The 110,017-nt window shown below is 43.8% G+C and overlaps 4 protein-coding genes and 1 long non-coding RNA gene across 9 annotated transcripts; 1 reads left to right on the forward strand and 4 right to left on the reverse strand.

Moving 5' to 3' along the window:
- Positions 1–14,389: 14,389 nt before the first annotated feature.
- Positions 14,390–22,781, reverse strand: ptcd1 (pentatricopeptide repeat domain 1). Its single transcript, XM_055890559.1, has 8 exons — positions 21,794–22,781; positions 18,928–19,068; positions 17,919–18,137; positions 17,572–17,673; positions 16,759–17,493; positions 15,655–15,771; positions 15,089–15,271; positions 14,390–14,941 (listed from the first exon to the last, which is right to left on the reverse strand). The coding sequence occupies exons 1-8, from the start codon at positions 22,283–22,285 to the stop codon at positions 14,759–14,761; spliced, it is 2,172 nt and encodes a 723-aa protein (XP_055746534.1). The 5' UTR covers positions 22,286–22,781; the 3' UTR covers positions 14,390–14,758.
- An 8,805-nt stretch (positions 22,782–31,586) lies between these two features.
- Positions 31,587–66,932, forward strand: LOC129829080 (glutamate dehydrogenase, mitochondrial-like). 2 transcript variants are annotated; one of them, XM_055890561.1, is made up of 13 exons: positions 31,587–31,698; positions 37,749–37,829; positions 38,019–38,074; positions 46,472–46,535; positions 49,813–49,907; positions 53,938–54,117; positions 61,388–61,525; positions 61,705–61,842; positions 61,964–62,044; positions 62,245–62,368; positions 64,217–64,308; positions 64,418–64,480; positions 64,737–66,932. In XM_055890561.1, exons 1-13 carry the CDS (start codon positions 31,683–31,685, stop codon positions 64,854–64,856), a joined length of 1,248 nt encoding a protein of 415 aa, XP_055746536.1. In that variant the 5' UTR covers positions 31,587–31,682; the 3' UTR covers positions 64,857–66,932. The 2 variants fall into 2 exon arrangements, with proteins under 2 accessions (XP_055746536.1, XP_055746535.1); XM_055890560.1 differs by lacking the exon at positions 31,587–31,698 and adding an exon at positions 33,336–34,000.
- Positions 62,668–64,223, reverse strand: LOC129829082 (uncharacterized). The gene is made up of 2 exons (XR_008755334.1): positions 63,755–64,223; positions 62,668–63,608 (listed from the first exon to the last, which is right to left on the reverse strand). It is a non-coding gene; the product is annotated as an uncharacterized LOC129829082 (long non-coding RNA).
- A 13,258-nt stretch (positions 66,933–80,190) lies between the features above and the next one.
- On the reverse strand, positions 80,191–89,164 carry LOC129829083 (alpha-synuclein-like). Of its 2 annotated transcripts, XM_055890562.1 has the most exons (6): positions 88,683–89,164; positions 84,376–84,417; positions 84,214–84,305; positions 83,400–83,423; positions 82,639–82,677; positions 80,191–82,527 (listed from the first exon to the last, which is right to left on the reverse strand). In XM_055890562.1, the coding sequence occupies exons 1-6, from the start codon at positions 88,801–88,803 to the stop codon at positions 82,516–82,518; spliced, it is 330 nt and encodes a 109-aa protein (XP_055746537.1). In that variant the 5' UTR covers positions 88,804–89,164; the 3' UTR covers positions 80,191–82,515. The 2 variants fall into 2 exon arrangements, with proteins under 2 accessions (XP_055746537.1, XP_055746539.1); XM_055890564.1 differs by lacking the exon at positions 83,400–83,423 and having other exon boundaries at positions 88,683–89,162.
- Positions 89,165–92,573: 3,409 nt separating this feature from the next.
- LOC129829084 (LIM domain-binding protein 3-like) lies at positions 92,574–107,781 on the reverse strand. 3 transcript variants are annotated; one of them, XM_055890566.1, is made up of 9 exons: positions 107,311–107,766; positions 100,754–100,905; positions 100,455–100,530; positions 96,919–96,941; positions 94,959–95,156; positions 94,680–94,709; positions 93,398–93,567; positions 93,179–93,215; positions 92,574–93,020 (listed from the first exon to the last, which is right to left on the reverse strand). In XM_055890566.1, the coding sequence occupies exons 1-9, from the start codon at positions 107,404–107,406 to the stop codon at positions 92,915–92,917; spliced, it is 888 nt and encodes a 295-aa protein (XP_055746541.1). In that variant the 5' UTR covers positions 107,407–107,766; the 3' UTR covers positions 92,574–92,914. The 3 variants fall into 3 exon arrangements, with proteins under 3 accessions (XP_055746541.1, XP_055746542.1, XP_055746540.1); XM_055890567.1 differs by lacking the exon at positions 94,680–94,709 and having other exon boundaries at positions 107,311–107,770; XM_055890565.1 differs by lacking the exons at positions 94,680–94,709; positions 94,959–95,156; positions 96,919–96,941 and adding an exon at positions 98,619–98,920 and having other exon boundaries at positions 107,311–107,781.
- Positions 107,782–110,017: the final 2,236 nt, after the last annotated feature.

The raw sequence follows: 110,017 nt of genomic DNA on the forward strand, positions 1-110,017 counted from the left end.
TGTAGGATTTTTAATGAATTTATTTGCAAATTATGGTGGAAAATAAGTATTTGGTCAATAACAAAAGTTTATCTCAATACTTTGTTATATACCCTTTGTTGGCAATGACAGAGGTCAAACGTTTTCTGTAAGTCTTCACAAGGTTTTCACACACTGTTGCTGGTATTTTGGCCCATTCCTCCATGCAAATCTCCTCTAGAGCAGTGATGTTTTGGGGCTGTTGCTGGGCAACACGGACTTTCAACTCCCTCCAAAGATTTTCTATGGGGTTGAGATCTGGAGACTGGCTAGGTCACTCCAGGACCTTGAAATGCTTCTTACGAAGCCACTCCTTTGTTGCCCGGGCGTTGTGTTTGGGATCATTGTCATGCTGAAAGACCCAGCCACGTTTCATCTTCAATGCCCTTGCTGATGGAAGGAGGTTTTCACTCAAAATCTCACAATACATGGCCCCATTCATTCTTTCCTTTACACAGATCAGTCGTCCTGGTCCCTTTGCAGGAAAACAGCCCCAAAGCATGATGTTTCCACCCCCATGCTTCACAGTAGGTATGGTGTTCTTTGGATGCAACTCAGCATTCTTTGTCCTCCAAACACGACGATTTGAGTTTACCAAAGTTATATTTTGGTTTCATCTGACCATATGACAACTCTCCTTCCAGACTCACATCAAACATCTCCAATCCAAAGTTAAATCTAGAATCGGCTTCCTATTCCGCAACAAAGCATCCTTCGCTCATGCTGCCAAACATACCCTTGTAAAACTGACCATCCTACCAATCCTCGACTTCGGTGACGTCATTTACAAAATAGCCTCCAAAACCCTACTCAATAAATTGGATGCAGTCTATCACAGTGCCATCCGTTTTGTCACCAAAGCCCCATATACTACCCACCACTGCGACCTGTATGCTCTCGTTGGCTGGCCCTCGCTTCACACTCGTCGCCAAACCCACTGGCTCCAGGTCATCTACAAAACCCTGCTAGGTAAAGTCCCCCCTTATCTCAGCTCGCTGGTCACCATAGCAGCACCTACCTGTAGCACGCGCTCCAGCAGGTATATCTCTCTGGTCACCCCCAAAACCAATTCTTCCTTTGGCCGCCTCTCCTTCCAGTTCTCTGCTGCCAATGACTGGAACGAACTACAAAAATCTCTGAAACTGGAAACACTTATCTCCCTCACTAGCTTTAAGCACCAGCTGTCAGAGCAGCTCATAGATTACTGCACCTGTACATAGCCCATCTATAATTTAGCCCAAACAACTACCTCTTTACCTACTGTATTTATTTATTTTGCTCCTTTGCACCCCATTATTTCTATCTCTACTTTGCACCTTCTTCCACTGCAAACCAACCATTCCAGTGTTTTTTTACTTGCTATATTGTATTTACTTCGCCACCATGGCCTTTTTTATATTTTTATTTATTAATATATTTTATTTGCCTTCACCTCCCTTATCTCACCTCACTTGCTCACATTGTATATAGACTTATTTTTCACTGTATTATTGACTGTATGTTTGTTATACTCCATGTGTAACTATGTGTTGTTGTATGTGTCGAACTGCTTTGCTTTATCTTGGCCAGGTCGCAATTGTAAATGAGAACGTGTTCTCAATTTGCCTACCTGGTTAAATAAAGGTGAAATAAAAATTCTCCCAATCTTCTTCTGGATCATCCAAATGCTCTAGCAAACTTCAGACGGGCCTGGACATGTACTGGCTTAAGCAGGGGGACATGTCTGGCACTGCAGGATTTGAGTCCCTGGCGGCGTAGTGTGTTACTGATGGTAGGCTTTGTTACTTTGGTTCCAGGTCTCTGCAGGTCATTCACTAGGTCCCCCCCGTGTGGTTCTGGGATTTTTGCTCACCGTTCTTGTGATCATTTTGACCCCACGGGGTGAGATCTTGCCTGGAGCCCCAGATCGAGGGAGATTATCAGTGGTCTTGTATGTCTTCCATTTCCTAATAATTGCTCCTACAGTTGATTTCTTCAAACCAAGCTGCTTACCTATTGCAGATTCAGTCTTCCCAGCCTGGTGCAGGTCTACAATTTTGTTTCTGGTGTCCTTTGACAGCTCTTTGGTCTTGGCCATAGTGGAGTTTGGAGTGTGACTGTTTGAGGTTGTGGACAGGTGTCTTTTATACTGATAACAAGTTCAAACAGGTGCCATTAATACAGGTAACGAGTGGAGGACAGAGGAGCCTCTTAAAGAAGAAGTTACAGGTCTGTGAGAGCCAGAAATCTTGCTTGTTTGTTGTTGACCAAATACTTATTTTCCACCATAATTTGCAAATAAATTCATAAAAAATCCTACAATGTGATTTTCTGGATTTTCTTTCCTCATTTTGTCTGTCATAGTTGAAGTGTACCTATGATGAAAATTATAGGCCTCTCTCATCTTTTTAAGTGGGAGAACTTGCACAATTGGTGGCTGACTAAATACTTTTTTCCCCCACTGTATACGCCTGTATGTCGTTGTTGTCTCTCCGTGTTGGAATCCTCGATTGTCCTGTGGAGTTCATCAGAGTCTCTGGTTAACTTTCCCAGGAGTCACAATGTATTTTGTGGTTGTAGGTGGTTAGAATACATACTTCAGAGTACCATTCGGAAATGTTCTCATAGAATAGGTGCTTCGGCGGTTGTTGGTATTCTCGTTCTAGATTTACGTAATTTCTAGCTGCAGACTAGTAATAATACATCTAAGATTTGTTCTTATTCTGTAGTGATCGATAGTCTCAGAGTTTAACCATTTCAAGCCCTGTAGCCAAAACTACAGCTGTATGGTCTCTGTGGACTATAGAATTGTAGCCATTCCAACGTGGGGACTCTGTCCTGACGTTCTCTGACTTCTTAACCATTCGAGACGTCCGGCACGAAAGGTACATTTTGTCACAAGTGATTTTCTACTCTGAAGTAGAAAAGGGCGGTTCCATGATGCCAACGTAATGTCTATGCTCACGTGGGCGTGTGTCACGTTCCTGACCTGTTTTTCCTTTCTCTTGTATTATTTTAGTTGGTCAGGGCGTGAGTTGGGGTGGGTTGTCGATGTGTTTGTTCTAGGTTGGGATGTTTGTGTTCGGCCGGGTATGATTCTCAATCAGAGACAGCTGTCAATCGTTGTCCCTGATTGAGAATCATACTTAGGCAGCCGGTGATTCACGTGGTTTTTGTGGGTGGTTGTATCTCGTGTCAGTGTTCGTGCCACACGGGACTGTTTGCGGTTTGTCACGTTTGTTGTTTTGTATTTTGAAGTGTTCAGTCTATTTTCATTAAATATGAACACTAACCACTCTGCATATTGGTCTGATCCTTCTCGCCTCTCCTCCTCGTCCGAGGAGGAGGATTACGACGATCGTTACAGCGTGGCCACTGACAAGTTAATCTTTATATGAAAATCCATATTCTCATTTAGAAGGTTAACATCACATTACATCTTTTCACAAATAGTTTCATGTTTAATCACATGCGTTTTACAATATTTAGATGTAAACCTGACAGCTGGGAAATGTACACTTTAAGAGATACAGTTATGTGTGTTTCCTGTCCTTCATGGGAGCACCAAATGAAACACACTCGTCATAACTGTCCCTTAAGTGTCCACGGACCATTCCCACATTCTCAAAAGTAGAAATATTGTTTAGTTCTCCCATTTTGGGAATTAGGAGTTTTGAACTAAGAGAAGCTCTTTGTTCTGGTAGATTCTCTCTCTCAATACTGCAAGGCAGTTTCTACCAGGTATTCATGACCTGTCATAAAACTGTGGAGAGAGAGAGAGAGAGTGGAGGGGGGGCTATGATCCTTCCCTCAGGGTATGTCATGACACTGTTTTCCGTCTGGGTAGTTTTTGCCTATAGTTTCAAGTGCTAGTTATCAAGTGTTGCCGACAGTTTTCCATTTGTATTTATTTAACTTGAAAGTGGATACACTGGTAAAGTCAAAAGTCACGACACGTTCTAAACTGCTCTGGTGACGAACACTTTTTTCCTTTTCTCCATTTGTCCACATGGCTGCTGGCTGCGCTTTGCGACCCCTGAAAATATTGTGAAGATTGCCCATTATTAAGTTTTTGTAAGGACCCCAAAAAACGGAGGCAGTGGGATAACCTATTCAAGTAAGTAAATACCTAGCTGGCTACAGTTAGCCACATTGTAGGCTAACTCAACTGAGCTGCTAGCTAGTTAGCTAGGTTTCTAACTTCACACACTGTTTACTTAAATGAATTAAATGTCCTCAGCTAGCTAACTTCCTATTAGCTAGCTATCATGATGTATAACAGTCTCCAAATGCATTTGTACATAACAGCCATGGAAGAGGGTGAAATTGCAGCTCCAGCTGTCAGTAAAGGCTACTGGATAGGGCAGGTAATTTTGTGGGAGGACATTATGAAAATATTCTCAAGTTCCAGTCCCTAGAGCAGGGATCTCCAACCATGTTCCTGGAGAGCTACCGTCTGTTTCTGGAGAGCTACAGAAAGGTAGCTCTCCAGAAACAGGGTTGAAGAGCCCTGCCCTAAAAGGGTTAAACCTTGAGGACAGAGAGATATGGTATTGAAGGCCTATAGTTTCTACCCTCAGGCTGCCTAATAGCCACCACTAGTCAGCTACCTACTCCCCCCCCCGCTAATCCCCCATGTATATTTTTCCCCCACCCCCCTCAACGGTCACTTACCTTACATGCTGCTCCCTCTATGGACATTTCCCCCCAGCCGCCCAACTGACTTTTACTCTGCCCCCACCCCAACGAAATTCATCACTGTTACATTTGTTAATATGTATATTATTGATTTGGTTTAATATAACTTTTGTTTTTATTTCACTTGGTCTCCACAGCCCATCAATGGTCATGCTGCTCCCCCGATAGTTATTCCCCCCCCCCCCCCGGACATTTTATTTATTCATCACTGCTACAGTTATGATGTATATAGTGTTTTTTCGATTTCTATTGTTGTTTTTTATGACCAATTTCATTATTTTATTTCACTTAGGCTCCGAGCTCCAACATGCAGAACTAAGATGTTCACTGTACCCTGCAATCACACCTGCAACCCTGTACATGTGACTATTAAATATGAAACATTCTGAATCTGAAACATACTATTCAGTGCTGTCTAATTTTGAATATAATGAAGCCTGTGTCTTTGATGTTTTCTGTCCTCAGATTTGGAAAGCTGTGAAAGCCTGTTTGCAGACGAAGAGAGAGGTCCCAATGAATGCCCCAAGAGACTTAGGGTATATTCTATATGCCAGGGATGTTCAACTCTTATCCGATGAGCTCCTCCTGGTTTTTTGTTCTACCTGATAATTAATTCCACACACCTAGTGTTCCAGGTCTAAATCAGTCCCTGAATGGAGGAAAACAATGAAAAAATGCAGTGGCACTGGCTAGTTGAGTTTGAAGGCTATATGCTATGACCTACCTGTTTTAGCAAATGTTGTATACAATACAGTTAAACATCACAAACAATGTATAAACTTAGTGCCAATGTTGATTAAATCACAATCCTGCAAAAAAGAGGGTAAGGGGTTCTGTGTCTGTTTCTGCGTTGTTTTCTCAAATTAACATTTCCTTTTTGTCTAACTGTAAGATCTCCAATCTGTTTGATTTGATTGTCACTCTCTCAGTATATCAGCTATGTGAATCCATTTAGCAAATGATCATAAGGCATGCATCGCCAAAGCAGCCTTCGGCCTACAGTATGATGGCATTACCGGCCTTATGGGCATCTGTCATCTGAAGCAGATAATAGCTAAACTCACACATCGTTTGCATATTGAGCTATATAGTATGTTCTCAGTTTAAAATGATACCAGTAGACAATAAATGTGAGGCAAACCATATACCAGATTTTGTACATGCCTTTTAAGTGCTGACATAAAATTGTTTAGTGCAAATCCAACCCTTGTAATTTAGGTACAGTATGAAAATAAGGAGATAACAATTAGGTTACAGGAGATAAGCATTACAGGTAAAAAATAAATGTGAGGTTTGATTTTATTTAATTCACTTTATAAATGTTTGCAAAATGATTGCAGTTGTTCCCATGGATAGACAGTACAGCAAACATTTAAGGTCAATAATATGCTGTTTTTATTAAAATGTTATTAGCTTTATAATCGTGAGAGAAATTTAACTAGCTATACCTTGGTAGCTTAAAAGGTAGCTGACTTTTCTATTAAAAAAACTCATTGTGGCTAGCTACTTGTCCCTCAAGCTAGCTTTAACTGACAAATATCACTTCAGAAACATAAAAAATATATATATATGGCCAGCATTGTAGACCATTTCTCCCCTCTTGCTGCTTTAGCTCATCTAGAAATAACCGAGAAAGGCTCTTATAAAAAATAAATTGTCACCAGTGCTTGTATTGTTGACATTTTTTGTCCTCACACACTGTTGGTCCTACGGCACAAATCTGGAGAGTACATTTGGAGCTCCACTGAAGCAAGGCATTTGATTGGTTTGACGTGTTGCGAGGCATCACTGATTTACATCGGGTCTGACCCCTCTTTAGCTGATTTCTGCCATGGAACTTCGCGACGTGGCTAGGACAGATGATACCAAAAAAAAAAATGTAAAGCCATTTGGAAGTTCTTCTAATAATTTTTACAAATATTTGTATTTTAAATCTGAATTTGAAAAAGTGTGGCATTTTTTAATTGAAAGGTACTGATATTGCTGAAGTTTGCAATATTCCAGTCAAAGACACTGACTTATTTAGGGGTAAAAATTACAAATGAAAAGGAGAGAATGAAGGACCTTAATCTTTCCACAGTTATCTCAGATATCAAAAATGAGTTCAACTCATTGTTAGGCAGAGATTTGCTCACTTAGACTGAAGGTCTAAGGAGATTGTGACTCCAATCTCCATCCATTTTGATTACTTGAGGTGATTTGGTATGAAATGCTCTATCAATTGAAACAATTGATCCTTGATTGGGATACAGCTGTGGAAAGCTTGAACACCCAATTTAATTAGTCTATTATCCTAAAATAACTTTACAAATACAAAAGATACACTAACTGTTAGCTGTTTTATCACATTTTTTTTATTGTGTGACAGCTTCAAGCCAGTGTTTTTTGTGTTCCCTCCCAAGTTTATATCAGTTCAGGAAGTGTCATAGTTTTTTATTTTATTTATGTAGTTCAGGTAAATGTGCGCAAAACACTTCCATGGGAATCTGTGTGTCACGATCGTCTTGCTGAGAGAGAGAGGACCAAGGCGCAGTGCGTGGAAAATACAAATTCTTTAATGAAGGAAAAAACAAACACTTACAAAATGAACAAAACAAACGTGAAGCTAAACTGAACTAAGTGCACACATGCAACATAGACAATTACCCACAAACACCTAAAGCCTATGGCTGCCTTAAATATGGCTCCCAATCAGAGACAACAATAAACAGCTGTCTCTGATTGAGAACCAAATCAGGCAACCATAGACTTTCCTAAACACCTACACTTAACACTACCCCATACCTACTACAAAACCCCCTAAACAATACACACACCCTCCACTATACAAAACACACAAACATTCCCCATGTCACACCCTGACCTAACTAAAATAATAAAGAAAACAAAGAATACTAAGGCCAGGGCGTGACACTGTGTTAAAACATCGCACAGGAAGAAATGATTTTGGGCTGATATGAAAGTAGTTTCTGAGGTTTCCAAAACCGTATTGCACACAATGATTATTTGTCTTAACTGTTAGGCAGAGCATTAAGACTGTTGTACTCATTGGCCTTGCGGTGGTCAATGGTTCAAATGAGAACCCAATGGTTGTGTCCTCTCCTCATTCACATAAACACATGCGTGCGCGCACACACACACAGACGCTCACACACATTAACCAGCGATCAATATAGATCAATGGGTCTGCTCTCAGACAGGAGACCCTTCTGGCCCAGCGAATCAGAAAGAGATAGAGAGAGACAGAAAGATACATTATTAGGTTTCCATACTGTTGAAGCTGAGTGCCGCTAAGAGATGATGTCACAGAGACCCAGAGTGCTTTGCTAAATGTTTAATGTGCCATTTGCAGGAGACCATCAGAAGTGTGTGTGTGTGTGTGTGTGTGTGTGTGTGTGTGTGTGTGTGTGTGTGTGTGTGTGTGTGTGTGTGTGTGTGTGTGTGTGTGTGTGTGTGTGTGTGTGTGTGTGTGTGTGTGTGTGTGTGTGTTGAGTGCTTCCTGAGTAGCACTGCTCTCTCAGCAGTCTCAGTGGAGGGACCATAAACACCACAGAACCAGGCACAGAGTAGAGAGGACTCGGTACAGTTAATATAGAGCTTCAACTGAGAAAGAAAGTTTTGTCTTACAGAGAAAAAAAAGACAGAAGGAAAGGGGCAGAAAAAGAAGCTGAGACCCAGTTCACCTCAGAAGCCCATACAAGTTGTGCAGTTATCATGTAGTGATGCGGCCAACACAGAGGTGTGCGTGTGTGTACATAGCACTGCAATATGGTGGTTTCCTCCCCCTCCTTTAACTACTTGCCGACCTTGTCCTCTTCCTCCTCCTCCTCCTACAATGTTTATGTAATAGTAACTCCTTTAACTCACCCTCCTTACATACCCTGAGAAAAAAACAAAAAGAAGAGAGGGTGATAAAAATAAAGGGCGTAGGAAAGAGATTTGTATAATTTCAGTTGGGTTCATCAGGGAGAGAGAGAGAGAGAGTGTATGTAATAGTGTTTTACTGTTAGACCTAATGCCACCTCAATTTCTACATCACATCAATAATGCATCAGATGAGGCTCTCACAGTGCGTGTTTGTTTGTGTGTGTGTGTATGTGTTGCTGTGTCATATTGAGTTGTCTTGCTTTAGTGTGTGCTGTGTCACTGTGAAACTTGCGACCGTGACTTCTCTTTCACAGCAAAAGAGAAGGGCTACGGGCTGGGGCTGCTTGACTGGTTCTGGGGCTGGGCCTGGGCTAGGTTGAAGTGAGCCTCAGGACTGTTGCTGGTGCTAGGGCTGCATATCTAGAGCTGCACATCCTTACCGATTTAATAACCAGACACACAATGTTTAGTGCTCTTCCTTTCACTTTCCCCCAAACTTCTCTTCCTTTGTCCTAGGACATGGTGATCAATGAATCTAGAGCAGCGTTTCCCAAACTCACTCCGTGGGACCCCAAGGAGTGCAAGTTTTGTTCTTTTCCCTAACACTACACAGCTTGATGATTATCAAAGCTTGATGATTAGTATGGTTTTTAGAATCAGCTGTGTAGTGTTAGGGCAAAAAACGAAATGTTCACCCCCTGGGGTCCCGAGGACCGAGTTTGGGGAACCCTGTCCTAGGGGCTCACGGAGTGCAGTATCCCCCTCCCAACACACACACACACACACACACACACACACACACACACACACACACACACACACACACACACACACACACACACACACACACACACACACACACACACACACACACACACACAGAGGAGAATAGGAATGTACAGTGTGGTCTTAAATTATTAACACCCTTAATAAAGATCAGCAAAAATTACTGTATAAAATAAATAATTCAAATACTGAGCAATATTGAATGCTCAAAAAATATTCTATATTATTTTATAATAATACATTTGCTCGGAGAAAGAGATTTTGTTTAGCAAGTAATATTTTTAAAAATGAAATGATTAAAAATGATTGACACCTCTGTTTTCAAAACCTTTCAATACCTCACCTTGCAATGATAATGGCACTGAGACTTTTTCGAAGATGTTTTATGAGTTGGAGAACACATTGGGAAGGATCTTAGACCATTCCTCAATACAGAATCCTTCAAGATCCTTGATGCCGCAGGACCAGTGGAAGAAAAATAGCCCCATAACATCAAAGATCCACCACCATATTTTACAATAGATATGGGGTTCTTTTCTGCTCATGCATTCTCATTTTGACACACCCAGCACTGGTATGCATGACCAAAAAGCCTGTATAATTGGTTCAATCCAGAAACATTCTGAAACCTCTTAGTTTGATGTGCCTGAAGACAGGGACTCTGCTGCCACCTGCTGCCAGACAAACTGAATTTAACACTCTTTTTCAAGGACATAATGAATCCCAAAGACTCCATAACTGACTTCCTGTAAACCCCATCCCTGCTCTTGAGGTAAAGTGCAGTTCAGAATTTCAACTCTTCAGCTCTACAGACTTTAATTGATACATAACACAACCCTAGGATTGTCTACATATAGAAATTGGAATTTAAAGTAATACAAGGAGAGGATAGGCAACTTTCACCAAACAGCAACTTGCCCTCAGACAGCGTCAGTTCGTCGGGGCATGGACTTTACGAGGTCTCGGAAGCGTTTCACAGGGATGCTTGTTGACTACAATGCTTCCCACAGCCCTTTTTTGTGGGAAGCTGCTATAGACCATCAAGAGCTAACATTCAGTACTGGATAACATGTGTAAAATGCTTGATAATGTATGTGATATAAGAGAGGAATATTTTTTGGGTGATTTAAATATTGACTGGCTTTCATCAAGCTGCCCACTTAAGAAAAATATTCAAACTGTAACCAGTGCCTACAACCTGGTTCAGGTTATCGGTCAACCTACCAGGGTAGTTACAAACAGCACAGGAATGAAATCATCAACATGTATTGATCACATCTTTACTAATGCTGCATAAATGTGCTTTAAAGCAGTATCAAAATCCATTGGATGTAGTGATCACAAAATAGTAGCCATATCTAGAAAAAACAAAGTTCTAAAGGCTGGGCCTAACATAGTGTATAAGAGGTCATACCATAAGTTTTGTAGTGATTCCTATGTTGTTGATGTAAATAATATTTGCTGGTCTGTGGTGTGTAATGAGGAGCAACCAGATGCTGCACTTGACACATTTATAAAATTGCTTATTCCAGTTATTAATAAGCATGCACCCATTAAGAAAATGACTGTAAAAACTGTTAAAACCCATTGGATTGATGAGGAATTGAACAATTATATGGTTGAGCGGGATGAGGCAAAAGGTATGGAAAATAAGTCTGGCAGCCCAATCAATTGGCAAACGTACTGCAAATTCAGAAATCATGTGACTAAACTAAATAAAAAGAAACTATACTATGAAACAAAAATAAATGATATAAACAATGATAGCGCTTTAAATGTAATTTTGGGAAAAAAGGCAAATTTGGATTCAGTCATTGAATCAAATGGCTCATTCATCACAAAACCCACTGATTTTCCCAACTACTTTAATTACTTTTCTTTGGCAAAATAAGCAAACTTAGGTATGACATGCAAGCAACAAACGCTGACACTACAGATCCAAATTATGAAAGACAAGCATTGTACATTTGAATTGAAGCCTACTAGAAAGTGTGTCCTCTCATGCCTGGATGGAAGCAACAGTAATTCCACTATCCAAGGATAGTAAAGCCCCCTCGACTGGCTCAAATAGCCAACCAATCAGCCTGTTACCAACCCTTAATAAACTTCTGGATTTTTGGGGGACCAGATACAATGCCATTTTACAGTAAACAAAATGACAACAAACTTTCAGCATGCTTATAGGGAAGGACATTCAACAAGCACAGCACTTACACACATGACTGATGATTGGCTGAGAGAAATTGATGATAAAAAGATTGTGGGGGCTGTTTTGTTCGACTTCATTGCAGCTTTTGACATTATCGATCATAGTCTGCTGCTTGAAGAACTTATGTTTATAGCCTGGTTCCTCTCTAGGTTTTTTCCTAGGTTCTGGCCTTTCTAGGGAGTTTTTGCTAGCCACCGTGCTTCTACACCTGCATTGCTTGCTGTTTGGGGTTTTAGGCTGGGTTTCTGTACAGCACTTTGTGACATCAGCTGATGTAAGAAGGGCTTTATAAATACATTTGATTGAACACTATACATGTCAGCTACTACAGCAACTGAAATGACGGCAACACTTAACAATGAGCTGCAGTTCGTTTCAGAATGGGTGGCAAGGAATAAGTTAGTTAAATATTTCCAAAACTAAAAGCATTCACTAAAACCTAAACATCAACTACATCTGGTAATGAATAATGTCGAAATTGAGCAAGTTGAGGTAACTAAACTGCTTGGATTAACCCTGGATTGTAAACTGTCATGGTCAAAACTATTTGAAACAACAGTAGCGAAGATGGGGAGAAGTCTGTCCGTAAGAAAGCGCTGCTTTGCCTTCTTAACAATACCAACAACAAGGCAGGTCCTACAGGCCCTAGTTTTGTCGCACCTAGACTACTGTTCAGTAGTGTTGTCAGGTGCCACAAAGAGGGAAATTGTAATTGGCTCAGAACAGGGGAGCACGGCTGGCCCTTAAAAGTACACAGAGAGCTAACATTAATGATATGCATGTCAATATCTCATGGCTCAAAGTGGAAGAGAGATTGACGTCATCACTACGTGTTTTTGTAAGAAGTGTTGACAAGCTGAATGTCCTGAGTTGTCTGCTTAATAAACTACTGGCACACAGCTCGGACACCCATGCATACCACTCAAGACATGCCACCAGAGGTCTCTTCACAATCCCCAAGTCCAGAAGAGACTGTGGGAGGCGCACAGTACTACATAGAGCCATGACTACATGGAACTCTATTCCACATCAGGTAACTGATGCAAGCAGGAGAATACCAGGTTTTTTTTATCTGAAGAAATACACCTTATGGAACAGCAGGGACTGTGAAGAGACACATACAAAGGTAGAGACACGCATATGCATACATTGTAATATTGTTGTATGGTGGGATTATACATGTTATATTGTAGATATGCGTGTAGTAATGTTATATGATGTACTGTTTATATATAATGTAAATGTTTAATGTGTTTGGACCCCAGGAAGAGTAGCTGCTGCCTTGGCAGCAGTTAATAAGGATCCCTAATAAATACAATTATAAAAATTCCTTCGACCTCAGAACTTGGTTTTTGCTATGACATGCACTGTCAACTGTGGGAGCTTATAAAGACAGGTGTGTGCCTTTCCAAATCATGTCCAATCTATTTGTAGAAACATCTCAAGGATGATAAATGGAAACAGGATGCACATGAGCTCAATTTCGAGTCTCATAGCAAAGGGTCTGAATACTTATGTAAATCTTTGGTTTTTTATTTTATAATAACCTGGTTTTGCTTTGTCATTCTGGGGTATTTTGTGGTCTGAATACTTTCCGAACGCACTGTACATCATTACTTATAACCCTGTGACAGGATCAATTATATAAAGAATGTCAAATTCTACAAAAATATGACCTTTTGCATAAGAACGACACCGTTAGATGTAATAAAACGAGCATGTTAAAGTACTTCATCCCAAACTCAGTGCTGCAGTCCTTTTTCTTTTCATGCTGTGCTCTTCCAAACTTCAGATCGCCTGTGCCCAATTCACCTGTCGTCAATAGTTACCACTGCCACAAATGGCCAAACCCCGGCTATTTCTACAATTTGTCCTTAAAAATCTGATTTGAAACCTAACCTCACTGCTAATTTAAAGCCTAACCCTAAATCAAGACCAACCAGAAAAAAACATATGTATATTTACGATATAGCCAATTTTGACTGTGGCAACCATTCACATAAGCGACCAGCCAGTCCCAGCAGCGACATGTACAGGTAAGTACCATAGCAGATATTTTGGGTTTATGCAGTCCAAACACTTAGAAGTCATAAACCCCACCTTCTTTGGTCAAGCATACACAGTAGACTTGAGTGGTATAACGTATAATGGTGTATTTGGGAAAAACCCACGGGATGTTTTTTCAACTGATGAAACTTCCTTTAATTTTTTTATAAATTTGAATATTTGTTGCTACTTTTTAAGTAAATACCTGCAGTCAACTTGTGCAAAACATTTGGAAATAAAGATTGCGTTCTTCATTTCACCTGTCGCAATTTTCTAGTACGAAGTTTACCTGTGTAATCCCCAGTCTCGTGGTGTTTATTTACAAGCACACAAGGACGAGACCGGAGCCTCACTGTTGTGCAGCACGCGCCAGGTGATCTAGTTACAGTACGAAATTCACAAGTACATGTCTGCCTGCTAGATATCTTATAACTATTAAGTTAGCTGTCTAAAATGTGCGATATTCTCTGCAGTTATGCATTTGGTTTGCTGCGCTTGGTAACAGCAGAGAATTCCCTCCTGGATCAAGAGCCTTGCTGTTTAATATTTGTTTTGTGCAGCAAACAGTGAGTATCATTGAGTTACTTGTATACTTGTTGATGTTCATAGACTGTACAAAATGTTCGCAATGTGCTTTTTAGCATTTAGTTAGCCTTCTCTATGAGATTGTATATGTACTTGTTAGCATTGCTAACCTTTGGATTAGAGGATTTTGAAAACAGCGCCCCTTGCAGGTATGAAGGTATGACAATCTTGATACTGCCCAAGCCTAATACACAGACCAAGTGTTATTACTGTAAGTTTATTACATAAATAAACATAACAGTGTACATATATTTCATTGGAGGCTGTTGGGAGGAGCTATAGGATGACAGACTCATTGTAGAGGCTGGAATGGAAAAAATGAAACGGTGTCAAAGACATCAAACATACGGAACCCACACGATTGACTCTGTTCCATTTACTCCACTCCAGCCATTACGAATGAGCCCATCCTCCTATAGCTCCTCCCACCAGCCACCTCTGATATTTACAGGACACGTGACAACACTTAGAGTAACAGCATCATGGCTCTGGGGCTGTAGACGCTCACATTTACAATGCTTGCTGTGTGTGTGTGTGCGCGCGCGCGCGCGAGTACAAAGGTGTGTGTGTTCAGCTATGTTGCTTGCGGTATCGTCTTGCTGCTGCTGCCTGCTGGTGTCCATCTTGTCTCGTCTCTGTAGGCTGGTCTCTCTCAGCTCCTCCTGTCTCCTGGGCGGGCATGGTGGTCAGCCACTGGTGGTAGTAGCCACGGAAACCATCAATCTGAGACAGGTAGGTGTTCCTAAACTTATACTGATAGAGAGACGGACAAGGAAAGAGGGGTAGGGAAAGAGAGAGAAAGATGTGAGACTCAAACACATGATCTGTTGTTTCTGCACTTGTAGTGACGAACCGATGCACATGATTAGATACCACACGCACATGCCCTTTCCTCCCTACCTGGTTATAGTTGGGCGGGTACTGGGAGGCGTGTTCTAGCTGAGTGATGATGATGTCATTAGGTGGGACGTTGTGTTCCCTCATGGCTCTAAGCAACAGCCTCAGATACACATAGTCCAGCCTCCTGCTGGCACAGCCAATAAGAGCAGAGAACACATGCACACTGGGCTGCACCCCCGCCGCCTGCAGGAAACACAGAGGGGATTCTACTAAACTGGCCCGGATGACTGCATTTGTTTTGGAACCGGGTTGCCTCCCAGGTGACAGACGGAAATCCCGTTCTGGCCGACGACAAATTGATTGTGTTTTCACATGGAAAAGTGATTGCTCTGATAAAACCTTTTTAAAAAATAACAAATTATCTGCCTTCTCAATGAAAACTACTTAGAAAATTCAAACATTTTATGGAAAGGAGTTGTTGAATTATTGTGAACTATGCGTCATGCTGCATTGTTGACAATATGACCGAGCAGCAGGGCGGGCCTCTCCCGCCTAGCTTCACCCGGTCACGTGACAGGCCATAGCTCAGTTCAATCCGGGGCAGCGTAATCGTGTGTGTGTGTTACCTGCATGTCCCCCAGCAGCTGTAGAGCATCTGTCTGTCTGTTGCAGCCCAGAGCCAGACTGCCGTACGTCCGTACATCCGCACGCACACGTCTTTCCTGCATCACACACATCACCGCCTGACACACACACACACACACACACACACACACACACACACAGTTAGAAAACATACACACCTTGCAACAACATCGGTATAACTTCAGAGCCCTATACTACGTAAGAGGTTTGAGGAGTTAAGTGAGGTAACTTTGGTCAACTCTGAGTTCAACTCGTGGATAACCGATACCACGAAGGGGGATCACCTTTTAGCCAGGTATATTGCTATGGCAACGAATCCTTCAGAACTAACCTGCTCCGTGGCAAGGGAACTGAGGGCCAACTCCATTTATCCTGAACGAAGAGTCTAAGCCACAAGCTGAGGATGAATGAAACAAGTTTCCCTCCCTCTCGCAAAGACTGCATCCTCAACCCTTTCAGTTGAGGAAGACTGATGAAACATTTTATTAATCAAGTCGTTTTGTGTTTAAAAATAGTCATGTTAAAATTCCTATCACATTACACGTTTAGTAATGACCGAATGCATTTGAAAGTTCACGCACAGTAAAACTTGTTTATAACTTGTGTTATTTTATCGATAGGAGTGGGTGCTTGCACAATGATAAGCATCCGAAGGCCCACCAAAGACGGCATTAACGAGACGTGATCAAATAAAGACGGCACTTCAACAAACCTATTTCACACCATAACCTGCTGAATTTGCAAGATATGTTTTCCTTCATTTTGCTTTCCGCACAAATAAACATGGTGCACTGACTCGCCCATAGATTGACGTTTCAGCATTGTCTCGGTGGAGTTTGGCGTTCGACTAGCTGCGTGCAACATGCACACGCAGTTACAAGCCTGCTAAAGTTAGCGGCAGGCGGACAACGGTTGAAGCCTGAGCTGGAAAGTGAAGCTAACTGAAGCTGGCTAGCTTTAGTAAAACCCTGAGTAGATCTTGTTTAAAATGTAGTATACCTCTCAGGTGTGTGTGTGTACATAGTGAAGGTGTGTGTGTACATAGTGATGGTGTGTGTGTACATAGTGAAGGTGTGTGTGTGTACCTTAGCCTCTTGTAGGTCTCCAGCACGTGCTGCCCTGCGGATCACACTGTTGTAGAACGCTGCATCCAGCTTCACACCGTGTTGCTTAGCGACCGCAAGCAGGCTGTGCAGTGATTGGCTGCCGGGCTCCATGATGTCGGCTAATAGTGTGAGAGTTCTGATGTCGGGGCAGAGCCCCGCAGTGGCCATCTTATCCAGGAAGCCCTGGGCCCCACCCATCAGCGCCAGCCTATCAAACATTCCGCTCACCACACCAAGCGAGACCACACCCCCCTCTCCAGCCCTGCCCACTGATAGGTCCAGCAGGTTGGGGGGGCGGGTACTGGCTCCTGACAGACAGGGGAGAGAGCCAATGGGAGCCACTTGCTCTCCTCCCTTCCTCACCATCACCAGTTGGGTTGTTACCGGGGCGACCGCAATACTGTCCAGGTCGCTATGGTGACTGGGGATGTTGCTAGGGTCGTTGCTATGGTCACTGGGGTCATTGCTACGGTGACCAAGGTCGTTGTCGGAGTGTTGTGTGAACAGTTGACTCTCCAGAGCGTCGACATCCAGCGGAGCCAACCCCTGACCCCTGACCTTTACCGCTTTACCTTCCTGGCCGCAATCAGAGGTCAGCAGCAGGGCAGAGGCCACGGCGGGGTTACCTATCCCACAATCTCTAGCAGCGCGGAGCAGCAGGTTGTAGTTCTGGACGTCGGGACGAATCCCCATCCTCAACATCTGACGATACACCTAACACACACACACACATTATACACACACACAACAGTTTTAAAAGTTTGAAAACGTGTGTGTGTGTGTGTGTGTTACCTGCAGGGCCTGTCTGAAGCCAGTGTCTCTGTCTCTCACACAGCCCATCAGCAGGAAGTGGAAAGTCTCCTGAGTTACTGCATGACCAGCCTGTAGCATGTCCTACAAACAAACAAACACACACACTTTGCTTGGATGTACAAAGGCCCTGAATATCTCATAGAGAAAGAGAAACACACTTATTGTATCTTGGTGTCTTGACTCTTGTTTTTATTTTAAGTCTAATATTGTCTTGTGTTTTTATTGTCTATAATTGATCTGGGAATAGAGGTCAGGGGACAGTGTATGTAGATAGGCTCTGAGGTGTTTGGTGAGGGAAAGGGTTAGAGGTCAGGGGCTAAAGTTACCCGTAGTGTGTGTAAACAGGCTCGAAGGTGGTTGGTGAGGGCGTGCGTCTTCAGCAGGGCGTGGTATGTGATGTCACTGAGGGGATGGTTCTTCCGCCGCAGCTCCTGCTCCAAGTGGATGGCTTGCTGCAGCCCGGCTTGTTTCCGTGGTGACTCGGCACAGGCGTTGAACAGAGCGGTGTAGGTGGCGTCGCTAGGAACCAGACCTCTCTTCTTCATCTGTCAGACACACACACAAACACGCCACATTAAACACATACACCATAATTATCATCATCTGGGGGTGAGGGAGAAACATATGTGTGTGTCTGTGTGCGTTTGTGTCACTGTGCGTGTACAGCGTTACCCCTATACCGCTGCTAAATCGTGGCCACCACCTCAAAAATAAATAAAAATACAATTTATTAAAAAAATTGGGATGGTATAACATTTTCAGTGTTAACTTAAATGACTAAAACTAGATATAAAGTGTATACAAAAGATAATGTATCTATATATTTTTTAAATAAGATCATCTCTGAGAACTGAACCATCAGGGATAATCTAACATGTTAATGCATGGCATGAGGGCCCCATTGAGTTTGTTATGTTTGAGTCACTCAGATAGCACAAGAACAAAGTACAAACCATGGCAAAATGTGTATAATTGCAGACATTTTACTTTAAAACAGCAACATTTTGTCTCTGAGGTCAAGAGGGCCTCTAAAACCGCGCCATTGACCATGCCCACCATCTCCCTCCACCGCTAACTTTGCCATCGCTGCTGAAAAGAATCCTAGTGAAAACACTGGTGCGTGTGTGTGCACAGGTGTGTGTGTGTGTGTGCCCGGGTGTGTGTGTGTGCGCACAGGTGTGTGTGTGCGCACAGGTGTGTGTGTGCACACAGGTGTGTGTGTGCACGGGTGTGTGTGTGTGCACGGGTGTGTGTGTGTGCACGGGTGTGTGTGTGTGCACGGGTGTGTGTGTGTGTGTGTATGTGTGCACGGGTGTGTCTGGTCTCTATACGTACGTCGTTGTAGAGTTTGAAAGCGTGTTTGAGATGTCCTGCTCGCCCACAGCCTCCTATCAGGACAGTGTAGTTATATTCCTCAGGTTGGAGTCGCTCTCCCTCCAACATCTCACTCTGGAACATGGACAGGGCCTCAGACAGCTGAGGGTTAGAGTTTATGGGTCAGGGGTTATAGTTATGGGTCAGAACAGTATAGTTACACTTTTCAGGTTGGAGCCTCTTTACCTCCAACATCTCACACAGGAACGTGAACCATAGACATTAAAACTAGTAGATAGTGACGTCATCCACGTATTCCTATGCAAAACTCCAGACGGCACAAGAAGTATTTGAAGTGCACCATATTGCTGAATTGCAACCAAAAACCGCTGAGGATAATGGCGAAAGTGGCCGTAACTAGCAATGGATCATGGTCAATGTAGTCGTTTTCATCCTGCCTGAGAGAGTCAACCGGAACCTCCTTGTAGCCTGCCGTCCTCTGTGACGACAATTGTATATACGGTACCAGTTAAAAGTTTGGACACACCCACTCATTCAAGGGTTTTTCTATATTTTTACCATTTTCACATTGTACAATAATAGTGAAGACATCAAAACTATGAAATAACTTATATGGAATCATGTAGTAACCAAACAAGTGTTAACCAAATCAAAATATATTTTATATTTGAGATTCTTCAAAGTAGCCACCCTTTGCCTTGATGACAGCTTTGCACTCTTGGCATTCTCTCAACCAGCTTCACCTGGAATGCTTTTCCAACAGTCTTGAAGGAGTTCCCACATATGCTGAGCACTTGTTGGCTGCTTTTCCTTCACTCTGCGGTCCAACCCATCCCAAACCATCTCAATTTGGTTGAGGTTGGGTGATTGTGGAGGCCAGGTCATCTGATGCAGCACGCCATCACTCACCTTCTTGGTCAAATAGCCTTTACACAGCCTGGAGGTGTGTTTTGGGTCATTGTCCTGTTGAAAAACAAATTATTGTTCCACTAAGTGCAAACCAGATGGGATGGCGTATCGCTGCAGAATCCTGTGGTAGCCATGCTGGTTAAGTGTGCCTTGAATTATAAATGAATCACAGTGTCATAAGCAAAGCACCCCCACACCACCTCCTCCATGCTTCACCGTGGGAACCACACGTGCGGAGCTCATCCGTTCACCTACTCTGCGTCTTACAAACACACGGCGGTTGTATTTCTAAAATGTGGACTCATCAGACCAAAGGACAGATTTCCACCGGTCTAATGTCCATTGCTTGTGTTTCTTGGCCCAAGCAAGTCTCTTCTTCTTATTGGTGTCTTTTAAAAGTGGTTTCTTTGCAGCAATTCGACCATGAAGGCCTGATTCACACAGTCTCCTCTGAACAGTTGATGTTGAAATGTGTCTGTTCCTTGAACTCTGAAGCATTTATTTGGGCTGCAATTTCTGAGGCTAGTAACTAATGAACTTATCCTCTGCAGCAGAGGTAACTCTAGGTATTCCTTTCCTGTGGCGGTCCTCATGAGAGCCAGTTTCATCATAGCGCTTGATGGTTTTTGCGACTGCATTTGAAGAAACTTTCAAAGTTCTTGAAATTTCCGTATTGACTGACCTTCATGTCTTAAAGTAACGATGGACTGTCGTTTTCTTTGCTTATTTGAGCTGTTCTTGCCATAATATGGACTTGGTCGTTTACCAAATAGGGCTATCTTCTTTATACCACCCATACCTTGTCACAACACAACTGATCAAACGCATTAAGGAGGAAAGAAATACCACAAATTTAACAAGGCACACCTGTTAATTGAAATGCATTCCAGATGACTACCCCATGAAGCTGGTTGAGAGAATGCCAAGTGTCCAAAGCTGTCATCTAGGCAAAGGGTGGGTACTTTGAAGAATCTCAAATATAAAATATATTTAGATTTTGGTTACTACATGATTCCATATGTGTTATTTCATAGTTTTGATGTCTTCCCCATTTTTCTACAATGTAGAAACCCTGGAATGAGTAGGTGTGTCCAAACTTTTGACCGGTACTGTAGAAGCCAGATTGGATCACTATTTAAATATCTTAATTTGTAGTAAACCTTAAAATAATTCACCTTGGGGATCGAACTTGATCAAGCTACACTAATTTTAGAGCCCAGAACCTTCATAACATAACCGCAAATTCTTTGGGGGGGCTTTTCTGGCGATCGTAATTTACATAGGCTTTCTAGGACAGATCAATGCTTTTGGCACCGCTAGGTTGCTACGCAGTAGCTGACCAACAGAGCTAGTGACTTCACGCTCCAGAACAAACATTGGGGGCCTGACAGGAACAGTTCCTCTGGCAGCTGGGGGTTGGGGTCAGGGTTTAGAGGTCAGGGCAGTGTAGTGTAGTAATACTCCTTAGGTTGGAGCCTCTCCCCCTCTGAAACATGGACAGGGCCTCAGACAGCTGGGGGTTAGAGGTCACAACAGTGTAGTTATACTCTTCAGGGTGGAGACTCTCCTTCCAACACATCACTCTGGAACAAAAAGAGCCTCCGACAGCTGAGGGTTAGGGATCAGAGGTTAGGGGTCAGAGGAGTGTAGTTATATCCTACTCTTCAGGTTGGAGTCTCTCCATCCAGCATCTCAGCCTCAAGCATGGGTTATGTTCCCCTGCTCAGACGTTAATGATGCATGCCAGACCTTACAATGTCTGAATACGTATTTTAAGTATCTGCTAACCACATCTTGTTATAGCAATCTGGTGGCTGTCGATGACGTTTCACGCAACCATTCCTCCCTCCCTACCTCCTCTTTCTCAGGTGTCAGATACAGTGACATGGGATGAGGAGACAGAGAAAGAAAGATGAGAACCAGAGGGGGTGATAGATAAAGAGAGAGATCGCTGTACCTTGTTCTCCTTGATGAGTCTTTTACACTGGAGGAAGTACCAGTACTGTGTGTTCCTCCGACCAGTCCTAGATCTGAAGGCCACCGGCTCCCTCTCCTCCTCCTGCCCGGCCGCCTGCCTCTCCTCCCGGTACAACATCTCCTGCAGCTCTGGGGTGGTCTTCCGGAAGGCCCGCCTGGAGGAAAAATCAGCGGAAAGAGATCCGAAGTCCTCAACGCCCAGGTCGCTCCCAGCCCGGCCCATTCGGGCGGGAGCGGCCGGTGATTCCTGGACATCCCTGGTTCTTCTAGAACTCACCGACACAGACCCGGTGAAGGCTCTTCGGTTGATGTCCGTTATCGGGTGAACCGACCAGGAACGTGGAGCTCTCACGGTGCTACCGGAGCCCAAGATCGACAGACCTCGTGCTGTCTGGGTAGAGCCGTATCTGACGACATAGTCTACGATGCTTATCCCGTTCCTCAAACACGACCGAGACACACACTGCAACATCTTTAGAGGCCTGGGTGTACAGTAGCTAGCTAGAGTTAGCTCATCTCGGGGCTACTGTTGGTAGCTAACGTTAGCCAACTGTTAACACGCTTGTAACTCGTTAGCTATCAACCGTTTATTTTACACGAATAACTGCAGTATGACAATTCTTCTTCAAACTCCTACTGTATCCGACAGTTCTACCGTGTAGAAGTCTAATGTTTTGGTTCCAACCATGATTATTTATGTCAGAGTACACACAGCCGTCGTCAACTCATGAAGACCTGCAAGGAAAACGCAAGCATGTTTTTCCATTTTTCTACCAGACAAAACAGGTCAATAATCGAGTAAAGTCTTGTATTGGTAAAACGTCTACAATGTATGTATTTGAAACGTGTTGTTGAGACGACCATACATATTGTACAGGTTCCGTGATTATGAAATGTCTTCAAATATTGACGTTGTTTCTGATAAATCAGACCGATATATCGGGAATAGATTAGTAAGGCTGTCACATTTTTGGAGGTCAGACTTCTTCGTGGCCTGTTAGGTCTACAGCGGGACAGAACAGAGAATAACTGCTTTCTACAGGAAACTATTTGAACTGCAAATGTGTCCACCAATAGAATGAACAGAGATTCAAAGTTCATCTGTAAATAAAATGACAGGGACAATTATTCTTTTTTATTCTCTCTATCAGTTCTGCTACTTATGGGAGAGATGGCGGGAGTGAGAGAGAGGGAGAGCGAGAGTGTGAGAGAGATTGAGAGAGAGAGACTACATATACATAATATGACATTTGAAATGTCTTTATTCTTTTGGAACTTCTGTGATTGTAATGTCTACTGTTCATTTGTATTGTTTATTTCACTTTTGTATATTATTTACTTCACTTGCTTTGGCAATGTTAACATATGTTTCCCATCCCAATAACGCCCCTTGAATTGAATTGAGAGAGACTGGGGAATCCCTATCAGAAAAATGGGAGAGAAGGAAATCCCGGGAATTCCTGGAAGACTGTCAGCTGTCAGTCACTGGGGGGAGTGGACACCGAAAGACACCTCACACACACACGACCAGATTACCGACTGGGCCCGCAGGGAACATGCCATGGGTCTCAAGCTCCAAGGACCCCTGACAATGTTTTGTTTTTTAAAGACGGGGCCTAAATCTGTTTTAATAAACTTTCATATTTGTTTTCAGTCTCTATTGTTCATTCAGTTAAGCCTTTCATCTAATTGTTGCCTGAAAGAATAACATGCTGACTAGACCGGGGACACGCATGCTCATTTTGATTTTTTCCATCCACACCAGATGTGATCAGGACACGCAAGTTGAAATATCAAAACAAACTCTGAACCAACTATATTAATTTGGGGACAGGTTGAAACACATTAAACTGACTTGCCTAGTTAAATAAAGGTTTTAAAAAAATAAAGTCTGACTGGAAAACAAATCTCTGAATGTTTTTAACAAAGACACCTTCACTGACCAAAGTCATATCTAACATGTAATATAGCATAACACAAACAGATCAGATCAACTGGAATGACACTCTCACTCACGTTTGCACAAAAAGAGCTGTGAACAAACCACACCCCAAAATATTTCAATGAGCCGCCTCCCCTACATTTTAATTATCACTAATTAAGGAAAATTATTTATTGAACTGCTAACAACCATTAAAGGGCTGGAAGGGTCCTTTGGGTCAGTATGGCTCCACATAGAATGTGTGTGTGTGTGTGTGTGTGTGTGTGTGTGTGTGTGTGTGTGTGTGTGTGTGTGTGTGTGTGTGTGTGTGTGTGTGTGTGTGTGTGTGTGTGTGTGTGTGTGTGTGTGTGTGTGTGTGCGCGTGCATGCGTATGCCTTTTACGAATTCCTAAAAGTATGTGATAGTGTTCATATTTCCATGGTATGTGTAGTTGTGTGTAGGGTATCCACAGATAGTTAACCAAACTCCCCATTCGGTTGTCTCTAGTTGTGCGTAGGATATCTACAAATAACCTAACCTATTGTGTTAAGTCTGTCTCAATAGAGAACCTGACCCCAGCCTGTATCTGTGGAGTGAACATGAGATAAAATTTGATTTGATCCTCCTGGGTCCTGGTACAAACACACGTTGCACAAACACAGCTACACACAAACAAGCTTGAACAAACAAATACAGCGTGTGGTTAGCTACTGTGTAAATGCCAAGTCTGTCTCAGAGTGATATTTAATCAGGGATGGGCAAAATTTGACAAAAAACAAAATATCATTACAAATAACCATAAAGATAAATGTATCAAAATCAACTACAAAATACAGATATTTTGTAATGTATTTTATAAAAATTCATTAATAAAATTCATTAATAGACATGCATTTGCAACTATAGGGGCCGAACAGCAACAACACTCTCAATAACGGTTACAGAAAATGTTCACTTGCTATGATATGATGATACGATATGTTGTTGTTTATCTACATTACTTGATTTGGGTTCCTTAGAATAATACTCAGCATGCTTTGCAATTATTTACTTTTAGATATATATTTATTATAGTTAATTTTGCAGACACTCTTATCACACCATAGGGCCATCAGATTTCTGCAGCGTGAAAGGGGGACACAAATGTGAACCGCTTTGGGGAAAAAAAGTATAACAAAGTATTTTGGACTCCCGAGTGGGGCAGAGGTCTAAGGCACTGCATTTCAGTGCTAGAGGCATCACTACAGACCCTGGTTTGATTCCAGGCTGTATCACAACCAGCTGTGATTGGGAGCCCCATAGGGCGGCACACAATTGGCCCAGCATCGTACGGGTTAGGGTTTGGCCGAGGTAGGCTGTCAGTTTAAATAAGAATTTGTTCTTAACTGACTTGCCTAGTTAAATAAAGGTTAAATAAAAAACAAAATTACAGCTCTCGAAAGTATCTTGTTATAAAATACATTGTAGTGTAGTTCAGCCCAGTGTAATACAAAATACATATTTCAAATACATGTAGGCCTACCAGAAATACTGCCCATCTCTGTATGTAATCAATATTAACTGTATTTCCTCCTTAGTCTGATATTATAGTGTCCCATCAATGTATCTATGAATTCATAAATGTAATAATTCTTTATCTACTATATCTTTTCTGTCAAGCCGTAGACCTTTATGAACTTTGCTGACTGTTAAAGACTGATATAATACAGTATCTCACAACCATCTCATCCTTCCACGTTTATACTTTCCACCAAACAGATGTGGGACTTCACGTTTATAATATGTTACATTATGGGCATTCTACTGTACCTTGTACTGAACACACACACACAATGGACTGGGTTGGACTGGGTTTGGACGGGGTTATATTAGCACTCACACGGTCTGTTTTTCTTAGAGGCAACACAATAGGGTTCTTAGAACTCTCATGTGTCTGTGTGAAGAGAACCTCTGAGATTTAACATTGACAGTAGATTTACTATGTCTTGGTGATAAGACAACATTCCATGATTAGTGTCAGTGTGCCTGTCTGTCAGTGCCAGGGAGACCCAATCGCCAATTTATTAAATGATTTAGTATTCCAGGTTGCATTAGTATTTTTGTATAAGCAAGAAGTAAAGGAACTAGAGACAGATATTTGGTGCTGTCACGGCCGTCAAAGGGAGGAGACCAAGGTGCAGCGTGGGATGCGTACAGACTTCTTTATTTCAAAGAACGAACACTAAACAAACTAACAAAATAACCGTGAAGCTGTACAAAAATGAGTGTTGACAGGCAACTACACATAGACAACTACCCACAAATACAGGTGGGAAAAGGCAACCTAAGTATGGTTCTCAATCAGAGACAACGATAGACAGCTGCCTCTGATTGAGAACCACACCCGGCCAAACACACAGAAATACAAATCATAGAAAAAGAAACATAGAATGCCCACCCAAATAACACCCTGACCAAACCAAAATAGAGACATAAAAAGCTCTCTACGGTCAGGGCGTGACAGGTGCCATGTAAATCTTGATGTCTGTTGCATGAGAGCACAATGTACCTCTGTATGAATTCAACGTATCTGTTCCTTGTCACAAGGACTCAGGAAAACTATAAAGAGTTGTAAACTGAACCCTGCTTGTTTTGGGCTTTAACTCTACACCATTGGGTGATTGTTAACGTTCCATCACTGCAGTAATTACTAATAAAGTTTCATTGTTTTGAAGAAATCTAAAAGTCTCTCCTTTGATTAGAATAATTCCACCACAGTAGAGAAAGGAGTAACGGAACTGCTATCACTTGTTTGTGCGTTATGACCTCACGCACCCGATACACATTGCCACAAGAAGAATACAAGGTAGCTTATGATGCCCCGATCTGCCGGTGAGGGGTGGAACCAACCATTACTAAGCACTTTTTGGGTTTCTTGTCACTGACCATAGTAAGCTGTTTATTCTCTGTGTTGGATGGGGCGTGATAGTGACTTGGGTGGGTCATCTAGGTGAATTTGTATGTCTATGGTGGCCTGATATGGTTCCCAATCAGATGCAGCTGTTTATCGTGGTCTCTGATTTGGGGATCATATTTAGGTAGCCATTTCCCCATGGTTATTCGTGGGATCTTGTCTACATTTAGTTCCCTGAGTGCACAACAGTAGCTTCACGTTTCGTTCGTTCGTTCGTTCGTTCGGTTGTTATTTTGTTCAGTGAGTTTTGGTTTATGGGCTTTGCATTTAGTCAGCCACCAATTGTGCAAGTTCTCCCACTTAAAAAGATGAGAGAGGCCTGTAATTTTCATCATAGGTACACTTCAACTATGACAGGCAAAATGAGAAAAAAACCCCCCAGAAAATCACATTGTAGGATTTTTAATGAATTTATTTGCAAATTATGGTGGAAAATAAGTATTTGGTCAACAACAAACAAGCAAGATTTCTGGCTCTCACAGACCTGTAACTTCTTCTTTAAGAGGCTCCTCTGTCCTCCACTCGTTACCTGTATTAATGACACCTGTTTGAACTTGTTATCAGTATAAAAGACACCTGTCCACAACCTCAAACAGTCACACTCCAAACTCCACTATGGCCAAGACCAAAGAGCTGTCAAAGGACACCAGAAACAAAATTGTAGACCTGCACCAGGCTGGGAAGACTGAATCTGCAATAGGTAAGCAGCTTGGTTTGAAGAAATCAACTGTGGGAGCAATTATTAGGAAATGGAAGACATACAAGACCACTGATAATCTCCCTCGATCTGGGGCTCCACGCAAGATCTCACCCCGTGGGGTCAAAATGATCACAAGAACGGTGAGCAAAAATCCCAGAACCACACGGGGGGACCTAGTGAATGACCTGCAGAGCTGGGACCAAAGTAACAAAGCCTACCATCAGTAACACACTACGCCGCCAGGGACTCAAATCCTGCAGTGCAAGACGTGTCCCCCTGCTTAAGCCAGTACATGTCCAGGCCCATCTGATGTTTGCTAGAGAGCATTTGGATGATCCAGAAGAAGATTGGGAGAATGTCATATGGTCAGATGAAACCAAAATATAACTTTTTGGTAAACTCAAATCGTCGTGTTTGGAGGACAAAGAATGCTGAGTTGCATCCAAAGAACCTCATACCTACTGTGAAGCATGGGGGTGGAAACATCATGCTTTGGGGCTGTTTTTCTGCAAAGGGACCAGGACGACTGATCCGTGTAAAGGAGAGAATGAATGGGACCATGTATCGTGAGATTGAGTGAAAACCTCCTTCCATCAGCAAGGGCATTGAAGATGAAATGTGGCTGTGTCTTTCAGCATGACAATGATCCCAAACACACCGCCCGGGCAACTAAGGAGTGGCTTCGTAAGAAGCATTTCAAGGTCCTGGAGTGGCCTAGCCAGTCTCCAGATCTCAACCCCATAGAAAATCTTTGGAGGGAGTTGAAAGTCCGTGTTTCCCAGCAACAGCCCCAAAACATCACTGCTTTAGAGGAGATCTGCATGGAGGAATGGGCCAAAATACCAGCAACAGTGTGTGAAAACCTTGTGAAGAATTACAGAAAATGTTTGACCTCTGTCATTGCCAACAAAGGGTATATAACAAAGTATTGAGAAACTTTTGTTATTGACCAAATACTTATTTTCCACCATAATTTGCAAATAAATTAATAAAAAATCCTACAATGTGATTTTCTTTTCTTCTTTTTTCTTCTCATTTTGTCTGGCATAGTTGAAGTGTACCTATGATGAAAATTACAGGCCTCTCTCATCTTTTTAAGTGGGAGAACTTGCACAATTAGTGGCTGACTAAATACTTTTTTGCCCCAATGTAGGTCTATAACAGTTTGGTTCTAGAGTGTCTCCCCCTTTGAAGAGGGGGATGACTGCAGCAGCTTTCCAATCTCTGGGGATCTGAGACAATACAGGCTAGTATTAGGGATGGCAACAATTTCGGCGGATAATTTTAGAAAGAGAGGGTCCAGATTGTCTAGCCCAGCTGATTTGTAGGGAAGTTGGGCAAGTTGCTGCAGGAGGTGCAGAGCTGTAGGCCGAGGTAGGGGTAGCCAGGTGGAAAGCATGGCCAGCCGTAGAAAAATGTTTATTGAAATGATCGATTATCGTAGATTTATCGGTGGTGACAGTGTTTCCTAGCCTCAGTGCAGTGGGCAGCTGGGAGGAGGTGCTATTATTCTCCATGGACTTTACAGTGTCCCAAAACATTTTGGAATTAGTGCTGCAAGATGCAAATTTCTGTTTGAAAAAGCTAGCCTTAGCTTTCCTAACTGACTGTGTATATTGGTTCCTGACTTCCCTGAAAAGTTGCATATCGCGGGGGCTATTTGATGCTAATGCAGAATGCCACAGGATGTTTTTTTGCTGGTCAAGGGCAGTACCAAGGGTTATATCTGCTCTTAGTTTTACATTTTTTGAATGGGGCATGCTTATTTAAGATGGTGAGGAAAGCACTTTTAAAGAGCAACCAGGCATCCTCTACTGACAGGATGAGGTCAATATCCTTCCAGGATAGCCTGGGTCAGGTCGATTAGAAAGGCCTGCTCGCTGAAGTGTTTTAGGGAGTGTTTGTCAGTGATGAGGGGTGGTCGTTTGACCGCGGACCAATTACAGACGCAGGCAATCAGGCAGTGATTGCTGAGATCCTGGATGAACATGGCAGAGGTGCATTTAGAGGGAAAGTTGGTCAGGATGATATCTAAGAGGGTGCCCATTGTTATGGATTTAGGGTTGTACCTGGTAGGTTCCTTGATAATTTGTGTGAGATTGAGGTCATCTAGCTTAGATTGTAGGACGTTAAGCATTTCCCAGTTTAGGTCACCTAACAGTACGAACTCTGATGATGGATGGGGGGGAAATCAATTCACATATGGTGTCCAGGGCACAGCTTGGTGCTGAGGGGGGTCTATAACAAGCGGCAACGGAAAGAGACTTGTTTCTGGAGAGGTGGATTTTTAAAAGTAGAAGCTCGAATTGTTTGGGCACAGACCTGGATAGTATGATAGAACTCTGCAGGCTATCTCTGCTGTAGATTGCAACTCTGCCCCCTTTGGCGGTTCTATCTTGTCGGAAAATATTGTAGTTGGGGATGGAAATTTCAGGATTTTTGGTGACCTTCCTAAGCCAGGATTCAGACACGGCTAGGACATCAGGGTTGGCGGAGTGTGCTAAAGTAGTGAATTAAACAAATTTAGTGAGGAGGCTTCTGATGTTAACATGCATGAAACCAAGGCTATTACGGTTACAGAAGTCAACAAATGAGGGCGCTTGGGGAATGGGAGTGGTGCTGGGGGCTGCAGGGCCTCGGTTAACCTCTACATGACCAGAGGAACAGAGGACGAGTAGGATAACGGTACGGCTAAAGACTATAAGAACTGGTCATCTAGTGCATTTAGAACAGAGAGTAAAAGGAGCAGATTACTGGGCGTCGAAGAATAGATTCAAGGCATAATGTACAGACAAGGGTATGGTAGGATGTGAGTAGAGTGGAGGTAAACCTAGGCATTGAGTGACGATGAGAGAGGCTTTGTCTCTAGCGGCACCAGTTAAGCCAGGTGAGATCACCGCATGTATTGGGGGTGGGACAAAAGGGCTATCTAAGGCATATTGGGCAGGGCTGGGGGCCCTACAGTGAAATATGACAATAATCACTAACCAAAACAGCAATAGACAAGGCATATTGATATTAGGGAGAGACATGTTAGGGAGAGACATGTGTAGCCGAGCTGGAGACACGGCGATTCAGACAGCTAGCAGGCCAGGGCTAGCAGATGGGCCTTTGGCGATGTCGCAACGGAAGAGCTTGTTGAAACCACCTCGGACGGTAGCGTCAGCAGACCAGTCGTGATGGATCGGCAGGGCTCCGTGTCGGCAGAAAAGGGTCCAGGCCAATTGGCAAAAGAGGTATTGTAGCCCAGGAATTAGCTGGTGGACCTCTTCGGCAAGCCGGGAGATGGGCCTAGCTCGAGGCTAGCTCAAGGCTAACTGGTGCTTTCTTCGTTACAGAGACCAGGAGTAGCCACTCTGATTGCAGCTAGATAGATGCAATGATCCGGTGTAAAAGGTTCAGAGCTTAAGGTAGGAATCCGGAGATGTGGTAGAGAAAAAGCAGTCCGATATGCTCTGGGTTGATATCGCACTGTGCAGACTGGCAGGTATTGACCGAGCTGAGGCTGGCTGGTGTTCGAGTTAACGGTGAAGACCGCTAGCAGTGGCTAACTGACTACTAGCTAGTTGCTAGTTAGCTAGCTAGCTTCTGATGGGGGTTCCGGTTCTAAAGTATAAAAATAGCAGATCCGTACCACATTGGGTGAGGCGGGTTGCAGGAGAGTATATTCAGCCCGTAGATGGAAAATGAGATTAAAATATAAACGATGAGCGATATATAAAACAATTATTTACATGGGACAGGACGGGACAAGACAAAACACACTTCCGACTGCTACGCCATCTTGGTATGAGCTGTTTATCCAGGGTTTTTGGTTGGGTATGTCCGGATTGTTATTGTGGGTACAACATCCCCAACACGTTTCCTAATAAAGCCTGTGACTGACTATATCTTCCTCATTGTTGTTGGATAAGTCCTAGTTGGATGAATCTTTGAACATATTCCAATCAGTATTCTCAAAACAATCCTGCAGCAGTGAGTTTGCCTCACTAGTCTCTGTGTCGGTAGCTCCCTTTTGAGTTGCTGCTTGCAGGCGGGGAGTAGGAACAGAGAGTCATGATCTGATTGGTCGAAGTGGGGGCAAGGGATGCCTTTGTATGCTTCACGGATGTGTGATTATACATGGACAAGCACGCCGGATCCTCTTGTCAGGCAGGATACATGCTGGTGATGTCTTGAAAATGTTGGTTTTAGACGGGTTTGGTTAAAGTAATCCGTGACAATAAAGACTGACTCCGGGTGAGAGGATTCTTGCTGGCTAATAATCTTGTACAGTTCACTGAGTGCCACCTTGATGTATGCTTGTGGCGGTAAGTATACAGCTGTGATAATAACGCTTTTGAATTCACTCGGCATATAGTGGGGTCGGCATTTTAACATCAGAAACTGAACAGGAGCTCACAATGTTTCAACTTCAGAACAACAGTAATTGTTTATGAGGAAACATCCCACTCAGACGAAGCCGCCGTTCGATCCATTCAGATTATGGAGAAACCTGCTGGTTTAGTAGAAGAGTCGAGAGTATTGTCCGTAAGCCACGTCTCAGTAAAAACAAAGACACAGCACTCCCTCATGTCCATCTGCGATTGAAGCCTGACTCGGAGTTCACAAAGTTTATTTTCCAGCAATTGGACATTCGCCATCAGGATACTGGGATGAGGAGGCCGTATAGCCTGTCTTTTCAGCCTAGCTTGGAGTCCCCCTTTCCTTCCTCTTCTTCGTCGCTGGCGTTGCCTTAGGTCGTCTCAGCCAGGAGCAACAGGCAAGTCCACAAAGGAGCGAATGAAGTATTCTAGATCTTAGAGGCTGAGAGATGTGTAGCCTCTGATTCATGACCCAGAAGTGTTTGTCGGTCATAGGAAATTGCCTAGTTAAATAAAAAATGAAATGCCACAACCATGGGCATTGTCCCCAATAAATGAACTGCTTATTGTTATCCCACAATAAAGACTGCTTTCATTTCAAGTGTTACATGCTGACCACACCACCCGCGTTGCTTGCACAAGCTTTGCAAAATAAATGTACACATACATTTTATGGGCACGTCAACGAGCATCTGCGTAGCCAGACTGCTAAAATAGAACTTGATTCTATTTTTTATGCTTGACACGCTGCAAGTCCCGTCTCTCCCATCTCCTCATTGTTTTTTAAGGAACATATACCCACATGGCTGATGAAAGATGAAAGAACTGAGGTCCACAATCCAGTCCAGTTGGTGGTGGTAATGTACCTTGAAGTTGGTTCCCAACCGCCATATAGTCAGAAGAAGAAGAAATAGAAGAAGATTTAGAAGAAGACTGAAGGAGAGATTACTAGAAACTAACTAGGTTTCCACTTTTATCTGTATATTGTCAGCATAGAGAACACATGATTTTGTGTGACTCAAAATGAGTCAAATTTCTACAAAGATCCAGAAAAAAAGGACATTGTGCATTTCAGGGAAAAATAACAACCCAATGTTTATATCCCAGGACAAATTAGCAAGCAACAGCAAGCTATCTAGCTAAATGTCCATGAATGTTTAAGAACAAATTCTTATTTACAATGACGGCCTACACTGGCCAAACCCGGATGATGCTGGGCCAATTGTGCGCCGCCCTATGGGGCTCCCAATCACGGCCGGTTGTGATACAGCCTGAAATCGAACCAGGGTGTCTGTAGTGACACCTCAAGCACTGAGATGCAATCCCTTAGACCGCTGCGCCACTCGGGAGCCGAATAGCGATCTAGAATACCACAAAATGAAATTCTCAGGATCCCATCAGAATAACGCAACAATTTTCTCATTAGGAGATTCAGTAGCTGCATATATCTTACAGTATGTAGGCTATATATCATATATGTCACACTTACACAATAAACATTTGACATCAGGCACTGTATCAAAGGGACACATACACGGGAGCGCGCTTGGTTTACGTGTGGACGCTCATTGCTAAATGATCCTCCTTCACAGAGCTGTGCTCTCCTCTTCCGCGTGCATCCCGGTCTCGAAAAAGTCCTCGCCTCGTTGGTTAGCGCTGCCTTTTAAAGCAAACGGGCGCGCACTTCCAGCCGTCATTCAGTCTGAATACTAGACACAGGGAAGGAGTACTGCTGTGTCGTCCAACCATCCCTCTCTTTCTTCCCCTGCTATTAATAGCTACTAAACTAGCTACCCCCTTTAGCTGTTGTTATTTTTTATTTGTATGTTAACGTTAAACGGTTAGTCAACTAGCTCAACCATGTACCGGTACTTCGGGGAGTTGTTATCCCGCGGGGCAGGCAGTGCGCTGGCCTCGGGGTGCGTGGACTCTGCTCTCCCAGCATCGGCCTCTCTAATGCGGGTCCGACAGTATAGCGAGCAGCCCGACGACCCCAACTTCTTTCGCATGGTGGAGGGTTTCTTCGACCGCGGAGCCGCCATCGTTGAGGACAAGCTTGTGGAGGACCTAAAGAGCAGAGAGACCCACGAACAGAAGACGAAACGAGTGAAGGGGATTCTCCGCATCATCAAGCCCTGCAACCACGTCCTCAGCGTCTCTTTCCCCATCAAAAGGGACAACGGAGAGTGGGAGGTAGTGGAGGGCTACCGCGCCCAGCACAGCCAGCACAGGACGCCCTGCAAGGGGGGTAAGATACTGCCAAGCGCCGCTTCCTTGTTCTCAACTCTTCAAGTGGTTGTGCTGTTTGACAGCGAGCTTGTTGCTAGGCTAGGTAGCTAGCTTCTTAGCTATTCCAGTACTCAGCTGTGAGAACAACTGCACTGATTCTCTCTTTCGCTAACGGTAGATATAAGTGAAGCATATCATGCAAGATACGTCTCTTACATAGGCTTAATTTAACAGCAACACTGGTCTGGATGTGGAATATGGTTATTTCGACAGCGTGTAACGTTAGCTTTCTGCTTGTCATGGCTATGCCATGCGGGGAGTGTAGCTCTGCAACACTGGATCAATGACCTTCCCACACACCTAGTGAGGCTGCCTGGAGCTAGCTGTCATACAGTAACAGGAGCCAGCTGACATAGCTAGCTAGTATAGCCCCCTGATCAGCTCTAGGACACTGGGCTACCAGGGCTAATCAGCGAATCATACTACTGGTTTCCAAGATAACTCTATACTGTAACAGAGCTCTGATCAACGCATTCTCTCAGTAACTACAACCTAGATACAAACATTTAGACGACTATTGTTGACTATCCAGCTCTGGCATAGTCCTTGTGTAGGCACTAATAGACAGAGTTAGCAATAATAACCAATGATGGGTTAATATCTTTGGCGAGAACACAGGTGTTATACTGTATTGAGTTTGTTGTGTGTGTGTGCAATTAGTGTTAGTTGATATGTGGTGGCTAGAGAAGCTGATCATGTGATCATTTGGCATTTCACTGGGCAAGCCCTGCACTGGCACCACTCTCAACACATGCTGCCAGCTGCCCCATACATCATCAACCGTCTAGGAACAGAAATAGGACATAGTACACACACACGCACACTCACACAACAGTGAAGGGCAAGTGATGTGGGTATTCCCTCCCAGCCTATAGGTGTGTGTGAGTGAAGCAACATGGTGCTCTCTGCTCAGGCAGAGGTCAGGTGTGAGGAGGGGCTGGGGGGGCTGCAGGGTGTGTGTGGTGTGGTATAAGGAGGGGGGTATGTGGTTCAGGGTTCAAGGCAGAGAATTGTAGGCTGGTGCAGCCCTGCATTGTGGGTGCTTTGTGCGGTGAGGACCAGGATGAGTTACAGTGAGGGGGAGGGAGAGGGGGATAAACAGTTGTTTGAAGAGGAGTGGAGTGAAGGAGGGGAAGAGGTGGTGATGTGCCCAGGCGCTCCTATTCGTCAGCATTGTGCTAGGAGGAGGGAAGAGTGTTCACTAAGCATTACTTACTTGATTCAGCTCACCACCTACCCAGGCTGCTAGGTAAGCTGAATCAAGTGCACCTACTGACTGACAGAATATTTGAACACTAGTGTGGTGTATAGATGATTAATGTTGGAAATCACTTTCACAACGCATCACCACTGTGCGTCATGCATGCTTAACTCACACGGTCACATGCCACCAGAGCAGATGCTTCCCTCAAACGCTTTTCTCTTTCTGCAGCTTAGTCACACTTTCCATTCTCCCCCTTGCTCTGACTTCGGCTGCCACTGCACTTCTCATGGTTTCTGTGTTCCCCCTTTCTGTGTGATCCAGCAACATTGTTGTCCTGTCAGTGTATGCTTTTTAACAGAGCTGGTTCAATTAACCACACTTGTATAACCTTGACTAGGACCTGAAGACTTTAACTTCCCTACCTAATGAGGGTTAGCACCGTTATTTGGCACACAGATAACTGATGGTGAGGCTAGATGATTTAAAAATTATTATATATTTTTTTAACCTTTTGTTTAACTAGGCAAGTCAGTTAAGAACAAATTCTTATTTTACAATGACGGCCTGCAGGTGAACAGTGGATTAACTGCCTTGTTCAGGGGCAGAACGACAGATTTTTACCTTGTCAGCTCAGGGATTCGATCCAGCAACCTTTCGGTTACTGGCCCAACGTTCTAACCACTAGTCTACCTGCTGCCCCAAATGGGCGTAAGATGGGGTAAAGGCCTGTTACAGTCAGTGTGTGTAGAAGTGGGGGAGAAAGTAGAGGGTTAAGGGTTGATGCTTTATGTGTAGGCCTATCTAACAATGGGGTAGAGACTAGAGAGGGTAAAGGGCTGGTGGCTGTTATTCATTTTCAAGTTTAATGATTGATAATCAAGCTGAGAGACCCTTGGTCCTGCTGACTTATATATGATGGTCAAGGTGAATGACAAAGTGCAAAGGCTGTTGCTGTAATGCTGCTGCTGCAGATACAACAGACTGACTAACAAACAAACCTGCAAGGCTCTCTACAGAGTACCTGGTCCTACTACAATAGTTTCAGAACCTCACATTTTCTAGCTGGAACACTGCAGAACTGTGTGCCTGATTCAGTGTTAGGGAGTTTCAGGAAGTATGTCACTCTCAAAGGATGTTTAGTCTGTTAAATCTCTAACATCTCCTTCTCATTTCCAAGCAGAAGTGGAAGAGGCTGTGGTGCAGAGTCTGAGTCAGCCTAGGCCTAATTCCCTTTTTATTGTTTGAGGAGGTCTCATTTCCACTGTGTGACTAACAGCCCACTATGGGCTCCCTTCATAGTGAATTTGTGCTCTTGGGCAATTGGGTTTGTCTGTGTGGGTGTATGTTTGTTCGTGTGTATCATGTGTTTGCATTCATTTTTGTGTGTGTATACACAACATACACGGCAGTTTGTTTCTTTTGTGTGTGTGTGTGTCTGTGTGTGTGGGTGAGAGCTAGCCAACCCAGAGACTCATTTCATTGGATTGTTTATAAACATATTTTTTCCCTTTGCTGCAGTATTGGGGGATGGGAGAGGAGTTGAGGAGGACACGAGGAGAAAGATAATCAAAGGAGGAGTGGCTATGGGAGAAAGGGGGATACAAATATATATTTTTTGTTCAGTGAATTGTATTAGCCTAGCTCAGTCAGTGCTGTGTCTGTAGTTCAAAGGAGAGTCTCAGCAAAATGTTCCAAGGCCTTCGAGCATCTTATTGTGACACACTCCTAACAGTAGTCTTAGGCTATCTAGTCTCTGAAGGTCATGTTTAGGTGGCATGAAACAGGAGAACTGTAATTGCTATGGTGTGCTCTACTCTGCTGAACACCACCCCTCTAACACAGCAGGGGCTACTGGCTAGCTAGAGGTTGTTTCTGGACTGGGCTTCAGTACACTGTATGGCGCTTAGAGATGAGGTCACACATGCACACATCCTCCCTGTCCTCTGACAGGAAACTGCTAGCTGCAGTTTCCTGTCAGTGCTCGGTGCCCTTGGCTCTCTGTAGGTCTCTGTCACAGCCCAATATAGCACAACCAAAGTTAGCACACACATTCACACACCCATGCGTACATTGTGTGTCGCGCATATGTTGCAAGATCAGAAACAGGCCTCCTACCTCGCGTTGGCCAGCGCGTGAAGCTGGGCACGGTGCGCAGTTTGCCTAGGCCACTGATATTGCCTGGGGATGTTCTGCATGCAAAATGACTTGTAGATCAATGACTGTTCACATTTTACATGCAGTTTGACACTGAAGGAGAGGTCGCATCAGTGATTTTCAGAAGGTAGAGAGTGAGACATTGTAATATGAGCCCCAAACCTGCCATTTGTAATGTTTGAATTGCATTTCAGACCAATGCGTGCTACATTTGGATGGGTTTGTGGTCCGCGGACTGATGCTTATCGGTGAATCACTACATCCCCACTGGCTTCCTGTCAACTTTACTGTGTGTTGTTATTGTTGGGCTACGTGTGTTAACTCCCTATGTTTGTGTGTCTGTGTGCAGGTATCCGCTACAGTGAAGAGGTGTCTGTTGATGAGGTGAAGGCTCTGGCCTCTCTGATGACATACAAGTGTGCCGTGGTTGGTAAGTCCCTCTCCTCTATGTTCACATCTCATTCATGCCTTGATGCTCCTGAATTCATGCAAATATACACACTGATCTGAGATTTTTTTTATTAGCATTTTCAGTGAGCTGTTGTCAAAGCAATGAAGTATGTGTGCGTGTTTGTGTGTTCTTAAGCCCCAATTTTTAAGCCTTATTCTCTCTCTCCAGATGTACCCTTCGGAGGGGCTAAAGCTGGTGTCAAGATCAACGTCAAAAATTACTCTGTAAGTCCATCAGACACGCACAAAGATACCCGCGTACAGTGCATTTGGAAAGTATTCAGACCCCTTGACTTTTTCCATTTTGTTACAGCCTTATTCTAAAATGTATTTAAAAAAATTCTTCATCAATCTACACACAATATCCCATAATGAAAAAGCGAATAATATTTTTTTGGGCCAAAAAATTTAAGCAATAAAACAAATTCCTTATTTACATAAGTATTCAGACCCTTTGCTATGAGACTCAAAATTGAGCTCAGGTGCATCCCGTTTCCATTGATCATCCTTGAGATGTTTCTACAACTTGATTGGAGTCCACCTGTGGTAAATTCAATTGATTGGACATGATTTGGAAAGGCACACACCTGTCTATATAAGGTCCCACAGTTGACAGTGCATGTCAGAGCATTGTCTCAGGCATTGTCTCAGGTCTGGGTCAGGCCATCATCTCATCAACGTCACACATTATGTTTGCTTGCTAGGCAGCGTGAGAAAAATGGCCTTGTGTGCCTTAGACTCCACAGAGACATCACCACAGGCGTCCACCATTGCCTCCAGCAGGTTTTGCTGTGCGTAGGGGTTGCAGTCATACATTCTCCACCGCCATACTGAGAAGAATTCCTCATTCGGATTCAGAAACGGGGAATATGCTGGCAAAGGAAAGAACGGTGAACCTGGGGTGGCCATTGAACCAGGCGCGAACCAGAGCAGCCCATTGGAAACTCACGTTATCCCAAATGACAACATATTGGGCTTGCTCTGGTTGCCCTGGCTTGTTGAATAATGTTATTTTGCAGCTGATCTAAAAATTGAAGAAGTTGTGCCTTGTTATATGGACCCACTTTGACATGGCGGTGGAGGACGCAATGATTGCTGATGGCTGCACATAGGGTGACGTTGCCTCCACTCTGGCCAGGAACTTGTATGATGGCACGGTGACCAATGATACGCCCCCTTTTGTGCCTTTTTGTTAGGTTGAACCCTGCTTCATCGATGAAGATGTACTACTGTGGGTCAGCCATGCCATCTAGCTCAAACATTCTCTTCAGAATGAAAAAACACATTTTACTGTACTACAAATACAGTACTGTAGTGTACTACTGTACTGGAATGAAAGATTGTGTACTGCAGTTACTGTAACACGTTACTATACAGTACTGTATTGATATGCTGGAGAGATGGGCCATACTCTACATACTGTAAAAAGTCTGTACAGTATAGCAATTACCTGTATATTATGGAATCGTTGCTCCTTAACTCTGTTTGAATTCCTATCAAAAGGCACACGATACAGCTGTTTGTTCCTTGTGTTTCTTCTGAACAATCTGATCAATGGTGGAAATGCTGATGCTGTCAATTCCTTGGAAGACTAGTCTTCAACTATTTGGGTTTGAATTTCCCTCAAACGAATGGCATTATTGGCAATCGCCATATTCACCAGGGCAGTCTCCTGCTTAGCTGTGAGAAGTCTCTGTCAACCTCCAATAGATGACTGCCACTCAGTTCTGCAAAAATAACATTTGACCATTACTGACCTATGATCATCCATTACTGTGGTTAAAAACTACACTGAGAACAAAGTGGAGATTCCGTCTGTATGCACTGCAACATTACATGTATCACATGATGAACAAGGGTGGCACGGATATCATCTGAGATTACTTGTCTTTGTTGTTGTTGTCGTCCTCTTCCTCTCTGTTGTCTTGTAACCTCGGCATTGTTAGGATCCATTGTTCCAAAGCACATGGACATGCCTCCAGGCCCTATTTATTGATCCTGCAATTCTGATTGAGGCTTAGTGTTTGCACCTGGAGAAAGATGTGCTCTTTGAGTTTAGGTTGTGATGACATGAGTAAATTATATTGAGAGCATGTGTTTGCCGAATGAATATATATAGTGCAATGAAGGATTTATTTGGCCACTTTTGTGTAAGGTTTAGCAGAAAGAGTTTTTAATATTGAAACTAGAGGTCGACCGATTCATCGGAATGGCTTATTAATTGGGTCCGATTTCTAGTTTTCATAACAATCGGTAATCGGCATTTTTGGACACCGATTGTGGCCGATTACATTGCACTCCACGAGGAGCCTGCGTGGCAGGCTGACTACCTGTAATGCGAGTGCAGCAAGGAGCCAAGGTAAGTTGCTAGCTAGCATTAAACTTATCTTATAAAAAACAATCTAAACATAATCACTAGTTAACTACACATGGTTGATGATATTACTAGTTTATCTAGCTTGTCCTGCGTTGCATATAATCGATGCGTTGCCTGTTAGTTTATTATCGAATCACAGCCTACTTCGCCCAACGGGTGATGATTTAACAAGCGCATTCGCGAAAAAGATTAAATACGTAACGGTTCGTATTTCACTGAAAGAATAAACTTTTTGTTTTTTAAATTATTGTTTCCTGATTTGACCATATTAATGACCTAAGGCTTGTATTATTTATGTGTGTTATTATATTATAATTAAGTCTATGATTTGATATTTGATAGAGCAGTCTGACTGAGTGGTAGTAGGCAGCAGCAGCCTCATAAGCACTCATTCAAACAGCACTTTCCTGCATTTGCCAGAAGCTCTTCGCTGTGCTTCAAGCATTGGGCTGTTTATGCCTATCAACTCCCGAGATTAGGCTGGCAATACTATAGTGCCTAGAAGAACATCCAATAGTCAAATGTATATGAAATACAAATGGTATAGATGGAAATAGTCCTATAATAACTACAACCTAAAACTTCTGTCTGCTTTTTTTGGTCCTCCAATAATCGGTATGGTATCGGCGTTGAAAAATCATAATCGCTCGACCTCTAATTGAAACATATGGAAACAGGTGAATAGTGTTTACGGTTATGGGAAATGTGTGTGTGTTTTTGGGAATGACGTAAGGGTATGGGCGCTACAGGAACCAGTTTTTGTGTTTAAGCAATCAAAAAACTGTAAATGGAAGAAGTTTGGAATCACCAAGACTCTTCCTAGAGCTGGCCGCACGGCCAAACTGAGCAATCGGGGGGGAAGGGCCTTGGTCAGGGAGGTGACCAAGAACCCAATGGTCACTCTGACAGAGCTCCAGTGTTCATTTGTGGTGATGGGAGAACCTTCCAGAAGGACAACCATCTCTGCAGCACTCCACCAATCAGGCCTTTATGGGAGAGTGGCCAGACGAAGCCACTCCTCAGTAAAAGGCACACGACAGCCCGCTTGGAGTTTGCCAAAAGGCACATAAAGACTCAGACCATGAGAAACAAAATTCTCTGGTCTGATGAAACCAAGATTGAACTCTTTGGCCTGAAGGCCAAGCGTTACGTCTGGAGGAAACCTGGCCCCATCCCTAACATAAGGCATGGTGGTGGCAGCATCATGCTTGGGGATGTTTTTCAGCAGAAGGGACTGGAAGACTAGTCAGGATCGAGGGAAAGATGAATGGAGCAAAGTACAGAGAGATCCTTGATGAAAACCTGCTCCAGAAAGCTCAGAACCTCAGACTGGGGTGAAGATTCACCTTCCAACAAGACAACGACCCTAAGCAAACAGCCAAGACAATGCAGGAGTGGCTTCGGGACAAGTCTCTGAATGTCCTTGAGAGGCCAGAGCTTGAGAGGACCTGCAGAGAAGAATGGTAGAAACTGCCCAAATCGAGGTGTGCAAAGCTTGTAGCGTCATACCCAAGAAGACTCAAGGCTGTAATCGCTGCAAAAGGTGCTTCAACAAAGTACTGAGTAAAGTATCTGAATACTTATGTAAATGTGATATTTCCGTTATTTTTAATGCATTTCTGAGAAACAGTTTTTGCTTTGTCATTATGTGGTATTGTGTGTAGATTGAGGAAAAAACAATTTAATACATTTTAGAGTACGGATGTAACTTAACAAAATGTGGAAAAAGTCAAGGGGTCTGAATACTTTCCGAATGCACTGTACATACACACACAGACACAAGTTTGTGTGTAGTTGTCATGTAGGGGAAGAGCAGCCAGGTCACCCGTGATACATGTATTCAGTATTCAACGTCCATCTATGGCTGAGGGAGATGACCTGGAAACTGGCCACTAGGGGCAACAGTGAGTCCCAGTGGCTAGATGTGCCAAGCTTATAGAGACATTGCAGCTGTAATTGTTGCAAAAGATGGCTCTACAAAGTACTGGCTTTGGGGGGTTGAATAATTATTCACTCAAGTTTTCAGTTTTTTTGTCTTATTTCTTGTTTGTCTCAACCCCCCAAAATGTTTTGCATCTTCAAAGTGGTAGGCATGTTGTGTAAATCAAATGATACAAACCCCCCAAAAATCTATTTTAATTCCAGGTTGTAAGGCAAAAAAATAGGAAAAATGCCAAGGGGGTGAATACTTTCGGAAGCCGCTGTAGGCAACGGAAGGCAGGCAGACTTCATCAGTGCTTCACACACCACTTTGCAATGAGCTGGAGGCCATACAGTACCGGTCAAAAGTTTTTGACACACCTACTCATTGCATGGTTTTTTCTTTATTTGTACTATTTTCTATATTGTAGAATAATAGTGAAGATATCAAAACTATGAAATACACATATGGAATCATGTAGAAACCAAATTGTTGCTTATTTGAGCTGTTCTTGCCATAATATCGTCTTTTACCAAATAGGGCTATCTTCTGTGTACCACCCCTACTCAAACACATTAACAAGGAAAGAAATTCCTCAAATTAACTTTTAACAAGGCACACCTGTTAATTGAATGCATTCCAGGTGACTACATCATGAAGCTGGTTGAGAGAATGCCAAGCGTGTGCAAAGCTGTCATCAAGGCAAAGGGTGGCTACTCAAATATAAATATATTTTTTGATTTGTTTAATGCTTTTTTGGTTAACGCATATGGAATCAAGTAGTATGTCATAGTTTTGATGTCTTCAGTATTATTCTACAATATAGAAAATAGTAAAAATAAAGAAAACCCTTGAAAGAGGAAGTGTCCAAACTTTTGACTGGTACTGTATTTAGGTGTTTGAAACTGGAATGCTGTACTACATATTATGAGCATGTCTTACCTTGCTTCAAAGTAGCCTAGCCAAAATCACACCATATCCATGGAGGAAATTATTTTATATAAACTTTCATTGTCCAGTAGCCAAAGGCACAATCCTAGTCATATTAGCAACCCATGTTAGTTATTGCATATTAGATTTCCCCTTTTTTCTAAATTTGAAACTGATATTTTCATCCGCTTGCATGTGCGGTGAGCTTTTAACAGTGTTTTCCTACTAATTGCATTAAGGAACGAACATTCGTACGTAGCCTACTTCCTGCTGCGCTTATAATGTGAAGAAATAGTAGTTTATCAACATTTTAAGCTAAACATTCTGATCTGCTGCTTTAATCTCATTGCTTTAAATGTTTTTTTTGTTGATGTAGCCAAGGCCTACTGGTTGAATGAATTTGGGATCTATCCTCCCACAACTGTCCCAGAGTCTGTTCAGCATAGGCTATTTCTTTCTCCACAATCTGACCAATAGAATAGTTCAAATGTTCTACTATGGGGACAGTAGCTTGACATAGGCTAGTGATGTTGCTGTTCGTTATTGGTGTTGTTGGCACAGGAAAAGTAAATGTGCCAGTTATTCTAACGTCTTCAAAGTGCGCATCAGAATTTGGGAAGAAGGACCACACATCGTTGCGTCCCCGAGTTGCATGTTCTGTTAATATGATTTGCCATCCTCTACATGTGATTTCTGTCATCCTGAGCACTGTGGGTGGACACCCTAATCAGATTACGCAGCCAATGCATATGGGTCCAGTACATTTCTGAAATGTCCTGTAAATTAAAATGCTGCCGGTCAAATGTCCAGCGCCACGGAAACCCTGACACTCGCACACGCGCACACACACACACACACACACACACACCATAGCAGACGATTATGGTGGGAACGCTCTGATGCACAGGAAGGATATCTTACTCCCTGTCAAATCAGTGATATATTCCAGTGACCCCTTTATACACACACACACACACACACACACACACACACACACACTCTGTCTGTCTTTTCCCCTCCAGCATAGAAGAAAATCAGAGGTTCAGTCTTATCCTTTTAGCATGTCCTCATTTCTCCTGCTCTCAACACATAGACACTCACCACAGAACCAGATAGACTGTTTATTTATATCCTTTGGAGTTGGGGCTGTTTGCTATGGCTTTCTGTTATAACATTGTCATAGATAGATAGACTACATGACCAAAAGTATGTGGACTGCTCATTGAACATCTCATTCCAAAAGCATGGGCATTAATATGGAGTTTGTCCCCCCCTTTGCTACTATAACAGACTCCACTCTTCTGGGAAGGATTTCTACTAGATGTTGGAACATTGCTGCGGTGACTTGCTTACATTCAGCCACAAGACCATTTGTGAGGTTGGGCACTGATGTTCGGCGATTAGGCCTGGCTCAAAGTCGGCGTTCCAATTCATCCCAAAGGTGTTCGATGGGGTTAAGTTCAGGGCTCTGTGCAGGCCGATCAAGTTCTTCTACACACCGATCTCGACAGACCATTTCTGTATGGGCCTCGCTTTGTGCACAGGGCATTGTCATGCTGAAACAGGAAAGGGCCTTCCCCAAACTGTTGCCACAAAGTTGGAAGCATAGAATTGTCTAGAATGTCATTGTTTGCTGTAGCTTTAAGATTTCCCTTCACTGGAACTAAGTGGCCTAGCCCGAACCAGGAAAAACAGCCCCAGACCATCATTCATCCTCCACCAAACTTTACAGTTGGCACTATGCATTGGGGCAGGTTGCATTCTCCTGGCATCCACCAAACCCAGATTCGTCTGTTGAACTGTCAGATGGTGAAGCGTGAGTCATCACTCCAGAGAACGCGTTTCCACTGCTCAAGAATCCAATGGCGGCACTCCAGGCGACAACTTGGCATTGTGCATGGTGATCTTGGGTTTATTTGCGGCTGCTCGGCCATGCAAACGGATTTCATGAATCTCCCGACGAACAGTTCTTGTGCTGACATTGTTTCCAGAGGCAGTTTGGAACTCGGTAGTGAGTGTTGTCCTCGGTTGCAGACAATTTTTACGCTCTAAGCGCTTCAGTACCCGGCGGTCCTGTTCTGTGAGCTTGTGTGAACTACCACTTCACGGTGAGCCATTGTTACTCCTAGACGTTTCCACTTCACAATAACCACACTTACAGTTGACCGGGGCAACTCTAGCAGGGCTAAAATTTGGCGAACTGACTTGATGGGAAGGTGGCATCCTATGTCGGTGCCACGTTGAAAGTCACTGAGCTCGTCATTAAGGCCATTTTACTGCCAACGTACACTACCGTTCAAAAGTTTGGGGTCACTTAGAAATGTCCTTGTTTTTGAAAGAAAAGCTTTTTTTTTGTCCATTATAATAACATCAAATTGATCAGAAATACAGTGTAGACATTGTTAATGTTGTGAATGACTATTGTAGCTGGAAACGGCAGATTTTTTTATGGAATATCTACATAGGCGTACAGAGTCCCATTATCAGCAACCATCACTCCTGCGTTCCAATGGCACGTTTTGTTAGCTAATCCAAGTTTATCATTTTAAAAGGCTAATTGATCATTAGAAAACCCTTTTGCAATTATGTTAGCACAGCTGAAAACTGTTGTGCAGATTTAAAGAAGCAATACAACTGGCCTTCTTTTGACTAGTTTGTGGGTTCGATTACAGGCTCAAAATGGCCAGAAACAAATAACATTCTTCTGAAACTCGTCAGTCTATTCTTGTTCTGAGAAATGAAGGTTATTCCATGCGAGACACTGCCAAGAAACTGAAAATCTCGTACAACGCTGTGTACTACTCCCTTCACAGAACAGCACAAACTGGCTCTAACCAGAATAGAAAGGGGAGTGGGAGGCCCCGGTACACAACTGAGCAAGAGGACAGGTACATTAGAGTGTCTAGTTTGAGAAACAGACGCCTCACAAGTCCTCAACTGGCAGTTTCATTAAATAGTACCCGCAAAACACCCGTCTCAACATCAACAGTGAAGAGGCGTCTCCATCTCAATTATTTCATCAAACAGCTCGCATCAGACAAGCTCACTGCATATAGTTTATTTTGTTAAAACACAAGGTGTGTCTGTAAAACAAACAAACAAAGGAAACCCTTCTCTCAACCCACCCCTCCCCCTCTCTCTCCTTGTGCACACTGTGATCAATCAATTCTCTTTATCGCTCTCCCCTTTTTCTCGCTCTCTCTCTCTCCCTCTTTTTTCCCCTCCATTGCACTCTCTCCCCCATCTCAATTCAATTACATTCAAAGGGCCTTTATTGTCATTGGAAACGTGTTTACATTGCCATATCAAGTGAAATAAACAAATGTGAGAACACAAAACAATATTAACAAAGAACTATTAGAAATGAAAAGTTAACATTGCTCTCTCTCTCCAGGACAATGAGCTGGAGAAGATCACCAGGAGGTTTACCATTGAGCTGGCCAAGAAAGGCTTCATCGGTAAGCGTGACTGTGTGCCTCACACAGCCTTACGTAGCCAGTTGTCCCCTATGATCCTGTATGCTAATGACTGTGACGTGTTAACTCAAAACACATAGAGATGTCTCTCCCTTACATGTAATAATAGTGATGGGGTAGTAGACCCCTCTTCCAGTCAGTCAGCTCCTCCCCCCTCTGTCCTCCTGGTGTTGAACACATGAGAATGTCCCTCGTTACATACCACACCCTGTTTATACCACAGAGAGTCTGGTATTTAGACATGTCGCTCTCTCTGGTATAGTGAGCATTCAGAAACCTCCAGTCAGCCACTGTACAGTATTAAACATATAGGAAGCATATATGGTAGAAACTAACTAGTTGGTGTATATTTAGAATATGTACAAGAAGGGTTGCACATTTTGGGGAATATTCAGAGGTGGAAACTTTCTGTGGGAATTAACGGGAATATATGGGAATTAACGGAAATATATGCAAATTATTATTAATACCATTTAAATGTGGATTTTTTTTGCATTGGATATTTACCATATCATATGGAGACAAACATAAACCTTTTACCTTATTATAAGTAGACTTAATTGCAAATGATTAAGAAATGTCATTTAATTCAACTTTAATTAAATGATTTGACACTTCACATGGGATGATCACCAATGATCCATCGCATCTTCCAAAAACGCTTTCAACATACATCTGTAAAATGATAGTCTAGAAACTAAAGCTTTGGTTGTCTTCCTCTCAGGCTTCCATGTCTTCTCCCTGGACCTCCTCAATGTCCACCTCTTGAACATCAGACTCTGAGGCCTCATCTTCACTGTCACTTTCTAACCTAGTTGTCAGGCTCAAAAAGCCTCAAATTTGCATGGATGGCCACGAATGTTTCAACCCAAACAAGGACCAGTTGCGCTCTGAGGTGGCTGATGTTGGTGGGATTTGGAGGATGATGGAGGCAACAGGGGAAAGAGTCTCAGATCCTCAAAGTCCCTACCACCAGGTGGCTGATGAGATATGTTGGCACGACTGCCATATTGCATCTCCATCCCAAAGCCCTTGCTTGGAAGTGTACTTCACCAGACTGCCAAGAACGTTGCCCTCATCCAGGCCAAGGTGGCGAGACACTGTAGTGATGACACCATAGGCCTTGTTGATCTCTGCACCAGACAGGATGCTCTTGCCAGCGTACTTGGGGTCCAACATGAACGCTGCGGCGTGTATGGGCTTCAGGCATAAGTCTTCACGCTTTTTGATGTATTTCAGAATTGTAGTTTCCTCTGCTTGGAGCAACAGTGAAGTGGGCAGGGCATTACGGATTTCTTCTCTTACAGCTGCAAGCAGAGTCTGAACATCAGACAGGATGGCATTGTCTCCCTCAATCCGTGCAATGGCTACTGCTATAGGTTTCAGGCTGCTTACCACTCTCCCAAAATACATCATCCAGGAGGGTCCTCTTGATGGGGCTGTCCATATCGGCAGACCTCCTTCCCCTCCAGGATACTGTCAAACAAGATGACAACACCACCCCCAACGGGTGTTGCTGGGCAGCTTCAATGTGGTACTCTTATTCTTCTCACTTTGCTTGGTGAGGTAGATTGCTGCTCTAACTTGATGACCCTTCACATACCTAACCATTTCCTTGGCTCTCTTGTAGAGTGTATCCATTGTTTTCAGTACCATGATGTCATTGAGGAGCAGATTCATTGCATGAGCAGCACAGCCAATGGGTGTGATGTGAGGGTAGGAATCCTTTACTTTAGACCAAGCATCCTTCATGTTCACAGCATTGCCTGTTACCAGTGAAAACATCTTCTGTAGTCCAAGGTCATTGATGACTGTCTTCAGCTCATCTGCAATGTAGAGACCGGTGTGTCTGTCACTTGTGTCTGTGCCCTTGTAGAATACTGCTTTAGGGGTGGAGATGATGATGTTAATTATTCCTTGCCCACGAACATTCGACCACCCATCAGAGATGATTGTAATACAGTCTGCTTTCTCTATGATTTGCTTCACCTTCACTTGAGCTCTGTATCCAGCAAATGAGTAGATAAAGCATGTCTGGTTGGAGGGATGTATGCTGGGCGAAGAACATTCAGAAATCTCTTCCAATACACATTGCCTGTGAGCATCAGAGGTAAACCAGTTGCATACACAGCTCGAGCAAGGCATTCATCAGCATTTCTCTGACTACGTTCCTCCATTGACTCAAAAAAACTTCTGATTCCAGGAGGACCATGAGCTGTTGGTATCGATAAGGTGTCTGATTCATAATTTTTTACCTTGAATGGAAGTAGAGGTGTTTTTGTCAGAGGTGGCTTGTTGTGAGCGCTGAGGGAACTTTATGCACTTGGCCAGATGATTCTGCATCTTTGTTCCATTCTTCACATATGATTTGGCACAGTATTTGCAAATGTACACAGCTTTTCCTTCTACATTAGTGCAGTGAAATGTCTCCACACATCAGATAGTGCCCGTGGCATTTTCCTGTAAAGGATAGGGGGGGGAAAAATGTAAAAAAACAACAAATACAATTCCATGTACAGATAAATAGCTAAGCAGTTAGATTAAACAACTCCTTTGTAAGATAATAAATGGAGCATGTATGGAAACAGGTGAACTAACACTCTTCAGTTAGCAGTCTCAAGCAAGCTAAAACCCACATGGTAGCAAAAACTAACTAGCAGAAATTGTTAACAAGTTAAAAAATTATTTATACACACTTTGCTGTAGGCTACTATTTACTAGTTAACAAAAAATTATGTATGTCATATAAAATATATTCACCCCATCCAGTATTGTAATCAAAACTTACCAGAAAGCATGTAGTCCTAGGCTCAGACAGTGTAGCAGTGTGGCTCAATAGCATCTCAATAGTGTGCAAGATCTTGAGAATCAGCTGTACATGTGATGGAAGAGTGCACTGCACATGCAGAGGGTTACAATTCCATTGAATTGGGGATAATTTAACCAAAATATGTCAGAAGACCTAGAATTGCCTTATGTGTATCACACAAAAAAATGTTCACTGTTATAAGCTAACTTTTTTGATGAATTTCAGCAAAATTCCCCAAATTCCGGAAATTTACCAGAAAGTTACCAACCCTTGCAACCCTATGTTAATGTATAGAGATGTATTAATACGTTTATCTCAAACGTGTAGTATGTGATTGTAAGTGTTTGTGAGCAAAAAAAAGCTGTGTGTACGGAAAAGAAATATGTAGGGTGTGTACATGCTCCCCTTCCTCACATATACCTTCACTCCCCTCCCCCCTCCTCCCCTTAGGGCCAGGTATTGATGTGCCTGCTCCTGACATGAGCACCGGAGAGAGAGAGATGTCCTGGATCGCTGACACATACGCCAACACCATCGCACACACTGTGAGTTACCGCACACACACACACTGATCCCAACACCACCAAAGTCATTATTGTGTGGTGTTTGGCCATTCATTCCCATACTGTGCTCAGAGTAACCTGTGACCCTGTGGTCAGTCAGTGCCTCACAGTGTGGTGCGTGTACAGCCCTAATGCCAGGCTGGATACTGACAGAGGGTTACATTTTCCCTACTGAGAGGTGAAAATAGGTACAGGGCATATGTGGTCACTCTTTCTCTGTCTGTATCCCTCACCCACTCTCTCTTTTTATCCCTCCAGTTCTCCTTCCACTACAGTAGTAAAGACCCTTAGTTGTAGTTGGCAGGGTGTGTAGAGGGAGACGGATTACAACTCTCAGGCCCTCTGTGCGTACCATCTACAAATTTCATAGCATTAAAAAAAACTACTCATTATGTGATTAGCGAATCCTCACAGAGCCTTGCTCAGGCTGATCCCCACGAACACTCTATATATAGTGTCCTGGGAAAGTATTCAAACCTTTTGACTTTTACCATATTTTGTTACGTTACAGCCTTATTCTAAAATTGATCAAATTGTTTTTATCCCCTCATCAATCTACACACAATACCCCATGATGACAAAACAAAAACAGGTTTTTATACATTTTTGCTAATGTATAAATATATATATATATCACATTTACATAAATATTCAGACCCTTTACGCAGTACTTTGTTGAAGCACCTTTGGCAGCGATTACAGCCTCAGGTTTTCTTGGGTATGACGCTACAAGCTTGGCACACCTGTATTTGGGGAGTTTCTCCCATTCTTATCTGCAGATCCTCTCAAGCTCTGTCAGGTTTTTTATTTTTTTTTATTTTTTATTTAACCTTTATTTAACCAGGTAGGCAAATTGAGAACACGTTCTCATTTACAATTGCGACCTGGCCAAGATAAAGCAAAGCAGTTCGACACATACAACAACACATAGTTACACATGGAGTAAAAACAAACATATAGTCAATAATACAGTGAAAAAAATAAAAAATAAAAAAATAAGTCTATATACAATGTGAGCAAGTGAGGTGAGATAAGGGAGGTGAAGGCAAACAGATATATGTATAAATAAATAAAAATATAAAAAGGCCATGGAGGCGAAGTGAGTACAACACAGCAAGTAAAATAAAAACTAAAAAAAAACACTGGAATGGTTGGTTTGCATTGGAAGAAAGTGCAAAGTAGAGACAGAAATAATGGGGTGCAAAGGAGCAAAATAAATTAATAAATAAATACAGTAGGTAAAGAGGTAGTTGTTTGGGCTAAATTGTAGATGGGTTATGTACAGGTGCAGTAATCTATGAGCTGCTCTGACAGCTGGTGCTTAAAGCTAGTGAGGGAGATAGGTGTTTCCAGTTTCAGAGATTTTTGTAGTTCGTTCCAGTCATTGGCAGCAGAGAACTGGAAGGAGAGGCGTCCAAAGGAAGAATTGGTTTTGGGGGTGACTAGAGAGATATACCTGCTGGAGCGCGTGCTACGGGTAGGTGCTGCTATGGTGACCAGCGAGCTGAGATAAGGGGGGACTTTACCTAGCAGGGTCTTGTAGATGACCTGGAACCAATGGGTTTGGCGACGAGTATGAAGCGAGGGCCAGCCAACGAGAGTGTACAGGTCGCAGTGGTGGGTAGTATATGGGGCTTTGGCGACAAAACGGATGGCACTGTGATAGACTGCATCCAATTTATTGAGTAGGGTTTTGGAGGCTATTTTGTAAATGACATCACCGAAGTCGAGGATTGGTAGGATGGTCAGTTTTACAAGGGTATGTTTGGCAGCATGAGTAAAGGATGCTTTGTTGCGGAATAGGAAGCCAATTCTAGATTTGACTTTGGATTGGAGATGTTTGATGTGGGTCTGGAAGGAGAGTTTACAGTCTAACCAGACACCTAGGTATTTGTAGTTGTCCACATATTCTAAGTCAGAGCCGTCCAAAGTAGTGATGTTGGACAGGCGGGCAGGAGCAGGCAGCGATCGGTTGAAGAGCATGCATTTGGTTTTACTTGTATTTAAGAGCAGTTGGAGGCCACGGAAGGAGAGTTGTATGGCATTGAAGCTCGCCTGGAGGGTTGTTAACACAGTGTCAAAAGAAGGGCCAGAAGTATACAGAATGGTGTCGTCTGCGTAGAGGTGGATCAGAGAATCACCAGCAGCAAGAGCGACATCATTGATGTAAACAGAGAAGAGAGTCGGTCCAAGAATTGAACCCTGTGGCACCCCCATAGAGACTGCCAGAGGCCCGGACAACAGACCCTCCGATTTGACACACTGAACTCGATCAGAGAAGTAGTTGGTGAACCAGGCGAGGCAATCATTAGAGAAACCAAGGCTGTCGAGTCTGCCAATGAGGATGTGGTGATTGACAGAGTCAAAAGCCTTGGCCAGGTCAATGAATACGGCTGCACAGTATTGTTTCCTATCGATGGCGGTTACGATATCGTTTATGACCTTGAGCGTGGCTGGTTGAATGGGGAGCGTTACTGCACAGCTATTTTCAGGTCTCTCCAGAGATGTTCGATCAGGTTCAAGTCCAGGCTCTGGCTGGGCCACTCAAGGACATTCAGAGACTTGTCCCAAAGCCACTACTGCGTTGTCTTGGCTGTGTGCTTTGGGTCATTGTCCTGTTGGAAGGTGAAACCTTCCCCCCCATTTTGAGGTCCTGAGTGCTCTGGAGAAGGTTTTCATTAAGGATCTCTCTGTACTTTGCTCCGTTCAACTTTCCCTCGAACCTGACTAGTCTCCCAGCCCCTGAAAAACATCCCCTCAGCATGATGCTGCCACCACCATGCTTCACCGTAGGGATGGTGCCAGGTTTCCTCCAGATGTGAGTTCAATCTTAGTTTTGTCAGACCAGAGAATATTGTTTCTCATGGTCAGAGTCTTTAGGTGCCTTTTGGCAAACTCCAAACGGGCTGTCATGTGACTTTTATTGAGGAGTGGCTTTCGTCTGGCCACTCAGGTTCTTGGTCAGCTCCCTGACTATGGCCCTTCTCCCCCTATTGCTCAGTTTGGCCGGGCGGCCAGAGCTAGGAAGAGTCGTCATGGTTCCAAACTTCTTCCATTTAAGAATGATGGAGGGTCACTGTGTTCTTGGGGATCTTCAATATTGCAGAATCATTTTGGTACCCTTCCCCAGATCTGTGCCTTGACGCAATGCTGTTTCGGAGCTCTACGGACAATACCTTTTAACCTCATGGTTTAGTTCTTGCTCTGACATGCACTGTTAACTGTGGGACCTTATATAGACAATTTATTTTTTATTTAGTTAGGCATGTCAGTTAAGAACAAATTCTTATTTACAATGACGGCTAAACCCAAACCCGGACGTGCGCCGCCCTATGGGACTCCTAATCACGGCCGGTTGTGATACTGCCTGGAATTAAACCAGGGTCTGTAGTGATGCCTCTATCACAGAGATGCAGTGCCTTAGACCACTGCGCCACTCGGGAGCCCAAATCATGTCCAATCAATTGAATTTACCACAGGTGGACTTCAATTAAGTTGTAGTATTTATCTCATGGATAATCAATGGAAACAGTATTCACCTGAGCTCAATTTTGAGTCTCATAGCAAAGGGTCTAAATACTTATGTGAATGAGGTATTTCCGTTTTTTTATTTTTAATACATTTTCAAAAATGTCTAAATACCTGTTTTTAGAATAAGCCTGTAACATAACAAAATGTGGGGAAAGTCAATGGGTCTGAATACTTTCCGAAGGCACTGTACTAAAGCAACTGTGCTGCATATCTGGTCAGTATGGGTACTATAATTTTATAGTTTTACCCCCAGAGCAGTGTGGGTACTGAAGTTCTGTAGTCTGGTCCACAGGGCAGTATGGGTATTGTGGTTCAGTAGTCTGGCCTCAGGGTAGTATGGATACTCTCATAATTATGCTAAGGTTCTATTTGACAAGTCTGACAAACTGCCAACAGATGTAATCCAATTAAACGTATGCCCTAATGTGTGTGTCTCTGTGTGTGTGTGTGTGTGTCTCTGGGAATGTCTTTGTGTGTGCAGGACATCAACGCCCACGCATGTGTGACAGGGAAGCCCATCAGCCAGGGCGGTATCCACGGTCGTATCTCAGCCACCGGTCGCGGAGTGTTCCACGGCATTGAGAACTTCATCAACGAGGCTTCCTACATGAGCATGCTGGGCCTGACCCCCGGCTTCCAGGACAAGACCTTCATCATCCAGGTACACACACTGACACACACACACATACGTGCACACATATGCACACTACACGCACATACTTTATTTTGATGACAAACCCACCACTGTGGTGCATGGCCAAAGAGCTCTATTCATGTCATCTGACCATAGGACCGGCTCCAACTCAAGTGCCAATGCCGTTTAGCAAACTCCAAGTATTTACATTTGCTGGATTACATGAAAATGGAGGTCTTTGGCCACGCACGCCCGTGGTGGGTTTGGCGTCTAAATAAGGTTGCATATGCAGAAAACAACCCCATACCGACACTCTTAGAATTAGTGACTCGAGGAACTCTGGAGATCCTCAAGGAACCCCTGTTCCTCATGGAACCATTGTTAGTCAGTGGTTCATATTTGCACCTTGGGTTTGTTGAGGGGTTCTTGGAGGAATCTTGAATGGTTTGAGGTAGCAATGGGTTCTAGAAGGAACCCTGGAGTGAAGGCATGGCTTAGTAGGGGTTTGGCTTTTTTTTGACCACCCTCTAGAGTAAATGTATTTCCGGTAATCTGTTCTGTTGTCTTGTCATCTAGATGTTAAGGTTGAACACTGACAGTTTAGTAGCTTCAATGAGCTAACAGAGGTGTATGAGTTCGTCAAAATCCCACATTTGGAATAGTTGCCACTTTATTACTATGTAATCAGCAATATTATTAATATTGTAGTAGAATATGTATAAATATTCAAGGAACGTTTTAGGTAGCAGTGTACAAACTTAACACGATCTACAGGAATTGTATTTACGCTAACAGGTGTCCAGAAATAACTACATGAAAGCCACCAATCTCATAGGCTGCCACCTCCTATATTATTAAAAAGGTTCAAAATGTAACCCCTTCCATCCAAAAATGATTCCAGTCTGAACCTTTGTGCAGGGGTGAAGACCTTTTCAGACTATATACAGTGTGTGCAAATGAAGTAAGGAGGTAAGGCAATAATTAGGCCAATAGTAGCGAAGTAATTACAATTTAGCAAATTAACACTGGAGTGATAGATGTACAGATGATGATGTGCAAGTAGAAAAACTGGTGAGCAAAAAAAGTAAATAAAAACAATATGGGGATGAGGTAGGTAGTTGGATGGGCTGTGTACAGCTGCAGTGATCAGTAAGCTGCTCAGATAGCTGATTGTTAAAGTTTGTGAGGGAGATATAAGTTCTAACTTCAGCAATTTTTGCAATTTGTTCCAGTTATTGGCAGCAGAGAACTGGAAGGACATGCGGCCAAAGCCGGTGTTGACTTTGGGGATAACCAGTGAGATGTACCTGCTGGAGTGTGTGCTATGAGTGGGTGTTATGGTGATCAGTGAGTTGAGATAAGGCGGAGCTTTACCTAGCAAAGACTTATAGTTGACCTGGAGCCAGTGGGTTTGGCGACAAATGTAGCGAGGGCCAGCCGACGAGAGCATACAGGTCGCAGTGGTGGGTAGTATATGGGGCTTTGGAGACAAAATGGATGGCACTGCGATAGACTGCATCCAGTTTGCTGAGTAGAGTGAAGGAGGCTATTTTGTAAATTACATCGCTGAAGTCAAGAATTGGTCGGCTAGTCAGTTTTACGAGGGTATGTTTGGCAGCGTGAGTGAAGGAGGGTTTGTTGCGAAATAGGAAGCCGATTTCTAGATTTCATTTTGGATTGGAGATGTTTAATGTGAGTCTGGAAGGAGAGTTTACATGTCTAGCCCGACACCTAGGTATTTGTAGTTGTCCACATATTCTAGGTCAGAACCGTCCAGAGTAGTGATGCTGGCGGGTGCAGGCAGCAATCGGTTGAAGAGCATGCATTTAGTTTTACTAGCGTTTAAGAGCAGTTGGAGGCCACGGAAGGAGTGTTGTATGGCATTGAAGCTCGTTTGGAGGTTTGTTAACACAGTGTCCAAAGAAGGGCCAGATGTTTACAGAATGGTGTCGTCTGCGTAAAGGTGGATCAAGGAATCACCCGCAGCAAGAGCGACATCATTTGATATATACAGAGAAAAGAGTCGGCCTGAGAATTGAACCCTGTGGCACCCCCATAAAGACTGCCAAAGGTCCGGACAACAGGCCCTCCGATTTGACACACTGAACGCTATCTGAGAAGTAGTTAGTGAACCAGGCGAGGCAGTCATTTGAGAAACCAAGGCTGTTGAGTCTGCCGATAAGTATACAGTGATTGATTGACAGAGTCGAAAGCCTTGGCCAGGTCGATGAAGTCGGCTGCACAGTACTGTCTTTTATCGAAGGCGGTTATGATATCGTTTAGTACCTTGAGCGTGGCTGAGGTGCACCGTTGACCAGCTCGGAAACCGGGTTGCACAGCGGAGAAGGTACGGTGGGATTTGAAATGGTCAGTGATCTGTTTGTCAACTTGGCTATCAAAGACTTTAGAAAGGCAGAGCAGGGTGGATATAGGTCTGTAACAGTTTGGGTCTAGAGTGTCACCCCCTTTGAAGAGGGGGATGACCGTGTCAGCTTTCCAATCTTTAGGAATCTCGGACGATACGAAAGAGAGGTTGAACAGACTAGTAATTGGGGTTGCAGCAATGCGGCGGATCATTTTAGAAAGAGAGGGTCCAGATTGTCTAGCACAGCTGATTTGTACGGGTCCGGGTTTTGCAGCTCTTTCAGAACATCTGTTATCTGGATTTGGGTGAAGAAGAAGCTGGGAGGCTTGGGCAAGTAGCTACGGGGGATGCGGAGCTGTTGGCCGGAGTTGGGGTAGCCAGGTGGAAAGCATGGCCAGCCGTAGAGAAATACTTATTGAAATTCTTGATTATCATGGATTTATCAGTGGTGACAGTGTTTCCTAGCCTCAGTGCAGTGGGCAGCTAGGAGGAGGTGCTCTTATTCTCCATGGACTTTACAGTGTCCCAGAACTTTTTGGAGATAGAGCTACAGGATGCAAATTTCTGTTTGAAAAGGCTAGCATTTGCTTTCCTAGCTGACTGTGAATTGGTTTCTGACTTCCCTGAAAAGTTGCATATCACGGGGACTATTCGATGCTCGTGCAGTATGCCACAGGATGTAAACACAGGATTTAAACTGTATCACTCAGCATTTTGTGGCAGGGCAGGCACTTTGCTGATTCTTGATGTTTAGTTGTAGAACTGTTTATCTGTTTTACTGTTGTACTTAAATGATTTCTTTTAACATACATTCGTTAAAAGACTTGATTATACACTACCGTTCAAAAGTTTGGGGTCAGTTAGAAATGTCCCTGTTTTTGAAAGAAAAGCACATTTTCTCTCCATTAAAATATCATCAAATTGATCAGAAATACAGTGTAGACGTTGTAAATGTTGTAAATGACTATTGAAGCTTGAAACGGCAGATCTTTTATGGAATATCTACATAGGCGTACAGAGGCCCATTATCAGCAACCATCACTCCTGTGTTCCAATGGCACGTTGTGTTAGCTAATCCAAGTTTAGCATTTTTTTAAATTTAATTTAACCTTTATTTAAAAGGCTAATTGATCGTCAGAATACCCTTTTGCAATTGTTAGCACAGCTGAAAACGGTTGTGCTGATTAAAGATACAACTGGCCTTCTTTAGACTAGTTGAGCATCTGGAGCATGGTTTGATTACAGACTCAAAATGACCAGAAACAAAGAACTTAATTCTGAAACTCGTCAGTCTATTCTTGTTCTGAGAAATGAAGGCTATTCCAAGTGAGTTACTGCCAAGAATCTGAAGATCTCGTACAACGTTGTGTGCTACTCCCTTCACAGAACAGCGCAAACTGGCTCTAACCAGAATAGAGGGAGGCGTGGGAGGCCCCAGTGCACAACTGAGCAAGAGGACAGGTACATTAGGGTATAGTTTGAGAAACAGACGCCTCACATATCCTCAACTGGCAGCTTCATTAAATAGTACCCGCAAAACACCAGTCTCACCATCAACAGTGAAAAGGCGACTCCGGGATGCTGGCCTTCTAGACAGTTGCAAAGAAAAAGCCATATCTCAGACTGGCCAATAAAAAGAAAAGATTAAGATGGGGAAAAGAACACAGACACTGGACAGAGGAAGATTGGAAAAAAAGTGTTATGGACAGACAAATCTAAGTTTGAGGTGTTCGGATCAAAAAGAACATTCGTGAGACGTAGAAAATATTGAAAGATGCTGGAGGAGTGCTTGACGCCATCTGTCAAGCATGGTGGAGGCATTGTGATGGTCTGGGGGTGCTTTGGTAGTGGTAAAAGGGGAGATTTGTACAGGTTAAAAGGGATCTTGAAGAAGGAAGGCTATCACTACATTTTGCAACGCCATGCCATACCCTGTGGATGGACCTTAATTGGAGCCAATTTTCTCCTACACAAGACAATGACCCAAAGCACAGCTCCAAACTATGCAATAACTATTTAGGGAAGAAGCGGTCAGCTGGTATTCTGTCTATAATTGAGTGGCCAGCAGAGTCGCCGGATCTCAACCCTATTGAGCAGTTCTGGGACCAGCTTGACCGTATGGTACGTAATAAGTGCCCATCAAGCCAATCCAATTTGTGCAAGGTGCTTCAGGAAGTATGTGGTGAAATCTCTTCAGATTACCTCAACAAATTGACAACTAGAATGCCAAAGGTCTACATGGCTGTAATTGCTGCAAATGGAGGACTCTTCGATGAAAGCAAAGTTTGAATGACAATTATTATTTCAATTAAAAATCATTATTTATAACCATGTCAACATCTCTTGACTATATTTCCTATTCAACTCATTTCATGTATGTTTTCATGGAAAACAAGGATATTTTTAAGTGTCCCCAAGCTTTTGAACAGTAGTGTATACAGTACCAGTCAAACGTTTGGAAACACCTACTCATTCCAGGGTTTTTCTTTATTTTTACTATTTTCTACATTGTAGAATAATAGTGTAGACATAAACTACGAAATAACACATATAGAATCACGAAGTAACCAAATAAGTGTAACACAAATAAAAATTGATTTGAGATTCATCAAAGAAGCTACCCTTTGCCTTGATGACAGGCACACTCTTGGCATTCTCTCAACCAGCTTCATGAGGTAGTCACCTGGAATGCATTTCCATTAACAGGTGTGCCTTGTTAAAACACATTTGTGTGTGTGTGTGTGTGTATATACACTGCTCCAAAAAATAAAGGGAACACTTAAACAACACAATGTAACACAAGTCAATCACACTTCTGTGTAATCAAACTGTCCACTTAGGAAGCAACACTGATTGACAATAAATTTCACATGCTGTTGTGCAAATGGAATAGACAAAAGGTGGAAATTATAGGCAATTAGCAAGACACCCCCAATAAAGGAATGGTTCAGCAGGTGGTGACCACAGACCACTTCTCAGTTCCTATGCTTCCTGGCTGATGTTTTGGTCACTTTTGAATGCTGGCGGTGCTTTCACTCTAGTGGTAGCATGAAACGGAGTCTACAACCCACACAAGTGGCTCAGGTAGTGCAGTTCATCCAGGATGGCACATCAATGCGAGCTGTGGCAAAAAGGTTTGCTGTGTCTGTCAGCGTAGTGTCCAGAGCATGGAGGCGCTACCAGGAGACAGGCCAGTACATCAGGAGACGTGGAGGAGTCGGCGTATAGATCGATGTTATTCTCTGAGGCTGCCCGGAACATTTCCCAGTCCGCGTGATCAAAACAATTTTGAAGCGTGGATTATGATTGGTCAGACCAGCGTTGTTTGGTTCTCGTCACAGGTGCATCCTATGAGTTTCTGCCTGTAAGATGGTAGGAGCAAGATGGAGTCATGGTCGGATTTGCCGAAGGGAGGGCCTTGTATGCATCGCGGATGTTAGAGTAGCAGTGATCGAGTGTATTGCCCGCACGAGTGCTGCAATCAATATGCTGATAGAATTTAGGTAGCCTTGTTCTCAAATTAGCTTCGTTAAAATCCCCAGCTACAATAAATGCATTCTCAGGATATATGGTTTCCAGTTTACATAGAGTCCAGTGAAGTTCCTTAACCTTTCAGTGATACCCATCCGGGAGCATCCTCATCAAAAAAGCTGACTAGCATAGCCTAGCCTAACGGGACAGGGATATCATATAATATAATTTTCATGAAATCACAAGTCCAATACAGCAAATGAAAGATAAACATCTTGTGAATCCAACCATCATTTCCGATTTTTAAAATGTTTTACAGCGAAAACACTATGTATTTATATTAGCTAACCACAATAGCCAAAGACTCAAAGAAGCATACACCCCGCCCTTCTTCTTCCCAGAGAGGTGTTTATCTCTTTCGGAGCGACACTTAAAGATGCCCGGACCTGACTGTACACACACACACACACACACACACGCAGACACACACACACACACACACACACACACACACATGCAGACACACACACACACACACACACTTGCAGGCCCCATGGCCTTGTCCTCCTTCCTGGAAGCCTGTCTATAATTATCACTATTTCCCTGTAATGAGCTGCGGAGGGTGTACGACAAGGTATGTGTTTGTGTGTAGGTCACTCAGTGTAAAGGTGAATGTACCACAGGTTAAGTTAGGATGAAAGTTAATGGCAACAGCAGTAGAGATCTGTTGATATACTCGCATCTCGCCTTGGTGCCTGATGTACAGACTGACTGACTAAACAGAGAGAGGTTGCAGGTGAGGAATGTCTGTTTGTGTGTAGTGGTTGCAGGGAGAGGGGTGAGGTGGAGAGAGCTCACCCTGTGCCCTGCCGATCTGGTGTGTGTGTGTTTAGGGTTAATCGCCGTGTGATTCGATTTTCTTGGAGATTTAGTGAGTACGCAGATCAGTGATGTCATCACGTATCTAGCAGATGACAGAGAGAGTTGAGGAAAGGAGTGGTCAGATTTACGCTGCAATACAGGAGCGGATAACGGAGAGAGACGGAAGTGAGGATAACGGAGAGTTAGACGGAGGAAAGGAGCTGATCTCTGAGTATTTATAGACGTCGGCCACTGCTGCTGTGGACACGCCCCTCAACTACAATATCTGTTGTGCAGGGCTTATAGCATCGTTATATACTCATCATAGTTAAAGCCATATTTCCCAGTTGTACCAGGTTTGGATAATATTTGATATTGCCTGGTTTCAGTCCTCTCTCTCTGCTTATTTGCCGTTTCAGTTTATTAGCTAGTAATCTGTGGCTGTGGCTTCTGCAGTGACAGAGGGGGGCCACATGGGGGCGCTAGTGTCATGTGTTTGTAGTGGAGCTGAGATCAGGCCTGGTCGGGTGTTTCTGCGCAGGTGGTGGTAGTGATGACGACATAATAATAATGATCTCTCTCCCTTTCTGTCTTCATTAGGGCTTTGGTAATGTGGGTCTCCACTCCATGCGGTACCTCCACAGGTACGGTGCTAAGTGTGTGGGCATCGCTGAGTTTGACGGCAGCATCTACAACCCAGAGGGCATTGACCCCAAGCAGCTGGAGGACTACAAACTGGTAAAAATACTCTCTTACTCTCCTGCATTCTCCCTCTCTTCTTCTTTCCGTCTACCTCCCTTCCTCTCTCTTCCTCCCTCTCTTGCTCTGAATATGAGCTGGCCAAGAAAGGCTTCCTCTCTCTCTCTCTCTCTCTCTCTCTCTCGTACTTACCTGTGTCTGTACATGTCTGTGCGCAGCAACACGGTACGATCGTAGGTTTCCCCGGGGCTCAGCCGTACGAGGGCAGCCTCCTGGAAGCTCCGTGTCACATCCTGATCCCTGCCGCCAGCGAGAAGCAGCTCACACGCAACAATGCCCACAGAATCAAGGCCAAGGTACTACATTACAGACCACACCCCTATCTAAACTACACAATGCACAATACCCTATTTTCATCAAGTTTCAACTACACTACCCACAGTCCTCTGCTCTAGCCAGTGTTGTTGTTTGTTCTAGATCATTGCTGAGGGAGCCAACGGCCCAACCACACCCGACGCTGACAAGATCTTCCTAGAGAACAAAGTCATGGTCATCCCTGTAAGAACACACACACACACACACACACACACACTAACCGACATGAATAAAACACACATTTGCATGTTAAGGCCGTCATGCACACATTCAGTGTCTGCAGTTCTCTCATTAACCAATCAAGAAGCTGAAGACTCACTCAACAATCCCAGACAGAGACATTTATCTGTTTACCCTCCTGTGTGTGTTTCTCCATCCCCCAGGACATGTACCTGAACGCCGGTGGTGTGACAGTGTCCTACTTTGAGTGGCTCAAGAACCTGAACCATGTCAGCTATGGACGTCTCACCTTCAAATACGAGAGAGACTCCAACTACCATCTCCTCAGTAAGTCCTGACCTCTTACCTCTGACCCACAACCTCTCACCTTCCAATACAAGAGAGATTCCCACTACCACCTATATATCTTTTTTATTTATTTAACTTGGCAACTCAGTTAAAAACAAATTCTTATTTACAATGACGGCCTAGGAACAGTGGGTTAACTGCTTTGCTCATGGGCAGAATGACATATGTTTACCTTGTCAGCTCGGGGATTCGATCTAGCAACCTTTCGGTTACTTGCCCAACACTCTAACCACTAGTCTACCTGCCACCCCGATATATAGTACATCCTGACTCCTGACACTTGTTAAATCAAACTTTATTAGAATTGCGTTTCAAAAATCTTGATACATTTTAGAGCACATATTTTGAAACAAAATAAAACACATATTGCTGGGGAAATTCCCAGGGACCACCACCTTTTTGCTTTAAGTGCCTTTATCATTGGCAAAGTGCTAAACTATAACCAAAGCAAGATAATGATGATTGTGAGCACTTATGAATGCATTTTTCATACAAGCTCAATAAAAAACACAAACATTAAAAGGTAGAAGATACAACATTAAAATAATAAGGTAAGAGGAACAGCAGGATTTAGCATAATTGTTCATCAAATTATACATCCTGTAAAATAATGTTTCTCTTCTGATCTGCCCTGGAATGTTCAGTGCTACTCCTTACCTCCTCCCACCTCTTCCTTTATTTCCTTCTTTATGTCTTCCTCTTTTATGTCCTCGCTCTCTCTTTCCCTCTGCTCTCCTCTTTCCTCAATGTCTAGCTCTGCCATTTTCTCCTCGACATGCTCTGTCGTCTTGACGCTCTTGACACTCTGTCTCACTCTCTCGCGCAGGACTGGGAAATCATTTGGGAATATCTTTAACTTATCACTATTACCCTGCACCATGATTTTCCCAGTTTCATACACATTTATAGTGCCTGCCTTCGTTTTCAGTTGTTTGCCATCTTGAATTTTTCCCCACTGTTTTCCCTCAGGATAGTGTTTCAGTAGTTCCTCTTCCCATGCAGAACAATTTGTTGTGTAGAAAATGAGGTCGCACGGAGCCTTTTTTTTTTCATCACGATATAAAGTCTCTGTATTTTTCTCCAAAACCATTTTTTTATATATTTTCTTATCTATCTGCTCAGGGTAGGGGATGAGGGGGGGCAGATTGTTCAGTTGTTCTCCCTCTGCCATTTCTCGACGTGGCAACTAGATTTCCTTTGATTGTTTGTTTACTACCACCTGTAATAAAGAGGAATGTTCATGTATTTATTATCTAGGTCACTCATTAACAACATATTCTCTTTAAAAAATAGCCCAGGTTAAATATTAGGAGCAGGGCCCTGTATTTCCTTGACTAATGTTGGAGGTCTTTAATCTGTACTCACTCTGGAGCTGTGTGTCCGCTTTCTGATCTCGCCTCTCTGTCTGTAGAAGATCTGTGTTCGTTCAGTTCTGTAGCCTTTTCCTCTTCCTTTAACAACCTCGGTGTAGCAGGAAATACATTACTGTGTCCACTCTTGGAAATTGTCTGCAAGGACAACTGAAAAGATGACCGCGAAAGAAGTGGAACTGGTGATATTTCCGCTGGTCACCCCTGTATATACAGTAGGTTAATTTAAGGTGACGTGTCAGATAGAAAGATACGCCTTTCTGACATTGAGGTCTCGACTGAATGAAAACGATACTAATCTGAATTATGTGAGTGAACCCAGATGAAACTTCAGGGATGAATGTTGATCGACTGGATATACTTGAAAAGACCACGGTAATCAATGATCAGGTTGCATTGCTACATTGCCATCTAACTATTTCTTTCTCTCTCTCCCCACTCTCTTCCTCTCTGTCAGTGTCCGTTCAGGAGAGTTTGGAGAGGAAGTTTGGAAAGCAGGGAGGACCAATCCCCATTGTCCCCACCGCTGACTTCCAGGCCAGAGTCGCTGTGAGCACACCACACACACACACACACACATACACACACACAAATTATGGAAATGATGTAGTGTGTTGGCAGTTTGATAACACAAATTTCCTTCCTCTCTCCACTCCAGGGTGCCTCTGAGAAGGACATTGTTCACTCTGGGCTGGCCTACACCATGGAGAGATCTGCCAGGGTAAGAGTGTGAGCGTGCGTACACGTGTGTGTGCGTGCGTGTGTGTTTGTGAGGTTAGTGCCGATGAGTCAGATCCTAGAATTAAATCAGATGTTCTCTGAGACAGACTGTGATAATGACAATGTCCCCGCCCTGGCCCGGGGCACCTCTCAATCACACCACCATGTGTCTGTGTATGTTTGTGTCAGTGTGTGTGACTGCTTTTGCCAGTGTAACTGGTATCTAACTAGTGTTTGTGTGTTTTGTCCCCCTGCAGCAAATCATGCGTACGGCCAGTAAGTACAACCTGGGTCTGGACCTGCGGACGGCTGCGTACGTCAACGCCATCGAGAAGGTGTTCAAGGTCTACAACGAGGCCGGCATCACCGTCACATAATCACCCTATCAAAGTCAGACCCCTCCCATACTGCCCTGATATTTGTTCCACCGCTTCCACATCGCCCAATCAGCCTTTAGAACATTTGAGCTTTTACATTAGAGATCCCCACCTCCCTTTCGTATGCACGCACGCACACACACACACATGCATACACACACACTGACACTGTGTTCTGTGTCCCATGACCTCGCCATATCTCAGTATCATGACGGTAACTCTGTATATCTGTATCGTTTTGTTTCAGTATTGTCGTTCAGTTATTATTTGTGTATTTTGAAAGCAGCAGGTTGTAGCAGGAAGCTAGCAATGCTGAGAGAGATTTAAGACGACCCCCCCCCCATTACTATCTGAGTTCAATGTCTGTCTTTTTGTCTTGTTTGACCCTGGTGTTGCCATGGTTTCAGACCACAGCACTGGAGATGCCTTAGCTCTGATGGAGCTCTGTACTGAAGAGACGCACATACACCACTATACTGTACTTAAAAAAAGGAAATAGATTTCATGTTAACTTTAGACTTATACTTTATTTTAAAAAAGGGAAATGGTTTAAAACTTTATAACACGGAAAGTTGATATCATATGTGTTCCTCCCAGAGGATACGGGTCAGAGGTCAAGGCCCATATCCACAAAGCATCTCAGAAAAGGTCCTAGGAATTCAGTTAGAACCTGTTTTAAGACACAATAAAACTCCCAGCTCAGAGTAGGTTTTAGGATGATGTTAAGACACTGCTCAGATGGGCCTCCCGAGTGGCGCAGCGGTCTAAGGCACTGCTTGGGGCGTCACTAAAGACCTGGGTTCGATCCCAGGCTGTGTCACAACCGGTCGTGACCGGGAGTCCCATAGGGCGGCGCACAATTGGCCCAGCGTTGTCTGTGTGAGGGGAGGGCTTGGCCGGGGGGGGGGCTTTGATTGGCTCATCGTGCTCGACTCCTTGTGGTGGGCCGGGTGCTTGTTGAACAGTGTTTCCTCCGACACAGTGGTTAAGCGGGTGGGTGTTAAGAGTCTGGTTTGGTAGGTCATGTTTCAGACTCGACCTTCGCACTCTCCTGAGTCCATTGGGGAGTTGCAGCGATTATTTTGACAATATTACCGTTATAGCAACACACACATTGTTACTCCCGTTTAACAACTCTAAATCGTTTTGGCACAGTAGGCATCACGTCACTTGCCGATAATGTTTGTAATTTTCATTGAACACAATCAAAGTTTGCATAAGCAAACCTACCTATATCTACAGTTGGGACAATTTATAGGTTTGCCCAATTTAGACATATATTTTAACAATGTGAGGTTGCGTTTCAAATGGATAACTTGATGTAGGTAATTAAATAATCGAAAAGAAAATCTGTTTATTTATTAGCGTAGTGGTTATAAATATTTAGGCAAATCATGTGAAATAGGACTTGTGAAATCGTTGTCAAAAGGGCAAGAGATACTGTTGCATGTAGGGCTAGATCATTTATGGATTGATGAAATATCAATATTCTTTTAAAAACTCAAAAGCAAAAACAATCCACTGACTGGCTGCATTTTTCTATTATCAAGACACCTGCTGGTAACTTAACTGGTTAGGACAGCTCATGAGGTGTCCTGATTATCTGTCAACTAGGTGGGACTCTTATGACTAAAGAGGCTTCATGCTTAGCTTTTACTTTCACTCATAATAGTAGGAGTGAAATATTATCTATTCTAAGCACTTATGACCAATTTTCAACTCTGAGACGCTTTGTTGATACGGGCTCAGGGTTAGAGGTCAGGGGTCATGGTTAGCGTTCTGTGCTGAGGAACACTGGGTTCTACTGTGTTTGGTTTAGTAAAGTTCTACACCCTTCTCCACTACATCCGTCCCCCCACGAGCCCCCCAACCTTCCCTGCCTACTGCTCCGGTCTTGTCCAATCTGACCCTCCTCCAAACCCCCCGCCCTGAGCGAGAGTCAAGCTACTCAATGGAACAAACGTTCTCCTTTTACTTCTCCAATAACCCGTTCAAGCCCGCAAATGGAAATTGCTTTGGGAAATGTGTATTTCCTTTTTTTTGTTGAAAACCAATAAAATGATGACAAAAACACAAGTGCGACTTGACTGTGATGTATAAGCGCAGTACGTGAGGTACAGACAGAGACTAGTGCTGAAAGATAGGTGTTTTATTCATGTTTATTCATGTCCTATTTACTTTATACAGATCTCAGTTACAGTACAGAGATGGGGTTGGTTGAGGGGAAGGAAGGTTTGTGGTTGAGGTATCCAGAGAACTCTTCAGGGGTGAGTGGAGACATGGTATAGTCCAGGTCGGGGGATTATTTCAGAAGGCCCTTTCCGAAAGACTTGGCTTTGTCTACAGCACTGTCCTTGGCTGCATTGGCTGCTACCCCTTTTACTGCATCAGTCACCAATTCACCAATACCTGTAGAAACAACCACATCATCAGACACCATTTCAACAATGCGTACAAAGACATCGGACTCCCAACACAATCATTATAAATCTTACACCTGGGTCGCATTCAGGAGGCTGTAACATACTGAACGTTGTAGATAGAAATTCCACGAATAGAGTTGACATTGTGGGTGTGTGTCTACATCAGGGGTGTCAAACCAATTTTGCTCCGTGTGCCGGATTCTGTCTTCAACGAGATCTGGAGCGTCACACTGAAAATGAGTTATATTTCCTCGCCATCAAACTTAGAAAAAACTTGTCCCTCTATCGATTGTTTTTGGAATTTTCGATACTGTAGCTTTAATTTCTGTGATTATTAGCGAGCTGGACACATTCAAGAAACTGTACGTGGGTCTATTATAATTTCCACACAGTTTGGATTTGGTTTTAGTTATTTGAAGATACACTGAGTTACTTTCGTTTGACATCCCTGGTCTAGACCCATACAGGTGAGGCTACATGACCGTGTTAGCATTGTAACTCAGAATAGACAGATCACCTTGATCTTTCTTCGGTTCCTTCGTTCCTCCCATCATATCTCCCACCTTCTCCTTCACCACACCAGCTAGACAGAGGGAGAGAGAGAGGGGGCTGTCAAACATGCACCTGTCTCGACATGACGAAACACTGGGTGGAAATTCAATCGTATGTCTCGTTAGGAAGAATGTGTCAGCTGGAACTCATGATGTGATGCCACAGAATCTTTGTTTATTTTTCCCTTTCTGATAGAAATGAGCTCCCACACTTTTAAATCTAGACAAATCCATCTAACTGTACATTTTGAAACATGAGCAGTGCCATAAAGTACAGATCCAAGATGTTTTTTTTTTTTCTTTATTTGGTTTAAGAATGTTGTTGGCTAATCAACTACAGATGCGCTTAAAATGCCAAAGTCCAGATTGAACATTTTGATGGCTGATAACACAACAATGAATACTAAAATCAAAGCAGAACTATATTACTGCATATAAACATCATTTCTGCTGTGTGTTTTTTGGTTTTAAACAATTAATTCTCCACATGAATGTCTCCCATCATTCGACCACGTAAACGAACATTATCAATTTATCTTATCGCTGCTTTTTTCTCACCTGCTTTGTCGATGACCGCATCCACCTGTTTCCCTGACCCTTTCAGAAGATCCATCTCTGCGTGTTCTGTTCTCGGCGGTAGAGTGTGTGAGAACTTTTGGATGTGGGTGTGTGTGTGTGTGCGTGGGTTTATATGAGGTTGGGAGAGATGCTTAGAGGCCACCCCTCCATCACCCACCCCTCAAGTCATACCACACCCTCAGGGTGCGAGACGCATTTGTTGTTGGTGTCCATATGAAAACTTGTTGTCAGTGGAAACGCCCAGCAGCGGAACTGTAAATACCGTAGGCGGGATAGGCCTCCTAACTTTATTAGGATCCTCAAACATTGTTTGAACTGAGGACCCAAAAATTATAAAGGATATACAGATACTTGGGAGTCACACAGGCACACACATACACACACAATCCTTATTCACTTCATAGATATCCATAATGTGAAGATGCACATGATACATTATTAAATGCAAATAATACATATATAATTCATTTATTTGATATTAAGATGCATGGGAAACAGGAAATAGTGGATGTGATGTCCTGGGAGGTTACCAGACCTTTTGACTGACCGTCTATACAGCTCAGCTATAAAAACAGACACAACGATACATGGGCCAAGGCAAAACCAGCATAGAACGCACTCCGTACCAGGACAGTTCTCTCACAGATTGTTTCTCTGTGTTTGTGTGGATTCCTTAGGGGTGTTGGCTGTACGTATGTATGTGTGTGAGAGTGTGAGAAAGTGACACCTACCGCGCCTAGGTGTGGCTCCTCTCCATTCCATCTCTGGCAAGACACTCCTCTGTTTTAATGTCTTCTGGCGCAGGATCTAAGTGTGTGTGGAGCAGTTAAGGACTTGTCTGTGAATGGAAGATTTGGCTGGTTACATGTCATCCTGAAAGATCATTCATTAAAACACTAATGGCTCTATTCAAACCGTATCGCTTAAGTTCAGCGTTACCAGTGGTGGAAAAAGTACCCAATTGTCATACTTGAGTAAAAGTAAGGATACCTTAATAGAAAATGATTCAAGTAAAATGGAAAGTCAACCAGTAAAATTCTACTTGATTAAAAGTCTAAGAATTTGCTTTTAAATATACTTAAGTATCAAAAGTAAATGTAATTCATAAAATATACTTAGGTATCAAAAGTTAAAGAATAAATCATTTATTCATTCTTTATATTATATGAAGCAAACCATGCGACATGATTTTCTTGTTTTGAACATTTACAGATAGCCAGTGGCACACTCCAACGCACATATAAATGACAGACGAAGCAGATCAGAGGCGGTAGGGATGACCAGGGATGTTCTCTTGAGAAGTGCATGAATTGGAGGACCCTTTTCCTGTCCTGCTAAGCATTTGAAATGTAACAAGTGCTTTTGGGTGTCAGGGAAAATGTATGGAGTAAAAAGTACATTTATTTTCTTTAGGAATTATTTGATTTTGATGTGATTTAGTAGGATCCCCATTAGCCTACGCCAATGGCGACAGCTTGTGTTACTGGGGTCCGCCAAATAACGGAAAAGACGTTACAGACAAAAAACTTTACAATTTACATACACTACACGTGAATGTTTTTAAATGTATGTGCATCTATCAGTTACACATACATGTCAGTACATACACACAACAAGTAGGTCACATGGGGGAGAGGCGTTGTGCCGCGAGGTGTTGCTTTATTTGTTTTTTGAAACCAGGTTTGCTGTTCACTTACGCTATACGAGATGGAAGGGCGTTCCATGCAATCATGTCTCTGTATAATACAGTTGTCACGCCCTGACCGTAGATTGCTTTGTATGTTTCTAATTTTAGTTTGTTCAGGGTGTGATGTGGGTGGGTATTCTATGTCTGGTGTTTTATGTTGTCCTTGTTTTTTATTTCTATGTGTTTGGCCTGGTATGGTTCTCAATCAGAGGCAGCTGTCTATCGTTGTCTCTGATTGAGAATCATACTTAGGTAGCCTGTTCCCACCTGTGTTTGTGGGCGGTTGTTTTCTGTTTTGTGTGTTCCCCTTACAGGACTGTTCGTTTAGCGTTTTTGTTGTTTTGTCAAGTGTTTCATATTTTAATTAAAATAATGAACACTTACTACGCTGCACCTTGGTCTTCCTCTTCTCCTCTATATGACGATCGTGACAACAGTACGTTTCCTTGAATTTTATTATATATATAATAAATAGTAAATTACAGATACCCCAAAAAACTACTTAAGTACTTTAAAGAATTTTTACTTAAGTACTTTAGACCGCTGAACGTTACAGCGTGATAGAAATTTAAAAGCAATCTTGCCTCGTTGGCGGAGACTGCATCACTGTAAACGCTGCGTATGGTGGCTCAATCTGAAATTACCTTTACATTTATAGTGCGCAATCTGTAACGCTTCAGCGATGCAGACTGAATAGAGCACTAGGACTGGGCTCAATGACACTAGAGGTTCTACGTTGGCTTTGTTTTTTTTCTAGCCTCTCTTAACCAGTTGCGTTGTATGGGTAAAATCACCGGGGAGGCCAAGCCAGCAGCAGAAAACCATATTACAACCTACGGTACCAGTCAAAAGTTTGGACACACCTACTCACCACACTTACAAGGGTTTTTCTTTATTTTTACTATTTTATACATTGTATAATAATAGTGAAGACATCAAAACTATGAAATAACACATATGGAATCGTGTATTAACCAAAAAAGTGTTAAACAAATCAAAATAGATTTTATATTTGAGATTCTTCAAAGTAGCCACACTCTTGGAATTCTCTCAACCAGCTTCATGAGGTAGTCGCCTGGAATACATTTCAATTCATAGGTGTGCCTTGTTAATTTGTGGAAATTCTTTCCTCCTTAATGCGTTTGAGCCAATCAGTTGTGTTGTGACAAGGTAGGGTTGGTATACAGAAGATAGGCCTATTTGGTAAAAGACCAAGTGCATATTATGGCAAGAACAGCTCAAATAAGCAAAGAGAAATGACAGTCCATCATTACTTTAAGACATGAAGATCAGTCAATGCGAAACATTTCAAGAACTTGCAGTCGCAAAAACCATCAAGCGCTCATGAGGACCGCCACAGGAAAGTAAGACCCAGAGTTACCTCTGCTGCAGAGGATAAATTCATGAGAGTTACCAGCCACAGAAATTTCAGCCCAAATAAATGCTTTACAGAGTTTAAGTAAGTAACAGACACAAGTAACAGACACATCTCAACATCAACTGTTCAGAGGAGACTTCGTGAAGCAGGCCTCCATGGTCTAATTGCTGCAAAGAAACCACTTTTAAAGGACACCAATAAGAAGAAGAGACTTGCTTGGGCCAAGAAACACGAGCAATGGGCATTAGACCGGTGGAAATCTGTCCTTTAGTCTGCTGAGTCCAAATTTTAGATCTTTGGTTCCAACCGATGCAGATTAGGAGTAAATGAAAAGCAGATTAAAGGAAAAGCAGCCAACAAGTGCTCAGCATATGTGGGAACTCCTTCAAGACTGTTGGAAAGGTATTCCAGGTGAAGCTGGTTGAGAGAATGCCAAGAGTGTGCAAAACTGTCATCAAGGCAAAGGGAGGCTACTCTGAAGAATCTCAAATATAAAATATTTTTTGATTCGTAAAACACTTATTTGGTTACTACATGATTCCATATGTGTTATTTCATAGTTTTGATGTCTTCGCTATTGTTCTACAATGTAGAAAATAGTCAAAATAAAGAAAAACCCTTGAATGAGTTTTGTCCAAACTTTTGACTGGTACTGTATACGTAACAAAATACCTGTAAACAACTCAAATGTTAAACAAATGTACTTTTGTCCTCCGGAGAGGGGCGTTGGTGGATGTGCCAATAACAATTGACTGGTACTGTATATGTCGTGATAATTGCATTGTTTGCTCTATAACCTGTTAGTTCATGTGCATGTGCCTGGAGGCCTAAGGCGGAGACGATAAGAAGTGGCAGAATAAATTCAACCACACCTTTGTTTCCTCACAAAACCGGAGAGCAACCTAATTGCTCCTGTAAGTCGCTCTGGACAAGAGCGTCTGCTAAATATATATATATATTTTTTTAGTATGAATACAATGCACCATGCCAGTTAGTTAGCATTAGCCTACTGCATATACTGTAGCTACATGTTGAACTTCCATCCTCTCAGGCCAGGGGCACAATGTATGAATTTATTGTTTGATCAGAATCGGAGTTATAATTATTGGCCAGTACGGAGAATTAAGAATAAACAAAAGTTCAAATCCCTATCTCCAGCCATGGGTAATTTAGAAAAGGGATGATTTTAGCTAGCTAGCCACCGGAGGACAATGACACAAGATGCAACAATTTAAAAAAAGAAATTGGTCAATTAAGTTTTTTTCTTCTCATGAAATGTGATTGGTGTGAAGCCAAATCCAAGCTGGCTTCCCTTGACACTTTTTTTGGTGCGCCAGGACCATTCACATCTGAGCTCACTCAGTTTTGCTCAATGCTGATTTGCTGTTATTATTATATTTATTTTATTTATCAAGGGAGGCCAAATACTCGCTTGCTTCCCTTGCATTCAATGCTACGGGTGACAACAACCTCATACTCTTTATGACCAGACAGAATTTGATAGATGGCTACACTTACTGATAAAGAGGGACGCTGTTTCGTTCACTCGGATGCTTTCTCCGGTGAGATACATTCAGCCTCTTGCGAATTTAAGGAAATGTATGAAACACAGAGAGACGAAAGATATATTATTTAGAATGTTCTTTCTTGGTCAATTCTTTGGGGAAGCCTGGCTTCCCTTGGCCTCCACGAATACACACCACTGCTCTAGACCTTTCTGTGACTCTGTCACCTCCCAGCATGCCGAGGGAGGGAGTTGCTTCATACAGTACCTGTGGGGGAGGACAAAGAGCCTGACTAAACCCCTGGTGCGTTACACGCGCGCGCACACACACTAACACACACACAAACACAAACACATACACACACACACACACACACACAGTTTTGTATTGCTATCTTTGTGGGTACCAAAGAATTGATTCCAATCCAAAATCATATTTTCCCTAACCCTAACAATACATCTAACCCTAACCTTAAACCATAACCTAACCGTAACCCCGAACCTTAATTCTAACCCTAACAAGGGCCTGATGTGCCCCAGCTGTGGGCCAAGATGGGTCAAATTGGGCTGAAGGGAAATTTGATCCCGTAGCTCACCTCGGTGCCACTTTGTCCATCAATGGGCCACTTTGTCCATCAATGGGCGATGGTTCAACGTGTAGTACACGAGCCTCATCATCTGACGACCCAGATTCAAGCTCCACCTAGAACGAGACACTCATTTTTTATCCTGCGCCTGGGGACCTAAAAAGCCCAAGGCCCAAATGGGACAAAAGGCCCAGCTCTGCCCATGGCCTTTTATGGCCATCCAGGCCTATACACGTTTGACATTAAGCCTGACAGGAGGCCCTCTGACTGGGACTCAGAGAATTACTTACTCCCTTGACCTGCTAACCTTAAAGGCTCAAGGTTTAAGGCCCAAAGCCCAAATGGGACAAAAGGCCCAGCTCTGCCCTTGGCCTTTTGTGAACATCCAGGCCTATACATGTTTGACATTAAGCCTGACAGGAGGCCCTCTGACTGGGGTCAGAGAATGGCTTATTCCCTTGACCTTTAGTAATCCAGGCCTATAGCTGTTTTTCATTTAGCCTGACAATAGGCCCTCTGACTGGGACTCAGAGAATGACTTCCTCCCTTGACCTTTATTCATCCAGGCCTATAGCTGTTTGACATTAACCTGTTAGTGTGTAGGGGGCGCTATTTTCACTTTGGGAAAAAATCGTGCCCAATTTAAACGGCCTCGTATATGCATTTATTCTAGATCGTACAATAGGCATATTTTTATTACTATTGGATAGAAAACACTCTCAAGTTTCTAAAACCGTTTGAATTATATCTGTGAGTAAAACAGAACTCATTTTGCAGCAAACTTCCTGACAGGAAGTGAAAAATCTGAAATCGAGGCTCTGTTCCAGGACCATCCTATTCAATTGCTTGAAATCTATGGATATACATGCACTTCATACGCCATCCACTAGATGTCAACAGGCAGTGGAAGGTGGAATGGGGTGTCTACCTTGATCTGAGGTCAAACGAGAGCTCTTGGAATGACGTGACCCCAATTTCCTTTGTCTGCCAAGGCGCGGGAAGGAACCCCAGATTGCCTTCTGAAAAGCTTTCGGTATAGACGGCTAATATCTCCGGCTTTGATTTTATTTGATACATGTGATAATATCATCGTAAAGTATGTTTTTTCAATATAGTTTTATCAGATTATTGAACGTTTATCGGGAGTTTTGGCGTTTTCCGTTCTCTGCGTTTGGTGAAGATGGACATCTTCGTGCCACTTGGCTAGCTAAGGTTGCTAATTCGACAGGCGAAGAGGACATTCTAAAACCAAACAACGATTTATTCTGGACAAAGGACTCCTTGTACAAGATTCTGATGGAAGCTCAGCAAAAGTAGGAACCATTTATGATGTTGTTTTGTATTTCTGTGGAAAATGTTTAGTTCTATTTTCCGTCCTTATTGCAGGTGCTGTCTCGCTATAACGTAAGCTGTATGTCGTACTAAAGTTATAAAAAAAAATCTAACACGGCGATTGTATTAAGAACTAGTGTATCTTTCATTTGCTGTACAACATGTATTTTTTAGTAAAGTTTATGATGAGTTCTTTGATTAGATTAGGTGACTGTCCAAAATATCTCTGGATAATTTTGTGCAGTTTGGCTACGTATTCACATTGTAAAACCACGATTTGTACCGCTAAATATGCACATTTTCGAACAAAACATATATGTATTGTGTAACATGATGTTATAGGATTGTCATCTGATGAAGTTTGTCAAGGTTAGTGAATAATTTAATCTTAATCTTTTGCTGTTTTTTGCAATCGCTACATTTTGCTACTGATAAATGCGTTTGTGTGGTTGGCTATTGTTGTAAGCTAACATAATGCTATATTGTGTTTTCGCTGTAAAACACTTAAAAAATCTGAAATATTGGCTGGATTCACAAGATGTTTATCTTTCATTTGCTGTACACCATGTATTTTTCATAAATGTTTTATGATGAGTATTTAGGTATTTCACGTTGCACTCTGTAATTATTCTTGCTGCTTCGGTGCTATTTGTGATTGTAGCTGCAATGTAAAACTATGGTTTTATACCTCAAATATGCACATTTTTCGAACAAAACACAAATGCATTGTGTAACATGTTATAAGACTGTCATCTGATGAAGTTGTTTCATGGTTAGTGACTAATTATATCTATATTTTGTCAGTTTGTTGAAAGCTACCTATGCGGTGGATAAATAGCATTGTGTGTTTGGCTATTGTGGTGAGCTAACATAAATATATATTGTGTTTTCGCTGTAAAACATTTTAAAGATCGGACATGTTGGCTGGATTCACATGATGTTTATCTTTCATTTGCTGTGTTGGACTTGTTAATGTGTGGAAGTTAAATATTTCAAAAAAATATTTTTTGAATTTCGCGCTCTGTAAAGGCAGCGGAATGTTGTGGGTGTTCCGCTAGCGGAACCCCGGGGCGAGAAAGGTTAAGCACGATGGCAGGCCCGCTGACTGGGACTCAGAGAATGACTTCCGCCTGGGAACCCAAATGGGACAAAAGGCCCAGCCTTTTATAAATCCTGGACATAGGAACATAACCAGGCCCTCCCTGGGGCTAAACAACCTCCAATCGGCCACCGAAGGGATGGTCCCCTTCGGAGCATTAGAACCATGGTTTTGAAGGACCCAGAACCCAAAAGGTGAACGTTGGGATAGAGCAACTGCCAAGGACAGAGCTCAATATCCGCCCGCATCCAAGCTGGGGACTGGGCTCAAAAGCCAGGCCCTCCCTGGGGCTTAACAAGCACCAATCAGTCGCCGAAGGGATGGCCACCTTAGGAGCGTTAGAACCGTGGTTCTGAAGGACCCAGAACCCTCGAAACAGCCCATTTCTAAATATCCGCACGGGTCTAGAAGTTTGCCACCGTTCCCGGATCTCTAGGACATGGTTCTCTGTTTGTCAAAATCCAGGTTTCTCAAATTTCCCCGGTACATGTCTAGTCCACCTGGAACTGAGTGGGGCTACTACGGGGAAGGCCAATTGTCGACATAAGCCCTGTCACCCACAGGGCTACCGTGTTGCTCCACTAGATGGGGTCAAATACCCCCGTTTTGGTCTTTAACCATTAATAAGGCGAAAAGTAAATGTCCAATCTGGATGGGTTTTTTTTTTTGCATGAAAGGGCACACTACACGCACATTTCCATGTAATCAAAACCGTTTTTCAATAAAATGTTATAATATAATTTTGTGTTAGAAGGTGATGAAAATAAGTACAGGGGGCGGAGGGCTTCCGGGTAGACTGGTCCTATTTGACCAAGGGTAACTGTAGCCCATCACGAGAGAAGGTACCCGTCCAAATTTTTTATAATTTTCTGAAATATCATAGTACACGTTTCTCTCCAGCTATGCGCCTGGTGATTTTTGGAAGGTTTTTAAAAAATCTTCAGAAAAAGTCCAAACATCAACTTTCGCTTCAGAGTCTAAATCCAGCCGTGCACCTGGTGACTGAACGGGTTACTAGGTGTTGATGGGGGGAAATGGCTCCAGGGGCCAGCCCTCGCCAGTGGCCAAAAAAAAGGGGGACAGAGCAGCCAACCTCCACAGAGGCTGCCTGCTCTGCCCCCTTGAAGGACAGTGGAACTACGGACCTCCAGGCCTCTAGGCCTACACTCCCTGCCCGGGTCAACACCCCTCTCTCTGGGCCTGAGAGTACAGCTTACTCCCTGGAACTACGGACCTCCAGGCCTCTAGGCCTACACTCCCTAGGTCAACACCACTCTCTCTCGACATCAAATCAAGTTTATTTTATATAGCCCTTCGTACATCAGCTAATATCTCGAAGTGCTGTACAGAAACCCAGCCTAAAACCCCAAACAGCAAGCAATGCAGGTGTAGAAGCACGGTGGCTAGGAAAAACTCCCTAGAAAGGCCAAAACCTAGGAAGAAACCTAGAGAGGAACCAGGCTATGAGGGGTGGCCAGTCCTCTTTTGGCTGTGCCGGGTGGAGATTATAACAGAACATGGCCAAGATGTTCAAAATGTTCATAAGTGACAAGCATGGTCAAATAATAATCAGGAATAAATGTCAGTTGGCTTTTCATAGCCGATCATTAAGAGTTGAAAACAGCAGGTCTGGGACAGGTAGGGGTTCCATAACCGCAGGCAGAACAGTTGAAACCGGAATAGCAGCAAGGCTGAGTCCACCTGGCCTTGCATGAGTCCCAGCCGGGGCCACCCCCCTCCATAACCTCACCCACCAGGCAAACTGAGGTACCCACACTTAAGCATCCCTCCTCAGACATTAAAGTATACAGCCCCACTGACACAAACCCTGTGCACCTGGTAACCAGCCCCGCTGTCACGAACCACATGCACCTGGTAACCGGGTGACCCATCCGCTTTCCGCTCAGAGACTAAGTCCACATATTTGGGTTACCAGGTGCTGGTGGAACTTTCCAGCCGGGTCTCCACCTTCACTAGCCTGCTTGCCCTCTCTCTCACTCTGGGCCTCCGGCCTCTTGTACTCTGGCCCTTCTGCGTGAACCTGGTGATAAAGGCCACACATATGGGTTACTAGGTGCTGGTGGAACTTTCAGCCCGTGTCTCCACCTTTACTCGCCTGCTTGCCTTCTCTCTCTCTCGGGGCCTCTGGCCTCTCGTACTCTGGCTCCTGGCCCTTCTCTGTGCACCTGGTAACCCATTAGTAAAGAAGGAGGAAGGTGGAGGAAGACGCCTTCCGTCCCCGACAAAAGCTTAGATCTGACATGGAATAGATCACAGCGAATGAGCTGCTCTGCTACTTACGAAACCCTGACCCAAAATCAGGTAATCTACGAGTAACATGACAGAGGCTGTTTACCTTGGAGACCTGCTGCAGATATGGGTACAGTCCGGCGCGAGATTTACACCCTGTCCCCCGGATTGTCAAGGTCCAGCGAGAGCTCAACGGACGCCGCCGGAATCACAACGCTTTCCAGGGCTTGGGCCCCTCTCTCGGGGCGAACCCATTCCAGAGTGTCCTGCCCTTCAAAAAGAAAAGAGAACTCTCCCCGGAGCTCCCGCCAGCTTTTCTGGGATCGGTCGCGTTATAGGACGCCTCACGGCGCCCGTCTCCGCCACTCCGGATTCGGGGACCGACTGACCCATGTTCAACTGCTGTTCACATGGAACCCTTCTCCACTTCGGCTTTCCTCCAGATAGTCTCGGCGCTCCGCCAGGGCCGTGACCTCACTAAACCATCCAATCGGTTTCACTGTGCCGGCCGTGTGTACTTAGACTTGCATGGCTTAGTCTTTGAGACAAGCATATGCGACTGGCAGGATCAACCAGGTAGCCCCTCGCAACATAGAGGTTCTACCTGGGCGCACTAAGTGGATAACAGCCAGGTCACGGTCCTACCCCGTGACGGGAGGAGGCCCTGGTGCAATCCACCTTGTGCTCAGTGGGAGGCCCTGAACTGCCCGTGGCGCCGCTCGAGAGGTCTCTGTCTAGCTGGAGGGTTTAGTAGGAACCGCACAACTGAGCCAACAACAGGGTTTGTGAAACACACGTGTCTCTGGCGCCGGTGCGTAGCGGGGTGGCCCCCACCACAGGCATCGCTGTCTGGGTGTGCCGCTCCCCACACCGCAACACAGTCCTTCATCGGCCTTGCCCTCTGACATAATGCGGAGGAATTCCCGTACTCAGGATAGACTGGAGCGACTATTGTCATTACGTTTGACTGAAGGGTTTTTACCCAGAATTCGGTCAATATCTCATATTTTTCAACTCGCTTCCGGGTAGGGCCCCGAACTTCAATAGTGGACGACTCACCATCAACCTCATCACTCTCGCTCTCCGTTGAAGTCCCCCCGACGCAGCCTTGCTTCCTTGGTTCCGACTGTGTTTCACCACCGCCGCCACCTGTTCACTCTTGTCCCCCAGCTGCTGCTCCGCCACCGCTGACTGCTCACCCTTGTCCACTCGTTGCCGCTCCGCCGACCGTTCACTGTCAACCCCCGGTAAAGTCCCAGGGTTCTCCCTGGGCTCCAGCCGCGTTCCACCACCATCGTTCCGCTGCATGTACTGCCCTGATTCAGGCTGCTGTCTGTCAGTCGAATGCCGGCTCGCTAGCATAGCGTGCTTCCATTCGATAGTACCAGACTTAAGTGCATGGGTGACTTTGAAATGTCGTTCTATCCAGCCGATGATCTGCTTGGAACAAAGCCCACAGTTTCTTTTTCGTCAGCTGTTCATACCTTCTCTCTCCTGTCTTACTGTGTGGGTGAGTCCCTGTTTGCTCCACCGACCAACAAACTAACCCTAAGCATAACCCCTAAGCCTAAAATTGCATTTTTCCTTGTGGGGACCTGCAAAATGTCCCCACCACCTAATTTTCCTTGTTATACTATCCTTGTGAGGACTTCTGGTACCCACAAGGATAGTTAAAGAAACACAAACACATGCGCACACACACACACACACACACACACACACACACACACACACACACACACACACACACACACACACACACACACACACACACACACACACACACACACACAGCAAACATTGCTAAGACTTGCAGAGGGCATAGAAAATATCCAGGATGGTACCACAGTATTTCCATGGTAACATACTGTTGGCCATACACACTGTTATAAACTGCATAATAAGTAATAACTCAAAAGGAAAAATGAAGACTGGGCAACGAAGTTTGGATTTCAACAAAACTGTCTTTAATTCACTGGTACTGTTTATAAAATCAGCAAGTCTGCTTCGATACCAACTTAAACAAGGTGTGAGTGTGTTTGTGTATTATTTTTGTGTGCTTGATGAGTGTACTGTGTGTATGGATTGTGGGGTTTTGCGGGTACGTGTGTGAATGTAAGAGTGCTGGATAAGGCAACATGCAGTAATCAGTTTCCATTGACCTCAAAGTAATAATACACACATACCTGCTCTATAATACAGACACTGATGCTGGACTGACCTGCTTTATATGTAACAGACACACACGCACACACAGACACACACTTTGTACCTGCACAGGGCAGACCTGTTTTTTGTACCTGCACCTGTTTTAGTCTCTAACATTACTTGCTGACACAGGGAAGGGCGGGACACACTGAGTGACAGGGCAGAGGAAGCCTCTGAGTGGCTGAGATGGTTGACAACAGGAGCAGTTGACCAATGACAGTAGAAAATGTACTATTTTTTGTGGGAATCAAAAATCGATTTTGAATATAAATTTCCCAGCATTCCCTATGTGTGATGCTCCTCTATTCTACCTGTCTGTCTGACTATTGCTTGGTATTACTATGACAACAACATATTTTCACAAGTAATCATCATTCTGAATCACTTTCTGCTTTCCTCCCTTTCAACTCTGCCAGTCGACCCAGGCCATATCTAGAGCCAGACTAAACCCAGGCTAGACCAAAACCACTGTAGTGTATTGCGTATATTGATATCTTCTGCTGTTATGTGATTCCGAGTGGTGGCAGGAGCGTTCTTCCTCTCACACACACAAACAGTACATGTGTATTGCTTTCTGGCGTGTCTCAAGACATATTGTTTTGATATGCCGGGTAGTGTAGTGTTAACACACAGTTAGGCAACACACTATCTAGGTTACACCCACACTCCACCCCCAGGCGACAGCTGGCAGGTCTAGGTGCTGAGCTAAGCCTTGAAAAGAACATCAGGTACAGCCAATTGGGGTGATCGGCTGTCTGGGAGAAAGAGAGTAGGCCAGAAGCCTCTCTGCCAGCCTTTTGTTTGTTTCTTTGTGTTAGTTAACCTCTATAGTTGTTTGTTTCTTTGTGTTAGTTAACCTCTATAGTTGTTTGTTTCTTTGTGTTAGTTAACCTCTAGTTGTTTGTTTCTTTGTGTTAGTTAACCTCTAGTTCAGAGGTGTCAAACTCATTCCACGGAGGGCCTAGTGTCTGCAGGTTTTTGGTTTCTTTCAATAAAGCCCTAGACAACCAGGTGTGGGGAGTTCCTAACTAATTAGTGATGTTAATTCATCAATCAAGTACAAGGGAGGAGCGAAAACCCGCAGACACTCGGCCCCCCGTGGAATGAGTTTGACACCTGTGCTCTAGTTGTTTGTTTCTTTGTGTTAGTTAACCTCTATAGTTGTTTGTTTCTTTGTGTTAGTTAACTTTATTTGGGGATGCCTTTTTCTTGTTTTGTTTTTGTACATATTTATGTTTCACCATCTGAACAAGTAATAATCCACTTGGACTGGCTGGGCAAGAAGGAGCTGGCCCTGGACTTAAGGTAAGGTGCCTGTCTCCTGGGCGCACGTACATTCAACACCTGGTCACATACGCTTCCTTCTCATATTGATTCACACATCAAATCAGGTCACAGACCAGTAAACTAGGCCTAAGACCCCTAGACTTAACAAGTGCAACAATATAAGCCGGCTAGTTAATCGGTTTTAATATGACCCTGTTACATGTGTGACCAAACACACTAACACACACACTCTCTCTAATTCATTGCACATGTCCCTACAGCAGCATCTCATGGACAGAACACCCCTGAACTGGCCTACTACTTGACACGTCTAACAGACACACACACACACAAGCATCCAAACTACGATAAATCTCTCTGTGGTTCTGTAATCCTGAATAATCATCACAGCTCTCATCCACCCTGTGTGTGTGTGTGTGTGTGTGTGTGTGTGTGTGTGTGTGTGTGTGTGTGTGTGTGTGTATATATTGTTGCTGTGTGTGTGTGTGTGTGCGCAGGCCTCTTGATAGAGTACTGGGTGGCGATAGGAAGAACATAACACTAGGGCGAACAACATGACGACAACGACACAAAGGCGGGGAGCTATACAGGAGAGGGGGGCCAGAACGGGGCTGTTAGGGGAAACAGAGGGTATCAGGGGGGGCAAAGGGGGAATCTGGAAGAGTCTGTATCGGTTTTGGTTCCATAAAGTAGAACATCTGGAAGTCTGGAACAGCAGGGCGAGGGGAGCGAGCGAACAAACGGAAGGCTGGGGAGAAGAGGTCCCTGGAATGACTAGTAGCCGCCCTGAGAGGGAGTGAGAGGGAGAGAGAGAGGGAGTATTAACAATCATGTCATGATATCACCATCTTATGCATAAAGAAAGTAACATGAAACGCGTGGTTCGTTGTCACCTACCTCTCCTTCTCCTCCCTGCTCCATTCCTCCATATTCCGCCTACAGAGAGAGAGTTTACGTAAGAGTAGGGAAGGAAGAAAATGAAGGTGGGATGACATGAGAGGTCTAGGGGTCTCAAGCAGTGAACCATGTTCATGTGATGAGTAACCTTGCCTGAGACCTGAAGACTTGTGTTTGCTCCTAGACCTGGCACCCAGGCTTTAGTGCGTTGGGCTAGCGCAATCGTGCGGCGTGCAGACGCCCGGGCTTCACACCCAGGAGGTTACAGCTACATCAAGCAGATTATCCCTTATGTCATGCTTATGACAGGGTTACGTCTGATACAGGGCCACTCAGTCCCAGTCTCTGAGCTGAAGTGTCTAACGAGGCGGAAGGTTAGCATGCCAAAGCTAGCAGAGTAGATGTGATGGCACAGGAACAAACTCTGTTACACTCTTTTCTGTGCACCCTAACCAGAGGGATCCATTCAGAGTAAGTGCATGTCCATATGCTACACCAGAGATGCAGCATTGTTATCTATATTACACCTAGCTGAAGTAGAGCAGAGTTAGACATGGTTATGGAGAGGGTTACATCAGGTTTAGAATGTAACCCCAGGTCCTTACAGCACACTAGGCAGTCAGTGTTTGAAAGCCCCCTTCGGAATGATATATGCACTTATGATATATGTTAGGCAGAATCATGCAGCATTCCCTAGCCAGCCAACCCGCCATAACCTATAACCTCTGAACCCCCCCTTCTCTCTCCTGCCCAATAGGCACCTCGTATACAGGCTGAGGCTCCTCCTACCAATGGAACGTAGAGGAAACAAACACAACAATAACAACAAAGGGTTAGAAGCACAACGCCAACACAACACCAACACAATGCCAACACAACACTGCTACAATTGCAACGTAAGCGCACAAAATATAAGCTATGTCGACACACAATATCAACACTCTCAGCACGCACAATAGCATAGCAACACAACAGCATAGCAGGATCACAACAGGTTGAAATCGAACCTGGCTGCCACACACAGAACGGTGCCAACACACAAAGTAAAACACACCTTCACACACGATTCACAACAGAAAAATACAGACCTCTTCATATTGGGAATGTGGAGTGAGTTATAGGCCTACCGTCAAACCTAATCTGCCTGGACCTCTGAACCACTGGCTATTAGAGGAGCTGTCATTTCCGTCTGTCTCTGCTGTACTGTGTTAAATAGCGCCACCGTGTGGTCAAGAAGCAGACTGTTTTTATGGCGACAGCACTACTGTCTGAGCCCAACTGAAGGACACTGTTATGCGTGTTGACGCTGCAGTCATGTTGTTGCTCGACATTCTATTGTAATCATTTCAAAAGGGTGCTGTGTCACCTGATTGATAGTCTCACGATGCCAGAAGCCTGGGGTGTCATAGGCTACCTGAATGACAATGTCAAGTTTGGTGTCTAGTTACTAGTATGTCAATGGTCCTAATCTGCTATTCCTTACCGGTTATTGATCACTTGAATATTCTTGTTCACATTGACCTGTCAGTCACTAATTGATCGATCATTCTTTCATCTGTTGTCATGGTAACTCACCGCCTGTCCGGTGTTCTCCATGCCACCCTGCGAGAGGTCAGCTCCGGCAGCAGTGGGGTCCCCGACGATGTTTGCCTGGTCACGGTTAGCAACTGACACACAGAGATCGATCAGTCAGTTAATAAATCAATCCGATCCCACAAGAATATGTGTGTGTCTCACCTTTGTTTACTCCTGCGTCCATTCCCTCCTTTGTCTTTGAACCTGAGGACAGGGGAGACATCACAACATGTCAACAGATCAATATATTGAAATCACACTGCAATGGATGTCATGAAACATGATCAGGGATCAGTGTTGTGATTTACTATATAAACTCAGCCTAAGAAGTACTGTGTTAATTAAGGAGTGCAGCAATCAGAAATCTGTTGTAACCGTTTGGTAATATAAACTCAGCAAAAAAAGAAACGTCCCTTTTTCAGGACCCTGTCTTTCAAATATAATTCTTAAAAATCAAAATAACTTCACATATCTTCATTGTAAAGGGTTTAAACACTGTTTCCCATGCTTGTTCAATGAACCATAAACAATTAATGAACATGGACCTGTGGAACGGTCGTTAAGACACTAACAGCTTACAGACGGTAGGCAATTAAGGGCACAGTTATGAAAACTTAGGACACTAAAGAGGCCTTTCTACTGACTCTGAAAAACAACTAAAGAAAGATGCCCAGGTTCCCTGCTCATCAGCGTGAATGTGACTTAGGCATGCTGCAAGGAGGCATGAGGACTGCAGATGTGGCCAGGGCAATAAATTGCAATGTCCGTACTGTGAGACGCCTAAGACAGCGCTACAGGGAGACAGGACGGACAACTGATCATCCTCGCAGTGGCAGACCACGTGTAACACCTGCACAGGATCGGTACATCTGAACGTCACACCTTCGGGACAGGTACAGGATGGCAACAACAACTGCCCAAGTTACACCAGGAACGCACAATCCCTCCATCAGTGCTCAAATTGTCCGCAATAGGCTGAGAGAGGCTGGACTGAGGGCTTGTAGGCCTGTTGTAAGGCAGGTCCTCACCAGACATCACCAGCAACAACGTCACCTATAGGCACAAACCCACCGTCGCTGGACCAGACAGGACTGGCAAAAAGTGCTCTTCACTGACGAGTCGTGGTTTTGTCTCACCAGTGATGATGGTCGGATTTGCGTTTATCGTCGAAAGAATGAGCGTTACACTGAGGCCTGTACTCTGGAGCGGGATCGATTTTGAGGTGGAGGGTCACAGCATCATCGGACTGAGCTTGTTGTCATTGCAGACAATCTCAATGCTGTGCATTACAGGGAAGACATTCTCCTCCCTCATGTTGGACCCTTCCTGCAGGCTCATCCTGACATGACCCTCCAGCATGACAATGCCACCAGCCATACTGCTCGCTCTGTGCGTTATTTCCTGCAAGACAGGAATGTCAGTGTTCTGCCATGGCAAGCGAAGAGCCCGGATCTCAATCCCATTGAGCACGTCAGGGACCTGATGGATTGGAGGGTGAGGGCTTAGGGCCATTCCCCCCCAGAAATGTCCAGGAACTTGCAGGTGCCTTGGTGGAAGAGTGGGGTAACATCTCACAGCAAGAACTGGCAAATTGGATGCAGTCCATGAGGAGGAGATGCACTGCAGTACTTAATGCAGCTGGTGGCCACACCAGATACTGACTGTTACTTTTGATTTTGATCCCCCCATTGTTCAGGGACACATTAATCCATTTATGTTAGTCACATGTCGATGGAACTTGTTCAGTTTGTCTCAGTTTTTGAATCTTGTTATGTTCATACTAATATTTAAACATGTTAAGTTTGCTGAAAATAAACGCAGTTGACAGTGAGAGGAAGTTTCTTTTTTTGCTGAGTTCATTTATTTGGTGAGGTTGTAGTAGCAGGCAGAGCACTGCAGGTGGCAGTGTAGAATTCAGCAGCATACTGTATGTCACTCTCTGTAAAATCCAAATGGATGATATTATCTTATAATGACTCTCCTCCATAGCAAGTGTTTTTCTGTACATCTCTCTGTCTCTCTCTCTCCTCTTTCTGATGCTACAGTATGAAAGGTTCCTAGGCTGATTAAATAGTAGTTATGCAACCAGCTGGATAGAGGGAAAGAGCAAAGGAGGGATAGAGGGAAAAAGAGAAAGGGAGGGGGTATTGAGAGGGGGGGGGGGTGGGTATAGAGCGAAAGATAGCCTATAGGGAAGATGCATGAGGAAATCCAGCACAAAACCAGAATAATGATATATCTCTTTCACATACATGACACATGTTTCCATAGCACACAGTTCATTGGAGATGCATACTCTCGCTTTATCTCCATCTCTTCTCCCCCCTTTCTCTCTCCTCCACACTCTCAGAACCACAGATGCCTCGCTTCCTCCTCCATTTCGCTTCTTCTTTTTTCTCTCCCCCTCCCTGTTCCACCTCTGTCTCTTTCTCTCTCTGCACGCTCCCCGTAGTCTGTGAGCCACGTGCCGAGCTGCGCAGTACTGCAGCAGACATACACCAAGACACATACTCGCGCACACACGCCCATTTGCAGCGTGGCTATGACACAACTCCCTTCTCTGAGTCAGAGGAGCACCCCTCCTGGGTACGGCCTCTATCTAGCATATCCGACTGCGTGTGTGTCTGTATGTATGTGCGTAGGACCTGTCTGTCTGTCTACACTATCCAGGCCAAGGACCAATACAGTGATTTAGCTGCAGGGTTTAGCAGCAGGGTTTACCCCTGAGAGAGAGCGCTCCTCTGCAGCCAATGACCTGTGAAATACGCCATACGCTCCATAGGACAGAACACACACACTTATGCTCCAATAAGCTCTGAGTGGACGACCTTGTTAGAGAGGAGGTGCGTTCTGCATTGCATTTTGTGATCGAAGTAATAATCCATAAATGATTTGTTCCGATTGGACCGGCTCTGCTCCTTTAATAGGCTAACACACGCACATTCACACACACACACACACTCCTCGGAAGTCTGAAGTCTCAGTTGATAGATTAGATACAGTAGGTGATCAGGAACATTGAGCCTCTACAATCCACTGAATACATTTCTCTCTCTTTCTCTAACTACAGCTCCTCTTTGTCCACCTCTCTATCCTCTACCCCTATCCACCACTCGCCATTCCCCTCTCTATCCTCTACCCCTATCCACCACTCGCCATTCCCCTCTCTATCCCCTACTCTGGCTTTATCCATCTCTCTCCCTCTCTTTCTCCATCTGTTGATCTTTAAGCTGCTAGCTCTATGACATAACACCCCCCCCCTCTCTCTCTGTCTTTCTGTCTCTCTCTCTCTTTTAATTGTAAATTAGCATTGATTTGGCTATGAATGAATGTTGAATTGAGTCATTAAAAATTGCCCCCCCCCCCTCTCTCTCTTTGTCTCTCCCCATCACTCCCTCTCTCTGTTCCCTGGTTGTAAAGGGTCATATACTCTGAAGGGGGAGGAAGGTAGTTGGTCATCAATGGTCACACACTAGCCAGCAGCACGTCAGGACACACACGCATGCGCATACACACCACACACGGGGGCGAAGAGAGAGGATTGCTGCAGTGCTCAGCTGATCCATGTCCCTGATGCCCCGCCCCCCAGCCACAAATAATACAAAAACACACACACACACGTTTCATCAGGTCCATCACGTTTTTCTCTCTCTCATGTTATTCTGCAGTGTTAGCTGTAGCTGTCAGATTGATGCTTCCGAGAGAGAGAGAGAGAGAGAGAGAGAGAGAGAGTGTGTGTGTGTGTGTGCGCGTGCGTGCGTGCGTGCGTGCGTGCGTGCGTGCGTGCGTGCGTGCCTTGTTCCTACCCCAAACCCTTTGGCCCTCACACAGGCTAACCTTGAGCTCTGACGCACAAATACACTCACACACACACTGGTGAATCCCCTCTCACATTACTGGACCCTATCTAATGGCCTGGTGGTAGCAGCCTTGGCATGGTCTTATCTAGATTATAACATATTATAGCGCACTTATGAACTGCTGCAGTGCCACCACACTATCCCCCAATGTCACACTACATCTTTCCCTCTCTCCGCTCCTCTCGTCTAGTTCCCTCCCATTTTCTCTCATCCTTTCTCATCCACTCATTCTCCCTCTTGGTTTCGCTCATCACTCTTCGCTAATTTCTTTTTCTCTGACTCTTATTCATAGAAATGTACGCAGTCTACTCTCTCTATCCTCCTCTCTTTCTGTGATCCCTTCACTCAATGTCTTCCTATCTCTCCATCTATTCTTTCCACCATCCTTGTCTCCACCACACCCCAGCTCTCTCTTTCTTCCCCCTCTCCTCCTCCTCCTCCCTCTCTCTCCCTCTCTCTCTCTGCACCAGTTCTGCAGTATTCTGCCTCTGCTCCTTGGCAACCACCTCCCCTTCTTCTCACTTCTCACTGTAACTGTCCCAGACTGGTGCATCCACAGGACCCCTTTTAAGCACACACACAGACAAACACACACACACAAACACTTACCTACATACATGACCCCCTCCTTGGTCTTGGCGGCTGCCCCTTCCACCCCAGCCTTGGTCTTCTCTGCTGCGGCCACCACCCCCTCCTTAGCCATGCTGAACCCTCTCATCAGTACATCCATCCTGGGATAGGTCTCTACTGGGCTCCCCTGCTCCGAAACGGGCTGGGCTGGTCACACAGAGTGTGTGAGAGAGACGGAGTGTGTGTGTGTGAGGAAGAGACTGTGTGTGAGGAAGAGCTTGTGTGTGTGTGTGTGTATGTGTGTGTGTGTGTCAGTGACTTCTCCAATAGCGCTGCAGAGAGAGATGTAAAGAGCGAAAGAAGGAGAGAGGACTGCACAGCAGGGCTACAGGATGCAGACTGAGAGAGAAGAGGAGCGAGCGACTGAGCAGAGAGAGGAGAGAGGAAGAGAGAAATGAAGAGAGAGCAGGCGTGCGTGCGATGGAGAGAACGAGAGACAGAAAGACAGAACCTGCTGGATGGTGCAGCATATTTAAGTCACGCTGCAGCCAACCCCCCCCCCCCCCCCCCCCCCCCCCTCTCTCTCTCTCCCCTCTCACTCACACTCGGAAAGCAACCTCAGGCTGGCTGACTCCATATTTAATACGCAGGTTGATCTGTCTGAGATACGTTTTATGTGATGAAACTGTGAAACTGTGATGAAAATACATAATAAACAAATATATTTAGGAGATTTTTGAGATTGCTGGGGTTCTGAAAAGGGAATGAAATGAGTTTTAATGATCAGTTTCCTGTCATATTATTAGCTGAATCTACAGTGTGCTGTGACATCACCTCTGACCTCACTCAGCTTCCACCATGTTCCTGACATCTGGGGGGGGGAGGGGGGGCAAAGACATGGTGGAAGCTGCCTTACACCACTCCAATCAAGGAGGGTCCGGTCCAATCCTTTTAAATCCATGCATGGGGGGTGAATGAGTGCACACTTTGAAGAAGAGAGGAACGGACCATGGCCATTAGCTTGGTCCGTTTCTTTCTCTGGGTGGTGTGAAGAATGCTGACTCACCCCTGCACCCCCTCTTTAACCCCCCCCACTTATGAGCTGTTCTCTTAAATCTATCTACATTCAACCCGCAGAATGCTTCCGTGGTAGAGACACTCCCTCCAGTGACCATAATACACACTGCATCATGACACAGCAGATCCTTGGAATCGATCCCCCCCCCCCAAAAAAAAGGACACTAAGGACTATCCCAGCCAAGTTTGAAGATGCAGCATCATCACTTGTCCTGTCTCCCGCTTTCATCTCCTACACCTCTTTCTCCCTTTCTCCACCCTAACATACAATGCATTCGGAAAGTATTCAGACCCCTTGACTTTTTGTTACAGCTTTATTCTAAAATGGATTAAATATTTTCCCCCCTCATCAATCAACACACAATACCCCATAATGACAAAGCAAGAACAGGTTTTTAGGATTGTTTGCAAATATATAATATATTTTAAAAAATGAAATTACATTTACATAAGTATTCAGACCCTTGTTGAAGCACCTTTGGCAGCGATTACAGCCTCAAGTCTTCTTGGGTATGACACTACAAGCTTGGTACACCTGTATTTTGGGAGTTTCTCCCATTCTTCTCTGCAGATCCTCTCAAGCACTGTCAGGTTGGATGGGGAGCGTTGCTGCACAGCTATTATCAGGTCCCTCCAGAGATGTTTGATCGGGTTCAAGTCCGGTCTCTGGCTGGGCCACTCAAGGACATTCAGAGACTTCTGCCAAAGCCACTCCTGCGTTGTCTTGGCTGTGTTTAGGGTTGTTGTCCTGTTGGAAGGTAAACCTTTATCCAGTATGAGGTCCTGAGCGCTCTGGACCAGGTTTTCATCAAGGATCTCTCTGTACTTTGCTCCGTTTATCTTTCCTTCAATCCTGACTACTCTCCCAGTCCCTGCTGCTAAAAACATCTCCACAGCTGCCACCACCATGCTTCACCGTAGGGATGGTGAAGGGTTTCCTCCAGACGTGACGCTTGGCATTCAGGGCAAAGAGTTCAATCTTTGTTTCATCAGACCAGAGAATCTTGTTTCTCATGGTCTGACAGTCCTTTAGGTGCTTTTCGGCAAACTTCAAATTGTCTGTCATGTGCCTTTTACTGAGGAGTGACTTCCGTCTGGCCACTCTACCATAAAGGTCTGATTGGTGGAGTTCTGCGGAGATGGTTGTCCTTCTGGAAGGTTCTCCCATCTCCACAGAGGAACTCTGGAGCTTTGTCAGTGACCATCGGGTTCTTGGTCACCTCCCTGACAAAGGCCCATCTCCCCTTATTGCTCAGTTTGGCTGGGCGGCCAGCTCTAGGAAGAGTCTTGGTGGTTCCAAAAGTCTTCCATTTACGAATGATGGAGGCCACTGTGTTCTTGGGGACCTTCAATAATGCAGAACATTTTTTGGTACCCTTCCCCAGATCTGTGCCTCGACACAATCCTGTCTCGGCGCTCTATGGCAATTCCTTCAACCTCATGGATTGTTTTTTTTTGCTCTGACATGCACTGTCATCTCTCATCTTATATAGATAGGTGTGTGCCTTTCCAAAACATGTCCAATCAATTTAATTTACCACAGTTCACTTACTCTGCATCTCAAAAAGACACGGCGGTTGGAACCAAGAATCTCAAATTTGGACTCATCAGACAAAAGGACAGATTTCCACAGGTCTAATGTCCATTGCTCATGTTTCTTAACCAAGCAAGTCTCTTCTTCTTTTTGATGTCCTTTAGTAATGGTTTCTTTGTAGCAGTTCAACCAAGAAGGCCTGATTCACGCAGTCCCCTCAACAGATGTTGAGATGTGTCTGTTACTTTTATATGCATTTATTTTGGCTGCAATCTGAGGTGCAGTTAACTCTAATGAACTTATCCTCTGCAGCAGAGGTAACTCTGTGTCTTCCTTCCCTGTGGCGGTCTTCACGAGAGCCAGTTTCATCATAGTGCTTGATGGTTTATGTGACTGCACTCGAAAAACTTTCCAAGTTCTTGAAATGTTCTGGATTGACTGACCTTCATGTCTTTGCTTATTTGAGCTGTTTCTGACATAATATGGACTTGGTCTTTTACCAAATAGGGCTATATTCTGTATATATTGGCTCATTCACCCCCCTCCTCTCCCCTGTAACTATTCCCCAGGTCGTTGCTGCAAATGAGAACGTGTTCTCAGTCAACTTACCTGGTAAAATAACGGTTAAATAAAAATAAAAATAAATAAAAAATATCACCGCTACATTGTCATAACACAACTGATTTGCTCAATTGCATTAAAGCACACCTGTTAATTGAAATGTATTCTAGGTGACTAACTCATGAAGCTGGTTGAGAGAATACCAAGTGTGCAAAGCTGTCATCAAGGCAAACGGTGGCTACTTTGAAGAATCTCAAATATAAAATATATTTTGATTTGTTTAACACTTTTTTGGTTACTACAGGATTCCATACAGTATGTGTTGTGTGTTATTTCATAGTTTTGATGTCTTCACTATTATTATACAATGTAGAAAATATAAAAATAAGGAAAAACCCTGGAATGAGTAGGTGTGTCAACTTTTGTATGGTACTGTCTATAAATAAGGTATTTCTGTTTTTTATTTTTAATTCATTTTCCCCAAAAATTCCAAAACCTGTTTTTTGCATTGTCATTATGGGGTATTGTGTATAGATTGATGAGGAAATTGTTTTATTCAAACCATTTTAGAATAAGGCTGTAACGTAATCAAATGTGGGAAAAGTCAAGGGGTCTGAATACTTTCCGAAGGCACTGTGTCTCCCTACCTATCTCATTTCAACTGTTGATCACCGGGTGTCTGAGACTATGTCAGTATGTTGATGGGAACATACCAGTGAGAGACACATGAGACACATGACCAACACTCACATAGGCAATTTGATTTAAAGAAAATATTTATTCACATTGATAATAGTACATTTAAATTGTATGGGTATACGTGCATTCGTATGTATTTGTGTGTGCATCTTTGTTAATTGTTAGCATGCGTACATAGGTGTGTGTATGTGTGCGTGCGTGCGTGCGTGCGCGTGTGTGTGTGTGTGTGTGTGTTCGCGAGTGTGTGTTTACATGATCACTTTTACAATTTCTCTTAAATACTTTTTTGTACAATTCCCTATCAGTTAGGAGAGGCAAAACAACCAACAAGAAAGAACAACAAAAACCATTCCAAACATTCTAATCATTCCAAAGATAAAGGATAGACCTGACAGATCAATTAGAAGGGAGTCTCAGGGACATTGAGGATCTGAGCTGAGAGCCCGTTGTGCCAGTTCTTCAGTTTGCGGAAGCGAGGTCCTTTCACCTCCGATTCAAACTTATCCCTGGGAGAAAGACAGAGAGATTAAGACGGAGGGTAAAGTGTGTGTGTGTGTGTGTGTGTGTGTGTGTGTGTGTGTGTGTGTGTGTGTGTGTGTGTGTGTGTGTGTGTGTGTGTGTGTGTGTGTGTGTGTGTGTGTGTGTGTGTGTGCGTGCGCCTCACCTCGACCTCTGCAGGGCCTCCTCGTCTGGGTCTTGCACTGAGGACAGAGAAGAGAGGGAGAAGAGAGGTGAGGATACATAAAACATGAAGAGGAGAAATCTCTGAAGTACAGAGGCAGAGAAGACATGAGATGAAGAGGGAAGGAGAGAGTAGAGAGAGAATAAGAGCTAGACAGAACAAGAGCGAGAGAAAGAGGTCGTTGAGTAGAGGTGTACTGACTGTATTCGGTGCCGGTGAGGTGGGCCAGCATCTTGAAGCTCTTGGACTGCAAGTTGGCAGCCCGTCTGGCCCACTCGGCAATCTCCTCGTCTCTATCATGTGTCTGGATCACAGCCTGGTAGACTGGAGAGGCACTGTCAATCACCGGGTCCTTCATAGGCAGGGAACCACTGCAGGCAGGGGACATGGTGTCAGTAACTAGTCCATAGATGCGATAAAGAGGTCAATGGAATGCAGACCATAGGGGATAGAAGAAGGATACAGGCTCGGTGCACATTGCACAGGACCAAGTTTGTTAAACCCTGAAGTTAGTCGTTCTTAATTCTCTACACATCGTCCCCCAGCTGGTTCAGAGCTATCACACCCACCGGAATCAACTTGTTCCTTTACACAAAAATAAAAACTATGGTATTTTTCTTTATAGGACCATTCTCCATAAAGGTTTCATAAAGAACCCTAAAAAAGGGTTCTATATAGCCCCGAAAAGGGTTGTAACCACAGCGGAACCCTTTTTTGGTGTTATATAGAATAATTTTGTAATGGTTATTTACAGAACCTTTATGTGGAATGGTTCTATAAAGAACCTTTCTCAATCTTAAAGGTTCTTTGTGGAACCAAACAGTTTTTTAAAATTCTGGTTTAATAGCCATATAATATTGTTAAAATTCAATAGTTTGTATTATTGTGTCATGTATTACATTTAGAACCTGATGAGCATGGTTCTTTATAGAACCTTCAAAAAAAGGTTTCATATAGCACCAAAAAGGGTTCCGCTATGGTTACAAGCCAAAGAACCCTTATTTGTCACTATATCGAACCATTTGTTTTTAGTGTGTAGGGTTAGGAGCATCATCTAGTGTTTTGGGGGGTTAGAACAGGAGGGGGAGACCAGTGATACTCATAAAATTCCCTTTTATGTCATCAGAACAGAGTTAACCCCTGAAAACATTCTGAAACAGCTTAGTTAACCCCTGAAACACAGCAGTTCACCTCTGGATGCAAGAAACTGGACACACGGACAATGAGACAGTCACACAGAGAGAAAAACAGCTAGACACATGGATAGAGCCATGTGAAAAATACAAGAACCATATGATATGTGCAAATGTATCATGTGATGATATCATATGAGACAGATGTGAGTTTGATACTGTTTATTAGACTTACAGCGTATAAGCCGAACATGAGCCCAATATTAGTTTATTACACGTTATTTACATATCATATATGAGAGGAGAGTGAGTAGGCGGTGAGTAAAGGGTGAGTCGGGGGTGATACTTACGCCAGGGGGGAGCCAGCAGGTACATCATCACTGAGGTCACATGATCAGAGGGGGGCGAGGTGGGGGTTTGGGGGTGGATGACACAACACAGGGTGGTTGATTGGTTGGTGGGTTGTAGAGGAAGGAAGGAAGGAAGGAAGGAAGGAAGGAAGGAAGGAAGGAAGGATTTAAAAAAAAGAAAGAAAGATGGGATTGACACAGACGATAACTGGGACCCAGACAGAGTACCCGCCTTTTAACACAAAATGTATTCTCTGCATTGTGTGTATGCTCTCCTACCCCTCATGGCCCTTGGACTGTGACTGTCCGGCAATAGCGTCCATGATGGCGTCCTGTGAGTACATGGAGATGGGGGTGTTGTACTGAGCGTGAACGATGGTGGCCTTGCCTCCCGGGCCGCGCACCTCGATGGGCTTATGGGTAGACAGAGCCGAGTCCTTCAGAGCAATGGGGTTAAAGCTGGGCACATACTCCTGACTGGAGAGCAATATGGCCGGTGGGTACAGGGTCATTTTGGGAGGGTTGGTTGGGTTTTGTGCGATGAAGGGGGCAGGTGGCAATGGGGATCCATATTTGGGTTCACAGGTTGTAAGGGAATCAGACGACCGGGCGGAGATAATATAAAGAGGGGAGAGGGAGAAAAGAAAGAGAGAAAAAAAGGTGCAGGGATGGTGAGAGGTGCAACAGGAGTAGGGTTAAGAGTTATCACTTACCTTCCTCAATCTGCGGGCTCACACACTGCACAGCACTACAAGGTAATGCACACATATGATAAACACTACTAATGATTTAGCTAACTCCCTGTCTGTCTCACTCTAGTACATTTACAGTACCACTGATTACATTGTACCTGACTGTCTCTCCAGTACACTACCACTACCTGTCTGTCTCTCTTGTACACTATATCTGATTGTATAGTACCTGTTTGTCTCTCTCATCACTCTCACACTATCACTGCTTACTTTGTACCTAGTCTCTATCTACAATGTAAGCAGATTGAGGTGACTTCCCTTTTTCTACAAATGACCTACTTTATTATTGATTTGATTTGAAATACATTGTCTATAGTGTCACCTCAGGACTAGTATATTGAGCATAAGCCATGACTTCAAGAAAATTCACCTGATCACAAAGTGATCAAGAAATCCAATGTCTCACTTCCAATGACACGTTTTACGGACCAGCAAGGAAAACCAAATCAACTCAAGCCACTACGAAACAGGCTGTAAGACACAAACACTCAGCACTCCTAGTTGGTTATGATGCTTTATTAATGCACATATACTACCAATGTGTACATGCACACATCAACACACACACACATATATGTGCAGTATCATACGGAATATACTGTGAACGCATGTCTACACAGCAAATTCTCCAGTGTTAAATTAAAACTCTTTACACAGAGAATGTTAAATCAACACTGAAAGTGTGGAGTCTGTGGACTCACATACACACCGGAGGAGTGATAAATTAACACAATGCTTAGGGCTCCCGAGTGGTGCAGTGGTCTAAAGCATTGCATCCCAGTGCGAAAGGTGTCACTACAATCCCTGGTTTGAATCCAGGCTGTATCACATCCGGCAGTGATTGGGAGTCCCATAGGGCGGCGCACAATTGGCCCAGGGTTGTCCGGGTTTGGCCGGAGTAGGCTGTCATTGGAAATAATAATTTGTTCTTAACTGACTTGCCTAGTTTAAAAAAAGCATTATTAAAATATTTCCCAGAGTGCCTTTCAAGTAAATTGTAGCGTTTCCACCCTTAACTGTATTTGTTAGTAACAGAGACATTGCATTCATCTGTTTTTGGTCCTATGGACTTCACCAAGTGAGATCCTAAGCGATTATGTTATCATATTTTTTTAAGGCCTTATTTTGAGGCCCTATTTTTTCCCTAATACAGGGGCCTGAACTCATACACATCAATTTGAACCAAGACCACACCCATCATTATCATATTTCCTAGCATGCTCAGTTGATTTTTAGAATTTTTTATATATCCGTGTTTGTGCATGAACCTTGACTGATTAAGAGTTATCTTGTACTGCAAGCGGAGTCTGCCACATACACACAGCAACCTGGCAGGATGATTCTGACAAAGATGAATCACTAGAGAATTGATCAATGCTCACACTATGGGCAAGATGCCATTCACGAAGTACACGCAGCTAAGCATGCACACATACAACCTCTTAAACTTTGTTCATGCAAATTCTGCACATTCAGATGGTACTGACTTTCCAGCCGTGTTTGCAATAATCTGTAACAATATGAGAGAGAGAGAGAGAGAGAGAGAGAGAGAGAGAGAGAGAGAGAGAGAGAGAGAGAGTGAAGGAGAGAGCAGATATTACCAGAGTGATAGTAAGGTAGAGGAGTTATAAGAGTCCTTCTGTGTGTTTTAATTAAGCAATAAGTCACGAGGGGGTGTGGTATATGGCCAATATACCACGGCTATGGGCTGTTCCTGAGCATGACGCACCGTGGAGTGCTTGGATACAGCCCTTGGTATATTGGTCATGTACCACAAACCCCGAGGTGCCTTATTACTATTATAAACTGGTTACCAACGTAATTAGAGCAGTAACAAGAAATGTTTTGTCAAACCCACAGCTTTCAGCCAATCAGCATTCAGGGCTCAAACCACCCAGTTTATAATGGCAGTTGGGTGTCATCAACTGTGACATTTCCCAGGATTCCCTGTGACTCAGCAGACTAACTGACAGGAGCAGAAGCTCCACAATCGCATGACACACACACACACACACACGTACACAGACACTCAGAGACATGCACAAGCGTACGCACAAACACTCAGACAGAAGAAGAAAAACAAGAGTACTTTATTGTTCATTTTCTTGGAGAGAACGGAAATGTCTTTTTACTTTCAGCCCAAACCCCTGACACACACACACTACACAAATTGTTGAAGCTTATGTGTCATGTGCTGAATATAGAGATGGATCTATCCTGGGACAGTGTGTGTGTGTGTGTGTGTGTGTGTGTGTGTGTGTGTGTGTGTGTGTGTGTGTGTGTGTGTGTGTGTGTGTGGTGTGTGTGGTGTGTGTGGTGTGTGTGTGTGTGTGTGTGTGTGCGTGCGTGCGTGCGTGCGTGCGTGCGTGCGTGTGTGCGTGTGCGCGTGCGCTACTGTATGAGATGGAGGCTTGGGATACATTGTAACCCGAGTGGAACATTCCAACGTGCTGAGAAGCAGCTGTTCCCGAGTTTGTGTATGTGTGAGCTTACAAAAAGAGGGTCGCCTGTACTGAACTAGGGATCTGCAGTGAGAATACAGCCGTGCTTACCGACACTTTACCGGACACGTTAACCATATGCTGATCAGCACAACCACCTAACTTCACCCCCCAGCCCAGCTGAGTTTAGAAAAGAAGTGACAGCGATGCTCCCTCAAAGGCCATCAACTCCTAACAGCTAAAGTACCTGTCGTCAGCGGAATGACTGTAGTCGTCATCCACAGAGTGTGGTGCAGTGTTACCTGGAGACAGTCCAGGTGTGTGTCAGAGTGTGCACGGCACCACTTCGGGCGGCGAGTGTGCATGTGAGCCAGGAGAATGTGTTCCAGGAAAATCACGGAATGTTCTGAGTATTCTTGATCACTGTCCTGTTTAATGTGCACACAGGGGGGCAGGGATGTGTGATCCCCCCCACCGGCTCATACCCTAAGTTGTCCTAGAGTGGAGATAACCGGGGGGGGGGGGGGCAGGAACAGAGTGAGGAGGGAAGTAGGCCCAGTGTTTAGGAGAGGAGGGAGTGTTTTGTTTCCTAGTTAGTTTGGATGTTTTGTTGTCGGAGGTGGTGATCGAGAACTCAGTGAGGCTCTGGTCAACAGAAGTGCAATATAAAGGGAGAACACGTGGCCAAAATAAGTGTACTATACAGGGAACTGGGTACCATTTCATTATTGCCCCAGGCTACCTACCCTAGGAATGGCACTCCGCTGTCTGCCCCCTCTCCTCCCAGCTTGGCGTCCCCTACCCCATCTCCTGCAACCTTGCCTTGCAGCAGGGCCATCTCTCTGAGAGTGTGTGCAGAGTACAGGCTGATGGGGGAGTTATACTGTCCCTTCGAGGACACTGCAGCAGCAGGGGAGGGGGGAAGAAGAGGAGAGGGTGCACGGAGGGCAGGGGTCGGCTCTACAGGCTTTTTAGACAATAGTCTCCCAAACTTCTTCACCTCCACCTCTTCTTCTTGTTCTACTTCTTTTTTAACATGCTCACCCTCCTTAATGATAAGAGAGGTAGAGTGAGGGACTCGGGAGAAAAATGGGGAGAAAAAGACAGGAAGAAATAAAGAGTGATGGATGGATTGGAATGAGGGAAAAGATAGATAGATAGAGAGATAGGGGTGGTGTATTCTCTTCAATATTTGTCCCAGGGGAGAACAACTGCCCCCTTTCATTGAAGCCACGGAAGTTCAAGACTGACCGCGTTAGCGTCCCCCCCGTTATGGTGGAGAAATGACAGTCTTTGTGTACATCCAATCACGGTACCAATAATTGCTTCTAATACACCAGATGTATGTCCTTGAACCAATTCCTTGAGGTCTAAGAGCCGGGGCGGGGTTTTTACTAAGCTAACATATGGAATTGTTTTAAGACAGTAATAACATGGATCATTTAGCTATTCGATTTGGAATTTTAACAGATATTTGATAAAACATAGAATTTGGCTTCACTGCTATTAGCCAATAGAAACACTTTGAATAACATATTAATACATGGCAAAACAGTCAAATAATTTATAAAAAGGAAGAATGTTTTGGAGTGTCTGTCCTAAAATTATTTTTAAAATGTTTTACCCATATTTAAGCATTTCTTTGCGCTAAAGTACTTCCATATGTACTTCCAATATTTTTTTTTAACTGATACCGGGTTACCTTCAGACGAGTCTTGTGAGGCTTGTGGGCATCGTAGAGCAAAACATGTACGTGTTTGTGAGTCTCACCTTTCTATGGTGGGGTTCATAATAGTTTGTGGCCCAAAGCATTATACAAACAGAAGTTGACACATTGGCGGTACTGACTTCATACGAGTCCAAGGAAGCTTGTAGCTTTCGGACGCTACAGGCTTGCGCGAAGATCAATTTTCGGGATGTCTCCTGATCCTGTAGCTCTAACACTTTTCACCGCAGATGTGGAAGCCCGACATCAGCGGATGCGGTGGATTGAGACGCAGCCCATGCAAAAAACATATTTCTCGAGCTTAAACAGATGGATTTAATGGTAAGTTTTTTATTTATAATAGTTAGATTTCTGCAGGGGCACAGATATCGCCTCTAGGGGGTTTAAAATAGCACAAGAAGAAGTTATTAGGATAATGGAGTTGCTAATGGAAGCCTCCAGTATCCCAGTTGGCCTTCAACTTGAGTCACTCAATGAGAGGAGGCAGCACTGAGCTAGCGTGCGACGACACTTCCTGGAGTAACTCAAACGGCGCATGTTATGTCTCCATGAGATGGCATCTTAACCGACGTCATTTGGCTTCAACGCGCTATTGAGTCTTCACATAGGAATGAATGGTGTCACGTGATCGATGGCTTTGTCCATTCAGAAACAGTCATTGACTTGGCCAGAGCTTGATCTCTGGCCAAGTCTGCTCTTTAATATGGAAGCTACAGCTGCAGTAGAAACACTAGTGGGCGCCAACACACAGCCCTTCCAGTCTTCAATTGATCCCGTCTTCTTTTGTTCAAGGACACTCGCATAGACACTCAAATGCAGAAACTTTTTTTGTGTGTGCGTGCATGTGTGTGTTTACCTTCTGGTGAGGAATAACTGACATGGGGGAGTCCATTCTGGGTGTTGCCATGGGAACAAGGGTAGGACGTTTCGACCTGGGAGCAGAGCCACAACAACAGACATTTACATTTGTAAGTAGTATTACATGTGTTATGTAGTTTTGCATGTTATATTCTAAGTATTTTAAGATCTAGTGTGTGTGTGTGTGTGTGTGTGTGTGTGTGTGTGTGTGTGTGTGTGTGTGTGTGTGTGTGTGTGTGTGTGTGTGTGCTTCTATACATGCATGCGTGTGCGCCATGTGTGTGTGCGTATGTTTACTTTTGCATGGTGAGGGCCAGTTTATTGGAGGCCATCTTAATCTTGTTCTGTGCCTCAAGGTGTGTCATGCCTTCTGTACTAAGGCCGTCTATCGATGTGATGATGTCACCCTGGACTAGACTGCCCCCTGCAGCCATACTGCCTGGAGTTATCTAGAGGGGGAGAGAGAAAGCAGAAGAAGAGTTAGGAGGAGGGGAGGAAGGGAGTAAGACTGAGGGAAGGGAAGGAGAGAATGAAGAAGAGGAGAGAGAGTCAGAGAGAGAGAGAGAGAGAGCAAGCCCCACTGGGCAAAGAAGTCGATTCAACGTCTATTCCACGTTAGTTCAATATAATTTCCTTCAAATGACATGGAGACAACGTTGATTCAAGAGAGGGTAACAGAGGCAGGGTTATGTAAGAGAAACTGACATGGATACTTCTGCTCAAACACACACACACAATTTGAGATAAATAAGCTTTTTAGTGTATGGAAAATTTCAGAGATCTTTTATTTCAACTCATGAAACATGGGACCAACACTTTACATGTTGCGTTTATATTTTTTAGTTCAGTATATAAAGTCGATATTCAGAGTGTGATAATCTAAAGTAGATCATCCTAGTGTCGGTCAGGTTATCTGCTGTCATCACACTAGGACACACCAGGATGGATCAACATGTATTAGCACTCATACAGAATAGTTTCAGATCAACATCTTAACAGAACTCAACTGTCTATCTGTCATGTTCCACAGGATACACCTCAATGAGTCAAGATGCTCCACAAAAGAAACACAGCTTTCTAACGCACCAATCACAACAGCAGGAGTCAGATCAGTTGTCGAAGTCGACTGATGCTGACCGATACAGAAAATTGGTACGTCTGGTTTTCTACTGCTTGAGTATACTATACTCCTCTAAAAACAACAAAAACTAAAAACTGTTATCCAAAATAGTTTTATTGAAATGGGCACCATTTTCAAACGCAACTTTAAAGTGGTATGACTGGGCCGTGATAGAACAGCAACTAGAGAAAAGTAGCAGAAAACGCTGATCTGAACTAACTTCCTCATTTTAAAAAACAACACAGAGAAAAGCTTTGATAGAAACACCGAATGAGCAGTACAGACTGCTCAGACAGTTGTAGTAAAAGATGTCAAGCTGCATGCTTAGCAAGTACCACTTCCTCCTGATTCAACTCATACAGAGACTTGAATTCAGGACACACGCGACCGCCCTCCTATGGCGCTCCAACCCATTGCGCTATTGAACAAGGCCTTCTTCAATTGCCCAAGCCCCGACGCTTCAGGCTGAAGAGTGAATTTCACAAACCACCGTCTGCTACATTTGCATAGTTAGATGGATGCACAACAGTCTCTGTACAACCCTTCAGTGCAGAGTAAGTAGGTCTGGGTGTCACACCCTGGCCATAGAGAGGCTTTTATTCTCTATTTTGATTAGGCCAGGGTGTGACTAGGGTGGGTATTCTAGTTTCTTTATTTCTATGTTTTGTATTTCTATGTTTTGGCCGGGTGTAGTTCTCAATCAGGGACATCTGTCTATCGTTGTCTCTGATTGGGAATCATACTTAGGCAGCCTTTTTTCCTTTGGTGTTTGTGGGTAGTTGACTTTGTTAGTGGCACCATAGCCCTAGTAAGCTTCACGGTCGTTTCTTTGTTTCTTATTTTGTTGGTGACATTCTAAATAAAAGAAAATGTGCAATCACCACGCTGCACCTTGGTCCGGTCATTTCCACCTAGACGACGGCCGTGACACTGGGGGACTAGGGAGTACTGGGGGACTAGGGGGGACTAGGGAGTCAGGGGTAGAGTAGGGGCTGGGGTACAAGGCTGAGGTATGGGGTAGACTGAGGACTGGGCTTGGACAGAGAGACAGGACTGGGGACTGGGAGGGAGGATAGGCTTACAGGCAGCTCGTTAAAGAGATAAAAATAAAGAGTGCTGTTGATGCCTCCTGCATCCCTCTGTTTAACCTAACTGCCCCCAACTACCTGCTAGTGCCACTCAAACCCGCCTTCTCTATCTATCTCTTTTCGCTGCTCCCTCTCTCTTTTCCTCTTTCTCCTCAGTGACGCCTTCTGCCTTCATTCATTCATTTATTCAGCGGGCGTCCGCATCTGTGTGTGTGAGTAATTGTTCGGTTGTTTCAGGATGGCTTCACAGCAGCACCATTTTTCTCTCCTTAACAGCATCTGCTCCCTTAACATTTCACCACCCTGCTCTGCTCATGCTGAATCAGCTACACACACCACACACACACGCGCACGCACACGCGCACGCGCACGCACGCGCGCACGCACGCACACACACACACACACACACACACACACACACACACACACGCACGCACACACACGCGCACACACACACACACGCACGCGCACACGCACGCGCACGCGTACGCACACACACACACACACACACACACACACACACACACACACACACACACACACACACACACACACACACACACACACACACACACACACACACACACACACACACGCATGCACTGCATCCATCAGAACCAAGTTTCGGACAAATCACGGTCTTATTATCCATCCCTTAATATTCATTACTCTGCCATGAGACACAACCATGTTTTCCGTCTCTCTGGAGAACATGGAAATAGTGATGAACAGGCCTACATCTATCCTCCAGTCAAAATCACACGGCACTATCTACTAGACACTATCTGCGTTGAGACAACGACTTATCAATGACCCACGACCAGCTCATTTAATCCCTACCATTGTGTCGCTGAGTTGTCACAATACTTGGGGCGTTGGAAGACACAATGTAAGTAACCTAATTCATGTCCCTCTAACTGCCCTGAATGCCTCTGCTGATCCTACAGCTATTGTATGCAGTAAACATGTGTCTATGAACCAGAGTTATACTTTTAGCACTGAGGAAATCCACTGTGTGCAGCTCACCCTGCACTAACATAAATAACCTGAGCACCTCTGCTAAATAAAAACAATCAAGCATCCCAGAAAAGTGCTAAAAATAGCCCACGTTAGCATATCAAGATTCGAGAAATCAATCATTTGCTAGTAACAGATTACATTCATATTTTGACAATCTCTGAAACTCACTTAGTTAATACATTTGATGATATAGTGGTAGCAATACATTTATAAGATCTACAGAAAAGACAAAGGTGGAGGTGTGGCCGTTTATATTCAGACCCGCATTCCTGTAAAGCTTAGAGAGGATCTCATGTTAAATACTGTTGAAGTAATATGGCTACAGGTTAATTAATCTGCCTCACCTAAAACCCATTCAGGTGGGAAGCTGCTATAGACCACCAAGTGCTAACAGTCAGTATCTGGATAAAATGTGTGAAATGCTTGATAATGTATATGATATCAACAGAGAAGTATATTTTCTGGGTGATTTTAAATATTGACTGGCCTCCCGGGTGGCGCAGTGGTCTAGAGCACTGCATCGCAGTGCTAGCTGCGCCACCAGAGTCTCTGGGTTCCCGCCCAGGGTCTGTTGCAGCCGGTAGTGACCGGGAGGTCCGTGGGGCGACGCACAATTGGGCTAGCGTCTGGGCTAGCGTCGTCCGGGTTAGGGAGGGTTTGGCCGGTAGGGATATCCTTGTCTCATCGCGCTCCAGCGACTCCTGTGGCGGGCCGGGCGCAGTGCGCGCTAACCAAGGGGGCCAGGTGCACGGTGTTTCCTCCGACATATTGGTGCTGCTGGCTTCCGGGTTGGAGGCGCGCTGTGTTAAGAAGCAGTGCGGCTTGGTTGGGTTGTGCCTCGGAGGACGCGTGGCTTTCGACCTTTGTCTCTCCCGAGCCTGTACGACGGGAGTTGTAGCGATGAGACAAGATAATAATTACTAGCGATTGGATACCACGAAAATTGGGGAGAAAAGGGGATAAAAAATATATATATATTGACTGGCTTTCATCACACTGCCCACTCAAGAGAAAGCTTCAAACTGTAACTAATGCCTGCAACCTGGTTCAGGTTGTCAGTCAACCTGCCAGGGTAGTTACAAACAGCACAGGATGAAATCATCAACATGTATTGATCACATCTTTACTAATGGTGCAGAGATTAGCTTGAAAGCAGTATCCAAATCCATCGGATGTAGTTATCACAATATAGTAGCCATATCTAGGAAAACCAAAGTGCTGGGCCTAATATAGTGTATAAGAGGTCATACAAGAAGTCTTGTAGTGATTCCTATGTTGTTGATGTAAAGAATATGTGTTGGTCCGTGAGGTTTAAGGAGAAGCAACCAGACACATTTATGACACATTTATGAAATTACTAATAATTCCCAGTTACTAATAAGCATGCACCCATCAATAAAATGACTGTAAAAACTGTTAAATTCCGGTGGAATGATGAGAAATTGAAAAATTGTATGGTTGGCAAATAAGTCTGACTGCACAACTGATTGGCAAACGTACTGCAAATTGAGAAATCGTGTGACTGAACTGAATAAAAAGAAGAAGAAACTACACTATGAAACAAAGATACATGACATAAAGAATGATAGTAAAAAGCTTTGGAGCACCTTAACTTAAATGTTGGTCAAAAAGGCAAACTCCACTCCATCATTCATTAAATCCGATGGCTCTTTCATCACAAAACTCGCTAATATTGCCAACTACTTGAATGATTTTTTTAATTGGCAAGATTAGCAAACTTAGGCATGACATGCCAGCAACAAACGCTGACGCTACACATCCAAGTATATCTGACCAAATTATGAAAGAAAAGCATTGTATAATTCCGTAATGTCTTTGTGGAAGAAGCGAAAAAAGTATTGTTGTCTATCAGCAATGACAATACACCGGTGTCTGACAACTTGGATGGAAAATTACTGAGGATAATTGTGGACAATATTTCCACTCATATTTAACATATCTTCAATTTAAGCCTACTAGAAAGTGTGTGCCGTCAGGCCTGGAGGGAGGAAAAAGTCATTCCCCTACCTAAGAATAGTAAAACCGCCTTTACTGGCTCAAATAGCCGACCAATCAGCCTGCTACCAACCCTTAGTAAAGTTTTGGGGGAAAATGTGTTTGACCAGATACAACGTTATTTTACAGTCAACAAATTGACAACAGACTTTCAGCACGCTTATAGGGAAGGACATTCAACAAGAACAGCACTTATACAAATGACTGATGATTGGCTGAGAGAAATTGATGCTAAAAAGATTGTGCGGGCTGTTTTGTTAGACTTCATTGAGGCTTTAGGCATTATCAATCATAGTATGCTGCTGGATAAACCTATGTGTTATGGCTTTACACCCCCTGCTATATTGTGTATAAATAGTTACCTGTCTAACAGAACACAGTGGGTGTTCTTTAATGGAAGCCTATCCAACATAATCCAGGTAGAAACAGGAATTCCCCAGGGCAGCTGTCTAGGCCCCTTACTTTTTTCAATCTTTACTAATGACATGCCACTGGCTTTGAGTAAAGCCAGTGTGTCTATGTATGCGGATGACTCAACACTATACACGTCAGCTACTACAGCGATTGGTACAACTTAAAATAAAGTTATGGAAAGAATCATGCTCTAAAATAAATGTTTTAAAAAACTGTTTCTTTGTTGTCTGCCTTTATTTCATGTTTCCTTCTCAACCCAGATTCTCAAAACCTGTAGCTTTTCCCCTTCATGACACACAAACAGTCAAGGAGAAACTGGGAAACTGTGTGTGATCCTCTATTCACAACAAAACGTTATCCTCCAGAAGCCATCATGTTCATCAACATCAACACTAGAACAGCTCCACTTCAGGTTTCAGGGAAGGTAAAGTAAAGTCTCAAAATGGGCTAGCACTCACTAGCTGGCTATTTAGCTAGCTATGTACCTCACATCTGCTAAATCATTACAGTAATGAGGAGAGATCAGACTATCCAGAGATCACACTCTCTCCTCACACAGCATCAGGCAGCTGATGCAGACTACAGACAGAGTTGAGATGACTGGGAGTTCACAGCTCCAAAGCAGCCAGCAGGTCTGAGAAATGGGCCAACCATTATGTACCTTTGTTTTTCTTCAGACCTGACCGGAGATAGTAAGAGGACCAGAGATGGACAAAGAGGATGTCTTTAGAGACACACTTGGCATCTGAGAGGCCCAGCAGGACGCTTTAGGTAACACACAGCTTTCCACATGACCGCACCTCTCCTCCCCTCTCTCCCTCTCTGATGCCCTCTCCCTTCTCAACCTTCTTTCCTCCCCCTACTGCTATTTCCCATTTCCAGATCCACTGGAAATACGTCATTGTAACTGGCAGGTGCAACAACACACAAGTACAGCAACAGGCCTAGATGGAAAGAGGAGGGGGGTGATAGAGAGGGCGAGAAGTGTATTTTAGAACTCTAGCTGGCAGGTCATCCCTCACCCCTCGTCATCTGTCATCAATCATTACGTCATTACATAAGAGCCACTTACACGCACGCACACACATTTAGCACGTGCGCGCACACACACACAGCAACGAACCATAACCACTATTTGTCACACTCAAAGTTTGTTTCTCTAACACAGGAAAAGCGTAAAGTGCGTAGTGTCTTACCCTGGAGATGGTAAGTGGCATATTGAAGTCTTTTCCTCCATGTAGTCTGAAACCCCATGGCGCGGAGCCATTGAGAGTTACTGTGTACGTAGCCATCTTCAGCTTTGGATAAAACACACACACACACACACACACACTTCTTCCTCCTGAAAGCGCTTTCCTCCTTCACTCGCTGTCCTCTTTGTACTTGTTTTCCTCTTGCACTCGTTTTCTGATTCCCCTCCTTCAGTCTCGTTCCTGAGTTCTCCCCCCTGTTATTTCCAGACGGTTGGGACAAACACCTGATAGGGGGAGGAAGGGCAGGCGCTGAAAAGCTTCTGATACACACACACACACGCACACGCAAACACACGTGTGAAAAACACACATGTATGCACACTTACACACCTTCACACTCAAAACGAATTAAACCTAAAACCACACAACAGCTAGTCTAGTATACACCTAACACTGAAAACCTGAATAAAGCATTAAAATGTGTATAAAAGTGTTGTCAGAGAGGTCTTGCCTTAGTTGAGGGTAAGGGACAGACGGGACAAGAATAGCTGAGTGGAGCAGAGACGGAGACGGGAATGGATGGCACAGGGGCCTTATAAGGCCTGTAATCCTACCCCCAGCATGCCTCACTCTGATCACCCTGCATTACTCACACATACAGATATAGACTCCTCTTAGCCCCACACATTCTCCCCTAGCTCTACCTCTATCTGTCCCTCGCATCAATCAATTCCTCTCTCTCTCTCTCTGTTTTTAATCTGTTTTGCTGTGATCTCACCTTCTCAATGTGTCACAATATCCTTTCGCATCACTTTTTCACTCCTTGACTCTCTCTTTCTATCACTCTCTCTTTCTATTTCTCTCTCTCTCTCTCTGTGTTATCTCTCCCAGCTCTCTAAAGGGGAAGCAACACATTACCGAAGTCTGATGTCTGATTCCCTAGAAGCACCTCTACCAGGAGACAGTCACCATGATCAACAAGATGATAAAGAATAAGCTTTTTTAACACCTTTTGACAGCTCAGTATGTTAGGACATTCAACTATTACATTTCAAAATGTACATGTTGGATTACTGTACATGCTTTTTTGTGTACTTAGAAAGGTGAAAAGGGGAAGGTCTTGAAATGTGGGTATATCTTCCCATTCTTAATCAACTACTATGGCAGCTTAATGATTTTAAATATGTTTTACCATTATGATAGCATTGTGCCACCAGTAGGATTAGTAAGTAACACTAATGATCGTAACACCAATGACACATTGTGGGTTATTGAGGATTTTCATAAATTGAGGCCACAGATGCTCAACTCTAAGGTCATTAACCCTTTAAAAATGATTGCTCATAAAGTGATATGATTAATAATTTTGCTCACAATGTAAGTTACCTTCATTTAAACAGAGTAACACCAAGGACACTTATTATTTAGACAGACCAAATGAACAATAGGATCCTCAAGTTGATGACATACTAAAAGGCTGTGATTAGCTAATAATATTCTTTAATATAGACCCTCCTCCAATTACAGTTTCCACTGGTGTGAATGCTCGAGGTCCTTCTATACCTTTGTAATGAATTATTTTAAGGCGGTAGCAGCAATTACATAAATCTTAGCGACACATATTTGCAATAAAGAAATACATTTGTATACAAAATATGACATACTTAACTTTCTAGCATTCAAAATAATAGATAGATATCTCTAAATCTCTAAATATGTCACTACAACTCTGCTGATCACTAGTGGGACATGCCAATTTGCTTGCCCTGAGCACTTTGGAATGACACTGTTTGACAGTATTACTTACCCGCTAGTGTCGTGATTGGCTGTGATATTGTGTACACATTCACAATGGAAAGTGCATACCTCTCTGCCCATGTCATGCGGTGGCAGAAAACATTACACACACACACACAATGATGGTACACACACATTGAGAGAGAGAGCGAGAGAGAGCGAGAGAGAGAGAGAGAGAGAGCGAGAGCGAGAGCGAGAGCGAGAGCGAGAGCGAGAGAGAGAGAGAGAGAGAGAGAGAGAGAGAGAGAGAGCGAGAGAGCGAGAGAGCGAGAGAGAGAGAGAGAGAGAGCGAGAGAGAGAGAGAGAGAGAGACTTACACTCAGGTTAATAAAGAGAGGAGAGACACCTGCTAATCCTCATACTGACATGTACCGTTCACTGTGCCGATGATAAGATGTGTTTTCAAAGTCCTGATCACACATCAGCAAATTTTTCTATCCAACTTCTCACAACACTCACATACACTGCTGATGGTAAATAGTCCATACCAACCAGATACCAACACACAGCTGCCAGTAATACATTTGTTTAGAAAAATACATAAAAACAACTAAAATAAACCATTTTACGCATCCATCACAAATCTACAATAAACCCTCACATAATTTAGAACATAGATTTTGAGTAATATTTCATTGATATAACAGCTGAAAAGTTGCTGTTTTCCTCAATGCAAAACATAACAAATCAATCAGTTCATCGATACAAGACATTACACATCAATCAGCTCGTCAACATTCAGAACCACAACAAAATCTGCATTGGCACACTAGAGAGATCATTACAACCATAGAGTCGACGCGCAGCAGAGAAATACACTGTCCCAAATACCACCCTGTTCCCTACATAGGGCTCTTGTTAAAAGTAGTACACTAGGGAATAGGGTGCCATTTAGAAAAATGAACGTCAAAAA

This window comes from Salvelinus fontinalis, chromosome 30, assembly GCF_029448725.1.
Source record: "Salvelinus fontinalis isolate EN_2023a chromosome 30, ASM2944872v1, whole genome shotgun sequence".
Lineage (NCBI taxonomy): Eukaryota > Metazoa > Chordata > Actinopteri > Salmoniformes > Salmonidae > Salvelinus > Salvelinus fontinalis.

Coding starts and splice junctions, on each gene's coding strand:
- LOC129829080 (XM_055890560.1), top strand. CDS start 33,613: ATGTACCGGTACTTCGGGGAGTTGTTATCCCGCGGGGCAGGCAGTGCG. Junction 37,830..38,018: donor ATACAAGTGTGCCGTGGTTG/GTAAGTCCCTCT, acceptor CTCTCTCTCCAG/ATGTACCCTTCGGAGGGGCT. Junction 61,526..61,704: donor AGCTGGAGGACTACAAACTG/GTAAAAATACTC, acceptor GTCTGTGCGCAG/CAACACGGTACGATCGTAGG.
- LOC129829084 (XM_055890565.1), bottom strand. CDS start 107,406: ATGGCTACGTACACAGTAACTCTCAATGGCTCCGCGCCATGGGGTTTC. Junction 100,531..100,753: donor CTGGCCCTCACCATGCAAAA/GTAAACATACGC, acceptor CTCTGCTCCCAG/GTCGAAACGTCCTACCCTTG. Junction 93,568..98,618: donor AGCGGAGTGCCATTCCTAGG/GTAGGTAGCCTG, acceptor CCCTGCCTGCAG/TGGTTCCCTGCCTATGAAGG.
- LOC129829083 (XM_055890562.1), bottom strand. CDS start 88,803: ATGGATGTACTGATGAGAGGGTTCAGCATGGCTAAGGAGGGGGTGGTG. Junction 84,418..88,682: donor GGAGGGGGTCATGTATGTAG/GTAAGTGTTTGT, acceptor CCCTGTCCTCAG/GTTCAAAGACAAAGGAGGGA. Junction 84,306..84,375: donor GGACGCAGGAGTAAACAAAG/GTGAGACACACA, acceptor TCTGTGTGTCAG/TTGCTAACCGTGACCAGGCA.
- ptcd1 (XM_055890559.1), bottom strand. CDS start 22,285: ATGTTGCAGTGTGTGTCTCGGTCGTGTTTGAGGAACGGGATAAGCATC. Junction 19,069..21,793: donor GACTCATCAAGGAGAACAAG/GTACAGCGATCT, acceptor TCTAACCCTCAG/CTGTCTGAGGCCCTGTCCAT. Junction 17,674..17,918: donor CCTGTTTACACACACTACGG/GTAACTTTAGCC, acceptor GTTTGTTTGTAG/GACATGCTACAGGCTGGTCA.